The 144,179-nt window shown below is 44.7% G+C and overlaps 1 protein-coding gene and 1 non-coding gene across 2 annotated transcripts; both read left to right on the plus strand.

Moving 5' to 3' along the window:
• The first annotated feature begins 50,530 nt into the window (after nucleotides 1-50,530).
• On the plus strand, nucleotides 50,531-117,194 carry c4h18orf63 (chromosome 4 C18orf63 homolog). The gene is made up of 8 exons (XM_078539683.1): nucleotides 50,531-50,600; nucleotides 71,644-71,700; nucleotides 82,396-82,507; nucleotides 92,532-92,573; nucleotides 103,236-103,312; nucleotides 109,528-109,637; nucleotides 111,695-111,791; nucleotides 117,113-117,194. Exons 1-8 carry the CDS (start codon nucleotides 50,595-50,597, stop codon nucleotides 117,182-117,184), a joined length of 573 nt encoding a protein of 190 aa, XP_078395809.1. The 5' UTR covers nucleotides 50,531-50,594; the 3' UTR covers nucleotides 117,185-117,194.
• Nucleotides 91,803-91,894, plus strand: trnay-gua (transfer RNA tyrosine (anticodon GUA)). Its single transcript is given in 2 exon segments — nucleotides 91,803-91,839; nucleotides 91,859-91,894. It is a non-coding gene; the product is annotated as a tRNA-Tyr (tRNA).
• Nucleotides 117,195-144,179: the final 26,985 nt, after the last annotated feature.

Here is a 144,179-nt window from a genome sequence, read left to right on the forward strand (position 1 = left end):
TCCCTCAGAGACCCTCCCCACACTCAAGTTCATGACACCAGATTCACAAGTGTATAGCTTGAACAGAAGGACCAGCAAGACAAGTTTCTTCTGATAATTCACAATTGCTTTATTGAATCACCCACAACCCCACAGTACAAAACCCAAAATTTAAAACAACCTATTCCCAGTATCTGAGACAAAGTCACCACAACTCAGTTAAAACTCACAAAAACACAGGCAAAACACCACAACCTGTCTTGAAGCCTTAAAAAAACTCAGACCAATATCACCAAGACATGGCTGAAACAAATTACAAGGTACCGGCAAAAAACACTAAGGGCTGAATTTTTCCATCGGCGAGCTGGGGGCGGGGCCCACTCGCTGACGCGAAAATGACACAGGGTGACGTCGGGTGGAACCCTCAATGTCATCCCGCCCTATTTAAATATTCAGGAAGGCAGGGGGAACAGTGCGATCAGTTGTCCGCCCGCCGACCTGTCAATGGCCAATTGAGGCCATTGACAGGATAGTTAAAACAATTAAAGGCCCTGACCGTCCAACCTTAAGGTTGGTGGGCAGGCCAGGAGCCCCGGCGGGGAATAGAAGAAACATGAAACCTCATCCACCAGCAGGATGAGGTTTCATGTCGGTTTTAAAAAAGTTTAATAAAGTTTTTGTGCACTTCATTAACATGTCCCATCTCGTGTGACATTGTCACATGAGGGGGACATGTTAATGATTTTTTTTATTTTTCTATTTTGAAATTTTGAAATCCTTTCAGCGATCTTCCTGAGGCACCACTTAGCCTCAGGGTGACATGCGGTCTTTCGTGCGCATGCGCGAAAGAGCGCACTCTCGCATCTGGGGAATCGCCCCCCTGCCCACACAGGAAGCCCGCATAGTGCTTCCCATTGGGCTTCATGCTGGGCAGGCCTTAATTGGCCCACCCATGTAAAATGGCGGAGGGGCCCGTTTTGGCGGCGGCGATCAGCCGCCCGCCCGCCCATCAAGGGCAAAATTCAGCCCTAAGTTTTCGCCCCAAACCTTCACAAAACCCTCAGACCAATATCACTACGATTTGGCTGAAACTTACAATCTCCAACACGGTTAGTCTGTCTGATATTGACTGTAGGCCTGAGTCAAGGTGACCAAACTTGACCCTCCTTGCGACTGCAGCCCAGATACTTAGATCTGCTATTCTTTTATAGTAATTTAACTCAGACATGTCAAAACATATTTCCTGTTGTACCAATGTCCATTTAGTTGATTCCACGCAAAATCCAGACAAATGTCATCAACTCCTGCTGGTTGAAACAATACAGCATTTTCCATGGCAGATGTACCCAGAAGAATATTATCAGTTCTCATTGTATGAGCAATTCTCCTGCTGTGTGAGGTGGCACAGTAACAGCACAGTAACAGCACCTGGCTCCAAAGTTAATGAGGGTTTGAATGACCCTATTCCAGTACTATTGTCTGTGGTGGTTGGATAATTCCTTGAGTGTATTGTATTGATGATATGCCCTTTGTCCACTGTGTTGGATAATCAGACTTCTTGATCACATTGGTCAATGTCCAAACTCTTTTGATGAGTCGCTGTGTTTTCACTAAATGTCCAAATTAATCCCTTGCTGCCCAACCCTGTCCTGCTGACTGCAGCTTATCTTTTTGAAATTTATAGTTCCAATCATGAGGTCAAAACCATGGGTTTGAAATTATGCTCCATACATTTCCCAGTTGGAGGGGATTTTGATCCTACAGAGGGCAGAGCTTGGCATGGATAGGGCATGGGGAGTGTTTGGAGGGTGAGAGGGTGTAAGGGCGTGAGGAGTGAGGGCGGAAAGCCTTGCATTTTTATTTTAACTGGGACAAAGACCCACAGCACTGAGGTGGGCCTTTTAAACAGACCACCTTTGCACCTGGAAGCCACTGTGGCTGCCTCCAAACTTTCTCCCAGGTCCGTTGGCCTGACTTTAACCTGCACCTGGCCTCCGGCAATGAAGATCCAGCCTTCGTGGGCACTTTATCCCAAGGCAGGCAGGTTTGGCTGGAAATTTTCCCATTCCTGCTATCCACTTCGAGGATTAAAATCCTGGCCTAAGATTGAATAGTCGAACAAGAAGAGACACTAGGGGAAGGCACCGAAATTAAAGTGGAAAATGCTGCAAAACTCAGAGTGAACATTTCAGGTCGATGGTTTTTCATCAGTTTGTTTCCAAAAGGATAATGTCATCAACCTGAAATGTTAATTTTGTTTCTCTCTCCACGGGTGCTGCCTGGCCTGCTCAGCATTTCCAACATTTTCTAGGGCAGGGTTTTCCCCCCGTTGTGGGGGAAGTTGAAGTGCAGGTGCGTGGAGGCGTGCCTCCGATCGGCACCCCCAGTTGGGGGTGCGCCGCCATTTTACATGGGCGGGCCAATTAAGGCCCACCCAGCGTGACGTCCACATGGAAGCTCCATGCGCTCCCTGTGCGGGTGGGGGGGGAAATCCCTAAACCCCAGAGTGTGCTCTTTCGCGCATGTGCACGAAAGAGCGCACTCATCTCCATGAGGCTAGTGCTGCCTCAGGGAGATTGGCTCTAATGTATAAATGATTAAAAATAGAAAAAAAAATTCCCTGACATGTCCCCTCATGTGACACCGTCACATGAGTTGGGACATGTCCATAACTTTTTTAAAAACTTTAATTAAATTTTTAAAAACCTACATAAAACCTCATCCTTAAGGTTGGACGGGTAGGTCCATTAAGTGCTTTAATGACTCTGTCAATGTCCTCAATTGGCTATTGACAGGTCGGCGGGCGCACAGCTAATTTTGCTGAGCCCCCGCCTACCTGAAAATTTAAATGGGGCGCGGTGATGTCGGGAGTTCCACCTGACATCACCACGCACCATTTTACACGTCGGCGAGCGGGCCCCGCCTCCCACTCGCCAACGGGAAAACCCTGCGCTATGTTTATTTTAGATTTCCTGCATCCAGACTACTTAGGTTTTGTAAGGGACTGAATGAAGTTTGTTTTCAAGAGAATGTGATGACTGGATTTCCACAGCATTTCCCAAACCCACGACTCCCAACACCTCAGAGGCAAAGGTAACAATTGCATTGGAACATCATCAACCCCAAGTTCCTCTTCACCCTGACTTGGAAACATATTGCTCATCCTTCACTGTTGCTGGGGCAAAATCCTAGAACTCCCTAACAATGCTGTGGGAGTACCTCAAACACACAGACTGCAGTGGTTCAAGAAAGTGGCTCACCACCACTTCTTAAAAGGCAATTAGGGATGGGCTATAAATACTGACCTTGTCAGCGATGGTCACATCCCATGAATTAATAAAAAAAATATAGAACAATTTGGCAGTAGCCTCAGATTTTATTAAGCTGGGAGGTCTCTCTTACGAACTTATGGCATCTGGTACTGTAACACAGTTATTGCTTTGTGAAGGAAGTGAAGTCTTCTGAATTATTGCTGACCATCATGGTGAAGCAATTCAACTGCAACTGCTGTCAGGAAAGTCTGGCTATCATTGTAACAGGCATTGCTTGCATTTCCTGCACTTCAACCTCCAAGTGTATGTATAGAGGAGGCCAAGGGAAAATCCAATGATGCCTGAGGCTCACTCTGAAGCCTTAAAAATTGGAAATATGGCCAAAATGCTGAAAGAGATTTAAAAATCCATACCAATAGTTTAAAGTACTTTAAAACATTTAAAGAAAATTTTAAAACCCTTAACAAAAATGACAAAACCTTTTTAAAAAATTAAGTAATTAAACAATTAACAATACTTAAGCACTGGGTTTCAGCGAGAGCGTTTGTGAAAAGCAGTGGGATCACTTACAGATTGAGCGTTTGTGAAAAGCAGCGGGACCATTTACAAAGAGAGAGAGTGAGAGGAGCAGTGGGGCCATTTACAGAGAGAGCGCTTATGAAGTGCACTGGGGACATTTACAGCCAGAGTGCTTGAGAAAAGCAGCGGGACCACTTACAGACTGAGCGATTGTGAAAAGCAAAGGGACTATTTACAGAGAGAGAGAGAGAGAGAGAGAGAGTGAGAGGAGCAGTGGGGCCATTTACAGAGAGAGCGCCTGTGAAAAGCAGCAGGGCCATTTACAGAGAGAGCGCTTGTGAAAAGCACTGGGCCATTTACAAAGAAAGCGCTTGTGAAAAGCAGTAGGACCATTTACAGAGAAAGCGCATGTGAAAATCTGTGGAGGCATTTAGAGACAGAGTGCTTCAGAAAAGCAGTGGGGCCAGTTACAGAGAGAGTTTATGTGAAAAGAAACTGGTCATTTACAGCCAGAGTGCTTGTAAAAAGCAGCGGGGCCATTTACAGAGCGAGCGCTTGTGAAAAGCTGTGGGGCTATTTACAGAGCGAACGCTTATGAAAAGCTGTGGGGCTATTTACAGAGAGAGAGCTTGTGAAGAGCATAGAGGGATAGAGTCACAGAGGTCTACAGCACAGAAAAAGGCCCTTCGGCCCATTGAGTATGTGCCAGTCAAGCAAGTACCTAACTATTCTCATCCCATTTTCCAGCACTAGGCCCATAGCCTTGTATGCCATGGCATCGCAAGTGCACATCCAAATACTTCTTAAATGTTATAAAGGTTTCTGCCTCCACCACCCTTTCAGCCACTGAGTTCCAGATTCCCACCGCCCTCTGGATGAAAAAATTCTTCCTCACATCCCCTCTAAACCTCCTTCCCCTTACCTTAAATTTATGGTTATTAATCCCTCCACCAAGGGGAAAAGTTCCTTCTTGCCTACCCTATTTATGCCCCTCATAATTTTATACACTTCAATCATGTCCCCCCTCAATCTCCTCTGCTCCAGGGAAAATAACCCCAGTCTATCCAATCTCTCCTCATAACTAAAACTCTCCAGGCAAGGAAACATCCTAGTAAATTTCCTCTGCACTCTCTCCAGTGCAATCACATCCTTCCTATAATGCGGATTCCAGAACTACACACAACACTCTAGCTGTGGCCTAACCAGCGTTTTATACAGTTCCAGCATAACCTCCCTGCTCTTATATTCTATGCCTTGGCTAATAAAGGCAAGTATCCCATATGCCTTCTTAACCACCTTATCTACCTGTCCTGATACCTTATTGGACCTGTGGACATGCACACCAAGGTCCCTCTGGTCCTCAGTACTTTCCAGGGTCCTATCATTCATCATGTATTCCCGTGCCTTGTTTGTCCTGCCCAATAGCATCACCTCACACTTATCCGGATTAAATTCCATTTGCCGCTCATCAGCCCATCTGACCAGCCCATCTATATCCTCCTGTAATCTAAGGCAATCCTCCTCACTATTTACCACCCCACCAATTTTCATGTCATCGCGAACTTACTGATCAGCCCTGCTACATTCAAGTCTAAATCATTTATATATACCACAAACAGCAAGGGACCCAACACTGATCCCTGTGGAACCCAACTGGACACAGGCATCCAGTCACAAAAACACCCCTCGACCATCACTGCTTCCTGCCGCTCAGCCAATTCTGGATCCAATTTGCCAAATTGCCTTGTTATCAGTCTCCCATGCGGGACCTTATCAAAAGCCTTGCTGAAGTCCAGGTAGATTACGTCAAATGCATTGCCCTCATCTACACACCTGCTCACCTCTTTGAAAAATTCAATCAAATTGGTCAGACATGACTTTCCCTTAACAAAACCATGCTGACTGTCCCCTGCCTCTCCAAGTGTAGATTAATTCTGTCTCTCAGAATTTCTTCAAACAGTTTTCCCACCACTGAGGTTAGACTGACTGGCCTGTAGTTCCCTGGTTTATCCCTTCCTCCCGTCTTGAATAACGGTACCACATTGGCTGTCCTCCTGTCCTCTGGCACCTCTCCTGTGGCCAGAAAGGTATTGAAAATTATTGCCAGCACCCCTGCTATCTCCCCCCTTGCCTCACTCAACAGCCTGGGATACATTTCATCCGGGTCTGGAGATTTATCTACTTTTAAGCCTGCCAGACCACATTGAAACTGCTCCCTTTCTATGCTAATTTCTTTAATTATATCACAGTCCTTCCGCCTGATTTTCATACCCGTCGTCCCTTTCACTTGTGAACACCGAACAAAGTATTCATTTAGGACCCTACCTACGTCTTCTGGCTCCACACACAAATTACCACAATGGTCCTTAATGGGCCCTACTCTTTCCCTAGTTATCCTCTTACTCTTAATGTACTTGTAATTTAACTTTGAATTTTCCTTTATTTTACCCGCCAATGTATTTTCATGCCCCCTTTTTGCTCTCCTAATTTCCTTTTTAATTTCCTCCCTACACATTCTATACTCTTCTAGGGCTTCTGCTGTTTTGAGCCCTCTGTATCAGCCATAAGTCTCCCTTTTTCTCTTTTTCCAATCCTGTATATCCCTTGACATCCAGGGTTCCCTGGATTTGTTTGTCCCACCCTTTGTCTTTACTGGAATATGTTGGCACTGTACTCTCCCTATTTCCTTTTTGAATGAGTCCCACTGTTCTGACACAGATTTACCTAAAAGTAGCTACTTCCAGTCCACTCTGGCCAAATCATATCTGATCTTGTTAAAATCGGCCTTCTCCCAATTTAGAAATCTGATTTCTGGCCCATGCTTGTCCTTCTCCATAACAACCTTGAATCTAACGGAATTATGATCACTATCTGCAAAATGCTCCCCCACTGATAGCTCTACCACTTGCCTGGCTCCATTTCCTAAAATTAAGCCCAGAACCGCCCCTCTCTTGTAGGACCTTCTACGTACTGACTTAAAAAGCTCTCCTGGATTCATTTTAAGAATTCCACTCTCTCTAAACCTATCACATTATGGCTAACCCAGTAATGTTGGGGAAGTTGAAATCCCCCACTATTATTACCCTATTATTTTTACACTTCACTGAAATTTGCCTACATATCTGCTCTTCTATTTCCCTCTGACTGTTTGGGGGCCTATTGTACACTCCCAGCAATGTGATTGCTCCTTTTTTGTTTTTCAGTTCTGCCCATATGGCTTCATTTGAGGAGCCTTCTAAGATGTCATCCCTCCTTACTGCTGTAATTGATTCCTTGATCAATATTGCGATACCCGTTCCTCTTTTACCCCCTTCCCTATCTCGCCTGAAGACTCTATAACTTGGAATATTGAGCTGCCAATCCTGCCCCTCTCTCAACCATGTCTCTGAGACAGCAATGACATCATACTTCCATGTGTTAATTTGTGCCCTCAACTCATCTGCCTTATTCGTCAGACTCCTTGCATTAAAATAAATGCCATCCAACGTTGCCAAACTCCCTTGTGCCTTAACTGGCCTATAATTTCTATGTCTTCCAGGCTCACTTGCTCTAATTTTGGTTGTGCATCTCCCCCTGCTGAACCTCCTCTCAGGATCCTATCCCCCTGCAAAGTTAGTTTAAACCCTCCCCAACAGCACTAGCAAACCTCCCCGTAAGGATATTGGTCCCATTCCAGTTCAGGTGCAACCCGTCCACCTTGTACAGGCCACCGCCCCCAGAAACGGTCCCAATGTCCCAGAAATCTAAAGCCCTCCTTCCTGCACCATCTATCCAGCCGCGCATTCATCTGGACTAACCTCCTATTTCTATACTCACTAGCACGTATCACTGGAAGTAATCCAGAGGTTACTACCTTTGAGGTCCTGTTTTTTAATCTGTTTCCTAGCTCCCTAAATTCTGCTTGCAGGACCTCATCCCTCTTTTTACCTATGTCATTGGTACCAATATGTACCACGATCTCTGTCTGTTTGCCCTCCCCCTTTAGAATGCCCTGCAGCCATTCAGTGACATCCTCTACCCTGGCACCAGGGAGGTAACATACCATCCTGGAGCCATGTCTATGGCTGCAGAAATACCTGTCTGTTCCCCTTACTATTGAGTCTCCTACCACTATTGCTTTTTCCCTCTTTTTCCTCCCCCACTGCAGCTGAGCCACTCACAGTGCCATGAGTGGCTGCATTCCCCAGAGGAACCGTCACTCTCACCATTTTCCAACACAGAAAAACGATTCTCGAGCGAGATGCACCCTGGGGATTTCCTGACTACCTGCCTGACACCTTTCTTCTGACTGGTGGTCAACCATTCCCTCTCTGTTTGCACTTCCATAAGCTGTGGGGTGACCACGTTTAAAAACATGCTGTCCACGAAACTCTCAGCCTTGTGGATGCACCTCAGTGCCTCCAGCTGCCGCTCAAGCTCCGAAACTCAGAGCTCAAGGAGCTGCAGCTGGTGGCACTTCCTGTACACGTCAGAGCACAAGTAGCATCTAGGACTTCACACATGTTGCAGACGGTAAATAACACGAGAATGAGCTGCCCTGCCATGCCTCTAGTTTAAAAAAAACCCTTACTTTAAGTTAAATACAGTCAAAAAGTTTAATTATTTATGTACTTTAAATAAAAACTAGAACCCTTACCTATCTTAGCTTAATCTATTTTAAATTGGAGAAAAACTGGAGAAAACACTTACCCACTACTCACCAATCAGCTCTCTCCTTTGAACTGACCTCACTTTTTGAAGCTTCCCCACACTCGTGCTGGTTCTGATCTCTCCGCCGCTCTCTTGCACTGTCTTGTGATGTCACTCTTGTTATTTTCAACAAGAACTGACTGCAGGACACTCTTCCCAGACTGCTTCACCATGATGTTGACTGCAGGATACATACTCTTCCCAGCAAACAGGGGTGCCATTTAGAGAGAGAGAGCTTGTGAAAAGCTGTGGGACAAACAGTCAGGCGGGACGACCCCCTCAATCGCCTGCTGCCTGGACCTGTTAATGGCCAACTTGGCCAGGCCCAGGAGCAGGTTCACGAGGAGGTCCTCCTCCTTCCTGGCCCCCCTCCGCACCAGGTGTCCGTAGATCAGGAGCGTGGAACTGAAGTGCAAACAAAACATTAATAAAAGGTTTTTCAAGTAACTGAAAAGGGAGTGCAGCCTACCACACCCTATATAAACATGGTCCACGGACTCCACAAGAACACAAAAAGGGCAGGTGTCCTGGGAATCCATAAATGTACACATTCTCCGGTTGTAGGGGACTGCTGCGTGCAACAGCCTCCAACCTAGGTCCCTAATGGAAAGCGGGAGGACACCTCCGTAGAGGGCCTCCCAACGAGGACCTCCACCACCGGACGGCGACAAGGCACACCAGGGCGTGTCTGGGCGCTGGGCAAGGGCGAGAAAATGAAAGGTGTGCAGCAGCAGTCCGTACAGAAAGCTCCTCCGCGCTGTGTCAAATGGGACGGAGGGCATGTCCCCGAGGTGGCTCATATTGTGGGGCACTGGCACCTGAGGGAGGGCTCGGGGCTTGGGGCCAATGTGGAATTCTATCCAAACTTGGGAACGTTCAGGCGGAAGAGCACCGCGCATCTGGGCCTCCTCGAGACCTAAAATTACATCGGGTCTGAGCACGACCGTCCTTAGGTCTCGGATGGCATCGGCCGCAAGCTGGACACTCACAGACGCACGACGCGCCAACTCCTGCGGGAGCATCCAGCCCACTCCTCCGCCACCCAGCACAGCCACGATCCTGGTCACCCCGGCAGCCACAGCCCTCCTCTCTGCCAGCCACTGAAAGGGACGGAGGGGCGGATTCCTGAGCAGCGGCTCTCTGACGATAGCCGCTACTCCTGACGGGGGAGAGCTGCGTCGCGAGGCGACCACGTTCCAGACTTTGATCAGGTCCTGGTAAAAGACGGGCAATGCCTGAAAGGAGCCACCGAGGCCCCTCTGATCTATAAACAGGAGCTTCACATCATAATTCAGGCCGTGCACCTGGCGGAAGAAATACGTCGCCATTGTACACCATCTCGACGTAAAGGTATCGCTGCAGGGTCTGAAGGCGGAAGGTCGCCACCTGTGTGCATAGGCACACTAGCGCCTGACCGCCCTCCCTAAGCGGGAGACTCAGAACCTCAGCAGCGACCCAGTACAATCTTTTGTCCCACAAGAAGTCGACTAGCATTCTCTGGATTTTTGCAACAAAGTCCTAAGAAGGTGTAACTCTTTTGAGTCAAAACAATAAACTAAATTAACAAAAACAAGGGAGAAATCAAGCACAGCCCCTAAGTCAGGCCAGCTGTAAAATCAAGGAAAAACTTTAAAGGAACCTTACAAACATCAAACTAAGATGTGATTAAAGGGGTCAACAAAACACCCCAATCCCCGCGGTGCCCACCGGGCACGGAAGGTCTCGATGGTGCCGGCAGACACCGCGTGCTCCCTTTCCAGGGACATCCGGCCTCAAACGTAGCCGCGGAAGAGGGACAAACAATCGGGCGGGACTCCCCCGTCGATCGCCCGCTGCCTGGACCTGTTGATGGCCAACTTGGCCAGGCCCAGGAGCAGGTTCACGAGGAGGTCCTCCTCCTTCTCGACCCCCTTCCGCACCGGGTGTCCGTAGATCAGGAGCGTGGGACTGAAGTGCAAACAAAATAGTAGCAAAAGATTTTTTAAATAACTAAAAAGGGAGTGCAGCCTAAGACATCCTATATATGCATGATCCACGGACTCCACAAGACCGCAAAAAGGGCAAGTGTCTTGGGAGTCCGTGAACCTAAACATTCTCCTATTGTAGGGGACTGCTGCATGCAACACCCTCCAACCCAGGTCCCCGATAGAAAGAGGGAGAACAACTCTGTAGAGGGCCTCCCATCGGGGGCCTCCGCCGCCGGACGGCAACAAGGCACGCCAGGGCGTGTCCGGGCGGTGGACCAGGGCGAGAAAATGGAAGGTGTGCAGCAGCAGTCCATACAGAAAACCCCTCCGCACCGTGCCAAATGGCACGGAGGGCATGTCCCTGAGGCGGCTCATATTATTGCGGGGCACCGGCACCCGAGGGAGGGTTCGGGTCTTGGGGCCAATGTGGAATTCCGTCCGAACAGGGGAACGTTCAGCCGGAAGATCACCGCGCACCTGGGCCACATCGAGACCTAAAATGACATCGGGTCCGATCACGACCGTTTTTAGGTCTTGGATGGCATCGGCTGCGACCTGGACACTCACTGACGTGCGCCGCGCCAACTCCTGCGGGAGCATCCAGCCCAGTCCTCTGCCACCCAGCACGTCCCCGATCCTGGTCACCCCGGCAGCCACAGCCCTCCTCTCCGCCAGCCACTGAAAGGGACGGAGGGGCGGATTCCTGAGCAGCGGCTCTCTGACGATAGCCGCTACTCCTGACGGGGGAGAGCTGCGTCACGAGGCGACCACGTTCCAGACTTTGATCAGGTCCTGGTAAAAGACGGGCAACGCCTGGAAGGAGCCACCGAGGCTCCTCTGCTCTATAAACAGGAGCTGCACGTCATAATTCAGGCCGTGCACCTGGCGGAAGAAACACGTCGCCAGGGTACACCATCTCAACGTAAAGGTATTGCTGCAGGGTCTGAAGGCGGAAGGTCGCCACCTGTGTGCATAGGCACACTAGCGCCTAACCGCCCTCCCTAAGCGGGAGACTCAGAACCTCAGCAGCGACCCAGTACAATCTTTTGTCCCACAAGAAGTCGATTAGCATTCTCTGGATTTTTGCAACAAAGTCCTAAGAAGGTGTAGTTGCACAGCCTGGGCACAGGAGTTAATCGCTTGTACATAATGTGACTTTGTTAATAAACTCCCAGGAACGTCTCCCTGCCTATGGCTCCTTGTTCTGATGAGCAGTGCTCGTGTCACTCAGATGTGAAACCTTGGTCCCTGCACAAGATGAAGGCAGGTGCCTCAGTCCAGGGCCTCATCCCTGTGCTTTGTGCAACCTTCCCAGCACACTGCTGGCATGCCTTCACTGTCACTGGTCACAATAGTCATGCCTGTACCTCGATGGGGCTTATCATTGCTGCCAGAATGTCCTGGGCAGGTGGCACAGAGTTCCATCATTCGCCCTGTGTGCCCCCAGCACCTTTGAGTTGCAGCTGCCCACCCCCCGCCATCTCATCAGCACCTGTGTCCGGTGACAGTCCTGAAGGGTTCAGCTCATGAAGGAAACCATAGGATCAGGAGATGTTAAAGTTCCCCCACTGCATTTCCATGATATGACCCTGATTACAGAGCGTAAGTGAGATGCCATATGCCAGACAGGAGTCAGACATTCACATAAGCTGTGTGGGGATCTATGGAGTGTCCCCACTGCATGTCATCATCATCCTCCTGGAATGTAGGGACTATGGGCATTTGTTGCATCTCCATGACAGGAGCCTTATCACAGAGAGTATGTGTGCTGCCATCAGCCAGACAGGAGCCAAACGTTCGCAATGTGAAGATCTATGGTGTCTCCTCACTGCATGTCATCATAACCTCCACAAATCTAGCAGCTATGAGGGCATCCCAAGTGTGCCTGCCTTATCTGGCCAGTGCAGGCGCCTCAACGTGTTGTGTGGCACTACCACCGTGCTAAATGGATAGATTTCGAACAGATCTAGCAACTCAAGACTGGACATCCACGAAGCGTGTGGGTCATCAGCAGCAGCAGAATTGTCCTCAACCACAATCTGTAACCTCATGGCCTGGCATATCCCCCAATCTACCATTACCATCAAGACAGGGGATCAACCCCGGTTCAATGAAGAGTGCAGGAGCGCATGCCAGGAGCAGCACCAGGCATACCTAAAAATGCGGTGTCAACCTAGTGAAGCTACAACACAGGACTACTTGTGTGCCAAACAACAGATGCAGCAAGTGATAGACAGAGCGAAGCGATTCCACAACAAATGGATCAGATTTAAGCTCTACAGTCCTAACACATCCCATCGTGAATGGTGGTGGACAATTAAACAACTCACTGGACAAGGAAGTTCCACAAATATCCCCATCCTCAATGATGGAATGAGCCCAGCACATCAGTACAAAAGTTAAGGCTGAAGCATCTGCAACGATCTTCAGCCAGAAGAGCTGGTTGGATGATCCATCTCAGCCTCCTCAGGAGCTCCCCAGCATAACAGTTGCCAGTCTTCAGCCAATTCAATTCACTCCACGTGATATCAAAAATAGCTAACAGCACTAGGTACTGCAAAGGACCCTGACAGTATTCCGGCAATAGTGCTGTAGACTTGTGCTCCAGAACTTGCCGCACCCCTAGCCAAGCTGTTCCTAGCAAGCTACAACATTAGCATCTACCTGGTAATGTGGAAAATTGTCCAGGTATGTCCTGTACACAAAAAAGACAAATTCAACCTGGCCAATTACTGCCCCATCAGTCTACTCTCCATCATCAGTAAAGTGATGGAAGGGGTCATCAACAGTGCCATCAAGCAGCACTTGCTTAGTAATAACCTGCTCACTGATGCTAAGTTTGGGTTCTGCCAGGGTCACTCAGCTCCTGACCTCATTATAGCCTATATAGTGTAACAGGCTCGAAGGGGGCTGAATGGGCCTCCTCCTGGTCCTGTGTAAGAAGCTCGGGGAGGGGGCTGAATGGGCCTCCTCCTGGTCCTGTGTAAGAAGCTCGGGGAGGGGGCTGAATGGGGCCTCCTCCTGGTCCTGTGTAAGAAGCTCGGGGAGGGGGCTGAATGGGGCCTCCTCCTGTTCCAGTGTAACAAACATGGACAAAACAGCTGAATTCCAGAGGTCAGGTGAGAGTGACTGCCCTTGACATCAAGACAACGTTTGACCGAGTGTGGCATCAAGGATCCTTAGCAAAATGGGAGTCAATGCGAATCAGGGCAAAAAACTCTCCACTGGCACAAAGGAAGATGGTTGTGGTTATTGGAGGTCAATCATCTCAGTTCCAGGACATCACTGCAGGAGTTCCTCAGGGTAGTGTCCGAGGCCAAACCATTTTCAGCTGCTTCATCAATGACCTTCCTTTCAAATCAGATCAGAAGTGGAGATGTTCGCTGATGATTGCACGATGTTCAGTACCAGTCGCGACTCCTCAGATACTGAAACAGTCCGTGCCCAAATGCAGCAAGACCTGGACAATATCCAGGCTTGGGCTGACAAGTGGCAAGTAACATTTATGCCACACAAGTGTCAGGCAATGACCATCTCTAACAAAAGAAAATCCAACCATCACCCCTTGATGTTCAATGGCATTACCATCACTGAATCCTACACTATCAACATCCTGGGGGTTACCATTGACCAGAAGCTGAACTGGACTGGCCATATAAATTCTGTGGTTACAAGAGCAGGTCAGAAACTAAGGATCCTGTGTTGAGTAACTCACTTCCTGTCTCCCCAAAATCTGTCCACAAGGCACAAGTCAGGAGTGTGATGAAATACTCTCCACTTGTCTGGATGCGTGCAGCTCCAACAACACTCAAGAAGCTTGGCACATCCAGGACAGAGCAGCCTGCTTAATTGGCACCCCTTCCACAAACATTCACTTACTCCACCACCAACGCTCCTTAGATAGCATATTCCAAACCCACAACCGCTACCATCTAGAAGGCCAAGGGCAGCAGATAGATGGGAACACCATCATGGAAGTTCCCCTCCAAGTCACTCACCATCCTGACGTGGAAATATATCGCTTTTCCTTCACTGTCGCTGGGTCAAAATCTTGGAACTCCCTTCCTAACAGCACTGTGGGTGTACCTACACCACATGGACTGCAGCAGTTCAAGAAGGCAGCTCACCACCACCTTCTCAAGGGCAATTAGGGGTGGGCAATAAATGCTGGCCCAGCCAGCAAAGGCCACATCCCATGAATAAATTTTTTAAAAAGCAGCACAGAGGATGTTACCGGGGGTAGATAGGGAAAAGGACCGGGCAGGGGTGGGAAGTGTGGTGCTTGGGTCCTCAAGTGGCGCAGTGGTTGGGCTGGCAAGAGGATGGGGCTTGTGCTCATGTCCTTGAACAGCAGTATAGCAAAGCAGTGGCACATTTGGCTCAGGGGAAAGGAGGTGCCTGAAAGGAGCCAGGCTCCAGCCTTTAGGGCAGGGTCTGTCATTATAGTGGACGTCCTTTGTGTCCAAGGGGGGCAGCTGCACCACACATAGCAGGTCAACAGTCAGGGTGTTTGAAGCCCTATAGCACAAATTTGCTGATCCACTGCACTCCCAGATGTTCCAGAATAGTCCACTTCATGGAGGCACACCTGCACCTGCCTCCCCACCCCTGAAGCTCAGCATCTGCATTCAGATGAGTACTTTGGAAGGCTCTGCACTCTCTGGCAGGGAATCTTGTGCTGTCCCTGCCTCCAGCACCTGCTGCTGCTCACCTTGAATTGCAACTTAATATGTGACGACCCCTTTCTCCCTCACACCCCAATGAAGTGTGTGTTTCTGAGGTGGTGGAGGTTGGGCATGAGAACTCTGAGGCATCATCAGGTTGTGGGACCTCTTCTGTGGACTCCTTGTCCTCCTGCTGCTCCAGCTATTGTGTCACACTTGATTTATCTGTGGAAGATGAAGGATGCAAATTTGAAGTGACATAGGGAAAGGGTAAAAAGTCATCATTGTGCAGATGTTGATATTTCAGATAGTGTTGACAGCAAAGGGAGATTAGTAATTGTTATGTGCCTGTGTGATTTCTAATTATATCACCAGTGTTGAGGAGACTCAGGTACAGGTTTCCATTGTTTATTCGAGCAATTGCAAGAAGGGCACCATGTCAATACAGCTTGAGACAGTACTCTGCTAAACTACAAGTGTTCACCATATTTATACATTATTGGTCACGTAAAAGAACAGTTTCCAGATTCCGATCTCGTCAACATATAGGTTTATATTACAAGACATCTCTGGTAACAACTACATCCCTATTTGTTTTCACCCAAGCAGAGACCTTACCATCTGTTCTTCCCCCATCTGTTGAAGAGCACACTTAATCTTAGCTGTTATTGCATTCCTCTGACTACAGTCTGGCTCCAAGGTCTTTCTATTGTTTGCAGGCCCTTAAGGCTGTGCAAGGTTCATCTGGTAACCTTTAACTGCTAATGTGCTTGGAGATTTTAAGTAATTCATTCCCTTTCAATAAGTTCTTACTGTACTCCTATATTCCCCCTAATAATTACTGTATCCCTTTGTTTCCCCTAACAACCAGGTATAAAATGGGACACCCATCACCTCATCACCAATAGCCATGTACTCTGCCATCCTGCTAATCTCCATGGTCCTCCTGTTCCTTTGCAGCCAGGGTGGCTTTTACTGAAGGGTCACCCCTCCCCCATCCGGCTCTCTGGAGTTCTCTGCTCTCCTGCAAGGAGAGAAAGCAGAGAGTTATGAGTGTTAGAAATGGATTGTGTGGAGAGGAAGGAATGACAACATTTGTGGAGGGTGATTGTGAAGGGTGCTGTGAGTTGGCAATAAGACGAGCATGAGAGTCAGTGTTGGTAGTTCACATTGGGATGTGAGGAGGTGCCTGGAGAGAGGGCAATAAGCAGAGCTGCAAGATGCGTTAGTCTGAGGAGTGTTGTGCAGGTGTATGCTGTGGAAGTCAGAGTGTGAGAATGGCATCTCAAAGTGTGATGCCACCCACTGTTCCAACCCTAGTGAGGTAACCGAACCTCTTGCAGCATTGTACCCAGGTGCGAGGGACCACAATCTTGTTGTTCACTTCCATTCCCGCCTGCTTGCTTTGAAAGGCTAGCCTCCTCCTCTCATCCGTGTGGAAACTGCACTTCTCTGCAGATGCTCATAGCCCACAGCAGGATCTCCAGGAAAGACTGTTAGAGAACTGAGGGGTGTCTTCCCACGCGTTACTTTCCATTCCTGTGATTCTTAAGACTTCAACAAATAATTCGAATTCAGCCACTCTGATCCATGTCAGGATTCCTTTAACTGGAAATCCTTCTATTGACCGGCCCAAGTCGTCATCACGCCAGCTCTGTGGTTGGGAAACACCAAAGTGGGATGCTACTGCTGTGGCTGAGCTAAAGAGAGCCAAGGCAAAGCCCATTCCTCAGAAAAGAAAATCAGCTGGTCACTTGCCCTCGCCCCACCTCTAACAACCCGTCCTGCTTTGAGTGGGCCTAAAAGGCAGAAATTCAGCCCAAATTTTCAATGCACATTCAAAATATCAATAAACATTTGTAACGCATCACTGTATCACTGAGTCATGGGTCCTTGAATCTGTTTGAGTTTGTACAACCGATAGCAAGATTCCATTGCTGAATCTTCCCATCAAGAATTTCATTCTTTTTGTGGTTTGAAGTTGTCCCATTCTGCTTTATCATTGTAGATCCTGTAATTATTATAAATGAACTGCAGCTGCCCCATTTTTGGCTTGCTTTCAAGTACCGGATCCAGCTCTTGGTATATTGATTATATATTCATCAGATCTCTTAGCTTCTTCTGTCACGCCAAATAATTCATCTCTATCTCCTTATTCTTCAATTACTGAAAAGATTCTTCCTAATTAGCTGATTATCTGAATGGTGAGAGATTGCGGAGCTCTGAGATACAGAGGGCTCCAGGAGTCCGACTGTAGAAATCGCAAAAGGCTAGCATCCAGGTGCAGCAAGTAATTAGAAAGCTAATAGAATGTTATTATTTATTGTGAAGGGACTTGAATACAGAAGTAGAGACTTTATACTTCAGATGTACGTGGCACTGGTGAAAGTGTGGTGGCCTATGCAACTGCAGGGAGCCCATTTGATGCTGGAAGGGTTAATGAGAAGTTGAATTGTATGCCTAGGTCTAAGAGAAAAATACTACAACCTTGAGAAGAATACAATCTTGTCTGACCACAGTTGTAGGATGAGCCCTGAGACATTTCATTTTGTTCTTTCACAGGCCGAATGTAATCAGGGTTGTGATAAGCAACTGCGTAACCAAACATCTGTTGTGAGGGAAATGGAAATTTACTGGAACATGGATTGGTCAGTTAACTTATACAAATAAGCGGATAGGTTTGTTGCGAAACTTACTGATTGGCTGTAAAAATGCTTTTAAGAAGTCTGCGTGTATTCTGCTATGAGACTGTACAGTAGCTCTCATTGTGCTGTCTCCCTTGTGCACAAATAATAAATGGGGTTTCTACGTACGAAATGATGCCTTGGTGTGATTAATCTCTGACAAGGCCAGTTAGCTTAAAATCTGTCATTGGGAAAATGTTAATCTATTATAAAGGATGTAAAGCAAAGCATTTAGAATTACATAATCTAATCAAGCAGAGTCAACATGGCTTCATGAAGGGGAAATCATGCCTGACAAATTTATTAGAATTCTTTAAGGAGGTAACAAGCAGGAAAGATAAAGCGGAACCAGTGGATGTAATATATTTGGATTTCCAAAAGGCATTCCATAAGGTACTTCACGTAAGGCTACTTAACAAGATGAGAGCCCATGGTGTTGGGGTGGTATATTAGCATGGATAGAGCAATGGCTAACTAATAGAAGACAGAGAGTTGGGATAAGGGGGCATTTTCAGGATGGCAACCTGTAAGTAGTGGCGTGCCACAGGGATCAGTGCTGGGACCTCAATTATTTACAATACATCTTAATGACTTAGATGAGGGAAGTGAATGTACTATCATCAAATTTGCGGATGATACAAAAATAAGTGTGAAGGCAAGTGGTGAGGATGACACAGAGAGTCTACAGAGGGACAGAGACAGGTTAAGTGAGTGCGCAAAAACTTGGCAGATGGAATATAATGTAGGAAAATGTGAGGTTATGCATTTAGCAGGAAGAATAGCTGAATATTATATAAATGGAGAAGGACTGCAGAAAGCTGCAGTGCAGAGAGATTTGGGGGTCCTCATGCATGATTCAGAAAAAGCTAGCATACAAGTTCAACAGGTACTAGGGAAGGCAAATGGAATGTTGGCCTTTATTTCAAAGGGAATTGAGTGTAAAAATAGGGAAGTGTTGCTAAGAATATACAAGGCACCAGTTAGGACCTCATCTCCTCTGGAGATCTTCCCTCCACAGCTTCCAACCTCATAGTTTACCAACCTCGGACGACCTGCTTCTACCTCCTATCCAAAATCAACAAACAGGACTGTCCCGGTAGACCAATGGTGTCAGCCTGTTCCTGCCCCATGGAACTCATTTCTTGCTATCTTGACTCCATTCTCTCTCCTCTTATCCAGTCTCTTCCCACCTACATCCGCAATTCCTCTGATGCTCTACATCATATCAACCATTTCCAGTTCCCTGGCCCCAACCACCTCCTCTTCACCATGGACATCCAATCCCTCTACAGACTGTTATTGTATGCTAGCTTTTTCCCAATCTCTCTGCACTCACTTATATATAACCTGTCGCCATCCCCATCCACCACCAGTCTCCTCCGTCTGGCTGAAATTGTTCTCTCACTGGACAATTTCTCCTTAACCTTGTCTCACTTCCTCCAAATAAAAGGTGTGGCCATGGGTACCCGCATGGGCCCCAGTTATGCCTGTCTCTTTATGGGGTATGTGGAACATTCCTTGTTCCAGTCCTACTCAGGCCCCCTCCCACAACTCTTTTTTTCGGTACATCGATGACTGTTTTCGATGCCGCTTCATGCTCTCATCTGGACCTGGAAAAATGTATTAATTTTGCTTCCAATTTCCACCCCTCTATCACTTTCACATGGTCCATCACTGACACTTCCTTGATCTCTCTGCCTCAATTTCTGATGATAGACTATCCACCAATATTCATTACAAGCCCACCCACTCCCACAGCTACCTTGACTACAGCTCCTCACACCCTGCTTCCTGTAAGGACTCCGCCCCATTCTCTCAGTTCCTTCGCCTCCGTCACATCTGTTCCAATGATGCCACTTTCCAAAACAGTTCTTCTGACATGTCTTCCTTCTTCTTAACCGAGGTTTTCCACCCACGGTGGTTGACAAGGCTCTCAACTGTGTCCAGCCCATCTCCTGCGCATCTGCCCTCACACCTTCCTCTCTTTCCCAGAACGATGATTGGATCCCCCTTGTCCTCATTATCACCCCACCAGCCTCCGCATTCAAAGGATCATCTTCCACCATTTCCACCAACTCCAGCATGATGCCACCACCAAACACATCTTCCCTTCACCCCACCCTGTCGGCATTCTGTAGGGACCGTTCCCTCTGGGACACCCTGGTCCACTCCTCCATCACCCCCTACACCTCAACCCCTTCCCACAGCACCTTCCCATGCAACCGCAGAAGGGGCAACACCTGCTCCTTTACTTTCCCCCTCCTCACTGTCCAAGGGTCCAAACACTCCTTTCAAGTGAAGCAGCACTTCACTTGCACTTCCCTCAATTTAGTCTACCGCATTCGCTGCTCCCAATGCGGTCTCCTCTACATTGGAGAGACCAAACGCAGACTGGGTGACTGCTTTGCGGAACACCTTCGGTCTGTCCGCAAGCATGACCCAGACCTTCCTGTCACTTGCCATTTCAACTGGAGGAACAGCACCTCATCTTCCAATTAGGCACTTTACAGTCTTCTGGACTTAACATTGAGTTCAACAACTTCAGATCATAAACTCTCCCCTCCTTCCTCACTCCTTTTTGATCCCTTTTTTCTCATAATTATTATCTATATATTTTTTATTTTATTTATTTATTTATATATATATTTTTTCTTTTCCCACTTATTTCTATTGTTATTTTTAAAATTTATTTCCATTTATTGTTTTATTCCCACCTTTTAGCCTATTTTGATCCCCTCCCCCCGCCCCACCCCCACTACGGCCATCTGTCACTGGCTCATCCTGCTTTCTACCCTTAATGTCACCATTAGCACATTCCTTAGCTAATATCACCATTGTCAACACCCCTTTGACCTTTTGTTTATGACATCTTTTGCAATCTCTCCTTTGCCTCCACCTATCACTGGCCCTCTATCTAGCTTCACCTGTCCAACCCCCCTTAAACAGCTTATATTTCACCACATTTCTATTTCTCTTTAGTTCTAATGAAGAGTCGTACGGACTCAAAACATTAACCCTGTCTTTCTCTCCACAGATGCTGTCAGACCTGCTGAGTTTTTCCAGCAATTTTTGTTTTTGTACCAGTTAGACCACACCTGGAATACTGTGAACAGTTTTAGTCCCCATATCTAAGGAAAGATACACTGGCATTGGAGGCAGTCCAGAGAAGGCTCACTAGGTTGATCCCAGGTATGGGGGGATTCTCTTATGAGGAGAGGTTGAGTAGGTTGGGCCAGTACTCATTGGAGTATAGAAGAATGAAAGGCGACCTTATTGAAACATATAAGGTCCTTAGGGGGCTTGACAGGGTAGATGCTAAGAGGTTGTTTCCCCTTGTGGGTGGGTCTAGGACTTGAGGGCATAATCTCAGAATAAGGGATCGCCTATTTAAAACAGAGATAAGGAGGAATTTCTTCTTTCAGAGGGTAGTTAATCTGTGGAATTCTTTACCGCAGCGGGCTGTAGAAGCTGAATTTAACGTTAAGTTTTAAATGGGTGACCCTTTACTCTATATATTCAAGGTGGAGATAGATTTTTAATCAGTGAGGAATCAAGGGTTATGGGGAAAAGGCAGGAAAGTGGAGTTGATGATTATCAGATCAGCCATGATCTTGTTAAATTGTGGAGCAGACTCAATGGGCTGAATGGCCTACTTCTGCTCCCACGTCTTATGGTCTTATGGTCTTATGATCAGCCTTTACATTTTGAACGCCTCTGGTCTATTTCAAGAACCATCCAGTGCCTCTCCCTGTCAGTGCTTGTAGAGTAATAATTACAATTATTATTGTCCTGTGCCAGACCCCACCTTATTTATATGCAATGGACAGTAGTCAAAGATACAGTAGTGTTTGATGAAAATCCTCTGATTAGTTTTTGGGATGAGGACTTGACATAAACATCTCAAAACAGCCTCTTCCCAATTTTCATCTATTACCCATACTTGTATCCTAGAAAAAGGGCAGCTAAATGGAGGAAAATGCAGCTGTTGGATTCTGTTCTTCATTTATTGTATTCCTGTTCAGTCGCTGGCTCTGGAGAATTAATGCTGAAAGGAAACATTTTATCAGAAAAAACAGTCAATACTAATTTTTCAATGCACTTTCATTGGCTAGCAGGCAATGTTACATTGACAAGGACACATTTAAGAGTTTGTCAACTTCCTAATATTCTCTGTACGCAATTTTTGCTGCATCCTCCAGACCATCTTATTTATACAAGTGTTTCTGCTGCTGTTCCAAAATAGTTATACTCTTCATAGCACTAATCATTTGTTAAAAAGAAACATACTTAAAAAATACTCTCCTATACTTATCTCAGTCCAACCCCTTGCATCTCAGTGACAAAGTCTCATATATTTGTTGTAAGTCTCACTGATTGGTTTATAAATATAACCAAATTTGATTTATCTCACTTCCAAAAATGAATACTCCTCTGTATGTTTTATTCTTAATGTTGATTAGCTTTATGTTTTCCAATTTCAAGGCTCACTCATCAATTCCATACATTTTATGGTACATTTCGATGGTTCCAAACCATTGTCATTGATTTAAAGTGCTTAAACAAATATTTCATATTCAATTGCATAGAATTCTACAGGGATTTACTTGTATTTGGAGCATCAAATTAAAAAAAACTTATCAGACTTATCCCCGGGATGGTGGAGTTGTCCTATGAGGAGAGATTGAGGAGGCAGAGTTTAGAAGAATAAGTGATCTCATTAAAAGATACAAAGTTCTTACAGGGCTTGACAGGGTAGATGCAGGAAGGACATTTTCCCTTGCTGTGGTGTCTAGAACAGGGGGCACAGTCTCAAAATAAGAGATGGGACATTTAGGACTGAGATAAGGAGGAATTTCTTCACTCAGAGGGTGGTGAATCTTTGGAATTCTCTACCTTAGAGGGCTCTGGAGGCTCAGTTATTGAGAATGTTCAAAGCAGCGATTAATAGATTTCTATAAATTAAAGATGTAAAGAGATATGGGGGTAGTGTGGGAAAATAGCATTGAGGTAGAAGATCAGCTGTGATCTAGTTCAATGACAGAGCCGGCTCAAGGGACTGAAAGGCCTACTCCTGCTCTGTTTTCCTCTGTTCCTATATTCCTAAAAATTTATTCATCTTTCCAGGAAAAGCACGTATCAGTGACATTCGCAAAATGCCAATTCCAGGTCCAAAATACAAATTATTTAAAAGCAAAGAATAAATGAACCATTGCCTATTCTAATACATACTGGCTTACTGTCAGAAAGCATGCACCACAAATTTCACCCATTGTTCATTTGTAAATCTCAGAACTTAGGGATAACTATTTTAGACTTTTTTGGCAATAAAGCAAAATACTGAGGATGTTGGGAATCTGAAATGAAAACAAAAAGTGCTGGAAAAATTCAGATCAGGCGGCAGCTCAGAGCTGGTGTTTCAGGTTTTTATTTCATATTTATTCGGCCTCAGCCTCAGAGGCGATAGATTTTTATTGAACAAAGATAAATATTTGTGAGAAGATTGGGATCGTATTTCTGGCTGCACATTGATCATGGGGCTGCCAGCTTGAAAGGGGGAAGTCTCACTTGTGAGATCACAATCACACATTCTCCCATTGTGGATGGGGCGTGGCGGAGTTTAGGTGACCATGGAGCGCTCCATTTCCTATGGTGCACCGCGGGATAGAAAGAGCCCTATCTGTACCCCGTGTCGCTGTGCACTGTGGGCCCGGTGATTGATCTGGGAACGGAGGAGCTGGGTTAGCGACGCATGCGCTTTTTCGGGGTCTGGGAGTCCGCGCGCAGTCATCGGGGAGAGGGCGCTTCGTGGTGGCACGAGCCCGTTGGCGCGCTCTGTTCGGCGCCATTTTTAGAGGCCGTGCGAGTGGAGTGGGAGTGTGTGTGAAGAGGATCAGCTCGAGCGCGGGGAACGGGCGAACCTGAGGATTGTTGTGTAATGTTTCCCGCCTCAGAAAATAGCCTTTAGATCCAGAATTGCGATTTAAGGCTAGTTTAGGTTCCCATTCGCCCTGCTTCAGTTCAGAGAGAAGGTTGCTCTTAGCTGGTGGTGCCCGAGGCAACGGGGCCAGGCCTAAGGGTGCGTTAACTGGGCAGGTGTAGTGTTGGCATAAAGTGACTTCAGCTTCACGCTAATGCTTCTGGATGAGATGTTAAACCAAGACCTGCCTGCCCTTTCAGTTGGACAGAGAAGTGCCAGGGGAGTTGTCTCTGGTGCCCTGGGCAATAGTTATCCACCAAACAATATCACAAAAAAAACAAATTATCTGGCCATTAACTTTGTTGTTTGTGGGAGCTTGCTGTGTACAAATTGAATGCTGTGTTTCCTACATTGCGACAGTGACTACATTTCGAAAGTACTTGACTGCAAACCACTTTGTGCCTTTCAAAACCTCAAATTATCCCAATCTAAATGCAAGCTTTCTTTTCTAATTGGCTGTGTAAATCTAGAGTGGGATTTGCTAGAATTGAGATTCATGCCGTTTTGGTTTGGTGTGACATGGAATGCAAATCCAGTAACTTGCTTTACAAACTGTTCAGGGAATCTATTGGATTCACTAAAGACTTTGTAAGCTAGTATGACTATAATTTTTAAAATACATTCATGGGATATGGGTGTCTCTGGCTAAACCAGCATTTATTGCCCATCCTTAATTGCCTTTGTGAAGGTGGTGGTGAGCTGCCTTCTTGAACCACTGCTGTCCATGTGGTGTACGTACACGCAGTGCTGTTAGGGAGGGAGTACAGGATTTTGACCAAGTGACTGAAGGAACAACGATATATTTCAAGTCAGGATAGTGAGTGGCTTGGAGGGGAGCTTCCAAGTGGTGGTGTTCTTATGTGTCTGCAGCCCTTGTCCTAGATGGTAGCGGTCATGGGTTAGGAAGGTGCTGTTTAAGGACCCCTGGTGAGTTCTTGCAGTGCATCTTGTAGATGGTATACACTGCTGCCATTGTGGGTCGGTGGTGGAGGGAGTGAATGTTAGTGGATAGGGTGTCAACAAGTGGGCTGCTTTGTCCTGGATGGTGTCAAGCTTCTTGAGTGTCATGGCAGCTGCACTCATCCAGACAAGTGGAGAGTGTTCCATCACATTCCTGATTTGTGGCTTGTATATGGTGGACTACTCTCTGCAGGACTCCTAGCCTCTGACCTGTTCTTGCAGCCACATTATTTATGTGGCTAGTCCAGTTCAGTTTCTGGTCAATGGTAACCTCCAGAATGTTGATTGTGGGGGATTTAGCGATAGTAATGCCATTGAATATCAAGGGGCAATGGTTAGATTCTTTCTTGTTGGAGATGGCCATTATATGGCACAAATGCTCCTTGTCAGCACAAGCCTGGATATTGTCTAGGTCTTGATGCATTTGGACATGGACTGATTCAGTATCTGAGGAGTCGTGAGTGTTGCTGAACATTGTGCAATCATCAGCGAGCATCCCCACTTCTGACCTTATGATGGAAGGAAGATCATTGAGGAAGCAGCTGAAGATGGTTGGGCTGAGGACACTACCCTGAGGAATTCCTGCAGTGATATCCTGGAACTGAGATGATTGACCTCCAACAACCACAACCGTCTTCTTTTGTGCAAGTTATGACTCCAACCAGTGGAAAGTTTTCCCCCTGATTCCGATTGACTCCAGTTTTGCTAGGGCCCCTTGATGCTGCACTCGGTCAAATGCTACCTTGATATCCAGGACAGCCGCTCTTACCTTGCCTCTGGAGTTCAGCTCTTTTGTGCATGTTTGAACCAAGGCTGTAATGAGGTCAGGAGCTGAATGGCCCTGGCGGAACCCAAACTGAGCATTGGTGAGCAGGTTATTGCTAATCAAGTGCTGCCTGATAGCACTGTTGATGACCCCTTCCATCACTTTACTGATGATCGAGAATAGAACGATGGGATGGTAGTTGGCTTGGTTTAATTTGTCCTGCTTTTTGTATACCTGGGCAATATTCCACATTGCTGGGTAGATGCCTTGTTTCAGCCTTATCTTTTGCACTGATGTGCTGGGCTCCCCCATCATTGAAGATGGGGATATTTGTGGAGCCTGCTGCTTTAGTGATTTGTTTAATTGTCCACTACCATTCACAACCGGATGTGGCAGGACTGCAGAGCTTAGATCTGATCTGTTGCTTGTGGGATTGTTTTGCTCTGGCTATCGCTTGCTGCTTATGCTGTTTGACAAGCAAGTAGTGCTGTGTTCTAGCTTCACCAGGTTGACACCTCATTTTTAGATATGCCTGGTGTTGCTCCTGGAATGCCCTCCTGCACCCTTCATTGAATCAGGGTTGATCTCATGACTTGATGGCAATGGTAGAGTGGGGGATATGCCGAGCCATGAGGTTACAGATTGTGGTTGGGTCCAATTCTGCTGCTGCTGCTGCACAGCGCCTCATGGTTGTCCAGTCTTGAGTTACTAGATCTGTTTGAAATCTATCCCACATAGCACGGTGGTAGTGCCACGCAACATGATAGAGGGCATCCTCAATGTGAAAGGGGGACTTGGTATTCACAGCTCCCTGCGGTAGTCACTCCTACCGACGCTGTCATGGACAGATGCATCTGCGGCAGGCAGTTTGGTGAGGATGAGGTGAAGTATATTTTTCCCTCTTGTTGGTTCCCTCACCATCTGCGCAGACCCAGTCTAGCAGCTATCTCCTTTAGGACTTGGCCAGCTCGGACTGTACTGGTGCCACCGAGCCACTTTTGGTGTTGGACATTGAGGTACCCCACCCAGAGTACATTCTGCGCCCTTGCCATCTCAGTGCTTCCTCCAAGTGTTGTTGAACATTCATCAGCTGAGTTGGGGACGGTACATGGTAATCAGCAGGAGGTTTCCAGTGAAGCTCAACGCAAATTGGAGGAACAGCACTTCATCTTCCTATTAGGCACTTTACAGCCTTCCGGACTTAATATTGAGTTCAACAACTTCAGATCATGAACTCTTTCCTCCATCCCCACCCCCTTTCCGATCCCCCTTTTTCCAATAATTTATAATTTTTTAACAAATATATTTTTCTTTTCCCACCTATTTTTAAATTTATTTTGATCTATTGTTTTATCTCCATCTTTTAGCCCATTTCGATCTCTTCCCCCCACCCCACTCCCACTAGGGCCATCTGCCACTAGCTCGTCATGCTTGCTACCCTAATGTCCCCATTAGCACATTCCTTAGATAATATCACCACCGTCAACACCACTTTGTCCTTTTGACTATGACATCTTTGGCAATCTCTTCTTCGCCTTCACCTATCACTGGCCCCCTATCGAGCTCTACCTGTGCCACTCCTCTCTACCAGCTTATATTTCACCTCATTTCTCTATTTCCTTAGTTCTGATGAAGGGTCATACGGACTCGAAACATCAACTGTATTCTTCTCCGCAAATGCTGTCAGACCTGAGTGTTTCCAGGTATTTTTGTTTTCGTTCTAGATTTCCAGCATCCGCAGTATTTTGCTTTTTTCCTTATCCATGTTTGACTTGATGCCATGAGACCTCGTGGGGTCTGGAATCGATGTTGAGGACACCCAGAGCAACTCCCTCCTGACCTTATACCACTGTGCCGTCATTTCTGCTGGGTCCGTCCTGCTGGTGGGACAGGACATACCCAGGGATGGTGATGGTGGTGCTTGGGACATTGTCTGAAAGGTATGTTTCTGTGAATATGATATGTCAGGCTTTTGCTTGACTAGTCTGTGAGACAGTTCTCCTAATTTTGGCACTAGCCCCAGATGATAATAAGGAGGACTTTGCAGGGTTGACGGGGCTGCGTTTGCCATTGTCGTTTCTGGTACACCGGTCGATGCTGGGTGGACTATCCAGTTTCATTCCATATTGGCTTTTATTTTTAGCAGCTTGATACAACTGAGTGGCTTTCTAGGCCATTTCAGAGGGTATTTAAGAGTTAACCACATTGCTGTGGCTCTGGTGTCACATGTAGGCCAGGCCAGGTATGGACGGCACATTGCTTTCCCTAAAGGACCAGGTGGGTTTTTACGACAATTGACAATGGTTTCATGGTCATTAGACTTTTAATTCCAGATTTTTATTCAATTCTAATTCCACCATCTGCTGTGGTGGGTTTCAAACCCTGGTCTCCAGAACATTACTCTGGGTCTTTGGATTACTAATCCAGTGACAATACTTCGCCACCACCTCCATATATTTGAAGTGTTCTCCAACTCACTTTTCGAACAATTTTCTTTCTGACTGTTGGGAGATAACTGTTCTCAATATTTGTCTTAAGACATGAATGATCTCTCCTGATTAAGATGGTAAAAGTCCCAATGAGGTCAGAGCCAAGCAATGTGTAGCATTTTGCCTGCCTAGAAGTGTTAATGTGCAATATGTCAGACTTCAGGTAGGATCTTTGGGATGGACTAAGGCTGTGCAAATAACTGGGGTCTGGGTGGGTGGGGTGCTGTTTGGGGGCTGATGCTGGGTATGTGTGGAACCTTATGTTAGGGAGCCAAGAGCAGGACAGATTAGTTAGGCCCTGGTGTGAGGCGGAGCTGGGGTTGCACTTGTTTCTTGATAATCTTGGCATACGTTCAAATACACAGACTGTCTGAGATCTTTCTTCTTTACATGGTGTGGTGCTTGGAGGCCAGAACTGATCTTGGAAAAGGAATAAATTGCACAAGTTATAACTGTAGAAAGTGGATATGTCCCTATGTGCAACTGGGGGTTTCTGAGGGTTTAACCAATCCACACACAGCTAAAGGTTTATTTTCATTCATTTGGAAAATCAAAAATGCTGGGAATTACAGGCAAAAATCCGAAGAAAAGTTACATAATTTAGACATCATGATGATCAGATGTTTCCCTTATCGTTGAGTATAGTTTTCTGCAGGGGCTGCCTATGCTATGTGATAAAATATATAGTAGTTAAAAACATGTAGTACATGTTCATTAACAGAGCTGTCAATGTCAGGACTGATGTGCGATGGGAAAAATGAATTAAGTCACAAACTCATTGAAACAAATAATTGTTTGTCTAATAACCAGCCTTTAATGAGGCTAATGTCTTCTGGTTAAATACTGACAAGCTGAAGCTATTATCTTTAACATCTGGCAGAGAGCCTGATTCCTTCAACTTCCCTGGTCACTCAGGAGTCAACAGACTATAATCTGAAAGCCCTCTTTAACCCCAAGGCAAATTTCTTCCTTGCCTCCTCTCCATCATTAGACTGCTCATTTCCACCTCTAACATCACCTGACTCCATGTTAGTTCATCAGCTGCTGGAAAACCTTATTCATGCTTTTGTTACCTCCAAACTTGCCCACTCCCATGTTTTATTTGCTAACCTCCAATCTTCCCCCCTCCACAAGCTTCAGCTCATCCAAAACACTGCTCTTTTCCTATCCTGAACCCAGTCTTGCTTTGCCATTGCATATTTTGTCATGACCTTAGTTGGTTCCTGATCCAATAATGCCAGAAATTTAAAATTGGTGTACTTACCTTTAAATTCCTCCATGACCTTCCCCTTCCTTAATTCATTAACCGCCTCCAGATCTAGTCTCTCAGCTGTTTATAGCTTCTCTTTGCCACAATTCTTCCATTTCCCCCTCTTCAAATCCCTCAAAGTACACCTCTTCAGCCAAGCCTATAATTACCCCTTCTAACCTCTTTATTTGTCTCAGTATTTGTCTTCCCCATGCCACTGAAGCAAACGTGGATGCTTTGTACATTAAATGAGCTCATATAAATGTAATTTATGCAGTAATTTAATAGTTTTAATGATATTTACCTTTTAAAATTGTTTCACAGGGACAGATCAGAGTTCAGTGCTGACAAGATGAAGGAAAATTGTAGTTTTCAGTCTTTGTTCTTCATTAGTCTCCCTGACTTTCGAAAATTGTGTGGCATAACAGTTGCTTTGAATTGTGATGATGCTGATGTGAGAAGTTTACAAATTATAACATGCAGGTAATGTAAACTATTCAATATGAAAAATTCAAGGTATTCTCCTATTGCTACTTAAATGCTCCTTTCAGTCGTGTAGATTCCATTTTTTCTGTTAACTGCAGGGGAATTTAACCTCGAAGTGCATGTAGGTTTAGGTGCAGGTGGGTAATAAAGTCAGCAAAACATGAAAGCCTTGGAACCTGGCTCGAGCCCACTCACTTCTGTGTTTAACTCAAGTGTATTAGACTGGTTGCATGCAACCCTCTCGGAAGAGGAAGGTTGCCTATTAACCTAAGATAATTGGAAAACCTCAGCAGGTCTGGCAGCATCGGCGGAGAAGAAAAGAGTTGACATTTCGAGTCCTCATGACGCTTCAACAGAACTGAGTAAAGTTAGGAGAGGGGTGAAATATAAGCTGGTTTAAGGCGGGGTGGGGGGGGTGCGGTTGTTGTAGGGACAAGCAAGTAGTGATAGGAGCAGATAATCAAAAGATGTCACAGACAAAGGAACAAAGAGGTGTTGAAGGTGGTGATATTATCTAAGAGAATGTGCTAATTAATGGATGGCAGGACACTCAAGGTACAGCTCTAGTGGGGGTGGGGTGGAAAGACTGACAGGGCATTACAGGTATAGATTTAAAAATAATGGAAATAGGTGGGAAAAGAAAAATTTATATAAATTATTGGAAAAAACAAAAGGGAGGGGGAAGAAATGGAAAGGGGGTGGGGATGGAGGAGGGAGTTCAAGATCTAAAGTTGTTGAATTCAACATTCAGTCCGGAAGGCTGTAAAGTGCCTAGTCGGAAGATGAGGTGCTGTTCCTCCAGTTTGCGTTGGGCTTCACTGGAACAATGCAGCAAGCCAAGGACAGACATATGGGCAAGAGAGCAGGGTGGAGTGTTAAAATGGCAAGCGACAGGGAGGTTTGGGTCTTTCTTGCGGACAGACCGCAGGTGTTCTGCAAAGCTGTAAACTGGGCGACCGCTTTGACTTCATTTTGATACCATGGTGAGAACACAACAGCAATTGATAGACTGTTTAAAAGTTATGCAAATACTCCAATAAATACTCAGTACTCAGCTGCTGTGGGTATTAGTTTGTTCACATTATTTTTGTTGGGAGCTTCAATTCCACAGATTTTCTGAATCAGATCAGGCTAGTTGCAGCCTCCTAAAAGAAGACCTTCTCCCTATAGGACCTGTTGGCCAAGTGTTACCAGTGGCTGTCAAAGTCACCACCTCTCTTAACTTTTTTGCATCCGAACCCTTCCAGGTTCTGCTGAAGGCATAGCCAAATCTTCCAATTGGCAGCTCACAAGTATATAAGCATGGATGTTTCCTGGAGCTGGTAATTATGTGAAATTTGCCTGCGCTGATACCAGTCAGAATGAACAGCTGTTCATGTTTGTGTTTCTGGCTGGTTTCCCACAGGTGCAGGGTATCATCAGTTGTGCACTTGTGACAATTTATACATCCTCAGATGAACCAGATGTAATTGTGAACCGCAAGAACTTCCACACCACCAATGGTGCAACCACAGAGGGATATGCATGCACATGTGCAGAAGATTCCTGGAGAGCTCCATGATGCTTTTGTCCTGCAGCAATCCAAGCTCCCTGATGAATTTGGAGCTAGAAACAAACTTAAGGAGCTCAATAATACGCTACTATAACTAGACTGATTTCCGCAACAGGAGGTGTATTATCAGGCGTGATGATGTTGGGCGGCGTTTCCAACATCATCACGCCGGTTTTGAATAACACAGTCTGCGGGCGGCTTAAAAGTCGGAACTCCGCCCACACTATGGTAATCTCAAAGGTGTAATGAAGGTCATTAACGACCCAATTGACTGCCCATAATGTGCTCTGAAGTTAATAGTACAGCTTTAGAGTCAGAATCATGCCATGTGGGGAATCCATTTTTTAATGGGTAAGCTTGTTAGGGTGTGTTTAAAAGCTGCAGCAGAGCACAGAGTCTCAGCTTAGCAGTTAGTACATCAGTGACTGCAGAGAGTGCTCATCTGAATGAGCAGACTAAGCATTCTGAAATCATTTGAGGTGGAGGCCTTTTCTTGGCTGCAGAGTGCTCTGATGAGTGCTAGATTTTGTTCCTGCCCATCTCACAGGGCTATAAAGTATCTGTGACAGATAGGCATTGTGGTCTCAGTGGGAGACACAACCTCCAGTGTGGAGGAAAGTGAGGAGAAGAAGCGCAGAGCGGGAGGTCTAGGAGACTCAGCCACTCAGAGACCCTCAGCAGAGGTGTAGAAGGTCTTATGCAGCCCTTAGAGTCTATAGGCAGAGATTGAGCTATCTGCAATTGTCAGAGACCCAATTCAGGAGAAGATTCAGGCTATCAAGAGCCAAGATCACATTACTCTGTGAAATGCTCGCAGGGGAGATCTCCCCCACCCAAAGCCTGTGGCTTTGAAGGCTACAGCTGTGCTCAACTTATTTATGACAATCTCTTTCCAGGCAGCCTGTCACAAATAAGTGAAGACCTCTGTGGTATCACACAACCTCTGCACACCACTGCATAAAAGTCTTCACTGATGCGATGTTACAAAGGACTGGGAATTCCACAGGATGTCCATAGTCCAGTAGATAGAGCATGAGGATTCACGACAATTGCAAGGTTCCCCAGGGTTTAGCGATCCATTGGTTGTACGCACGTCACCATAAAGGTTCCTGCTGGACAGGCCTGCACCTTCATCAACAGGAAGGGCTTCCACTCGCTCAATGTCCAGTTGGTCTGTGATCAGACAGCAGCCATTCATCCTTCAGAACTCTCAGGTGCCAGATGTCTTCAGTGGCCCTGATTCCTTGGATGGATGGCTCATAGGTGACAAGGGGTATCCATTGAAGAGATGGCTAATGATGCCTGTGAGGATGCTCAGAGCTGAGGTGGAAAGGAGGTACAGTGAGAGTCATGGAAGCACCAGGGCCATAATGAAGCAGACCATCAGTCTCCTGAAGATGAGATTCAGATCCCTGGACAAATCTGGAGGGCCATTGCAGGACTGCTGCTCACATCTGTCCCCGATGTTTGTGGTTTGCTGCACCCTCCATAACCCCACTATCCAAAGAGGAGATGCTCTGGAGGATGAAAGCACGCCAGATAGCGGCCAATCCTCGGAGGAAGACGAGGATGAGGCAAGGGAACATAGGAATTGTCGTGAATCCTCATGCTCTATCTACTGGACTATGGACATCCTGTGGAATTCCCAGTCCTTTGGAACATCGCATCAGTGAAGACTTTTATGCAGTGGTGTTCAGGTTGAAGGCCCTGACCTGATTGCATGGATGGCCATGACACCAGGGTTGCCTTAATATGCCAGAGGTTTAAATAGTCAATAATGTCACTGCATCAGACATGCTTGGGGGCCACCTGGATGATACTATGATACTTTGCCCATGTGTCATGAGCAAGTCCTGTTAACATTATATCTACGCAATATCCATTTCCCTGCATGAAAACACGATTCCTCCTGCCCTCCTTCAGCGTTCTCAAGCGCTTGTCAACCTTCAGATCCAAGTGCCACGGCCATAGCACATCATTAAAATATAAGCATGAGGGTATGTGAGGGGTATGTGAGATGTGTGCTTATTTGCAAACGTGAAATAATTATTAACAGCAAACAATAAGCAAGTTAAAACAAAAATAAAAATACCTGGAAAAACTCAGCAGGTCTGACTGCATCTGCGGAGAGGAACACAGTTAACGTTTTGAGTCCGTATGAATAAACAAGTTACCCAAGTTGTCCTTCTTTGAGACTAATGTGGACATTTTCTAAAGCATTGACGGGTGCCCCGGCACAGTGCTCCCCCCACCTTGCGGCTGCACTGGAGCGAGGCGGGTGACCAGACATCTCCCTTGCCTTGGATGACGTGGGGGGGGGGTCATCCTCTGGCTGAGGCCTTGAGCAGCCTGCTACTTTAGAAGACTTCAGCTGAGATGCATTACAATCTTGAGTTGCCACAGCACTACTCGAGGACTACGTCATGTGAACATACAAATTAGGAGCAGGAGTAGACCACTCGGCCCTTCGAGCCTGCTCTGCCATTTAATATCATGGCTAATCTGATTGTAACATCAACTCCATATTCCCACCTAACCCCTATAACCTTTCACCCCCTTGCTATTTCAAAAACCTATCTACCTCTGCCTTAAAAATATTTAAAGACTCTGCTTCCACCGCCTTTTGAGGAAGACAGTTCCAAAAACTCACGACCCTCTGAGAGAAAAAAATTCTCATCTTTATCTTAAACGGATGACTCCTTATTTTTAAACAGTGACCCCTAGTTCTAGATTGTCCCACAAGAGAAAACATGCTCTTCACATCCACCCTGTCAAGACCTCGCAGGAACTTAAATGTTTCAATCAAGTTGTCTCTTACTCTTTTAAACTCCAGTGGATACAAACCTAACCTGTCTAACCTTTTCTCAAGACAACCCACCCATTCCAGGTATTAGTCTGGTAAACGTTCTCTGAACTGCTTCCAATGTATTTGCATCCTTCCTTAAATAAAGAGACTAATACTGTACACCAGGGGTGGGGAACCTTTTTCTTATCAAGGGCCATTCATACATAGACAAAATCAGTCATGAGCCCCACGCACATAAAAAACAACTTTTTTTTAATAGAGAATACAGAAACATTCAACCCGCCCAACTGCTTTAATGTGATGGCTGAGTTTGCTTTTCCTCACTGAGCCTTGTTGTGTCTGCTGGCACTGATGGTATTGCTACTCGCAACTGGCTTTCCAAATTCACATCTGTGAATCTGGCACGCAGATAGCTCTTTGCGAGAAAGTTTTGAAAAAAATTGCTCACAGCAGTATGTAGTTCCAAACAGGCAGTGCAATTTTCAGCGCATGTCTCCTCAAGTTTGGAAATTCATCGGTGCCCACATGGAGTCTGTAGAATTCCAGCAAGGCAGGTTATTGTATTTAGCCTTAAGTTCAATATTGCTTTGCAGCTCTATAACTTCATGTTGAAAGTCTTCAGGTACATCGACTGCTTCAATATTGAGCGGTGTGGCAAAAATGTTTAATTCTAGTTTCTTCACTTTTAGGTCTTGAAATCACTCAGAAAACTTCTGAAGTAAATTTTTACACTCCCTGGCGTGCTCCACTGTTGTTGCAGATTTTTGATTCTGAAGGGTAGGAAAATGCACTGTGTTGCCCTTTTCCAGTTGCATTTGCCACAGTTTTGACTTGGCTTCAAATGATTTCACATTTGAAAGAGGGAAGTAAGAAGCTGGTTAGGCCCTTACAATTTGACATTGAGCTCAGACAGATACTGTGTAATATTGACCATGAAAGGCAAGTCACACAGCCACTTGATGTCCCTCAGCTGGGCCACAGGTTTTCACTTTGCATTAAAAGTTTCACTTCATCCCTCAGTTCGTAAAACCACAACAGCATACTCTCCTGGCTGAGCCATTGTACTTCACAATGGTAAACTAAATCACCGTACTCTGATTCAAGGTCTTTCAATAACTCCTTAAACTAGCGACTGTTTAACCCTCTACTTTTAATGAAGTTAATGCTCGATACTACTGTTGAAATTACATTGCTCAGCCGCACGGACTGTGCACGCAGATTCTCCTGATGAATGATGCAGTGACATACAATCAACTTACTTGGATCAAGGTTGAGGAGATTCAATTTTTCTTGATTAGAGCAACTAATCCCTTTTGAGATCCAACCATAGCTGGAGCACTATCAGTAGTAAGACCACTTAATTTTTCAAATGATAACTGAAGCCCGTGCACTGCTAATGGAACCTTCTCAAACATATCTTCGCTTTTGGTGATGTCATGCATTGCTACTAAAGCAAGCAAGATCTCTCGAATCTCAAAATCTGCTGTGATTCCATGCAGAAAAGTTGCCAGTTGGCATGTATTTTTTATGTCCGTAGTCTCATCAGTAACCAGAGAGTAAAACCCGAAATCAGACGCAGAATCTTTCAGACTTTTTAGTGTCTTGAGCCATATCATTAATTCGATCTGGCAAGTGTCCAATTGCACTTGTCCTTGAAATTCTTCATAGTTGATGTGCTTCATGCTGTAGTGTCTTTCTATGTTGACTTTTTTCATGACAAAAGTCACTTCTTCTCAGATCAGGCACAAGGGTTTGCCTTTCACCTCCACAAAAAAAAATTGTTTATCCATTTTACATTAAAGATAGGACACTCTGCATCCACTTTTCTTCTTTTGTTTGCAGTAGCCAAGTTTTATTTTTGCTTTTACGCAGTCAATATCTCCGCTCAATATTCCTAACTGTGCTGTTTGAGAGATTTCCGAGATTCGATGTGGCTGAATATAACAGAAATACTGTATAAATTCAAATTAGATAACACCAAATTATCCAAAAAAGCCCAGAGTAATACAGCTTCTGTGTCTCAATCACAGCACTCCTGAAATTCAGCTCAACTTTCTGTTTGCTTTCCTTTCCCATTCACTCGCTCTGTCTCATTCTCTCTCCTTTCCCACTTTGTCTGTTTCTCTCTCTCCCTCTCCCTTCCCACTCTGTCTGTCTGTCTGTCTCTCCTTTCCCATTCTGTCCGTCTCTCCCTCCTTTTGCACTCTGTCTGTCTCTCCTTTCCCATTCTGTCTGTCTGCCTCTCTCTCCTTTCCCACTTTGTCTGTCTCTCTCTCTCTCTCCCTCTCCTTTACCACTCTGTCCTAGGAGTCTTGCTCCCTTTCTCCGCACTCTGGGTTGCTCACACTTTATCACCCGATTGGCAGCCGGCAGCTTCCTGTCCCTGCCCTGCCCGCCTGCTCTTGAGCTTCGCTGTCTCCCCACAGCCTGGGCCTCTGGTGACTGTGGCTGAAACTCAGGCTTCAGAACATGGTGGTGGCTGGTCCAGAGTGCAGCATGTGGTTCGGGGGGCAGAGCTGGATTTTGAAATCTTCCTGTGGGCTGGATCCGACTCTCAGGCTGGAGGTTTCCCACCCCTGCTGTACATGGTACTCCAGATGTGGTCTCACCAATGCCCTACATAACTAAAGCATATCGTCCTTACTTTTGTAAACTCCCCTCACAATAAACTATAACATTCTATCAGCTTTCCTAATTACTTGCTGTACCTGCAAACTAAACTTTTGTGATTCATGTACAAGGTCACCTAGATCCTTTTGCATCACAGAGCTCTGCAGTCTCTCACCATTTAGATAATATGTTTTTATTTTTCCTGCCAAAACGGACAATTTCATATTTGCGCGCATTATACTCCATTTTCCAGATCTTTGTCCATTTACTTAGCCTATTTATATCCCTTTGTAGCCTCCTTATGTCCTCTTCACATCTTACTTTCTTACTTGTCTTTGTGTTATCAGTAAACTTAACAACTTTAGTCCCTTCATCTAAGATATTTATATAAATTGTAAATGTTGAGGCCCCAGCACTGATCCCTGTGACACACCACTCATTACATCCTGCCAACCAGAAAAAGATACTTTTATGCCTCCCTCTGTTTCCTTTTAGCTAGCCAATCTTGCCAACCTAGTGTCAAGGGCAGGTGGATGGAGGAGATGCTGCTCCCATCAGAAGTGCCCTGAGAGGTGCTTCCAGATGCAGACATTTGCTGGTCATACTCTACCACAAGGACCGGCTGGTCCTCCCTGAAAACCGGTGAGGTCCCAGGAGCTGGGTTTGCGAACCTGTTGCCCTGGCTCTGTGCCCCTGAGCTCAAAGCCAGGGCAATGATGTACAGGTCGGAGTGCATCTGACGATTGCATCTACCATGTGCTCGGTTTGCCTCTCCAGGGGAGTCGCCAGTCTGCCCATGGAGGAAACTTGGTGCTTTGAAGAGTGGGTGATCACAGTGCACATGGCCTAGATGGACACCTCCACAATCTGTGCCAGAGCCAGCAACCCCTCTTGTGTGCCTGCCAAATCTTTGAGGACCTCTCATTGGATATCCAGCATCTGCCGCCTTATGGACGACTCCAGAGGCTCATCAGTCTCTGGATCACCCTGGACGCTCATCCGAGGCCTGCTCCACCATACTCTCCAGCAGCTGCGTGTGTGAATGTGAAGTGCCCTCACCAGTGTGTGCATGACCCCATACCGACGTTCTAGTCCCTGCTGAGGTGCCGGTATCTGCGATGGTGCTGAGAGAGGATGTAATGCTACATCCTCTGAGGGTTCTTCCTCCTCAAAGGAGAGTGGCTTCTGGCAGAGGCTGAGCAGAACAAGCTTCTCCTGCAACAAAGAGACATAAATAAGGCATCAAAGACCTTGCCAGGTAAGTTCTATTATAAGGTGCTCATCAATCGTTCTGTTGTCCAACTTGAGCGATGAGACTCTGCAGATGCTATGTACACTCGAACGATCATCTGAAGCTTCAGATGAGGAAGTTTGTCAGGGATCCAATGTCTGAACTATATTAGTTGAATAATACCTACCCTGCATTAGATTTCAACTAGCCCTGTCCTCTTTTCTATCTGATTGAGTCATTTGCCATCTCACCAGACCCAGGCCTTCCTCCAATCTCACCTCTGCCTATACTCCTGGAGGACTCGGGGTGCATGAGCGTCAGAACCACCTCCTCGAAAGGGCTCAAAACTTCCAGGTTTAGTACTCCCCCGCCTGTATGGGCTCTCTCGCAGGCGATGTGGGCTCACTTCTGAAAATATTTGTAAGAATGTAGTCATTAACACTTTCAAATCTTCTGGGATGCCAAAAACTCATTTTGACCTCAATGTATGTCAACTTGGATGGTATGCTCATCTGTCATAGGCTGGTTTTGCAAGCCACCTGCTATACATCTGGACCATTGCTTTAAATGCACAATGACATCGTATGAGGACAGCTGTGTCCTTGTTGAATCAAGCTGCCTTTGAGGACCAGCCAAACTCACATCCTTCTTGCATTTGTGAGTGCACCCCATAGCACACTGGGCCAAGATTGCTCATACTGAGGACATGCTGACCGTAGTCATTAGGTCATTTAGCCTTTTTTTGGCATTGGGCTCAATCCTTCTGACCAAGCCAATGCTGTTGACCTCTTCAGCCACCCCCTCCAACACTGCACATGTCTGGCTAGGCTTCCTCCTCTTGCCAGGGGTTGGCATCAGCTGTTCATGTGGGACGGAGACTGTATGCAAGATGGCTCTGAGGGAGTCCTTGTTGAGTCTAGGGGTTGGTTTGGCCCTTCTCCCTCACCTCTCTCCTTGCTCCAATGGTGCTGACATCTTTGTAGGGAAACATGTAACAAATGTACAACTCCTCCACACAAATGTTGTGATATGGCAGGTGGTAATTGCCGGGCTGACCAAATCCCAAAGGGAAACTTGGCCAAGCTACCACAACGTTTTGTAATCTGTATTTTTATTACAAGAAGGTATGTGCACTGAAGTCAGAAGTAAAGATTCCACTACCACTTTTGGAGATTTTAAATATTAAATTAAAACATTTATTAAAAGAAAAGAAAACCTAAACACACAAGATCACAGTTAGACAGTTAAATTTAGTTTTACAACTTTCCCAAAAAGTTTCTGTTTAACTGGTCTCCCACATAAACACCCTTTTCCAGGCAACAGTACAAATAGATTCTTAATCTATAAAACATCCAGTAATATCACAAGACACCTACTGTTGCTATAAGGGAGCTTTTCACTTCCTCTCACTCGACAATGGAATTCCAAGGCTTTTAACAAAACCTGGCTTTCTGGAACAAGCGAGGACTTCTCTGGGGTGGCTAGAGGCTACTTTTCACAGGTCTGTCTTTGCACTGCCCACCTTTCATGAGCTCTCATGGCCACTCACCATACAGATTTCAATCTTTCCTTAAATATATTCTCTCCCTTTTGATCTTTAAAACCCATTGTTTTAAACTTTCTTTGAAGTTACCTTTCCCAGAGCATAAAAATCTTTCATGTTGTCATTATGACCAGCACTTTCGGGAACATTACAACATTACATTTACATAACTTTGCCTTATTTATTTACGGTTTTGCCAGTTGTAAAACTTCCGGTCATGTCTTTTTGAAATTCAAACAGCTAACACTTCACTCCTCATTTATCTCCTAACACAAACTCCCATTAATACTGTATCTACTGGGATCTCAGCTTAGCTTGCCCATCTCCATTTCAAAATGCCTGCTTTTACACTTCAACTCTTTGATGGTTTAAACCTTGCAGTCTGACTGTCTTCAGTTTAATTAAATAAGTCACACACACACACACAAAACACACACATACAGCCCCCACAAACCTGCTTCAGTATCCCACAGTAATATTAAGAAAAATGATATTCCCTCCACACAAAGAAGTGCTGAACTTGCTGAGGTTTAGAAAGAATACCACCTGTGAATAGTGCCAAGGTTTGGAGACAGCATAACTCCAAATAAAATGCACTCACCTTCGAAGCCTGCAAACTACTCAATTACACTTCTTCCAGAGACTTTTTACTCAATTCTGCATCTGCTGGATCCCCTGACACTGTCCCATGCTCGAAAGCCCTTTAAAGTGCTGGCCACAACCTTGTTCTAGGTCATGGCCTATGATGTTGAAGGCCGGATATCCCACCCTATCACACTCATTGGGCAGGATGAACCCACCCTTCAGCCCCAATCAATGTATTATCAGTTGTGTTCCAAATGTGGGACTGGAATTCAGAAGGCTGCCGACTTCTGGGTGCAGAACCCACCCTTGGTGCCCCAGTCTATTATTCAGCCCAGGTGTGGCTGCTAGGAGACAAGACCCCTTTGAACTTGGTTAATGACACCTGTGAGAAGCCCAACCAATGAAGCCCAAGTGCACTACAATGAATGGCACATAACCACCAGGTATGTCATTGAGCAAGTGATGAGCATAATTAAGATGCACTTCAGGTGCCTTAACAGACCTTGAGGTGCCCTGTACTCTGCCAGCCAGGGTCTCCAGAATGGTTGTGCTGTGCTCTCTACAATATTGCACAGCAGTGAAATTTGGAAAAAGGAGCAGAGCACATTTGTTTTGTGGACACAATCTGAGGAAGAGGAGGATAAAGGTGATGACACCAGTTTAGCACCAGCTGCTCACATTACTTCCCAGGTTGCCAGAGATGCCCTTCTAACTGCAAATTTCAGCTAGTTACCACCACAACCAATATCACAAACACATGTAATGGCTATTCTTCTCCCGTTTCCAATGTCAGTGACACAAAACAGTCCAGGAAACTACCCATTGCACAATCCCTCATTGATTCCCATCAATTTATGTCTTCCCATTCATCTTCAAGTAATTGAAAAAGTGAGTGGCCAGCTGGCAACAAAGAATGGCAACAAGGAAAAGTGCAAAGTAATAAATTTTATGTGATTCTGCTAAAGAACAGAAACTTAACAACATCATATTTTTTCATGTACCTATCCGAATATCCTTGGTACAGTATCTCTCCCATGTGATTAAACCTTTGTTGGTTCAGCAGAGGTACAGGTGGGCTGCTCTGATTCCTGTTCTATCTGTTGAATTGCTTTTGGCCTATGGCCTCTGGATTTTGGAGTCCGTGAGAGCACCACCAAATTGCTTCACCTGCAGAGGGACAGACTTGGCTTTTGGGAGATGGGTCAGTTGTTGGGTGTGGTGGGGTGGCAACCCAATGAGAAGTGAAAAATGCATGTTGTGGAGTCCCCACTTCCATGTTCCCTTCCACCATCATCCCTGTTATGGGCTGGACAGATTTTGCTGCCACTGCTGTACTGTAGAGCAACTTGGTGCAGATCAACGACATCCTATAAGGCCAAGGAAAGGTCATATGTCATCCATATAAGGGCCAGATATGTTGACATCTAGAATGTGTGCAATTGCGATCAAGGCATGTGTAGACTTGTTTTATTGCAGTGATTGATGTTCCATGGAGTTGGGCACCCTGTCCATTCAAGAAGACGTTGTTGTAATGGCCTGCAAAATCAACCCATTCATGCTTGAGGCACATACCTCCATTCTCTCTGGGGTCATGGACAGTGTGCCTGTCAGTAGAATGCCTTATACTCCTCAATGATTATCTTTTCGTCAATGGTTCCTAGGATACAGCATCTGTGTGCATCTGAGCAGAGGTCAGAGAGGGCTACACTCTCCAGGGACTCTCCACAGCTGTCCCTGCCACCACCAGCTGCTCTTGCTCACTTTTGAACAGTTAGTCACCAGTTGAAATGGCTTGCTGCATTGTTCGAGTGAAGCCCAATGCAAACTGGAGGAACAGCACCTCATCTTCCGACTAGGCACTTTACAGCCTTCCGGACTGAATATTGAATTCAACAGCTTTAGATCTTGAACTCCCTCCTCCATCCCCACCCCATTTCTGTTTCTTCCCCCTCCCTTTTGTTTTTTCCAATAATTTATACAGATTTTTCTTTTCCCACCTATTTCCATTATTTCTAAATCTATACCTTTAATGCCATGTCAGTCTTTCCACCCCACCCCCACTAGAGCTGCACCTTAAGTGTCCTGCCATCCATTCTTAATTAGCACATTTGTTTAGATAATATCACCACCTTCAACACCTCTTTGTTCCTTTGTCTGTGACATCTTTTGATTATCTGCTCCTATCACTGCTTGCTTGTCCCTACAACCACCACCACCCCCCCCAACTTCTCTCCCCCCACCACCCCCCCACCTTAAACCAGCTTGTATTTCACCCCTCTCCTAATATTACTCAGTTCTGTTGAAGGGTCATGAGGACTCGAAACGTCAACTCTTCTTCTCCGCCGATGCTGCCAGACCTGCTGAGTTTTTCCAGGTAATTCTGTTTTTGTTTTGGATTTCCAGCATCCGCAGTAGTTTTTTGTTTTTATCCCAACTTCCTGTCTGACTGCTCCCTCCGAAGGCCGAGTATCTGAATTGGTGCATCATAACCGTGAGCCCTGTGATGGTGGATCCTCAGAAGGATTCAGTGCCTCTGGGGCTTTTGTAAGATCCACCAACTTCTGCTGCACACCTGAAGGCCTTGCCAGAAGCAAAGATATGAAATAGTGCTGGCTATGGAAGAATATTAGAACTTATTGTTATGAAGATGATCATATTTCATTCGCGGCTGAAATCAAGTCAGCACAGTGTTGTATGACATGTGTGTGTGTTATATTGCTGCTTCAGTTATAGTACTGATATGTGGCTTTCTAATAGTTGCACTACTGTAATTTAAGCAACAATCAATTCACAATTTAAGCATAATGATTGATTTTTAGCAACACAGCTATGAATTATAACAGGTTAACAAGTATAGCAGCAATACAATACTACAATCTACAATACCGCAAATTACTATTGAGGTTAACTACAAAGGTACCAAGGTCCAAGCAACAAGAAACTTCGGAGATCAGCACTACTGCAGCATCTTCAGGCTCAAGGCTTCACACTGCAGATAGCAAACAGTTTCATGCTGCAGGCAAGACAGGCAGCAAAGCAGCAAGAAAATATCCTTGGGCAGACCCCACTCCTGGTTTCCAGCCCAGTCAGCTCTTGGGAGTTCTGGCAGATGTGCAGATATGACTGACTGGGGGCACATACGCAGTCCCAAAATGATTTTCGGGCACCCATATGGTCTTCATGTTATACCATGCGTGTGCATGTGCAAAAAGACTGATGCAACTTGTAAATCACTCTGACCCTACCCACACACCCACACCCATTGGTTTATTGACTGGCAATATTTACCAGTTTCCTGCTATAGCAGCAACGTGTGAGACCTGGAAGTCATTGAGTATTTGCACTTTTTGTTTGCCATTTCTTATTTTAATGAATGTTTCCAATTTAAGATTGTAGCCTTAATCTTCATCCTTTCATTCTGAATTAGGGAATTATTATCCCTTCCAGAAAGAAAAAATCCTCCACTAAAACACTAATTAGAGTATAAAGTATTTTATTTTACCAGCCAAGGACACCCATAATTAAAATAGTAGGTTTCTAGATCAGAGGGTCTTCACAAAGTAACTGCACATTTTGTACATCCTATCATATCACTATTCTCACAAGATCTACATATTCCTCAGCCACACTGTACAATCATAGCAGCGCTCAACTCTAGCCTGGGAGCTATGGAGCCTGCCTGATAATGACAGGATTAAATCGAACATTAATTTACATATTACAGAGAACATTGAATTACTCAACAGAAGCAATAATCAGGGGAAAAAACCAACAGTCACTTGGAGGGATTTGAGTTAATTCAGGATAGCCAACATGGATTTGTAAAAGGCAGATCGTGCTTGACTAATCTAATTGAATTTTTTTAATGAATAATAGAGAAGGTTAATGAAGGGAAAGCAGTGGCAATTGTCTCTATGCATTTGAAAGTGTTTGACAAAGCACAGCATAGAAGGCTGGCTTATAAGACTAACCCTCCTATTCCATGAGCGTAATGTCAGCTTGTATAAAAAATTGTCTTAAGGACAGAAAACAAGGAGTCATGGTAAATGACAGGGTAGATGCTGAGAGGATGTTTCCCCTTTTGGGGTAACCTAGAACCAGGGGGCACAGTTTAAGATGGAGATGAGGAATTTCTTCTCTGAATATCATTAGTATTTGGAATTTTCTTACACAGAGAGCTGTGGAGGTTAAGTCATTGAAAATATTCAAGGCTAGGTTCGACAGATTTAGATGAGACAGATTTTTGATGTACAAGAGGGTCAAGGGTTAGGGGGGCTTGACAGGAAAGTGAAGTTAAGGCCACAGTTAGATCAGCCATGATCTTATTTAATGGCGGAGCAGGCTAGGGGTTCTGAATAGCCTACTCCTACTCCTGTATCTTATGATCTTCAGAATTAAGGGTGGTAGACAGTGGTGTTCACCAAGGCTCAGTCCTAGGACCACTGCTTTTATTGCAATACAGAGTAAAATTCCAAAATTTGCAGATGATAGCAAACTTGGAGGACTGGCAAACAGTCAGGATGATGCAAATTGACTGCGACAGGACACAAGCTACCACAATGAATATACAAGTGGAAGATGGAATTTAATGCAGGAAAGTGCAGTGATGCATTTTCACAGAAGGGATTGAGCAAAATAGACTTAAGTTCTAAAGAGTGTGCAAGTACAGAAGGAGCTGGGGCTGCATGTATATAGATCTTTGACTTTTTAAAATTCTTTCATGGGATGTGAGTGTCCCTGGCAAAGTAAACATTTGTTGCTCATCCCTAATTGTCCTCGAGAAGGTGGTGGTGGAGAGCCTACTTGAACCACTGCAGTTCATCTGGTGTAGGTACACCTCCATTATTTTGATGTAGTGACAGTGAAAGAATAGCAAAAGAATTCCAAGTCAGGATGGTATGTGGCTTGAAGGGGAACCTGCAGACGATGGTGTTCCCATGCACCTGTTACCCCTGTCCTTCTAGGTGGTAGACATTTCAGGTTTGGAAGGTGCTGTGTTGAACACAAGAACACTGTGTTGGTGGTGGAGGAAGTGAATCTTTAAGGCAGTGTATGGGGTGCCTGTCAAGCAGGCTGCTGTGTCCTGCTGGATTGTCGAGCTTCTTGAATATTATTAGAGCTGCACTCATTCAGGCAAGTGGAAAGTATTCCGTCTCACTCCAGACTTGTGCTTTGTAGATGGTGGACAGGCTTTAGGAAGTTAGGAGGTGAGTTACAAAATTCCCGGCCTCACATGCTTTTGTAGCCGCAGTATTTACATGGCAAGTCCAGTTCGGTTTCTGGTCAATGCTAACCCCCAGACTGTTGACTGGAGGAATGAGAGATGGTAATGCTGTTGAATGTCAAGGGAAGATGGTTAGATTCTCTCTTGGTGGAGATGGTCATTGTCTGGCATAATGTGGCACAAATGTTATTTACCACTTAGTAGCCCAGCCTGAATGTTGTCCAGATCTTGTGCAAAAGGACATGGACTGCTTCAGTATTTGTTAAGTCATGAATGGTACTGAACATTGTGCAGTCATCAGAGAACACCCCCACTTCTGAAATTATGATGGAGGAAAGGTCATTGATGAAGCAGCTGAAAATGATTGGGCCCAAGACTCTACTCTGAGGAACTCCTGCCGTGATGTCCAGGTGCTGAGATGATTGATCTCCCACAACTGCAACCATCATTCTTTGTGCTAGGTGTGACTCCAACCAGTGGAGAGGTTTCCTCCAATTCCCATTGACTTCAATTTTGCTAAGGCTCTTTGTTGCCGCACTTGGTTTAATATTGCCTTGGACGCTGACCTCACCTATTGTTCAGCTCTTTTGTCCATGTTTGGACCAAGGCTGTAATGAGGTAAGGAGTTGAATGGCTCTGGCAGAACCCAAACTGAGCATCAATGAGGAACATTCCTTAGATAATATCACCATCTTCAACACCTCTTTGTCCTTTTGACTGTGACATCTTTTGGTTATCTCCACCTATCACTGGCCCTCTATCCAGCTCTACTTGTCCCACCCCCACTTAAACCAGCTTATATTTCACCTCTCTTCTATTTTTATTTAGTTCTGTTGAAGAGTCTTTCGGACTCGAAACGTTAACTGTGTTCCTCTCCGCAGATGCTGCCAGACCTGCTGAGTTTTTCCAGGTATTTTTGTTTTCGTTTTGGATTTCCAGCATCCGCAGTTTTTTGCTTTTATCAATGAGCAAGTTGTTGTTGTGTAAGTGCTGCTTGATAGTATTGTCGACAATCCCTTCCATCATGTTGCAGGTGATTGAGAGTAGGCATGACCCAAAAGTGACTTCACTTATTCATAACTTTCCTAACTACCACTATGCCTGGGTGCAGCCTCGACATCCGCAGCAAAGGTGGAGGCAGCCTGCAGACTGCTACATCTTGATGTCTGTGATGACCTTGGTTGGTGTCCTCTGGTGGCCCGAGGGCTGGATTGCCCCTGTCTGATAAAGGTCACTTGCTCAGGGCAGAGGGGGCTGTGAGCGGATGCACAACCTTGGAGTGGCCCGAGAGGAGGCCCCGAGTGCCTGGCTGACGCTTATTCTCCCTGTGGGTGCCAGATGATCCTGCCCTGACTCCTGCAGGAGATGGTGTGCCTGGAAGGAGGTCAAGGTGCCTCATCCACATGTTACCTACATCTTGATGGTGTCCACCAAGGCATGTGGCCATGGAGTGCAGGGCCGAACGCAAATCCGGCAAAATCTGCTGGATCAAGGTCTCCATGGTGGTCGCAAGCCTTCTCATGGTGACCTCGAGGCGCTCGCATGGAAGAGACATGACATCAAAAAGAATGCGGACGGACTCCTCTTTTGTTCCCCCAAGTCTGCTGAGTGACTGTGGAATCTCTGCCTGATGTTCCACCACCTGTCGTTGCATCTCCAGCATTGAGTTGGTGGCCACTTCCAGAGGCTTATCAACTGACTTGGACTGAGCTGGTGGCTGGTCTCCAGCAGCCCTCTGACTGTCAGAGCCCTGGGCTGTCCCTGCCTATGACTGCTGTAGGAAACTGTCAGTGATTTGTTCTCTAGAAAGTGAGCAGGAGCCTAATCTACAGCTAATCACACACCAACGTGTGTGTCTCTGAGCTGGTGGAGGATGCATGTGAACACTGTGACGGTTCTTCCAGAGCTTCCTCTTTGGAAATGGTCTGGGGGTTCGGACTGGTGCTTGACTGGCTTGAGGACCTCAATCTGCTGGTGCCTAGAAAATAGAAATTAGAGTTTCAGTTAATGAGCATGAGCTAGATAAGACTGTATGTGACTCACTGTGATTGTCGGGATTTGATGAGGTGATGGAGCGTTGATCCATATTAGGTTGGTGGAAGAGGCCAATCTCCCCTTCCCCACAGGAGCGATCCCTGTCCTCCCCGGTCAGCTCAGCTGCAGCTTCCTTAAACTCAGTAAGGGCAATGATGTCAGCCATCCTTTCCCCGGTCTGCAATCTCTTGCGTCTATTGTGTGCCAACTTGGCCTATATGAAGAAGAAAGAAAGACATGTGATGAGAAGGGATGGAGCAGAGGTTGGGAGACATGCATGGTCCTGTGTGTGGTGAGCCCTCCCCAGAAGGACCAGAGGATGGAGTATGAGCAACATGGTAGATGGAACCGTGGTGATGTGAAAGTCTCGGTGAGAGAATGTGTGTTGATATGTGTCCCCTACTAATGGTTGTGTGAGATCCCTGAAGAGAGTAGCCGTTTGAGTGCATGATGCCATGATGAGAGTTTGATATTGGAAGGAGTTGAAGGATGACTTACCCTGACGGAGCAGATGAGATCATTCACCCTCTTCCTGCACTGGATGGCATTTTGGGCGCGGATTCCAGCCAGGCTGACCTGCTCTGCAATGGTCTCCCAGGCTGGAGACGTGAGGCTGCTATGCTTCCTGCAGTCATTCCTGGGATACAGGACATGCCTATGTGCCTGCACTCCTCTGATCAGGGCCTGCCTTCTTCATGAGGTGCTCAGCCTTCTTCTTCTGGCTGCAAGACATCTCTGCATGTGTCTGGAAGACAAGTGGGCTGGAGAGAGGCAGATTCTATGTTGGACTAGTCTTTAAACACGGCGCCTGGACCTTCGACCCCGCCAGCTGATGGCGGGCGAACGAATCAGCTCCCGAGCGCCAGTTGATTCAGCCTTATACTCGCCTGTGTGTAATTAATGACCCTCCAAACGCGGAATTGGGTGTGAGTTCACGTCATTTCTGGCCAGCGGGGTGGGTGCCACCAAAACTGCCTGCCACTGCAAATACTCTCATAAATGGAAAATTCCACCCTTTATCCCTGAACAATACAGCCACCTCTCCCATTCCACTTCATTTTCCCTTCTCCATCACTTTCATATATGTTCTTGCCAGGCATCTTTAGTTCTCAATCTTGCCCATGTTTGAGCCATCTCTCTGTTGCAACCACTGTATCATAATCCCTTGTGGCAACCTGTGACTATAACTCATCAACGTTGTGTAATACACCTCACATTAATACGTATGCATTTCAACACAATGCGAGTCTGCTCTCCTGTTTACCTACATCTACTCCTTTAAACTACTCTTTATTCCGTTTTTGTTTGTCCCTCCAAGTCTCATTTAGCTATCATCCCTGTGTGCTAACCTTCAGTGGCTCCCATCCATTGGTGTCTCAATTTCAAAATCCTCATCCTCGTTTTCAAATCCCTGCATCGCCTTTTCTGTGTAGCCTCCTCTAGCCCTACAAGCCTCCACGACCTCTGTGCTCCTCTAATTCTGACCTCCTGCACATCCCTGAATTTAATCACTCCACCACTGGCAACTGTGCTTTCAGCTATCTTGGCTCTAAACTCTGGAATTTTGTCTCTCCATTTCTCTTCTTTTAAGATATCCTAAAAACCTAACGTTTTTGATCAAGCTTTTGTGCCATCTGCTGATAGCTCAGTGGCAAAGTATGTCAATTTTTTTACTGATATCATTCTTGTTAAGCACCTTGGGACATTCTACTACAATGCTATTTAAATATAAGTTGTTGCTCGTGGTGCAAGATTATCTTTTTAAGGTATGGTGTTAAAAATCATATTGTTCAATGCCAGTGAACAGGGACTAAAAACATCCACTTTGCAAATGCACATCATTATCACAGTGTGGAAGTCCTGATATCTACACTGTGTCTAATGCTTAATTATATGCTCTATATGCCAGTGTGCAAACTCTACATAAGTCTAATTATTGGCTGCAGTTTTATTTAGAAGAGAGTCAATCTCGAGTGCTAGAAGATTTACACTGCAGGAGAGGCTCAAGGACTATCTCCCTTTGCTGCTTCAATTTTAAAGTCTGGCAATGGTCAAATACTACAACAGGAATGTAGTTGCCACCACTTTTTCTGCTGCAAAAATGATGGCACATCAACAGCAACCAGCAGCACTTCACATTTCAGTCCCTGACCAAATTGGTAGTTGCAGTGCATGATGTTTTCTTTTCTGAGAGTGCCACAAAAATATGAAAATAAACTGACTGTCCATTATCGCATACAGAGTATCTAATGAATATTGATCAGCTATGCCAGATCATAATAGGCCCACGGATTAACTCTTACATCAGTATGTTATAGATTTTGAGGAAAAGTTGGAAAGAATGCTAATCAATGGTACCATTTTTTAATATGGCATTTGGCGGAAGATCAAAGTCACCATTGCATGGCCTCATTGAATTGACTGCCATGCTGAGACAATCAGAGCAAATAGAAGTGTATTAGAAAAGGGCCAAAGTAAAATGTAAAGTACTATTCCAAGAGTGGTTTCACTGAAGTTCTTTTGCATGGTGGTGCAAAATGCTGCCAAGACTGTTATTTTGTTGTGTAACTTTAACTCAGGGTTATCGCCGAACACTCCTATAAAATTATCAATAGATGCCTTTAATTTTGTAATTCTGATTTTGGGAGACTCACCAGCCTCTCAGTGCTGCTTCCTTCTCGCACCCATCACCCCTACCCTCTCCCCTCCATCCTACCCCTCCTATCATTTACATTTACATCTGGTAAATTCTCCGACAGATATTAGTAAGAAGAAGATTATTCTGCCAATAGATCGCAAGGTTCATAAGAATCTCTGCTAGTGTTGGAACAACTAGGTCAGTTCTTGATTTGGCCAATGATGGGAAAAAGTGTGTGTGCATCAAATGCACTATTAAAATGTAACAGCAGCTTATGAATGTTTGTTTTAAAGATTTTCACTACTTTGTAAAATGCAGCACAGCTCCTAGTTTATGTTGAGATATCATACTCAAAATCTTTCAAGTTGATTACTTCTCAGTGGATCACCATTAATGCTATTTATTACCTTACTGTTGGCTGTTTTATTAAGTGTGATCTCCAGTGGCCTTCTACCAGCACAGTTGAACTGCAGAGTTATGAAATGCAAGAATGTTGCCTATACATATATAATTGGATAAATAATATACATTCTTTTAAGTTGCTAGTTTCTCATAAACAGTGACAAAGTACTCAGGAAATCAAGCCCTTTTTTATTGTTACAGGGAACTGCTATTTCTTTATCCACAAGTCCTTGCTGCTCCAGGAGAATATAAAGAAATTATATTGATAATGTCAGTGAGTATAAATTTTAATATGTTACTGTTGATGGATTTTAAGTAAATGTGTAGTATTAAATAAAATGGATTAAAGCGTAGATAAAAATGATAACCTGTAAACTTGACATTTGGTAACTGAAACTTGACAACTTGATTGTACGAAGTAGGAAAATTTAAGTTCATAATAAAGTAAATGCATTGAAAACAAAGAATATTAGTTATTGATCTTGTACCTCTGAAGCACCTTGAGACACTCTTCTATGTTAAAGGTACTGTATAAACACAAGTTGAAAAGAGTATTTTTTCAGTCTCTCCTTTGTTTCTTAAAGGCAATGGGGTTGAACACAGTCTTGTGGTTGGAGGTAACAGGACTTGATTGAGTTGATGGATACTGAACCTGCCCGTGTTTGAGTTAAGCCTGGTTTAACATATTGTGGCCACGCATTGGATAGGAACTGATTGTCAGTTTGCCCATTAGTGGGCAAGTTGCAGGACTTCAAAGCTTGAGGCAGTTTAAAGGGGCACTGTTGCAAGAGGCTGAATAAGAAGGATTTTCATCCGTATCAACCAGCAGTCATGAGCGCAGCGGTGCTCTCCAGACTTTTAATACAGCTGCAAGGCTTTTAGGAGAAGCATATGGATGAGGAGGGAAATTCTCTTTCTTGTCGATGGCCATTTGTCATGGCAATTAGGCAAGAATGTTTGGTAGAAGATGCTGACTCATGTGAATACAAATAGTATTGTTCCTTGGACTTGACTGCAGTGTTACAAAAGATTTAATGATCTCAGCAAGTATGCCAAGGTGGGTACCCAAATGATGTCTTGCCTGAATGTAATGGGTAAAATTTGAATGCTATGACTCATTACAATCTTGCATGACCTTGAAAGCTTCCAATGATTGTCCAAAATTCACCCGATAAGACTTGATTGCACCTCCTTTCCAGCTTAAAAGCTCCATCCCTTACATTCTGAATTGCTGTCTCCCCTGCCAGATTGTTCCATCTTCTGTAGTTGCACAATGCTTGTTCTGCAATCAGGTCCACCAGAAAACTGATGCATCGGTATTCTGGAAACCTTGCCAGTTATTCCTTTTTCTTGTGGATGACTGCGCAGAATAGGAGGGAGTGAAGTTATAGAGGAGGAAGATCCTCAACCACAATCCTCTCCACCATATGAAATGGGATTTCAAGAAATTGAGAATAAGGAGGAAGCAGAAGGCTACGCAGGTATCATAGTGTGGCAGCTATGCGACTAAAAGCTCTGAGATTGTGAGTTCATATCCTACCAAAGTAAATTATTAAACTAGATAAAATAAACCAGGCACCAAAAAGAATGTTTTTTTTTTTAAATACTGAATTAGTTAATGAACCTGCCACTTACACCATGTGACCTATTTAGGACTCTAGTCTATACCATGTGTTTGGCTCTTAAGGCCCTTGGCAGTAGCCCAGGACGCCATTCAATTCTCAGAATGTAGATGTGAAATAAGTATGGTTTTGCCAGAATTGACCCCACGTTAAGATTTTTTTTCTAAACAGGTCCCAACTTTGGTTTGTGGACAACTTTACATGCTATTCATCCTATTCATTTACTCACCCATTCACATGCTGAAACCACAGTAGACTTTAAAAAACTGTTCATTTTCATTAACCATTACGTGGAAAGCAAAGTTCAACTGCATTGCCATTGTTCTTATTCTTTTCCTCGAGGCATGTCGCATGGAATGAAGCCAGAGACCAGGGAGTTGATAGAGGCATGCATCTCCAAACAGGCATCCTCAATTAGTCTAACCCCACAAAGCATCATCATTATCCACCCTGCCGGATTTTGGCAGTTATCTTGTGGCAAATAAAATGGATCATAAATTAAGCAAGAATGATTTTGAGTGGATAGTGCTGATGCAGGAGGAATAGGAAAATTCTATCTGGATAACCTCCTAGCAAAGGCATCCCTTTGACCATAATATGATTGAATTTTACATTCATTTTGAGGGAGAAACGAGTGCGTCCAAGACTAGTATTTTATACTTAAATAAGGACAATTATGAGTGCATGAAAGCAGAGCTAGCTAAAATGAACTGGAAAATGAAGTTAAGGGATATGTCAGTAGAAATTCAGTGGCAAATATTTAAAGGGAAATTTCAGAATATATACATTCCAATGAGAAAGAAAAATTCCAAAGGGAGGGTCCACCATCTTTGGTTAACTAAAGAAGTTAAAGACAGTATCAAACTTAAAGAAAAAGCATATAATTACACAAAGACAGGTGGCAGATCAGAAGATTGGAAAGTATATAAAGAACAGCTAGGAATAACAAAAAGATTAATAAAGAGAGAAAAATTAGAGTATAAGAGAAAGCTAGCTAGTAATATAAAGACGAATAGTAAAAGTTTCTACAGATATTTAAATAAGAAAAAAGTTAACAAAGTGAGCATTGGTCCTATAGAGAGTGTGTCTGGGGAATTGATAATAGAAAGTAGGGGATGGTGAACGAACTAAACAGGTATTTTGCTTTGGTCTTCTATAGAGGACACAAATAACATCCCAGAAATAGCTCTAAATCAGGAAATGGAAGGGAGAGAGGAACTCGGGAAAATCACAATCACAATGGAAGTGGTATTGAGCAAATTGTTGAGGCTGCGGGCTGACAATCCCCAGGTCCGGATGGACTTCACCCTAAGGTCTTTAAAAAAGGGGGTAGTGAGATAGTTGATGCACTGGTTTTAATTTTCCAAAATTCCCTAAATTCAAGGAAGCTTCCATTAGATTAGAAAATAGCAAATATAACTCCTTGATTCAATAAGGGAGGGAGACAGAAAGCAGGAAAGCATAGGCCAGTTAGCCTAACATCTGTTACAGGGAAATGTTAGAAACTATTATTAAAGATGTTAAAGGAGGGCACTTAGAAAAATTCAAGGCAATCAGGCAGAGTCAACATGGTTTTGTAAAAGGGAAATCATGTTTAACCAAATTATTGGAGTTCTTTGAAGGAGTCACATGTGCTGTGGATACAGGGGAACTGGTGGATGTACTGTACTTAGATTTCCAGAAGGCATTTGATAAAGTGCCACATCAATGGCTATTGCAGAAAATAAAAGCTCATGGTGTAGGGGGTAATATATTGGCATGGATAGAAAATTGGCTAGCCAACAGGAAGCAGAGTTGGCATAAATGGGTATTTTTCTGGTTGGCAGGATGTAACAAGCGGTGTGCTACAGGAATCAGGGCTGGGACCTCAACTTTTTACAATTTATATAAATGACTTGGATGAAGGGACCAAAGGAACGGTGGCTAAATTTGCTGATGACACAAAGATAGGAAAGTAAAATGTGAAGAGGATGTAAGGAGGCAACAAAGTGACATAGATAGGTAAAATGAGTGGGCAAAGATCTGGCAAATGGAGTATAATGTGGGCAATGTGAAATTTTCATTTTGGCAGGAAGAATAAAAAAAGCTTATTATCTAAATGTTGAAAGATTGCAGAGCTCTCAGATTCAGAGGGATCTGGGTGTCCTAGCGCATGAATCACAAAAGATTAGTATGCAGGTAAAGCAGGTAATTAGGAAAGCTAATAGAATGTTATCATTTATTGTGAGGGGAATTGGTTACAAAATAGGAAGGTTATGCTTCAGTTGTACAGGGCATTGGTGAGACCTTATTTGGACTATTGAGTACAGTACTGGTCTCCTTATTTAAAGAAAGATGTAAATATATTAGAAGCAGTTCAGAGAAGGTTTACTAGACTAATACCAGGAATGGGCAGGTTGTCTTATAAGGAAAGGCTGGACAGGTTAGGCTTGTATCCACGGGAATTTAGAAGATTAAGAGGTGCCTTAATTGAAACCTTTAGGGCTGAATTTTCCCCTCGTGGGGGTGGGGGGGAGGGGAGAGGGGGAGTTGATGGGCGGGTGCATACGGGTGCGCTTCCGATCGGCATCCCTGATTGGAAGCGTGGCGCCATTTTACGTGGGCGGGCCAATTAAGGCCCACCCAGCGTGACGTCCGCAGGGAAGCGCTACGTGCTCCCTGTGTGGGTGGGAGGGATTCCTAAAATGAGAATGCGCTCTTTTGCGCATGCGCACGAAAGAGCGCACTCATCTCCCTGAGGCTTAGTGCAGCCTCAGGGAAATCGGCTCTAAATGTAAAATAGCTAAAAATAGAAAAATAAAAATTCCCTAACATGTCCCCTCATGTGACAATGTCACATGAGTTGGGACATGTTCATAATTTCCAAAAAAACTTTATTAAAATTTTAAAAACCCTACATGAAACCTCATCCCGCCCGTGGATGAGGTTTCATGATTTTTCTAGTTTGCGCCGGGGCTCTTGGCCTGCCTGCCAACCTTAAGGTGGGATGGGCAGGTCCACTAATTACTTTAATTGCTCTGTCAATGGCCTCAATGGGCCATTGACAGGTCGGCGGGCGCGCAGCTGATTTTGCTGCGCCCCCACCTTCCTAAAAATTTAAATGGGGGGGCAGTGCTGTCGGGAGTTCCGCCCGACGTCACCGCGCGTCATTTTACACGTCGGCGAGTGGGCCTCGCCCCCACTCGTCGACGGTAAAATCCAGCCCTTAAAATCCTGAGGGGTCTTGACAGGGTGGATGTGAAGAGGATGTTTCCTGTTGTGAGAGAATCTAGAACTAGAGGTCACTGTTTAAAAATAGGGGGTTGCTCATTTATGACAGAGATGAGGAGACATATTTTCTCTCAGAGGGTTCTGAGTCTTTGGAACTCTCTCCCTCAAAAGGCGGTGGCAGCAGAGTCTTTGAATATTTTCAAGGCAGAGCTATATAGATTCTTGATTAACAAGGGAGTGAAAGGTTATCGGGGGTAGGCAAGAATGTGGGGTTGACGTTACATTCAGATCAGCCATGATTTTATTGAATGGCGGAGCAAGCTCGAGGGGCCGAGTGCCCTACTCCTGCTCCTGATTCGTATGTTCGTGTGGAGGTCAAGAAACATCTATTCAGTGCTGATGAGAAAGATGCAAATAGTAAAGGCCTAATTTTAAAAGAAGGATGATTCTTGAGCATGAGAGACTGCTACATTCATTGGAAAGTATGCCTAAAAGTTTTCGGAACGTTGAGGGGGTGGGGGAGTGAAACATACAGGATGATCACAAACTGCATACATAGCCCATTGATTCACAGATCAAAACTGTGGAGCATGAGACATCCGTAGAGTGTCCCTTGTAAGAGCCAGATATCTCTATCTTCAATGAATGCTCATACCACTGCCATACAGGCTTGAGTTACACGTTTGTTCCTTGAATAGGCTTGATAGTGGCTACTGGTAATGGCTTCAGGAACCCTGAAGCTCTCAGAGAGAGAAATGGAGATCTGCAGAAATCAATGGAACGAAAAGTGAATAAATCCCCTGAACCTGTTGGCCTGCCTCCTATGGTTTTAAAAAAAGGTAGCTACAGATATAGTGGATGCATTGGTTTTGATCTTCCAGGATTCACTCAATTCTAGAAGAATTCCCATGGATTGGAAGGTAGAAAATGTAACAATGTTCAAGAAAAGAGGGAGAGAGAAAACAAGAAACTTAGGGCCAGTTAGCCTGACATCAGTAGTAGGAAAAATGCTAGAATCTAATATGAGAGATGTGGTAACAGGGCACTTAGAAAATCTTAATATGCTTAAACAGAGTCAGCACAGATTTATGAAAGGAAAATCATGGATGGAATTGTATGGCCCCTCCCACTGGTGGGATTTTCCAGTCCTGCCGAAGTCAATGGACCTTTGAATGGCTTGTCACATTTTATGGCCCCCACCCCCACTGAAATGGGGCCATAAAATTCCATCATATGTTTAACAAATTTGTTAGAGTTTTTTTGAAGATGTAACTAGCAGGGTGGATAAGGGCACACCAGAGGATGTAATGTAATTGGATTTTCGAAATGCATTCAATAAGGTGCTGCACAAGAGTTTGTTACGATTCCCTTAGAGACCGATGACTTTTAAAAAGATATGCACTTGCAGTGACTGAAAGAATCACACAAGATTTCAAGTTTTAAGACTTTTACTGTAACAAACAAACTAAAAGCAACATTGACTAAACACTACTTCTGGAGGCAACTTACACTCTAAACTACAGAAAAGTTCCACATTAATTTTTAAAATGACGGAGAATCCCCTACCATGGTCATACTTTATACTGTCCCTGAAGAAAATATTTCATTCTCCCCAAACCAGTTCAAAGCTCTTCTCCGCTACTGATGGCCTGCTTCCTTTTCCCTTTCCCAGCTGAGTAACTTCTAATCCCAAGACTGAATTTCACTTTGAGTGCTACACTGGAGATTCCTTCCCTCTAGCCCAAACTAGGCAAATCTTCCAGCCTCCTTTAAATCCTAATAAATTCAATCTGCTCAATCTGAATGTGAGCTCCCAGCCATGTTCTGCGTGGTGAACAATAGAGTCAGCATTTTCTCTGCTTAGGTGTTTGACTGGCTGCTTCTATCTTTCTGCTCACTCCCTCTCAGATCCTCGCAGATTGACTTGTGTCTGTGCATTTCAGGGATATCTCAGGAACCCAGTAACCCGATACTACAATGGCTTTCTATGAACTCTTCTCCTCTCAAAGCTCCTCTCCATGGCATTGTGAATCACATGGGCCTTGTATCCACATAGAAATGCTAATTAGCTATCTTCTAGACCTCCAGTAAAACCTGACATTCCTATCACCTCAATGTGAAGCTTGGAGACTAACATTCTACTCACAGTTAGCACAGGTACTCTTGACATTCTCCGTAGGAGTGAACATCTTGCATCTTTTTGCCAGTAAGTCAACTTATGGTCCCCTTTAACAACCAAGCCACCTCAGGCTTGTTGTCAGGCAGAATTCAGAACAGGTCACATAATCCCCTTCATTCTTCCATTTTACCTTAAATTAAAGAGACAGTCTCAAAGCATAACAATCTTATCAACTTCATATTTGTAACAAGGCCATTAAAGGCAGGGCTCATGGGATTGGAGGTATTATATTAGCATGGATTAACAATTGGTTTAATGGACAGAACACTGGCTAGAAGTAAACTGGTCATTCCTGGGCTGGGAAAGAAATTGCCTGTAGGGAACTGTTTGGGGGAAAAAAATTGCTCTTGCCCTGAGGGAGTACTTTGAACCTGAACTGTTTGTGGAAAAAAAATTGAGGTGGGGGTGGTAGGTAATGGTGGTTAATTTATAGGATGTACCACTTGGGTGATTTATAGGAGGTACTGGGGTTAATTCATAGGAGTCATGGGCTAATTTATAGGAGAGATAGGGACTAATTACAGGGCTGTGCTGGGGTCGTTTGATGTGTGATGAGGTAATTTATAGAAGGAAATGGGGTTATTTATAGGTCAAGGGTAATTTAGAGGAGGTACTATGGTACAAATGAATGTAATTCACAATAATATTGTCTATGTTTAATACCCTGGGCTTTCTCTCTCTATCTCTCTTCATTACATTTTACAGCTTCCTCTGGTCTACTTATAGTCATGTTCATATTGTGACAGGCTAATATGCCTTCATGCATTGCAGATTTTGAAAGCTGCTGCAAATGGTGATGTCAGACATTGGTCAGACTCAGTGTGATTGTTGAAACCAATGCCATACTAAGTTGACTGTTCACATAGATCACCATCTTTGACTGATATTCACTTGGTAGTACAGAGCTTGAGTATTGCTGAAAAAAAGAGACATTTTTCGTCAAAACTTAATGTCTTGGACTCACCTGGACAATTCGCAAGAATACCAAGGCCTGAATTTTACCCTTGGCGGGCATGTGCGATCAACAGGCACGGTCGGTGAACGGACCTCCAACCGCGATCGGCCCCCGACCGCGATTTCATGCTGGCTGGCCAATTAACGGCCAGCCAGCGTGAAGCGTGCGCTGAGAAGCACAACGCTGCTGGGGCAGGGGTGGGAAGAGGGTGGGCGTTGATGCTTCTGTGGGCGCAGGTGAGTGCTGCAAGAAAGCAACCTGAAGGCAGACAGCTGCCTCAAGGAGCTGCAGACCTGTAAATCTTAAAATAAAGTTTTAAAAACCGGAAAAAAAAATGTCCATGCATCACATTCAGGCACCTGAAAATGTAACTGATAAAATTGCTGTCCAGAGATTTGTATTTTTTTAATTTTGCAATGGAAATTTCATCCCGCCCTTAGATGAAGTTTGACGAAAAATGTAAAGGCCACCTGGCCGACTCATGGGTCCACCAGCCATAAGGTTGGATGGGCCATGAAAAATCGGAGACAGTTGTGCTGTTAATGGGCTTAATTGCTCTCTTAATTATCAGCGGGCGCGTTTCTGACTTTTGCGCGCGCCCACCGAGCGAAATATCATGCGAGTTCACAATAACATCGGGATGCTCGCCCGACCTCTTCTCGCGCGATCTTACGCCCGATCGGGTCGGGCACGAGCCTGCCCGCGGGACGTAAAATTCAGCTCAAAATGTAAAGGTAACAACAATTTATACTATATGAAAAGGGAGTGCAATACCTTTGATCTTAAAGCTTATGCCTTCCTTCTGCTAAACACAGCAAGATGTTGGATGATAAACAAATGTGTCATGGAACAGAAAAGAGGAAAAATCGGTGCAAGTTTGGGGAATGCCAGAAAGTGGGTAGAACTGAAAAGAAGAATCATTGGTCCAAGTTTGGGGAATGAGCAAATCTGTCACAACCCACAATGATTGAAAGTACAGTATAATAACCATAGATTTACATGATATAATGGGAATTTACATTCAATTCGCACTGTTCGCTCATGTGATATTTTTTTCCCCAAATGATCCATGAAGAAAGGTGAGCTGAAAGTGATACAAGACTGCAACTTAGCATCATCTTGCAATATGCACAGTTAAGATTGACACTAACCCCCAAAATTAAAAGTGACAATGAATTTCAGTGCTTTAACTGAAAAAAAAGCAAAAAAATACTCTATCTGACAGCAAAAAGGATAGAAACCAATGTTATTCATCAGATTGATAATGACACCTTTTTCAATCATTTAAGCATTTTCTAGTCCTCACCACTGGATAACTTTGATATGACACCTGGAACAATTCGGTCTGAAGTAAAATACTTGGAATTGTGGAAATTTAAGTGTAATGGGCCAGATCTTCTGATACCAACAGCAGCATATGTCGAGGCGTCCGTGTACTGTTGTGTGTCGGGGCGTTGCCGAAAGTCTGACCTAGCATGCATGCTAATTGGCTGGAAAGTTTAAACTTCCGATGGGCAATTTTGCACCCCCAGGCCCTGTGAAAATGTCTCCAACACCGAACTTAAGTGTCAGAGATTTGGGCCTGTTACACATTACTTATGTGGATACTTAGGTGAGTATAGCTTTGCTGAAAAATCCTTATGTAGATCAATGATTAATCAGCCACCCCACCAACCCCAGAACCGCACACACATCATCACTCACACACAGAATACCTCATTGCCAGAACTTTCAAACAAGTAACAAGACGTAGCTTAGCTGGTGGTGTGAGAGGCCCCCCCTGTCAGATCCTTCCTGCAGTTCCAGAGTCTCACTCCTTCTGCAGGCTGTTGTGGAGAAGAAACCATTCCCACCTATTTCTGGAATGTGCCTTTGAAAAGATGGTCTGGAAAGAGATGCAGTAGCTTTTGTCGAGGTTCATCCTTAGCAGCTCCATGATGCAGGACTCTATGCTCTTAGGGATATTCTGAGCGACACACTCTGAGACAAACATCAGCTGCTGCTGGAGGACCATCAATTCAGTGAAAACTGCTCTTTGGTCTGCCCAAAACGTTTTGGTCTTCTAGTGCAAAGAGTTGTCCAAAACTGAGTATTGCAGACTGGCACATTCCAAGGTCCAGGACTACATACTGAGGCACGTATTAAAGCTTGAGGTAGCCACCACTAAAGTTTGAGGCAGCCACCACTAAAGCTCAATAGGAAAGGACACTGCCTAAGATCCACCTACCATAGTATACTGAGGATCTCAGAACTTTGCACAGCCCTTCTGATGGTATCTATGTCAAGCTCTTGTAATGTCATGTAATTGCAATTGTATTGAAGCATCTTAGGTGCTGAATGGAAAAAAAATTGAACTGTATTGCACGTTTGGTAATATCCAATTTGAACTGTTATCAAATGTAATTTGACAAATGTTTATTAATAAAGTTTATTTTTAGGAAGAAAATATATTGTGAGAATTTACCCACCCATTTAGATTTTTCTGGGCATCTATAACTTTGCTTGTGGTGTGCTCTTGTCATAAAAAGAAAGTGCTGGAAAAACTCAGCAGGATCTGCAGCATCTGTAGAGAGAGAAACAGAGTTAATGGGTGGAATTTTCCATAAATGAGACTAAGTGTGGTGGTAGGCGTTTTCAGCAGGGCCCACCCCACTCTCCGGAATGGTGGGAACTCGCGCCCGATTCTGCGCTTGGAGCCTCATTAATTACGCAAACACGCGTATTGGTCCGAATCACCTAGTGGGTCTGGAGTTGATTCATGCAGCTGCTGTCAGCAGGCAGGTTCGAAGGTTCGGGTGCCATATTTAAAGGCCAGTCCAGCACACAATCTCACTCTCTCCAGTCCACGAGAGATGGCTGGCAGCCAGAAGAGGAAGGCCAAGAGCTTGAAGAAGAGGTCAGCACCCTGCCTCATGTACCAGGCCCTCCAGGCCTTGATCAGAGGGGTGCAGGCTCAAAGACACGTGCTCTATCCCAGGGATGGCTCCAGGAAGCACAGCAGCCTCACGTCCCTGGCCTGGGAGGCCGTTGTGGAGCAGGTCTGCACGGCTGGCACTCATTAATTGCCACCCAATACAGGAAGAGGATAAATGACCTCATCTGCTCCTCCAGCTTAAGTTATCCTTCAACTCCCTCCAATATCTAACACTCATCTTGTTGTCATGAACTCTTCAGGGATCGCATGCAACCATTAGTGGAGGACACATATCAACACTCATTCTCACACAGAGACTTTCACATCACCACCATTCCATCTATCATGTTGCTCACAGTCCATCCTCTGGTCCTTCTGGGGAGGGCTCACCACACACAGGGGACATGCATCTCACCCAACCTCTGCTCCATCCCTTCACATCACATGCCTTTCTTTCTTCTTCATACAAGCCAAGCTGGCGCCCAACAGGCGCGAGAGATCGCAGATTGGTTGAGGGATGGCCGACGTCATTGCCCTCACTGAATTTGAGGAGGCTGCAGCTGAGCTGACTGGGGAGGACAGGGAGCGGTCCTTGTGGGGAAGGGGAGATTGGCCTCTCCCACCAACCTAGTATGGATCACAGCTCCATCACCTCATCAAATCCTGATATTCAGTGAGTCACATGCAATCTTATCTAGTTCATGCTCATTAACTAAAACTCTATTTTCTATTTTCTAGGCACCAGCAGGTCAAGGCCCCCAAGTCAGTCAAGCACCAGTGCATGCTCACAGACATCATCTGAAGAGGAAGCTCCAGAAAAACAGTCACGGCGTACACACCAGCTCAGAGACACAGACGTTGGTGGGGCACAGCTGTAGATTAGGCTTGGGCTCACTTTCTGGGGAACGCCCTCACTGACACATTGCTGCATCAGTCGGAGGCAGGGACAGCCCAGGTCTCCAGCAGTCAGAAGGCTGATGGAGACCAGCCACCCACTCAGTCCAAGTCAGATGATGAGCCTCTGGAAGCAGCCACCAAATGAATGCTGGAGATGCAAGGTCAGGTGGCGTAACATCAGGCAGAGATTCGATAGTCATTCAGCAGACTACAACAAATGATGAAGGAGTCCGCATTCTGTCTGATGCCATGGCTTTGACATGTGAGCGCTTCGAGATCACCACGGGAAGGCTGACGCCCACCATGGAGACCTTAGTCCAGCAGGTCTTGCCCGATTTAATCTCGGCCCTGCACTCCATGGCCACACACCCTGGTGGGCACCATCAAGATGTGGGTAACATGGGGATGAGGCACCTTGACTTCCATCCAGGTGCATTATCTCCTGCAGGAGTCAGGGCGGGGCCCTCGGGCATCCACAGGGAGGATAAGAATCAGCCAGACACTCCGGGGGCCTCCTCTCAGGACACTCCAAATGTTTGCAGCCGCTTACAGCCCTCTCTGCCTGTGAGTCCCATTCACTCCAGCTTCTCAGGCCGCTGAGGGTGCTTCTGCCCCTGAGCAGGTGACCCTTTTCAGGCCAGGGCCCTCCAGGCCTCGGGCCACCGGAGGATGTCAGCCAACGCCATCGCAGACATCAGGACATGGCAGTCAGCAGGCTGCCTCCACCTTTGCTGCGGATGTCGGGGCTGCACCCAGGCATAATGGTAGAGTTAGGAAAGTTAAGAAAAACTAATGTCACTTTTGGGTCACAGGTGTGCTAGACATGTAAATAAATTGCACTTTTGCTAATGCATTTGATAGTTATGTGAATGCTCCTGTCAAATGAAGGTGTTATGATTTCGTGCTTTGGAATTGTCTTATTTCGAGGTTTAGCCTTGCTCATACACAGTGATAGTGTCCCACTGTGAGATTCATGTTCCTGTGATGTGAACCTTCGTTGAACTAATCTCTGTACTCTTGTGTGATGTCATGGAGATGTGTTTAAATCTTTATTGGAAGTGTGTGATGTAAGCGCTTCTAACCCTTCTCCCTCAAGGAACACCACTGAGTGAGAGCAGCTCATCAGCATTGATAATCCAGTGGCATTTGTGTCTCCTCTGGTAGTGGCAGAAGAAAAGATATGCAGGGGAAGAGGAAATCCCTAGACACATCCACATCTCAGTTGCATCAGTGTTTGCATCATTAGATGGCAGGGAAGGCTTCAAGTCTTCTTTCACATTGCCCTAGTCCCTAAGTAGACTCTCAGTTCCCAGAATGAGCTCACTCACAGGGCACCGCGGACCAAAGCAGAGATCGTGGCCTGGCAATTCATGAGGTCAGAACATGCAAGTGTGAATGCGGGACTCGTTCTCACACCAAGTGGGTGGACATCCACCAAGTTGAACGAAAATGGCATTGAGGGCTAGGAGAGATGCTGCATATTTGCTTACTTAACTTTACTCTTCCTAGAACATGTCAGCACTTAACGTATCACCGGCACGTCTCCCACGTCTTAATTACTCCATGGTGTGATCACGCTCATACTGACCTTCAGCAGCCTCGTGAGGTTCCTGGGCCTCCAGATATTCATCCTCCGATGAGCTTTCATCCTCCCCCAGTTCATCCTCTGGCAGGGGTTCACCTCCTTGCTTTGCCAGATTGTGAAAGGCACAACACGCTGCGACGATACGGGAAACCCTGTTGGAAGTGTATTGTTTTGAGCCATCTGAGTGGTCCAAGCATCTGAAGCACATCTTCAGAAGCCCTATGGTCTGCACTATTTGGGAGCCTGTGGAGCTGTGAGCAGCATTTACCTCTCCTCGAAACAACTCTGATGGCAATGCACCAGTGTCATCAGCCAACGTTTCGGTGGGTTCCCCTTATCCCCAAGCAGCCATATCTGCAGGCGTAATGGCCCCTCAAGAACCTGAGGCACCTGGGAGTGACTCATGACGTAGAAGTCATGACAACTCCCAAGGTACCATGCACAAATGTGCAGTATATGCTTCCAGTGATCACACACCAGTTGTACATGATGGAATGATAGTCCTTGCAGTTTATAAACATTAAGGCCTGTGCCATGGAGCCCATATAGCCACATGGGTGCAGTCTATTGCACCCTGCATCCTTGGGAAACCTGAGATGGCGGCAAAGCCGTGAATCTTGCAGCCTGGCTATCTTCGTCCAGAGCAAACCTGACATAATGATAGGCCTTCCTGTAAAGGACATCTGTGACCTCCTTTCTGCATAGGTGTTGTAGACTGAGAGATGCTGCAGAGGTTGCCTGTTGATCCTTGGAAAGAATTAAAGGTCAAGAAATTGAGTGCTGCTGTCACCTTCAAAGCCACTGGCAGGGGATACCCTCCAACTCCACGTGGCGTCAGGTCTTCACAAAGAATGTGGCATATGGGATGTACCAGAGCTCAGGACAAGCGCAGACTTGCACGGCATTGCCTCTCACTCATTTGTAAATAGGAGACTCAACTATAATAAATGCTAGGTCTGGTGAGTTGCCCCGGTTGTCTGGGTGTCTCCTCCTGACCCTCATGTTCATGCTCTGGCTCCCCTTGACCATGTCCCTCCTGCTGGAGCTGTGTGCAGAGTTGTCTCTTCCTCCTTCACCTCCTTCATTGCATTAGGACCCTGACAAAGGCAGCATTGAGCCCTAGATCCATATTTGCACTGGCCTTCTCTCTGAAAGGAAACATTGAAGACATTACTGATTCAAGGGGCAAAAAAGTGATGATCAGAAGATGGCATGTTTGCAAACTGTAAGGGGCCATAGCTTTTCCTGTCCTACTTGCATGGTGGCTGATACCACCTTGTTCCTGAGACACTAACACACACGTCGATGTGACCAAGATGGCATTCGCAGATATGTAACATCCTGAGCCCTGCGTGGTATGTTAAAGTTTCAGTGAGATGAGTGCTTAATAACCTAGCTCTGTGTTCCAATCTCTGATGTGGCATATTAATGACCAATCAGCTGCTCATGGTCAATGAGTGGACGCCCTTTCGCCTGTTAGGACTGTCAATTCTGGTGAACATGTGAGAAGCCTTCATTAATGGAATGCCATATTTGATACACTTGTGCCTCCTTCACTATTGCCTGCATCCCAAACTCTACATTCCTCTGTGTTACTCTTGAGATGCAATGACTGAGATGTGAAGTCACTGAGTTCTGAGTAGCCCTTTAGCAGTGCTAATGAAACCATTGGATTTTAGTGGCTTTCATCACAAGAAGGTTTTCCTCCTTTCTTTCTAAGCAGACTCTTGCTCACTCCTGCGGCAACAAGAGGCTAGAGGGAGACCCCAGAAAGGTGCCCTTCCCCCTCACTGCCATTGCACAGCCTTCCCTCACTGTTGCCCCCTCGTGTTCACCCTTCCCCCTGAGTACCATTGCACAGCGTTCTCTCCCCATTTTCCCCTTCATGCTCATCCTGCCCCCTTTGCCTCACTGCCCAACCCCGGTTAAAAGGCTGGTTTCTGAAAGTGGAGGCCTGAATGAGTACCACAGCCCAGTGTTGTCCCTTGGGACAATGCAGGCAAAGAGCAGGAGCAGGAGCAGACCAACACATAGCCACAGCAGAGTGGCTTTCATAGCAGCAAGACCAGCGCAGCGCGATGGCTGGCAGGCTATGTACGTTCCACTCACCTCGAAGTTACCAGGTGACTGAGGTCCAACTTGTGAATGCCACCCCTTTTCAAACAGATTTGAGGCCGACGTAAATTCCCACTGGTGTGACGCAAGATTGGAAGACCTGGCAAGATTCCAGTGAGCAGCTGTTTTAATGAGCATTCATGACATGTTATTGAATGTAAATGGCGTTCGCGCCACTAGGCGGTGGGATAACCGACCCACCATAAATACACCATTGGGAGAATTGCAACCTATTTTGACAACGGCGGATTTTTGCCTGCTGTTGGATTCTCCACTGCTGCCCGCCACGGGCAGAATGGGAGAATTCCCCCCAGTGTTTCGAGTATAATATGACTCTTCTTTGGAACAAAGGGAGGTAGAATGTGATGGATTTTATGCTGGAAAGGGGAGAAAGGTCAGTAATAGGTTAGAAGGCAGGTGAGATTAAATGACAAAGATATCATGGAACAAATGACAATGGGAGTGGTAATGGTTGGAGTAAAGAAACAAAGCATTGATCCAGAGTGTTCATGGAAGAATAAAGGACACCTCTGTCTGAAAGCAAAGACATGAAAACAAGATAGACTGGCACTTGGCAAAGAAAAAGACAAATCAAGTTGAAGGTCAGAGTTCATGGTCTTAAGTTGTTGAACTCAGTGTTGCGTCCAGAAAGCTGTGAAGTGCCTAATCGGAAGATGAGGTGTGTTGGCCTTTACTAGCTGGGGACAGAAATGTGAGCATTAGAACAAGGTGTTGAATTAGACTGGCAATCAAATTGAAGGTCGTGGTTATGCTTGCGGACTGAGCGGAGGTGTTCCGCAAAGCAGTCACCCATTCTGTGTTTGGTCTCCCAATGTAGAAGAGATCACCTTATGAACGGTGAATACAGTATACAAAATTGGAAGAAGTACAAGTAAAGCCCTGTTTCACCCGGAAGGAGTGTTTGGAGCTTTAGAGAGTGAGGAGAGAGGAGGTAAAAGGGCAGGTGTTACATGTCCTGTGATTGCATGGGAAGGTGGCGTTGGCAGGGGATGAGGTTGGGTGTGATAGAGGAGTGGACCAGGTTGTCGCGGAGAGACTAAATGCAGAATGCCACATGGGGTCTAACCAGAGCTCTGTATAGTTGTAACATAATTACAACCATTTGTGTTCTAACCCTTTTGTGATAAAGGGCAACATTCCATTGGCCTATTTAACTTTTGTATGCCTGTCCATTAGCTTTTAGTGACTTATTATTTAGATACCAATATTTATGCTCGTCCATTATTCCTCGCTCCTTGCCATTTAGAAAATACTCTTTCTTAGGTCTAAAGTGGATGAACTCATTTTTACTCAGTTTTGCCCATTCACTTAATCTATCAATAACCTTTTGGCAGTTTCTGCTTCCATCTGCTCTTCTTACTGTGCCACCTAACTGAATGTTGTCATCAAAACTTTAATATGACGTTCTCCACTTCATCCAATCATTTTATAAATATAGTGTAAAGCTCAGGCTCGAGTACTGATCTCTGGGGGTACATCACAAATAACATCATGTTAATTTGAGCACATACCCATAATTCCTACTGTCCTAACCAAAATAAATAATACGCAGAGACATTGCCTGATCTACTGCTAGTTTCATTGGATATGACTTACCCTTTACAAATTCATGCTAGCTCAAGGGATTGTCAAAAAACTGAAGGCTTGACACGAAATGGGGTACTTATGTGCATCTAATCACATTAGCTGCATATTGGCCAGAATTTACGTCTTTGGAGTGGGCGTGTGGTGGTCCCGAATTCACGTGAAATCGTGTGAGAAGACGTTGAGCAGGTGTATGTGGGAGTCAGAAGCGTGCCCGCGACAAAGGGGCAGTTAAGCCCATTAAAAAGGTAATTATCTGGAATTTTACATGGCTCCTGTGATTTAACACTCAGTGCATGGGCCACTCGGCCAGGTGGCTGTCACATTTTTAATTGAAGCTCGATCCTGGACGAGATAAAAGGCAACAAGAACCGTGGTAATTTGAGGAATTTAGGTATGAGTTTATGCTTTTTACACAGTTCATTACATTTCCTGGAGTACTCTTTGGGTTACAAGCTTTCTCAGAGGCTTTCTGCTGAGTGCTACCTGTATTTCAGCAAATGGGGATTGTGTACTCCGCTGGAGGGCCAGAAGGGAGATGAGGCCTGTCCAGAGTGTAACCTGTGGAAAGAGAGGTGCAGCTAGAGGGTGTGCAGAGCCAGCGGGAAGTGCAAGGCAAAATGGTCCGCAGAAGACGCCATTATCCTGCAGCAAGAGTCTGCAGGCAGTGCTCTAGCCACTGGATATGTCTAAAGTCCAGTGCCGAAGGAGGCTCCGCCTCTCTAGGGTCACTGTGACCTCCGTATGCCAGGTGATTGGCCCAGAGATCGCCTCAAACTGTGTATGTGGCCACACTATGCCAGTGGCCCTGAACTTTCTCACCTCCAGTTCTTTCCAAGGATCAGTGGGAGATCTATGTGGTATTTCCCGATGTTCTACCCACAACTGTGTCAAGCTGGTCATTGACTCTCTGGTTAGTAACTTCATTCATTTCCAGACCGATTAAACCAGAGGTTTCGCTGCAATTGCTGGACTCCCCACCATCCAGGGAGCCATAGATTGCACTCATGTGGCCATGAAGGTGCCAGTGGGTGAGCTAGGTGCCTTCATCAACAGAAATGGGTTCCACTCCCTGAAATTCCAGATTCTTTGCAACCACAAGACTCAGATTTTGCAGGTCTGCACCAGGTACTCTGGCAGCTGCCATGATGTGTACATCCTGCGACACTCCCCGGTGCCAAGGATTTTCATCGCTCCAGCTTGGTTAGATGGCTGGCTTCTGGGTGACAAAGCCTATCCCTGGAAAAGGTGGCTCATGACGCCACTCAGACACCCAAAGACAGAAGTGCGAGGAAGGGTACAATCAAGGCTCTACGAGGTGGGTAATTGAGAGAACCATTGGGCTGTTTAAGATGAAGTTCCGCTGCCTGGACCAATCAGTGGGAGCACGGGAGCACTTCAATATCCTCCAGAGCACATTTCGCTTATTGTCATCATGTGCTGCGCACTACACAATCTGCCTCTGTCAAGGGGGGACCCATTGGAGGATGAAGACAATGAGGCAGCTTCACAGGCTGCAGAGGACAACTCAAGTGAGGGGTCTGATGAGCAGCTGGAGGAGGCCCAGGTGAAAACAGGAGTCATGGCGGGAGACCCCAGAACCAGTTTGGAGGCTGCTGGGTACAGGGGCGGGCTGGGCAAAAGGCTGCCTTTGTCACTTTGTTGAAGATATGAAAAAAATGAATGAAATAAAAACAACCCTCCAGCCATCACCCCTCAAATCACCTCACCCCACCCACAAAATCCCTCCATGCCAACCTATGACCCACCCACCCCCATGGCCATTCATAGTCCCTATGCCAACTTAGTGCCAACCCATGTTGCCAAACCCTCACCCTTTGCCCTTATACCTACCATGCCAACTCAACTAGTATCTACCAGGGACAAACCTCAGGAGCAATGCTGACTTTAAATAAAGCTCTTAAGTGCCTATTGATGAATTAACTATTTCAAAATAACACTCTAATTGATAAAAAAAAACTATTCACTACATTTAACTTCCTTTAATCCCTTTTAAAAACAAGTATTTGTATTGATAGTCTCACCTCAATGCAGACAATCAAACTGTGAACTAACAGGCCCCCTACTATGATAATGATAGGTTGTGAAATCAGCCATGCAACACTAATCCTATATTAGTAGCTCTCAGGTTTATGTCAACAGACAGAGTGAAATAGTAAGCACTGATTTTTTAAACACTGTTCTGGGTTCCTATGACATGGAATGAAACACAACACTGTATATTCAAAACCTTATCCTTATTGCTAAATGTTTTTTTTCAAAACTGGACTTTTTGTGCTGAACAAAGAAAATTAAGATGGCTGCTACAAGTCACCTGATCACAGGGTTGTTCCTCTGTCTGGGGGCTGCCCTTTGTCTGGGGGCTACCCCCAGCTGTTTCAAGACCAAAAGAATTATTTTTCCAGATTCTGGAATTTCACACTTCATTGTACAAACCCATTGTAATTAATGAAAGCAAAGTCAGTACAGATGAACTGGGTTCCCTATCCTGAACTATCACAAAAGAAGAAGATCTAAACTTGTTATACTGGAGGAGATGCTAATAATCAATTCATCTCTGTCCCAAGGAGGAACAATGGAATCCTGGCCAGAAGCCCAGAAACTATTTGTTAAACTGCAATTAACCATTAATAGGCCATATCACATGACCCAAGCCTATGGCCTTTTGGATAATTTAACATTGCAGCTTTGGGCCTGACAGGCAGTCTGCTGTTGTAACATCGAACTGGTGAGCCATGACGCAGGCTCCTCCAAGCTCAACAACAACTTTCTCATCTAGCCTGGCTCTGCTGTAAGATTTTGTACCATCACCTACAGAATTGACTCAATCTCTGCTTACCTACTTCATCTTGCGGGATCAGCAACAACTGAAAAGTGAATACTATAACTCCCCAGCTGAACTCAAACACCTACACGAAAGAATTCCTCATTGGACTCTGACTTTAGATTCTGGAACTCACGTGAATCAATATTCATATTTTTGTGGTCCTTGTACCGTAAAGCTCCTTTTATCTATTCCCCCCACCCCCCCCCCCAACCTGTGTGTGCAGAGTGGGACATTGTTAACATTCCTATTTCTGGGTTTTGAATATATAAGAATAAACTAACCGTCTGAGTTAATCCTAGCTCGAGTTTGCTGTGGATTATTAGTAAAATTGGATCACAAAAAGCCTGAGGGATTGGGAAAACATGCCACTGCCTAGTCTTTAAAAAAACAAATGCTAAACACCCTCTACTTATGAGCAGGTGGTAAGAGGAAATCAGTGCAGTTTGACTCTCTTTTTCCTGTCCGTAACACTGCAGATAGTTTTTCAAATATTTAAAGGGAAAGAGATTTAAATTCCTTGACAGTTTGACAGTTCTTTTGACAGCTTTCTTGAGATTTCTCTTGATGGTTCCAATTAACTTGACAATTCCAATAAGTTTATGCACTTCTTATGCACATTCATGTCTAATTTTAACAATCCCAAAGGGCACCTTACCTCTAAATGGCACCTTACCTCTCCCAAAGGGCACCTGACCTCTCCCAAAAGTTCCCGGGCCATATTCAAAAGGGTATCCTACCTCTCCAAAGAACTCTGGTAGCTTTTGACCTTCTCCTACCAGGTCTGAAGTTCACACATCATGTTTTGGACATCCCACTAGCCAAAATCAGATCTGATCGAGGTAGATGCACTTTAATATGTGTGCAGTTCTCTCCGTAAACCACAATGTAATACTTAGGAACCACCCCTTTCCACACCCCTTTGAAATTGGCGGGGCGGGGTGGGACAACTGGATTTGTGCCTCTGTCCCCATTTTTGCTAAGATGGAGAGCCTCTCTGCCTGCACAGAAATTCAGGCCCTTGTTTGTTAAAAGCAGTTGAAGGTAGGAGCAGTCAACATGGTTTAAAATTAAAAGATTATCTTTACACAACTATGAGCATTCTTTGAGCAGATCATTAAATTGGAGAATGGGAATATCAAGTGACAATAAAAAGGGGAAGTGTGACGTTTCTAACACCAGGCTGAAGATGCATGCATGTAGCATTTTGAAGACACTTGCCTATCAAAGTTTTGGGAAATTACGACAGGGAAGACATAAGTGCTGTTGAATATTCATTTGACTTCCATAACTTTTGCTTTTCATAGGCGCATAGTGCCATATCATTAACACTGACATTACTGAAATAATATTTATCCCACAGTTTGCTAAAAGGTGTGTTTTTTTTTAGATACCCTTTTATAAGACTGGAAACATTCAAGCATACGTTCAAAAACGGGGTGGAAAGGTAAATTGCTGAAGGGAACTGATATTATTGGTGAATGGTATGGTATGTACACTTGTCAATTTATTGGCAATGTTTCAGAAGTCCTGGATGTCATTGGTGAACTTACTCTCAAATTTTAATATCCATGTTTTAAATTAAGTCCTTGTTATCTGTCAATAGTTGCACACTTTCCTGGGGTGCTTTCTTAGTATGTTCCTCTTGTGTTTGCCTCTGTTATTCTCCTTTTCATTTGTGCTGAACACTTTGTCTCAATTTAATCTATCTCTTTTTCCCTCTATTAAAGTTCCTGATTAAAGTCAGGAATCTGAACATAGACTAAAGCCCCAATGCTCCACTGACTTCAAAGGGACCATGGCCTTATTAAATCACAACTTCAGTGCAAAAATGCCCACATAAGCACTACAATTTTACATTAAGAGGGAATCATTTTCATAATTAAAGAAAATTAAAATAAGATTAAGATGCAGAATGTGAATAAGTATCTGTATTGGTGGGTTTTGGAAAATTAAGCCATCGTAATGTGTTAGACATAGCTCTCATATTTATCAACCTTGTGACACTTGCTCTCTGGTTTTTACCAATTTACCAATGCGCCATGTCCTCCAAATATGTATTCATTAAATGGGAGTCTCAAGGAGATTTGCACTTGTTTATATTTATTAGGTTCACTAGTAGGTCGTAAATGTTTGTTGCTCCATATTGGTTTTTCATCAGTTGTGCCTATACATGTCACATATCAGTGAAGGACTTGTATACACATGCACCCTTGTATTTACTGCAAGAAAAATGCTGGTGCTGAGTAATATCAAGTTGACCTCATGGTTCACATAACTGTTCTAGTTCATCTCTAGAGACACTCTGCCAATTGTGTTCCTTAATACACATGATAAGTTCAGTTTAATTTCATAAATGTAAATGAGTATATTTGAATAATTTGTAACATCAAAATTGATAGTGAGTTAGTGTTCTTTCAGGAACCTTAAAACAATTTTGTTTTGAACTGAATTTAAAATGAATTTGTTTTTTGCTAATCAAGGTGAAGTATTTCAATAAGCTAATGTTATTGGTATGCATTGTTAGGTCTGGCATGAAACAAGTTAGTTATAAGGATCCCTTTTCCTTCTGCCTTGAGCTTAACTTAAATGAAAATACCACTGCACATGTGTAATATTTCTGTTGCCCACAGCTGTTAACTTTGTAACCTGTTTGAATAAGATTGGGAAATCATTATTAATTTTTGTGTTTTTATGCAGTGGACTCTCATCCACTCGGAATTAGGTTGAGATTCATTTTAAGTAGAACTAAAACCACAGTTGCATTCCACCATTGTAAGTTAGGTTTGAATCAGTTTCCAGCAATGAAATTAGAGTGTTCTTATGAAAGCCATTGAAATAAGAATGATATGGAATGAAATGGTGTAAAATGAGAGTCATTTTAAAATATTATTCTTTCATGGGATATGGGTGTCACTGGCAAGGCCAGCTTTTGTTGCCCATCCCTAACTGCCCTTGAACTGAGCGGTTTGCTAGCCCATTTCAGAGAGCAGTTAAGGGTCAACCACAGGCGGAATCTCCTGTGCCCGCTGGTGTTGGGCATATTTGGTGGTGTGAATGGACAATATGGCGAGAAGGCTAAAAATTGGTTTCACGACGTCATGAAACCAGTTTGCAATCATCTGCTTAGCCCATTAATGATGGGCTGCGTTTCCCGCCATTGGACGTTGGGAACCTCATTGCGATAGATGAGCATATCATTATAAGGCCAGCCTGCCAGTTTCATCACCACCCGCTCCCCGCCACCACCCCCCCACCCCCAGCCCCCCCGCCCCTTGCTGGATCATCTGCCCACACTGCGTGATTGCATGCCAGTGTGTTTCACAACAGCATATGAAAGGCGTGCACTTGGCAGGCTGCACTTTGAGGGGAAATCGGAGATGACTGCATAATAATGTTACGGAGCGCTCACGAGGGACACCTGTTGGACTTCAACATTGAAGCGCGTAGTGGGGTGGGGTCCAAAGGCTGTCCTGCGGTTGAGGTGTCTTTGGGGGGGGGTCAGCCAGGCAAAGGCTGCCCTGTGGTTGAAAGTAGCGCACAAGCACTTGCACCCTGGGTGGTGGGCAAGGGAAGCGGCCACACTTTCGGGACAGCTTGTGTAAAATGACCATTCCTCTGCAGTTGGGACAGTTCAGGCGCACCCACGCTGATATGTTTGGAGTCGGATTTCTAGCTTATCTGCCCACTTAAGCAACGCAGAGGCATGAAAGTGCCACCACGTGCTCCAGAGCTTTTCACTCCTCGGGCATAGACTGTAAACTAGTGAGCATTTCAGTGGACTGCAGAACAGTTGGACAACTGGGCACGTTGTACAATCTCCTTGCTAAAGCTGGTCATGGAGCAGTGTCTGGTGGAGGCACTCACACCCCACTGCCTTGTCATCATCACGGTTTGGACCATCTCCCCCATGGCTCAAGCTAACTGTGCAGACTTGCAGCACAAGAAGAATGCCTTTGCCTGAGCTGAGAGCACAGCATGCAGTCCAATGGGCAAAGCTGCCGCTATATGGTCAAGTGGAGTAGGATGGAGGAAGGTGAGTTTCGGGCAGCCATGCAGTGCAGTAAACCTGGCCATCCAAGTAGGGGCCAGCACTCTCTGGGATGCGTTAAAGGGCCTTCAGACTCAACCAAGAGAGGTTCTTAGTACACCCGTGCTAACCCATGAGCCTCTCTCTTTCATCCTGCAGGAGGAGTACATCAGGAGTATGGAGCCTGGTGAAGTAGCTGTATGCCTCGTGACGTACAGAGAGCGAAGACGATGGAGAAGAGAGCGACTGAGGCACCTGGCTGCGCAGAGGCAGGAGCAGCACCCTCTGGAAGAAGGGGCTTCCACACACGCCGCCGAAGAGCCACAGCAAGCTACTGCTGTTCGGCACCTAGCTAGACCCAGGGTGTATAGATGCTGCCTTTCATTCCTGCAGATGATCAAGAACCAGTGTCACTGAACACTGCACATGTCTAGGGAACTGGTCAGTCATGTCTGCCAGCTACTGTAGGATTTGGCGCCACGTGGACATGAGGGCATCCACTGCCAGTGACCATGAAAGTGACAGCGGCACTCAATTTCTAAACCAGAGCTCCACAGGTGACCTCTGTGGGATATCACCAGCATCCACCCACAAATGCACCCATGAGGTCATGGATGCCATCTTTGTGAGGGCACACAACTTTGTGCATTTCACCCAGGAACAGGAGAGCCAGGATGCAAGAGTGATTAGATTCGCCCAGATCTCGGGTTTCCCATAGGTGCAGGGTGACATCAACTGCATTCACGTGTCACTCAGATATCCGTCGCAACACAGTCAATTATGTCAACCGCAAGAGCTTCCATTCACTGCAGCTGCTCTGCAAACACCACAAATGCATCCTGCAGGTGTGTGCATGGTTTCCAAGGAGTGTGCACTAGTGTCCGACATTCTCAGTTGGTTACAAATCCCTGATGTCTTCCAGGGTCCACAGAGGCTGCAGGTATGGCTCCTCGGGGACAGGGGCTACCCGCAGAGGATGTGGCTAATGACACCTGTGTGGCAGCCTCAGACTGCACCAGAACAAAGGTATAACGCTGCTCATGCTGCAACGCAACTTGATGGAGCAGACCATCGGGATGCTGAAGATGAGGTTCCAATACCTGGACCGGTCTGGTGGAGCCCTGCAATATAGTCCTCTGTGGGTGTCATGCATCATCGTCACCTACTGCACCCTTTACAAGCTGGTGCTGAAACTGGGAGAGGAGCTGGCTGAGGAGGAGATGCAGGAGCTGGAGGTATCCTCCGATGAGGTGGACATCAACGGTGATGAGGGTGAGGAGGTCCTCGAAGGCGATGAGACCCTCACATTGGCTAGACGAGGCAGGCGCGCTCAGGAGGCACTTATAGCTGCTATATTTGTGAAGGACGATGACGACATGCAGTGAGGAGACACCATAAGATCCTCACACTGCATCTATGAATGTTTGACTCCAGTCTGGCTTATGGGAGCATGCATATCATCTGTGATAATTCTCCTGTCCTGGAGATGTGATGGAGGCCCTAATAGCCGCTGATGATGATGACATGCAGTGAGGACACTCCATAGATCTTCACATAGCCTCTGAGAATGTCTGAGTCCTGTTTGGCCATGGCAGCTCGCTTGTGCTCTGGGATTAGGGTCATATCATAGAGACCCAGCCATGAAATTTTAGAAGCATCTGATCCTTTGTTCGCCTTCAGCATCTGACCCCTTCAGAGCACAGTGTCACTGGTCACAGATGTTGAAGGAATGGGGTCCAGCCCCACCTTAATGGTGCTGAGAGCCCACAGAGAGAACGATGGAACTCTGTGACACATGCCCACAACATCCTGGCAGTAATGACAAGCACCGTCAAGGTGTAGGCATCAGTAATGTGTCCAGAGAGTGTGTGGCTAGACCATCATTTTGGTCTGAAGGCTGCACAGAGCACAGGGAAGAGGCCCTGAACTGAGACACCTGCCTTTATCTTGTGCAGAAAGGTTTCACATCTGAGAGAAATGAACACTGCTCATCAGGACAAGGAGCCATTGGCAGGAAGACATTCTTGGGAGTTTATTGACAATAGTGAACGTTATGTACAAGTGATTAGTACAAGTGCCCACGCTGTGCAACTACATCACCTTAACCTTCCTAACCTTGCCACTACATTTTGGTGCTCCCCAAACATCCACAGCGGAGATGGACGCAGCCTGCTGACTGCTATGCCCTGTCTGTGATTACCTTGTTGGGTGTCCTCTTGAGCGCTGCAATCTGGAGGGCCCCGGCCTGCTTTTGGGGACCTGCTGTGTGGCAGTGGCATCCTCCTCGAGCTGTGGAGCTGGAGCTGCTAGGGTCACAGGAAGGGGGGATTCAGATGGGCTGGACACTTCTGGAGTCACCTGTGTGGATGGTCCCGGGTGTGCACCTGCTGATGCTCCTCCCTATGGGTACCCAAGGGTCCCTGGCTAACTCCTTGAGGGGAAGGGGTAGCTGGAGTGAGATCGAGCTGCCCCGCACCCCTCTTGCATACACACAGCTGGAGGCCAACTGCGGCGTTGGCGATGGAGTTCAGCCCGCGCAGCAATGCAGGAGCAACGTCCTGGACCAAGGTCTCCATGGCAGCCACCATCCTACCAGTATTGACCACGGTAAATTGGCTTGCTGGTATTCTCACCTCACTGAAGGCAGACTGACTCCTCCATTGTGCCTTGCAATCTGAGTTCTGCAGCTTTCTCCCTTTAAGCTTGAAGCCTTCCTCTCTGCTCCTTACTTTCACTTCCACAGAACAGGACCTTTTCCAGATTCCTATCCTTATTCTTTGGCTAGAAGGTCTTCTTGGGACTTTTCCTCTTCCACTCCCCTGGATTTGGGGACTTTCTTCTTTATTTTCTGGAACCTGTTCCTGCAGGTTCCTCTTCTGTCCTGCCTCTCTGGAATCCTGGCTTCAACTCCAGTTTGGGATTTGCTATCTGTCCCTCTGCTACTTTTCTTTCAATTGAACACAAACTGTTTTCAATTGAACTGAAACTACTATTCTGTTTCTGAGTGCCCTCCTGTTGCTTGACAACAGCACAGTTTTTTTCTACCTTGTTTTAACTTCCCTAAACCACTACCCCCCCGCCCCGCCCTTGATAACACAGCTCTCCACTCCCAGGATCATAAAACTCATTAGAATGCAGGCACACAAACAAAGTCTTAGACCTGCTGTCTCCACTCTAAAATGAAACTAGTTCCCAGGTTTCACCTTTTTAACCCACAAGTAGAAATACAAAATAAACTTAAACTTAAGGATATACCTTATTTGTAACACCTCCAAAAACACACATAACTTACTTAAAACTATTTCTATTCCCTAACACAGTCCTTAGCAATATTAGTTTCCCGCCTGTAATACCACAAGTTTAAATCCTTCCATGGCCTGACCATACCCCATCTCTGCTATATTCTCCAGCCTTATATTCTCCCACCCACTAACTCTTTCACTGATTTTTATGCAGCTCGCCTTCCTTTGTGAGTGTCACATCTTTCAGTCACTTAGGTCTCACTCTCTGCAATTCCCCCCCCCACCCCGCAAAACCCCTCTGCCTATGGGCTGCATTTATGGCAGACTGCTCACACCACCCCCCCTCTCGGGGCCTGGAAGAAAATGTTGGCTGGAAGCCAATTCCAATCTGGAATTAAAGGTCTAATGATGGCTATGAAACCATGGTCGATTGTCATGAAAACCCATCAGGTTCACTAATGTCCTTTAGGGAAGGAAATCTGCTGTGCTTACCTGGTCAGACCTACATGTGACTCCAGATCCACAGTAATGCGGTTGACTCTTAAATGCCCTCTGATATGCCCCAGCAAACCACTCAGTTGTATCAAATCACTACAGAAAATGGATAAGGAGTGAAACTGGATGGACCAACCAGCATCGAGCTAGGCACTGGAAATGACAATGGCAACCCCTTTTGACCCTGTAAAGTCCTCCTTACTAACACCTGGGGGCTAGTGCCAAAATTGAGAGAGCTGTTTCACAGACTAGTTAAGTAACAACCTGACATAGTCATCCTCACGGAATCATACTTTACAGATAATGTCCCAGACATCACCAGTCCTGGTTATGTCCTGTCTCACTGACAGGACAGACCCAGCAGAGGTGGCAGCACAGTGGTATATAGTTGGGAGGGAGTTGCCCTGGGAGTCCTCAACATTGACTCCGGACCCCATGAAGTCTCATGGCATCAGATCAAACATGGGGAAGCAAACTTCCTGCTGATTACTGTGTACCGCCCTCCCTCAGTTAATGAAAATTAGTACTCCTTTATGTTGAACACCACTTGGAGGAAGTACTGAGGGTGGCAAGTGCGCAGAATGCACTCTGGGTGAGGGACTTCAATGTCCATCACCAAGAGTGGTTCGATAGCACCACTACTGAGCTGGCTGAGTGCTAAAGGACACAGCTGCTAGATTGGGTCTGCAGCAGGTGGTGAGGGAACCAACAAGAAGAAAAAACATATTTGACCACATCCTTACTAACCTGCCTGCCGCAGATGCATCTGTCCATGATGATATCGGTAGGAATGACCACCGCACAGTCCTTGTGGAGACTAAGTCCCATCTTCACATTGAGGATACCCTCCATCATGTTGTGTGGCACTACCACCGTGTTAAATGGGATAGATTTCAAACAGACCTAGCAACTCAAGACTGGGCAACATGAGGCGCTGTGTGCTATCATTATCAGCTGAATTGTTCACAACCACATAGCCCGGCATACCCCCAACTCTTAACATGACCACCAAGCCAGGGGATCAACCCTGGTTCAATGAGGAGAGCAGGAGGGCATGCAGAAGCAGCATCAGGCATAACTAAAATTGAGGTGTCAACCTGGTGAAGCTGCAACACAGGACTAATTGCATGCCAAACAGCATAAGCAGCAAACGATAGACAGAGCTAAGTGATTCCACAACCAACGGATCAGATCTAAGCTCTGCAGTCCAGCCACATCCAGTCATGAATGGTGGTGGACAATTAAACAACTCACTAGAGGAGGAGGCTCCACAAATATCCTCATCTTCAATGATAATCAGTGCAAAAGATAAGGCTGAAGCATTTGCAACAATCTTCAGCCAGAAGTGCCGAGTGGATGATCCATCTCGGCTTCCTCCAGAGGTCCCCAGCACCACAGATGCCAGTCTTCAGCCAATTCAGTTCACTCCACGTAATTCAAGAAACGTCTGAAGGCAGTGGATAATGCAAAGGCTACAGGCCCTGACAATATTCCAGTAATAGTACTGAAGACGTGCTCCAGAACTTGCTGTGGCGATAGTCAAGCTGTTCCAAGCTACAACACTGGGATTTACCTGGCAATTTGGGAAATTGCCCAGGTATGTCCTGCACACAAAAAAGCAGAACAAATCCAACCCAGTCAGTTACCGCACCATCAGTCTACTCTCAATCATCAGTAAAGTGATGGAAGAGGTAAATCGACAATGCTATCAAGCAGCACTTGCTTAGCAATAACCTGCTCACTGATGCTCAGTTGGGTTCTACCAGGGTCACTCAGCTCCTGACCTCATTACAACTTTGGTTCAAACATGGACAAAAGAAGTGAGCTCCAGAAGTAAGGTGAGAGTGACTGCCTTTGACATCAAGGCAACATTTGACTAAGTGTGACATCAACGAGCCCTAGCAAAACTGGAGTCAATGGGAATCGGGGGGGAAAACTCTCCACTGGTTGGAGTCATGGTTGTGGTTGTTGGAGGTCAATCATGTCAGCTCCAGGACATCGCTGCAGGAGTTCCTCAGGGTAGTGTCCTAGGCCCAACCATGTTCTGCTGCTTCATCAATGACCTTCCTTCCATCATCAGGTCAGAAGTGGGATGTTCGCTGAAGATTGCACAATGTTCAGCACCATTTGCGACTCCTCAGATACTGCAGCAGTCCATGTCCCAATGCAGCAAGACTTGGACAGTATCCATGCTTGGGCTGACAAGTAACACTCGCACCACACAAATGCCAGGCATTGATCATCTCCAACAAGAGAGAATCTAACCATCGCTCCTTGACATTCAATTGCATTACCATCGCTGAATTCCCCCACCATCAGCACTTTGAGGGGTTACTGTTGATCAGAAACTGAACTGGAATAGCCATATAAACACAGTGGCTACAAGAGCAGGTCAGAGGTTTGGAATCCTGCAATGATTAACTTACCTTCTGGCTCCCCAGATCCTGCCCACCATCTACAAGGCACAAGTCAGGAGTGTGTTGGAATACTCTCCACTTGCCTGGATGAACGGAGCCAGGACAAAGCAGCCCATTTGATTAGCACCCCATCCACAAACATTCACAACCTGTACCTACACTGTACGCACAGTGGCAGCAGTGTGTACCATTTACAAGATGTACTGCAGCAACTCACCAAGGCTTCTTAGGCAACTCCTTCTAAACCCACGACCACTACCATCTTAAATGATACATGGGAGCACCACTACCTGGAGGTTCCCCTCCCAGCACTCACCATCCTGACTCGGAAATATATCACCATTCCTTCACTGTCACTGGGTCAAAATTCTGGAACTCCCTCCCTAACAGCACCACGGATGTACCTACAGCACATGAGTTTCAGCGGTTCAAGAAGGCAGCTCACCAGCACTTTCTCAAGGGCAGTTAGGGATGGCCAATAAATGCTGGCCTAGCCAGCGATGCCCGCATCCCATGAATGAGTGAAGAAAATACCTGAAAGAAGGCAGTCCCACAACCATAACATGCTGTGGGCGGGCTAATGTAGTTGAGCATGTGACTTCTGCCCCTCAGTGGGAGGAAGTCTCCCCCCCACCCCCCATCCTGCCCCTCAGGAGCTACCAATTTGGCTGGCAGCTCCAACAGTCCCAGCAGCACCAGAGCTCAGTCTTGGGCACTGCCGGGATGCCTGAAGGAGCATGAAGAAGATGGATGACTGCCCCAGATAGGTAAGTCCTGGTTTTTTAGGGTGGGGAGGGATCCTGGGGTTAAGGGAGGGCCTAAGGTTTGGGGGGGCTGAGTTTTGGAATGCAAGCGGTGCAGAAGGAAGCGGGGTGACATCTTGGATGCACAGAAGGCACCCCCCGAATGAGGTGCCCCCCTTCCTGCCCACATGTTTTCATGTGGGCCACAAAAAAAAGGACCTGCCCACTCCCACCTGCCTCACATGCCTGCCATATTATGGTGTGGGCAGCCTATTATACTGGTCAATATGCTTGCTAACAAGCATAATAGATGTTTAATTCTTTATTTACATATGATGGGCTGGCCTCTGATTTCAGTGCCCGTCCACCTAGCGTATATGGGGATCTGCTCAGTGGCGGGCTAGCCACCCGACCTGTTTTATGTGTCTCCCTCCTGTAGTATAATGGGTTAATAGTTATGATAATGAGAAAGTGACATGTACCATGGTGTAACAGTAACATCAGCAGTCATGTGCATGAGACTGAGAAGATTAGATGGAATAATATATTAAGAGACAGATGTGTTTACCTAAAAGATTGCATGTATTATAGTGTAAATGAAGGAGTTTTTGAAAAAATCTACTGGAGTTAGACCTAAGTCACTCATAAGTAAAGGGAAACTTTCTCCATACAGAACAGGCCACAAGTTACCCAAAGAGAGATCCAAACACTATTCAAAGTGGAAACCAAATTAGAAACCACCCCGCCAAAAACACACCCAGCGAGCCATGTAAAATACAGCCGCAACTGTCTCTCCTTTTTAAGAAAACCTCAAGCCAAATTCTTAAACCAAATTTTCACTCACCCATTCCTAACCTCTCATTTCTTGGCTTAGCGTGTTTTTCACATGCCTACCTGTGAAACTCCTTGGGATTTTTTTTGTAATCCTAGAGGAACTATATAACTGCAAGTTTTTGTTGATAACCAGTTGAGAAAGGTACAGAGGATTACTTAGCCCCCATGGAACCATGGAGTCAGTGCCACCAGGACAAAAAAAAGGGGAGAAAACATGGTGAGAACATTAAAAAAATAGATTAAATTTGATTAACTTTTCAAGATCCAATTACCTTAAATTTTAGATGTATTCAGCATTTTGTGGTGCATTGTGATTTGCATTTGACAACTTTGACAGCAAGTTTTATCGGGATGTTTTTTACTGTTTCTCAATAATGACAGATGGATGTTCCACAAAGAGTGATCCCTGCTGTCCTGCAAACATGCCTGTCCTTTACCCTGGTGTCGAAGCTTTCTCCCAACTGGAACAAAGTAGGGCACTTACTGATTCATGGTAATTATCAGGATGTGAAATCATTCAGTGTATTTGTTTAATGTTTCCCATGTGTATATTGAATTTATAGAACTGAAAGTGATTTAAAGAACTAGCATGAATAAAAATGTAAGCTTAATAAATATCTTGGAAAATGCTGTTTCTTTTTGATCAACTTATGGAGGGAGTCATGATCTATTGCACTGATAGATGATTTAGTGAGTTAGACTTCGCAACTGCATTTATCAATTTAAAATGTAGCACTTGGAATATTTTCTTCTCTGAATGTATCAAAACAACTAAACTTCATTTCATGTATATTCTTGCTGTATAGATGTCAATGATCCTGACACTTTTAGATTTCTCCTAAAAGGGAATATTACTTTTATTTACTGTTAAAAAATATTAAGCCACATGCTGCATAAAGTGCATTCTGAAAAAACACACAGTCAAAGTAATTGTTGAGTAATTCAAAAAGTCAATGGAGTTCAGCATCTGTTTCGATTTTCAGTAAGTCTGGAGTTGTCATTCATACTGTAATTTGTCAATTGTATTCAGAGTTTATTTTTCCAGCTTGTACATACATATCACTGACTGAACCTATGTGTTTTATATCAGTGAAATGAATGTAAGGGGGAAAAAAGTTGTTTTGGGTTGTTTGTCACATTAGTTATGTTAGGGAAGAAAACAGTTAACTGTCAAGGAGTGTTTAAGTGGTAATTGAAGGTTAACAAGCTAAGTACTTCACTTGGTGTATATAAAGGAAAAACAGGTGAGACCATGGATCTGGTGTAAAAAAGTGACTAATTTAATGAGGTGTATTGCTGAATATGACTGGAGAGTGGATAAGGGAACTTTATTAAGAATATATCAAGCAATGATACAGTCTGTGATTGGCTATGGATGCCAGGTGTATGGATCAGAAGCAAAAACTTTATTGTATAAATTGGATGTAATTCAGTCTCAAGCATTTGTTTTGGTGTTTTTATTTCTTCTCCAATAATAGCTCTACAGGTGGAAAGTGGAGAAATGCCTTTTGAATTGAGGAGAAGGTGGATAGATTGGAATTATTGGGTGAGCTTGGTAGGGCAGAAAGACAATCATTTAACCAAATATGCCCTTCAAGATAGTTGGGAGTATGGATTGCAAATAAGGGGGAATTTTTTGGGGAAAAGAATAAATGATTTAGTGGAAGAGTTGGACCTGCAGGTTTTTAATATAAGCATACATGCATGCTGGTCAGTAGTTCCACCCTGGTACTTTCAATATCCAGAGGTTGATTTTACAATACTGGACAAACTTAAAAGAAAGAGTAGAGGTTTCAATTTGTCTAGTTTTGTAAAAGAATGTATAGATAAGAATTGGTTTGCTTATATTCAACTTTATACTGGTGGTTCTAAGGATCCTGGGATGGGAAGGACAGGTCCAGCAGTTTTTATTCCTGAATTTAATGTTAAGATTATGAAAAGGCTATCTGACAATTTATCAGCATTTTCAGTTGAGTTGATGGCAATTTTGTAAGCTTTAGAGTGGGTAGTGGAGGTAAAGCCATTTGTTCAGATTCGTCATCAGCATGGGTCTCTACCCAACCTTGTTTTTCTGAGTCCAGAAAGGACTTTATTTTTGAAATTTTTCATTTATTGAATGACATACACCGGTCGGGTCTTGTGGTGGGTTTCTTATGGATGCTGGCGCATAAAGGTGTGGTACGGAATGAGGCAGAAGATTCATTGGCTAAAAGTTCTATAAATCACTTGAGTCCAGATATTGAGATTTCATTAGGGAAGACAGAAATTAAATATTATTAAGGATAAACTACATGCATTATGGCAACAAAAGAGATATGGATGAGAAAGGAAGACATTTATATCAGATTCAAAACAATGTGCAGTTATCTAGTAAATTAACTGGGAAGTGTAGAAAAGGTGGGGTGTTTATGAGCAGGATTTGAATTGGGTACTGTGGGATAAATAAGTCTCTGTATTTAATAGGGAAACATGTTGATGGTTTCTGTCAGGAGTGTGAGAAAGGATTCCTTCAATTGGTGAAGCATGTTTTATTACACTGTACTAAGTTTGGAGCTGAAAGGGGAATTATGCAGTCTAATTTACAACAGAAGGGTATACAGTGTGATACGGTGGCTAGTATTTTAGCAGTTAGATTTGGGTTTTAGGATGCTGTAAAGTTGTGTTGTCTTTTTTATATTTCACAGGATTAGCGCATAGAACTGTTTTTTATTTGCATTGCATTTCTTCCTCTGATGGTAGTAATACACCAAAGAGGTGTGAATTTGCCAGAAACCATAATATGAAAAGAAAGACCATGGGCTGAATCTTACCTATGTTGGGCGGGCTGGGTGGGAGCAGGCAGGGGCGGTCGCGGAGCCGATCGCCGCCCACGATCGGCTGCGTGCCATTTTACATGGGTGGGCCAATTAAGGCCTACCCAGCGTAATGCGCGCTCTGTAGCCCTCAGCGCTACCTGTGCGGGCGGGGGGAGGAGGGAGAGTCGGGTCCTGCACTCTTTCGCGCATGCGATCTCCTTGAGGCACGGAGCTGGCTCAGGGAGATTGAATGGGCAACAAAAGTTTGTAAAAATTCAAGTAAAATGTTATTTAAACATGTCCTCTCATATGACAGTGTCACATGAGCTGGGACATGTTTGTCAAATTCACCAAATTTATTTATTAATTTTATAAAACCTTCAGGAAACCTCATCCCATCCGTGTTATCTCACGTCGTTTTGCACTTCGGCGTGTCGGGCCCGGCCCCGCACGCCGACGGCAATATTCTGGTCCATGGGTCTGTGGAGTTTTGTGATTAGAATAAAGCTCTGTGTGGAGAAGTCAAGGCTTGGTCTCTGTCTTTGTTATCAACTAGCTATTGGAATTTAACAGCGGTAGCAGAGAATGGGTGCTGCTTGTAAGTAAAAGATTGGAAGCTAAGCTTTCTTCAGACCAAAGACTGTATTTGGAGTTAACTTTAAGAGAAGAGTGGTTTGGATAAATTATTAGATTTTATGGATAAGGTTTATCAAAAGGATGACTTATTGAGTGCCTACGTGGCATGGTCAGATTTTGACAATTTCAGAAATTTAGAGGATTGTTCAGGAGACTATATGCAAGATTACAAAAATTCTGTCTAGAAATTCTCCAATCAGTGCTGGCATTTAAGTTACTGGACTGTGCCATGCTATTGAATATGGACAGACTTCTGGTTTTGACGGGAGTTAAATTTGCAAAAAGACACACACTGCTAGGACAGATGTCAGAAGCTCCAAACAAATTCCTCGGAAAACTTTCCTTTCCGGCAGCATTCATGGCAGAAATGGGTCATTCGGTGGTAAGACAGAAAATGGAGGATACAATGTTAATGGGATGGTGAGACCATCTAAAAACAGGACTCAGGCATCAGTATGAAAGGGGATTTGTAACTAGAAACAACGAGGACTGAAACACCTTTAACAGTTATGGCAAGAGAAAAGAATTGGGAAATTACAACAGAAGAATGAACCCCAAAAATGCCCAGGGTGTGATTCAAAATATCATTATGCAATGATCTGCCCTAAATGATATAATAAGGTATTCGAAAGTAAACATGAGACAGAAGACTCAGAAGAAGAAGAAGATGGAGATATTGATCAAAGAGAGGGCACATATTAGTTACAAGAGGTTTCAGCCCGCTGATGAATGTCTTGGTTGCAGAGTCTTTCAATTGTGCGGTGATATAGGATGCGTGTCTACGGTGTGTGGAATTGACTTGTTAAGATGACAAGGACAGGAATAAGATTAAGGAATTTGAGAGTTCCACCAGTTTCAGATTTGGAGATGATATTAAACCCTAAAATCTTTAAATAGGGTAGTGATTCCCTGTAAGATAGCTGGAATCATTTATTTCATCAGCGCGGACAGTGTCTAGTGAAATACTGTTACTGTTGAGCAGGCCATCGATGAAGAAAGCGCAAATGAAGTTGGACATGGGAAAACAACAAGGCCATTGTATTTGAGAAACCCGTGGATTTACAAGTTTCGCAGTCTGGACACTATTGTATTCCTTTAATGAAACCTAACTTTTCTACTAAGGAGATTAAAGAAGTGCTACTAACATCAGGGGATAGGAATTTAGAAGACAAAAAGCTAATTGTGTTAAAATTGCATTGGAGTTTGCCCACCCCTCTTCCCAAAGATTAAAAATTTTGCTAAGGGATGCAGGACTAAGGGGTGGAGAGTACACTAAACTTTTAGAGGAGATAAGTGATAGATGTGATATATGGAAGAAATGCAGAAGGACACCGTTGTGGCTCATAGTGAGTCTACTCTTGGCGAGGGATTTCAGTGAAGTTGTGGTGATGGATTTAAAGGTGTGGGATAAAGAAAAGAACATTTTCATTTTACATTTTATAGATTTGGCAACAAGGTTTAGCCAGTCGGCAATCATACACAGTAAAGAAAAGAAAATAATTTTGGATCAGATAATGGAAAAATGGATAAGGACCAGACTGGGGCCAGCGGCAAAATTCCTCACTGATAATGGTGGGGAGTTTGCTAATGATGAGTTTTGGGATATGTGTGAAAACATGAATATAATATTGAATACAGAGGCAGAAAGCCTCTTTGTTAATGGGGTGTGTGAAAGGAATCTTCGGAGATATTTCGGGAAACTTTGGCAGATAGACCAAGTTCTAAATTAACATCTGCTCTAGCATAGGCTCTCCATGCCAATAATTCACTGCGGATGGCTGGGGGCTATAGTCCATATCAGTTTATTTTTGGCAGAAATCTAAAAATTCCTCCAGTCCTGAGTGATCATCCCCCAGCTTGGGAGGGAACTACGATTAACTCCATTTTTTCTGGGCATGTGAATGCACTACACGTGAGCAGAAGACCATTCTTTAAAGCTGAAGTTTCAGAAAGAATTCGGCGAGCTTTAAGACACAATGTATGACCATCGGAAACAATTTTCAATTAGGGAGACAAGGTACACTATAAAAGAGAAGGACTTATCAAGCGGAAAGGCCAGGGAAAGGTTATAGATAACGGTGGTAAAACAGTCATTTTACAGCATGGGAATCAGGCTATTCAGGTATACTCATTGAGGTTAGTTGGCGCGGATTACAAATTTGTGGGTCTGGTAAAGGTTAAAGGAAGTGATGAAGAACCATGTACTTCTCATACCCATATGTAGCATGATTGTGAGGACCAGATTGCTGAAGTTGACAGGGTATCTAAAGATGGACACAATAATTTGGACAAACAAGGTGAGGTGATTTGTCCCAGAGGACTAGTGCCAAAAGCTGACACTAAAGTTACATACTTGCCAGAAGGGGCCAGTCAATGGAGGGATGAGACGATTGTAAGTAGAACAGGGATAGCCACCGGAAAATATAAAAACTGGTTAAACGTATGAGATAAGGGGCAGGAGGTTAGGCCCATGGTTTGGGAACATGAAGTACAAAAATGGAAGGCACGAAAACGTAGTGTCAGTTCGGACAGTGGGTCTGGGAGTGAAGATGCCTCTCGGAAGAGATCACGAACTATTGAAAGAACATCTATTAATGGGAGAGGGAAATTAAACAGTAACAGTCCAGAGCGAAATAGAAGGCAGGATAGAAGATGTAGCTTAACAAGGCCAAGAAAGATGACACAGACTAGAGGTGCTACAACGAGCAGAAGCCCATGTAATTGAGAAGTCTCAGTAGCTTCAAACAAATTATATGATATTTTAATAAAGGATGCCAAACAGCAAGAACTACATAGTTGGAAAGAATTTGGCATACACACAGGGGTGCCAGATAGGAGACGACAGCTTTATCTCATAGATGGGAGCTATCAGACTCACATTTCATTCCTGATGGGACTCATAAAGCTAAAATCAGGCTAGTGGCATGAGGTTTTGAAGAAAAATTGGGTGACCAGGATATAAGAGTAGATTCACCTATGGCAGGAAAAGTAACTCTGAAGAAATCCTTGGCTCTGTTAGTTACAAATGCTTGGGAATGCAAGTCAATTGATATTAAAGCTACCTTTTTGCAGGGACACCAACTTCAAAGGGAAGTTTTTCTCCGTCCACCAAAAGAGGCGTCAAGTACAGAGGGGACACTCTGGAAGCTAAATAAATACGTATGCGATTTAAATGACACCCCCAGAGTTTGGTATTTCTCATTGAGGTCAGTTTGTTAAAGTTGGGCTGTCTTCAGTTGAAAGCAGACCCAGCAATGTTTTATTGGCACCATGGAGGGAAACTTTCAGGCATCTTTATGATGCATGCAGACAACTTTTTGTGGGGTGGTAGTAGCAAATTTGAAACAGTAGTCATTAATGGGCTCAGAATAGAGTTTAAGATTGGAAGTCAGGTTTCTGGTGCACTTGAATACATTGGATTGGAAATCAGGCAGAGTGGATCAGACTTTTTTTAAATTAATTCACGGGATGTGGATTTCGCTGGCTGGGCCAGCATTTATTGCCCATCCCTAGTTGCCCATGAGAAGGCGGTGGTGAGCTGCCTTCTAGAACTGCTGCAATCCATGTGGTGTAGGTACACCCACAATGCTGTTAGGAAGGGCGTTCTAGGATTTTGACCCAGTGACATTGAAGAAGCAGCGATATGTTTCCAAGTCAGGGTGGTGAGAGACTTAGAGGGGATCTTCCAGGTGGTGGTGTTCCCATCTATCTGCTGTCCTTGTCCTTCTAGATGGTAGTGGTATGGGTTCAAAAGGTGCTGTCTAAGGAGCCTTAGTGAATTTCTGCAGTGTATCTTGTAGGTGGTACACACTGCTGCTACAGTGCATCAGTGGTGCTTTGTCCTGGATGGTGTCACACTTCTTAAGTGTTGTGGGAGCTGCACTCATCCAGGCAAGTAGGGAGTATCCTATCACAGTCCTGACTTGTGCCTTATAGATGGTGGACAGCTTTGGGGAGTCAGGAGGTGAGTTACTCGTCACAGGATTCCTAGCCTCTGAACTGCTCCTGTAGTCACAGTATTTATCTGGCTAGTCCAGTTCTGTTTCTGGTCACTGATAATCCCCAGGATGTTGATAATGGGTGATACAGTGATGGTAATGCCATTGAACGTCAAGGGGTGATTGTTAGATTCTCTGTTGTTGGAGATGGCCATTGCCTGATACTTGTGTGGCGCGAATGTTACTTTCCACTTGTCAGCGCAAGCCTGGATATTGTCCAGGTCTTAATGCATTTGGACATGGACTGCTTTAGTATCTGAGGAGTCACAAATGGTGCTGAACATTGTGCAATCATCAGCGAACATCCCCACTTCTGAGCCTATAATGGAAGGAAGTTCATTGATGAAGCAGCTGAAGATGCTTGGGCCAAGGACACTACTCTGAGGAACTCCTGCAGTGATGTCCTGGAGCTGAAATGACTGACCTCCAACAACCACAACCATCTTCCTTTGTGCTAGATATGAGTCCAACCAGTGAAGAGTTTTCCCTCTGATTCCTGTTGACTCTAGTTTTGCTAGGGCTCCTTGATGCCACACTCAGTCAAACGTGGCATTGATGTCAAGGGCAGTCACTCCTCCAAAACCTCTTTTGTTCTGCTCTTTTGTCCATGTTTAAACCAAGGCTATAATGAGGCCAGGAGCTGAGTGGCCCTGGCGGAACCCAAACTGGGCGTCAGTGAGCAGGTTATTGTTAAGCAAGTGCAAGTGCCGCTTGATAGCAATGTTGATGATCCCTTCCTTTACTTTATTGATGATCGAGAGTAGACTGATGGGATGGTAACTGGCCGGGTTGTACTTGTCCTTCTTTTTGTGTACAGGGCATATCTGGGCAATTTTCCACATAGCCGGCTAGATGCCAGCATTGTAACTGTCCTTAAACAGCTTGGCTAGAAGTACGGCAAGTTCTGGAACACAAGTCTTGAGTACTGATGTGGTGTCTTTGATGAACTGACCACAGGAGACTCAGGTACAGGTTACGATCGTTTATTCGAGCAATTGCAAGGAGGGCACCATCTCAATGCAGCTTGAGACAGTACTCTGCTAAACTACAAGTATTCATCATATTTATACATTATTGGTCATGTACAAGAACAGTTTCCAGATTTCGATCTTGTCAACATATAGGTTTACATTAAACTGACAAGTCTGATGTCCCTATTTTGTTCTCACCCAGGCAGAGACCCTCCCTCGTACCTAAAATAAGACAAGACCATCTGTTCTTTCCCTATCTGCTGTAAACAGGCTCAATCTTAGTTGTTTTCCAACCTAAGACTCCAGTCTGACTCCCAATCTATCATATTTACATTCTTCTTCGTCCAATATGGCCTTGCTGATACTCACAAGCCCTGAGAATGTGCAAAGTTTAGATTTCTCTCTGTCCTGCCTGACCTTTAACTGTTAACTGCTTACGCAGACAGGTTCTGCCTGCTTGGCTTTTTAAGTATTGATTCCCTTCAATAAATTCTTGCTGTATCCCTTTATTTCCCCCTAACAAGTACTATTGCTGGAATATTGTCAGGTCCCATAGCCTTTGCACTATTCAGTACCTTCAGCTGTTTCTTGATATTACATGGAATGAATTGAATTGGCTGAAGACTGGCATCTGTGATGCTGGGGACCTCCGAAGGAGGCCGAGATAGATCATCCATTTGGCACTTCCGGCTGAAGATTGTTGCAAATGCTTCAGCCTTATCTTTTGAACTGATGTGCTGGGCTCCCACAACATTGAGGATGGGGATATTTGTGGAGCCTCCTCCTCCAGTGAGGTGTTTGATTGTCCACGACCATTCACGACTGGATGTGGTAGGACTGCGGAGTTTAGATCTGATCCATTGGTTGTGGGATCGCTTAGTCCTGTCTATCACTTGCTGCTTATGCTGTTTGGCACGCAAGTAGACCTGTGTTATTGCTGACTGCTTCATGAAAAGAGGAGCAAACTCCAAAAAGTTATTGGAGATCCTTAAAGAGGAACATCTTTTCCTGTGAGAAGACAAAAAGGATTTTTATTTTGTGTGGACATTTCTATAAATGTTTTTTCTTTTCTCTTTTTATTCTTTTTCTAAGTAGGGGGAATAAGGAGGATTTGTTGAATGATGAAAAAATATATTGATGTTTGTGTTATGGAAAAGAAGATCCATTTTTTAAATATACTTCAGGGTTACTTTCATTTTAAGAAGAGGGGAATCTGTTAGGGAAGGAAACAGTTAACTGTCAAGGAGTGTTTAAGTGGTAATTGAAAGTTAACAAGCTAAGTACTTGGTGCATCTAAAGAGAAAACAGATCCAATCTAGGAGGCGATGGTGTAGTGGTATTGTCGCTGGACTAGTAAACCAAAGACCTAGGGTAATGTTTGGGCCTCCCCTTCGATAGCTCAGCTGGTAGAGCAGAGGACTGTAGAGTGACTGTCCTAACTGCTATCCTTAGGTCGCAGGTTCAATTCCGGCTCGAAGGAAGTCTCCTCCTGCTTTAGAATCAAGGTGTCAGCTGTGGCTCAGTTCATAGCACCCTCGCCTTTGAATCAGAAGGTTGTGGGTTCATGTCCCACTCCCGGAAACCAAGAACTGTGAATGTGCTCGAAAGAGTTACAATCTGTGACTGTTGATAACTCGAAAGAGTTAAAGAGAAAACAGTTAAAGAGACCATGGGTCATTTGCAGTGCACTTCTTCCCCTGATACAGTAGGTGTCAGTAATACACCAAGAGGTATGAATTTGCCAGAAACCAAAAAAGGAAAATAAGTCGTCCATGGATCTGTGGAGTTTTCTGTGATTAGAATAAAGCTTTGTTTGGAGAGGTCAAGGCTTGGTCTCTATCTTTGTTCTCAAGCAGCTATTGGAATTTAACAAGTTATTATTTCAGAGTCTGTGACATTCAGGCAGACCAGACTAATAAATTTAACAGAGCCAAAATAGCATAGCAAAACCATTTTGGTCAAGTAACTTTTATATGTGGAAAAAATGATGTTAGAACAACACTGTGGTAATTAAAAGCAAATTGCATGTGTAATGTTAGTGATTTGTCGGTAAAACATAGACAACAAAAAACACTTTGAATATTTTATTGCAATAATTGTTTCTTTTTCTAAATAAGGGAAAGACTTTTTGGGAAAAGCAGAAAAACAGAATGCAGTAGGTGAGTTAAATAGTTGATGCTGAAATTTGTGATCAAGTAAAAATTATTTGTAAACTAATCTCAGATTGCATAGTGTTGAACATTGCAATGAATTCAAATCTTGTATTCATGCAAAGCTTGCAAAATCAAATTTGTCGAAGCCTATACACCTAAATAAATTAGACCCACAATCCTACATGGCCATTTGCCCTGATATTGCTCCAGTGAACCAGGATTTCTACCCATCAATCATCTTGGAACTGATGCTACATTAAGCTATGCTGTCAACTCATTTAAGGTTTCTTAGAACATATATTGCTGATAGTTGAGCGCAACACCCTATATACAGCAGGTTTGAAAATGTGCCACAGCAGGCTGGGGAAGTAATGGTTTAAGTATAAAGTGGTTTGAAAGACAGACTTTTCAGGTAGTTGTAATAAATGACTCCAGTGAAACTTTGTGCCATTCCTAAAGGATGGTTTCAAGTGGAGAAGCAGTCAGAGGCACCCAAATATGGGAGCAGGGAATTGGAAAGAGGCAGTGGAGCAAATATTTGTAATGGAAATTAATCCAAGAAAAGAGAAGAGGTATGCTCTTGGAAAGAAATCTCAGAAAAGTGTCTCTCGTACTGAGTGGCGGGAGATGGCACTTGAAACACTCCGGGTGGAGCTTTCAACTTTGTTGGGGGAGTAAAATCGGTGTGGTAGCTGATCGGTCATACACTATATACCCTGCCAGATTTTCCTTTCAGTGGTAAAGATAGTTGGGCGAGTGTATTGTTATAATCTCTGTAGAGACCAATAACTTGTAAAAAGATAATTGAATTTATAGTGACTGACTGGAAGTATCACATGACAAGATTTCACGTTTTAAGACTTTTCCAGTTACAAATAAACTAAAAGCAACATTGTCCAAACCCTATTCAGCAGCAACATATATTCTAAACTATAGAAATGTTTCACCCATTTAACTTTTAAAACAACCAAAAATCTCCCACTAAGTTTCTACTTTACGCTGTTCCTTATGTTGACACTTAATTCCCCTGGAACCAGTCCAAAGTTACTTTCTGCTCCTGATGACCAGCTTCCTTTTACCTTTCCCAGCCAGGTAACTTCTAAAACCAGAACTGACTTTCATGTTGAAGGTTACCCTGGAGATTCCTCCCTATTGCGTAGTGGCCTAGTTGCCTATTTGTATTAGAGTTGATCTGCAGACAACTTTCTAAGTGGAAACATTAGGCTTATTTACAGTACAACCAGCAGCAACTTTACATTCAACTCCATCTCTAATCTGCACACTAACTGTGGAGGTAGCCTGTGCTGCTTGCTAACACATTTGGTTTACACAGATCATGTAATCTTACATCACATGACTATTCTTAAAGGTTCAGTACAACATTTAACAAAACCATAATTATTACACTCCCTCTAACCGAGTCTTTCAGCCTCATTTAAATCCTCATAAACTTGGTCTCTTCAATCTGAGTAGGAGCTCCCACCCACATTCTGTGTGGTGAATAATAAAGGCAATATTTTCTCTGCTTCATATGCATGAATGGCTGCCTCTATCTCTCTGGTTTCTCTCTCTTCCTCTATTTCTTTCAGATTCTTGCAGACTGCCCTGTCTGCAAGGTTCAGGGATATCTTAAGAAACTTTCTATTGACTTTTCCTCCCTAAAGCCCATCCCCATGGAAACATGAATCACATGGGCCTTGTATCCAGCTAAAAATGCTAATTGGTTATCCTCAAGACCCACAGCTCCATTCTATCTTGGAATTAAATAGCCAGCTTAATATATAATTATTTATAGAACCTGATATTCTTTAGACCTCCCTCTTCTCTACATTGACCCTACCGAACCCTTACATAAAACTTCTATCAGGTCACTCCTTAGTCTTCTATTTTCGAGAAAAAAAAGAGCCCTAGCCTGTTCATTCTTTCTTGACAAGGATAACCTCTCAGTTTGATGATGAGAACCTGGCCACAAAAGATTCTGCGGAGCAAAATCCTGCCCCATGTACCTGTGTCCCAACTCCTTGATGTCACTTTTTTCTCATTCATTCATGGGATATGAGTGGTATTGGCAGGACCAGCATTTATTGCCCATCCCTAATTGCCCATCAGACAACTGAGTGGCTTGCTAGGCCATTTTAGAGGATACTTAAGAGACAAGTACATTGCTGTGGGTCTGGAATCACATATAGGCCAGATAAGGACAGCAGGTTTCCTTCTGAAAAGGACATGAGTGAACTAGATGGGTTTTTACAACAGCTCAGTAGTTTCACTGTTACTGGCATTAGCTTTTTATTCAAAATGTATTTAATTTATTGAAATTAAATTCACCAGCTGCTGTGGTGAAATTCAAATTCAAACCAGTGGATCATTCGTCCAGGCCTCCATATAACTGGTTCAGTAACATAACCATAACCATGATGCTACCATACCTGTCACTTCCTTGCATCAAGGCTTTCTTGTTCCCAGTAACAGCTCAGATTTTGTCACTGGGAGAGGGAAATAATAGTGTGAGTTATGTAGAACCAGATGTTTCACATATCACAAAGAAAATGGTGCAGTGGGTGAGAATGTGTCATCTTCCTAGCAGAGGCAGAGGGAAGGCTGTCTATGGCCTCAGAGTAGCAGGGCCCCAAGCTCATGGGTACTCGCCTAAAAAAGATGGATGCTTGAATAAAATCACACTTGGATGCAAATTCTGAGCTCAATTTGTGAGAGTGTGCTAGCTGTAATAGCTTTAAGAGTCATTTTAACCCCCAAAATAGGTGGATTGGGGTTACCACAGATCACTATAAGTTGACTTGGCCTATAAGACAACTCTTGTTTTGAGCCCCAAAAATCATGTTTTTTCATATATTCAGTATATATATCAACCCCCCTTTTCAGCCATGCCAATCTATACTTGCATTAATGGTCAGCCCAATTTTTTACCCCACAAATAGATGTTACACTTACAGGCACCTTATAACTGGGTGCAAGGGATCAAGCAGATGATATGGGTTCTGTTACGAAGATGCGTGGGATTTTAAGATACATCCACACAGAGCAAACCCTGCATGGCAGATGACGAGGGTGGTGACCATGCCAGCAGCTGACTTGTATACTCGGCATATAAATCAACCCCCATTTTTGGAGGGATTTTTCGAAGCTTCAAAGGTCGATTTATATGGCAACATCTACAATAGGTGAGATCCATAAATTTTTAAAATCTCAAAACCAACCCCAAATTACATCCGACATGGCCATCTCTGGAATTAACAGAGGTGAGGTGAGGTGAGGGTGAGGAGGAGCACAGTCATCCTGCTCCCAGGAGGTGGATTGGCAATTTAAATATTTTAATGCAACTTGAAGCTTCAGAATTATCTTGCATTGTCGGCAAAACCCAGGCCAGCTGGGTTTCCCAGGCATCAGGAAACTCAGCAGCTCAAGGGAGATGAGGACAGCTGCAGGGAGAAGGTGAGTTCCCTTGCAGCACTGTTTGGAGGCCTAAAGAGCAACAGTGCTACTAAGTTGCCTGGCCCACCAAGCTTACCTACTTCCCTTGGATCTGAATCCCACCTGCTCTTTGCAAAGACCCCATCGCCACCCTCCACGACTCCTCTCAGGGATTGGGAATCAGACCTCTGCCTAGGATCAGGGATAGAACACCACACTCCCCTGTGAGTGAACACCTTCCCTCTGGGGTTGGTGTTCGATTGCCCCTCCCTGCTCCCACTGGCAGCTTGAGGCTCTCTAACTGTTGTTTTCCTCGGAACTGAGGAGGCTGATTGAGGTGTACAAGATTATGAGAGGCGTGGATAGAGTAGACAGGGATGCCTGTTTCCCCTAGCAGAGAGGTCAATTACCAGGATACACAGATTTAAGGTAATTGGTAAAAGGATTAGGGGGAACATGAGGAAAAACCTCTTCACCCAGAGGGTGGTGGGTGTTTGGAATTCACTGCCTGGTTTGGTGGTAAAGGCAGAAACCCTCAACTCATTTAAATGGTACCTGGATCTGCACCTGAAGTGTTGTAACCTACAAGGCTTTGGACTGTATGCTAGAAGGCGGGATTAGAATAGGCAGCTGTTTTTTTTATTTTTTCCTTTTTCAGCAGGTGCAGGTACAATGGGCTGAATGGCCTCCTGTGTTGTAATTTTCCTATGGTTCTATGGTTCTAATTGTGGCTACGTCCTGCTTCAGAGTACTCTCCACCAAACTGGAAGCCAAGCTGGTCAATCACACTGACTTCCGGGCAGGGATTCTGTAATAAAAAAGAATTAAAACTTCACAGCATGTGGGGAAAACCTGGACTTCCAGGTATCCCATCTGAACCTCTGCTCCTCTGCCTATGTATCCTGCCCTGACAATATCGGGACATTATTAGGTCTCTTTGGCGTCTGCAGCCATCATTTATGGAACATCATAGAATATTCCTCTTGCATGCAATAATCAGTAAGGGGAGCGTGGGGAGACAGGCAACTATACCAGTGTGAGACCGAGACTGAGAGAGTAGTGAATTAGGTTCACATGATAAGTTCTGGTAAGTCCTTTTCAGGTTTAAGCTAAGAATCAACATCTGACTTAATACTAACCTTCAAGTAAGTTATGGTTAGCTTGTTAAGTAGAGAACTGCTTGGAGTGGCAGTTATCTGTCAATCACCTGAAAGCAGTTGGATCAAGTATTGTTAATTACTGTAACAGGAATCTAAACTAGCAAGTGAATCATCAGAGGGTCTATAAAAGAGACAGGTTTTTCAAATCCCGTAAGGGGAGACAGGCGACAATGCCGGAGTGAGACGAAGACTGAGTGAGTAGCAAATTAGATTCACCTGGGAATTCAGTGCATGGGGGAAATGAGGTGTGGTATACATAGGAAATATTCTATGTTAATGGACTTAATTTACTTCCTCACTTAACTAAATAACACAAGTAACAATGGCAGGACAAGTGTTATGTTGCAGCTGTGGAATGTGGGTATTTTTGGACATCAAGGCGATCCAGGACAAACACATCTGCAGAATGTTTAAGCAGCCAGAGGAACTCTAGATCTGGAAGCTAAACTGCAGACACTGTGCAACATAAGGGAAGGGGAGAAATACCTAGACACTTTGTTCTAGAAGATGGTCACACTTCTTAGAATAGGGCCGTCTATTTTGGTCATCAGTGAGGCACAGGAGGATGTCACCATGAGTGAGGCAGGTAATGGGACCAAGCAGACAGTAGTGGAGGAGCCTCAGACTTTGCAATTGTCAAACAGGTTTGAGGTGCTCACAACCTGTGTGGACAAAAGCGAGGTCTGCAAGGTGGATGAGCAGGCTGGCCATGGCACCATGGTACAGGAAGCCGTTCAAGCTAGGGGAGCAATGTAGTGGTTTGGGGACATTATAGTGAGGGGGATTGACACTGTTCTTTGCAGCAAAGAGTGAGAATCCAGAAGGCTGTGTTGCCTGCCCAGTGCCAAGATTTAGGACATCTGCTCAGGGCTGGAGAGGAACTTGCAGTAGGAGGGGGAGGATCAATTGTCGTGGTCCATGTAGATACCAACGACATAGGCAGGACAAGGAAGGAGGATCTGCACAATCAGTATGAGAAGCTAGGCACCAAATTAAGAAGCAGAACCTCAAAGGTTCTCTGAATTATTACCCGAGCCATGTGCAAATTGGCATAGGACAAATAAGATTAGAGAGATGAATGCGTGGCTCAAAGACTGGTATGGGAGAAATGGGTTCCAGTTTGTTGGGCACTGGCACCAGTACTGGGGAAAGTGGGAGTTGTATCGTTGGGACAGTCTATACCTGAACCATGCTGGGACAAGTGTTCTTGCGAATCGCATAACTAGTGAAGTAGAGAGGGCTTTAAACTAAACAAGGGAGGGTGGAGGGTGTGTGGGTGGTGAGGGATCAAGCTTGGGAGGATGTGGCAAATCAAGAGGTAGATTCAAGGCAGGAGACCATAACAGTAATATGGGAAATGAGGGTCATAAAATAGCAGGAAGGGGCAAAGAGATAAAATCTAAGAATATACCAATAGTCAAGACTAGATGTTACAAAGATTACAAAAAGACAAAGGGTTATATGACATTCAAGAAGAATAGGAAGCTAGATAAAGGTGGAGGGGTAGCACTGTTGATCAAGGATGGCATTGGTGCAATAGTTAGAGATGACCTTGGTTCACGAGATCAGGATGTAGAATCGGTTTGGGTGGAGAAGAGGAATAGTAGGGGAAAGAAGTCATTAGTGGGAGCGACCGATAGGTCCCCTAACAGTAATCACAATTTTGGACAAAGTATACAAGAAGAAATATTGGGTGCTTGTGATAAAGGGACGGCAATTTTAATCAAAATGAACTGGAAAAATCAGATTGGTAGTAGTAGCCTGAATGAGGCATTCATAGAATACTTTTGCAATAGTTTCTTGGGGCAGCACGCTCTGGAACCAACAAGAGAGCAGGTTATATCATATCAAATGTATCCCTCTCCGCAGATGCTGTCAGACCTGCTGAGTTTTTCCAGGTATTTTTGTTTTTGTTCCAGGTTATATTAGACTTGGTGTTGTGTAATGTGACAGGATTAATTAATGACCTCAGGGTGAAGGCACCCCTAGGTAGCAGCGAGCACAATAAGATTGAATTTTACGTCCAGTTTGAAAGGGGGAAGAGTGGGTCTAAAGACTAGTATTTTAAAATTAAATAAGGGCAGCTATGTGGGCATGAAAGCTGAGCTAGCTGAAGTGAACTGGGATACTAGGCTAGGGGATAGATCAATAGAAAAGCTGTGACATATTTAAGGGGATATTTCAGAATATTCCTACAATAAAGAAAAATTCTAAAGGGAGGACCGACCTTCTGTGGTTAACTAAAGAAGTTAAGGAAAGCATCAAACTTAAGGAAAAAGCATATAACTGCACAAAGATGAGTGGCAGGTCAGATGATTGGTCAGAATACAAAGAACGGCAGAGAATAACTAAAAGGTTAATCAGGAGAAAGAAATTAGAGTATGAGAGGAAGCTAGCTAGAAATGTAAAAATGGATAGCAAGAGTTTCTACAGATATTTAAAAAGGAAAAGAGTAAGTAACATAAGTGTTGGTCTTCTAAAGAGTGACAATGGGGAGCTAATAGTAGATTATAAGGAAATGGCAGATGAAATGAACAAATATTTTGCTTCTTTCTTCACCATAGAGGATACAAAAAACATTCCAGTAACAGCTGTAAATCAGGAGATGGAAGGGAGAGGAGAACTTGGTGAAATTACAATCACCAGGGAAGTGGTACTGATCAAACTGATGGAGCTGTCTCTGGGTCCTATGTCTTCATCCTAGGATCTTAAAAGATATGGCTAGTGAGATAGTAGATGCATTGATGTTAATTTTGCAAAATTCCCATCAGACTGAAAAGTAGCAAACATAACCCCTCTATTCAAGAAGGGAGGGAGGCAGGAAACAGGAAATTAGCTTGACGTCAGTCATGGGGAAGGTATTAGAATCGGTCATTAATGAGGTTATAGCTGGGCACTTAGAGAAACTCAAGGTAATCGGGAAGAGTCAGCATGGTTTTATGAAAGGGAAACCATGTTTAACCAATTTATTGGAGTTCTTTGAAGGAGTAACATGCATTGTGGATAAAGGGGAACCTGTACTTGGATTTCCAGAAGGCATTTGATAAGGTTATTGTGTAAGATAAAAGCTCATGGTATAGGGGGTATTAGCATGCATAGAAGATTGGCTGGCTGGCAGAAAACAGAGAGTATGCATAAATGGGTCTTTTTCTGATAGGCAGGATGTGACAACTGGAGTCCCGCAGGGATCTGTGCTAGGGCCTCAACTTTTTACAATTGATGTCAATTACTTATTTGAGGGGAGTTGAAGCATGATAGCTAAATTTGCATATGACATAAAGATAGGTAGGAAGGTAATAAAAACAGAAAATGCTAGAAAAAAATTCAGCAGGTCTGGCAGCATCTGTGGAGAAAGAAACAGAGTTAACGTTTCAAGTCCATCTGACTCCTCTTCAGAGTTAAACATTAGCTCCAAAGAAGAGTCATACAGACTCGAAACGTTAACTCTGTTTTCATCTCCACAGATGCTGTTGGACCTGCTGAGGTTTTCCAGCATTTTCTGTTTTTGTTTCAGATTTCCAGCATCCACAGTTTTTTGCTTTTATAAAACTAAGGATGTTATGCTTCAGTTATACAGGGTATTGGTGAGACCACATCTCAGATATTGTGTGCAGTTTTGGTCTCCTTATTTAAGGAAGGGTGTAACTGCATTGGAGGCGGTTCAGAGAAGGCTTGCTAGATTGATACATGGAATGAACGGGTTGTCTTATTAGGAAAGGTTAGACAGACTGGGCTTGTTTCCACTGGAGTTTAGAAGAGTGAGGAGTGACTTGATTGAAGTATATAAGATCCTGAATGGTATTGAAAGGATTGGAAGGATGTTTCCCCTTATGAGTGAGTCCAGAACTAGGTGCCACTGTTTTAAAACTAGGGGCTGCCCTTTTAGGATAGAGATGAGGAGAAATTCTTTTCTCTCTGAGGCTTGTGTGACTTTGGAACTCTCTGCCTCAGAAGGCAGTGGAGGCGGGGTCATTGAATATTTTTAAGGCGGAAGTAGTTATATTCTTGTTAGACAAGGGAATCAAAGGTTATTGGGGGTAAATGGGAATGTGGAATTGAAAAAAAAACAGATCAGCCATGATCTTAATGAATGGTGGAGTAGGCTCAAGGGCCGAATGGCCTACTTCTGATCCCATTTCTTGTAAGAGAATGTGCTCAGTTATTCATTCATTCTTTGTAAACTTACTTGGACATGAATTGCAAAAGTGGTTTGATGTTATGTTCTGGGCTGGGTGCTCTATTGAAGCAATTGTAATTTATGTGGAATCAAGGGAATAAGGGCTAATGGCACTGGTGACAAAAGGAGGCTGTTACAAAAATGAGAATATTTCATCGATAAGTTGAATTCTGATGTCCCTTGCAGCTGTGACTGTGACTTTTAAGTGACTGCCTTCTGATGCTTAGTGACATGTTCTGTCTCCAAAGAAGCTTGAACGTATTCCGCAGGAATATCCGTTTCCAGAACCTTTTGGATAGTGATTTTGTGCAGGGCACAGCAAGGTACATTAATGATAGATACATGTTCTGGAGCATATTGTAGAGCACCATTTAATCTGCCAAGACAATAAAAGCATGCGTTTAGAATTGCTACTGTTCTTTCAATGACAACTCATTTTAGTGTTCCTTAGTTGCTGTTCTTGTATTTCTTAGAAGTAGTCATTATTCATGGCAGCAAGGGATATGATTTTTACTCACAAATGATTCATTCACTTGATCATGTTTGAAGAGCGGAAGATTGCAGCATTCCTAAAGCTGAATGAATGGGAATTTCTAGCATTGACATGAAGGATTCTTTGCGTATCGTCAGATACAATCTGGATATTCTCCGAATGATACCCCTTTATATCAAGAAGATTGGAGGGAGTTATTGGTAGGAGCTTGCAATGCTACATGTATGATATCTGTTGCATCCTGCACTTTGAAGAACCCAATTACATGATAAAATTGACTGGCCTTTCTAACTGTTGCCTTGCTGTCATGATAACCTCAGTGAAATCTTCAATTGTCCTAAAGGTCACCTGACAAATGCACGTGATCAATTGCTGTCTGTCAGTGTAGTCTTGCAGATGTTACACAGACTTCCCATGGCTGCTTGAAATTAACCTCTGGCATAAAAATTAAGTGTGGTCCTCACTTTCATTGTCACAGGCAGAGATGTCATGGTTGACAAACCATGGCCTTGGCTCTCTGCATAGTTGTTGCCACAGCTGTTATTGCCTCTTTGTTAATGTGCACACTTCTCACACAGATCTTTGTAAGACCTATGTGACCTAGTTCTTTCTCTGGGTGTAAGGTGGGGATAATAGCTTGTAAAATATATCCTTGTAATATATTGCCTAACTCTCATTTCCTCTGTCTTGTCCTCCATTAAAGTTGTAAACAATTGAATGCCTATTCAGAGTCCCATTCCTTCAAGGCACCCAGAACATATTAATGAGTTTGGAAGCAAAATGTTTCATATGTCGTTAGGATGTCAGTGTCAGATCCAGTTCTACCCCAGTGCAAGACAAAATAAAATGGCTTTAAAGTTCTTCTGTAATTCCAGCAATCTTCAGCATTATCAGGGTGCAGGTTCTAAATTAAGGTTGATTCTCATGTTGTGGCATGTTTCTGGAGAATGGTTGTAATATTTGGCTCCTAACCCAGTGTAAGCTTTTAAACCCACTCAGGTACTCCCTGTGAGGAGTGGTCTAAATGAGTCCTGAGGTCAGCTGGCGTTTGGCTTACATTGTGGTGAAAAGTTCTCAGATTATCAGAAGCCTGTAGGTTTCCTGCTCATGTTCAAAAAATACATTTTTTTTGTATTTTCATTGTACTTTTGACACACTCGAAACTTTTACAGAGGTGGATTGTCCTTTGAATTCAATTACTAACTTTTGTCAGTGATGAGTTCAGTAAATTACTGATTTGTAACAATTGTAACTCAATATATTTGTAAAAGAGATTACATTTTTTTAAAAATAAGGTCACCATCACCAGTGCTAATTTAACAAGTATCAAACATTTTCAAGAGTTAATTGCTTAAAGAATTATAATACTAATTTAATCAGTGGTAAAATGTACTTCTTAATTACAGTTATGGAGTTGAATGTCTCAGAGACCCAACTGTGTATTAGTGTGGAAGCTTTCACTATTCGACTGTCTCTGGCAAAGGTATTATTTTCTTTTAAGATTTACATTTATTTAAAATATAATTTAATGGATTTTTATCCCTATTTTGGGTATTTGTACACATAAGTTTTTCTCTAAATAGTAGGGTGAATAACCTAATTTCCATCAAACTCAAGTTGAATTTATGACTGTGTACCTTTTAAAAAAATTAATTCATGGGATGTGGGCATCGCTGGCTAATTGCCCATCCCTAATTGCCCAAGTCATCCACATGGCTGTGGGTCTGGAGTCACATGTAGGCCAGACCAGGTAAGGACAGCAGATTTCCATCCTTAAAGGACATTAGTGAATGAGATGAGTTTTTACAACAATCGGCAATGGTTTTGTGGTCATCATTAGACTTTAATTCCAGATTTTTATTGCATTCAAATTCCACCATCTGCTGTGGCAGGATTCAAACCCAGGTCCTCAGAGCACTACCCTGGGTATCTGAATCACTAGCCCAGTGGCAATACCCACTATGTCACCACCTCCCCATCCTAAGATTTGCTAGGCGATAAAAGATCTAGGTCTAGCTACTTTCTTACCACCTTCGTAGTTACATGTTACACAACAACTGAGTTGTTGACTAACCCTTGCAATCAATCTCTATCATTTAGTCTGCAACAGACTCAGACATAATATGAGGAAGACTTCAGTGGTGCAATCTATTAGGAGTCTATGATCCTAAGTTACCTGCCTATTCCAAACATGATACTTTTACCATGCCATATTTCATATTGCTCACACACTGTTTCCTGTGCCCCAAAATGTACATTTTGTTGGTACAGTGGCAAATTTCAAATTAAACACGGGCGTATAAAATTAAATGTATTGTTACGACCCTGTGAAGAAACCATGAACTAAAATAATCAAATTTATGGAGTGACATAGACACAGAGACACACGTAGGAGTGACACAATCGAGGCATAGATTACAAAAGTAGGGAGGTCATGTTGGAGTTGTATAGAACCTTGGTGAGGCCACAGCTGGAGTACTATGTGCAGTTCTGTTCGCCACATTATAGGAAGGATGTGATTGCGCTGGAGGGCGTGTAGAGGAGATTCACCAGGGTGTTGCCTGGGATGAAACATTTAATTTATGAAGAGAGGTTGGATAGACTTGGGTTGTTTTCATTGGAGCAGAGAAGACTGAGGGGCGACCTGATCGAGGTGTACAAGATTATGAGGGGAATGGACAGGGTGGATAGGGAACAGCTGTTCCCCTTAGTTGAAGGGTCAGTCACGAGGGGACATAAGTTCAAGGTGAGGGGCAGGAGGTTTAGGGGGGATGTGAGGAAAAACATTTTTACCCAGAGGGTGGTGACGGTCTGGAATGTGCTGCCTGGGAGGGTAGTGGAGGCGGGTTGCCTCACATCCTTTAAAAAGTACCTGGATGAGCACTTGGCACGTCATAACATTCAAGGCTATGGGCCAAGTGCTGGTAAATGGGATTAGGTAGGTAGGTCAGGTGTTTCTCATTTGTTGGTGCAGACTCGATGGGCCGAAGGGCCTCTTCTGCACTCTGTGATTCTGTGACCCCAAAATGAAGAAATTAGCAATAAGATTTCAGTTTTTGTTTCCTAATTTAACATGTATCAGAATCAGTAAATTAAACATGAATTAACAGGCAAATTATGGTTTGTACGAACTATAAGTTACACATGGAATAGAGGACACAACAAAGACTATCTCATGAAATTACACGTATCCGCATCACTCCATGCACAAATGTGACACCATGTATAGTCTCATAGTCTTTCTAACTCTGCCTCTGGTGTAGGATCTGTCAATTTTCCCACTCAACTGATTTGGCCCCCAAGTCAGTTTCACCAGCAGCTTTATTCCATCTCTGGGATGGACGTTGTTGGGGGAGGAGAGAGGGTGATCATTGTCACAGAAAATGGAGGGGGTGAATATTATTGGTGGGGGAGGTTTTGGAGTGTTGGGTTGACAGCTCCATTTAAAACAGTGGAAGTCAATGAACTGAAGACAGACCTAAAGGGGTGTATCTTCAGTTCATGATGAGGATAAATGAGCATGTCTTCATTGGAATTACACTTGCCATTTGGCCTCCCAACTCTGCTTGTCGCTGGATTCAAACTAGAGCCAGGACCAGAAGGTGTAAAGGATCCAGTGTAAAATAGTAAGTGGGCAGTTTAAATTGCAGTGGCGGGTGCACCCTTTCTGCCACTGACTACAAGATCTGGACCAGTGTTCCAGGAAACTGTCCAAAAGCAATCTACAAACTCATCTTTCAGACTACTTTTGCCAATTTGATTTGTCCAGTCTATGTGAAAATTAAAGTCGTCCACAATTATTACATTGCCTTTGTTACAAAGCTCTAGTTCTTTCGCGCTTAATGCTCTGTCCAATGGTATAATTACTGTTAAGGAGCCTATAAGCTACTCACACCAATGTTTTCTGAACCTTGTCCCTAAACTCCACCCCTCTTTCTCACGACTGTCCTAATATCATCCTTTATTATCAGGGCGGCTACTCCTGCTTTTCCATTCTGCCTGTCTTTTCGTAATGTTGTGCACTGCAGAATATTTATGTCCCAACTTCGGTCACCTTGCAACCAAGTTTCTGCAATGACAATCATCTTTTCATCTCTATTTGTGACAGTAGTTTATCCATCTTGTTACGAATGCTTCATGCACTGAGAGAAAGAGCTTTTAATTTTTTTAGTCACTTTTTTGCATGAACCCTATTCCTGATCCCACTCTGCTTGTCTTTACCAAAATTGCTACACTGCTGTATTGCCTCTACCTTTCTCTTTAGATTTCTAAATCTCCCTTCACCTGACCCCTTCCACCACCCCACCACCCTTAGTCTAAAGTCCTAATTATATGCTTCATCAGGACATTGCTCCTGGCCGGATTTAAGTACAGCCTGCCTCAATGGAATGACCCCTTTTTTCCCTGGTACTGGTGCCAGTGCCCCATGGGTTGAAACCCTTTCATCCCACACCATTCTTTGAGCTACACGTTTAATTCTCTAATCTGCTTGACCCTTTGCCGATTGTCATGTGGGTCAGATAATAATCCAGAGAAATCCTTTGAGGTTATTCGTTTTAATTTGAACTGCTCAAACTCTCTCAGCAGAGCATCATTCCTAGTTCCGCCTAATCTGTTGGATCTTACGTGGACCACAACAACTGGATCCTCCGCATCACACTCCAAATTCATATCCAGCTGCTTAGATATCCCCAACCCTGGCATTGGTCAGGAACTGTGCAATCATCAGCGAACATCCTCCCTTCTGACCTTCTGGTGGAAGAAAAGGCAGGGTGGTGAAGATTGTTGGGCTGTCCTGAGAAGCACCTGAAGTGATTTCTTTGGATTGATTGGCCTCCAACAACAATAATCATTTTCCTTTCTGCTACGTTTGACTCTAGCCAGTGGAGAGTTTTTCCCAATCCACATTGACTTCAGTTTCATTTGACCTCTGTAATTCCACCCTTGTTTGAATGTTGCCTTGATGTACAGGGCAGTCACTCTCACCTCACCTGTGGAATACAGCTCTTTTGTCCATGTTTTGACCAATGCCATAGTGAGATCTTGAATTGAGTGGAGCTTAAACTGATGTCAATGAAAAGGATATTGGTGTATAATTGCCACTTGCTAGCACTGTCAATGAGAGTTAATGAGGCTGATATGGTGGTAATTGGCCAGCTTTGATTTGTCCTGCTTTTTGTGAACAGGATGTGCCTGGGCAAGTTCACACATTTTTGGCTAGGTATCAATGTAGTTGTACAGTTTGTCTGGAGGCAGAACTAGCTCTGGAGCACAGGTCCAACAGCTAGAATGTTGTCAGGACCTATAGTGTTTGCTATGGCAAGTGCACCCTGCTGTTTCCTTATCTCATGGAGTGAATCAAATTGGCTACAGAATGGTACCTGTGATGACAGGGGCCTCAGTAGGGGGCCAAGAAGCAGCAAGCCCAGTTTGGCAGCTGTGTCTTTCGGGGCTCAGCTGCTTTGGTCAGTGGTTGTACTGCGGAGCCTCTCTTGGTGATGTGCTTTGAAGTCCCTAATCTTGAGTATAGTCTTTGCCCTTGCTACCCTCAGTGCTTCCTGTAAGTGGTCAATATGAAGAACTGCTGATTCATCAACTGAGCGAGGGTTGTAGATGGTAATTAGCAGATTTCCTTGCCCATGATTCAGCTAAAACCATAAGATTTCATGGAATTTGGAGTTAATGTTGAGGACTCCCAGAGCCATTTCCATCCAAAGGGTTATTGCTGTCCTTGCCTACCTCGTTCCTGCAAGTTGGGCCCAGTCAATGAAAATTAGTCTGATAGGTAAGATTCTGTAAGCTTGACTGTGTCAGGCTGTTGCTTGACTGGCCTGTGAGCAGCTCTTTCAAACTTTGGCACCAGCCCCCTGTAGGACAGTGAAGGAAATTTTAAACACTTTTATTGCAGAAACCTGGCCAATTTAACCAGTGTGCATTGAAAACTGTGAACAGTACTCAGGGGACAAATGCTTGGTTCTTAGTCTGCTTAAAAATAAACCAGCTGAATTTGCTGAACTGTGAAACTAAACAGTGCTATTGGGAAGGAACAGAGCGAATGCAGGTGAAAAGAGCCATTGATATTTGGGTTTATGAGGAACAGACCTAGGAGACTGTACAAATTAGATAAGATGGGACCTAACATTCTGCTGGCCACTTTTGCAAGCATTCTTGTCTGAAAAAATGATTGCAAGGGGCTTCATATGTTGGAACGATACTGAAAGAAAGCTAAGAACTTCTGGATAGGCTTAAACAAAGAACTCAGCACATTTTTGGATATTGTATCTTAAAGAGAAGCTTCATGGGACAATATGACCCTGTAATTATAGTAACCCAGATCCACACCCTGAAAAGATTGAAAACACCAGAGACCTTTACTGCAGTCAACAGGAGGGATCCCGACGAGTGTCGGCAGGAGACCTGCAACAAACGGGCTGGCCACTACTAGGTGATTTTATCAAAAAGTCAAAGTCATTTACAGCATAGAAGGAGGCCATTTGGCCCATGGAGCCTATGCCAGATCTCCATGGAGCAATCCAGACAGTCTCACTCCCGTGCTCTATCCCCATAGCCCTATAAGTTTATTTCCTTCAAGTGAAAATCCAATTTCATTTAGAAATCATTAATTGTCTCTGCTTCCACCATCCTCGTGAGCAGCGAGTTCAAGGTCATTACCACTCGCTGCATTTGTAGGAATAGTACCAAATATTGATATATTTTCTACAAAGCCTCACTTCCTCTTGTCACGTTTTGCCATTTCTTTATCCCAAAGTTCCCCAGTATAACTTCCTTTGTCCACATTTATTATGGAAAGAATCAGTGTAAAGTTGCCATACTGTAATGACAATTTCTTACCAGTGGTGGGACTGTAACACCTTAGTTTTACAACTGCCAGCTCCCTAGCCTGTATTGCAGCAAAACTCCTAGGGCAGAATTTTGCCCCGGCAGGCGGGCTTGGCCGGGGCAGTCGGGAAGCCAACCACCACCCATGATCGGCAGCGCACTGGAATTTCACGCTGGTGGGCCAATTATGGCCCGCCTAGCACGAAATGCGAACAGCAACGCTGAGCGTTGTCTGTGTGGGGGGGGGAGGGGAGGAGCGTGAACGTCGCGCATATGCGTGAGTGAACACTGCATAATATCTCTGAGGCACGGTGCTGCCTCAGGGAGATGAAGGGATATAACCAAAAATAATAAAGAAAATAAAAATGTAATAAAACATATCCCCTCAGGACTCTGTCACATGAGCAGGGACATGTTATTAACTCAATTGCAAAACTTTTATTTTACTTTTGGAAACCTCATCACGCCCATGGATGAGGGCGCTTGGCCTTTTCGCCTGCCCACCAACCGTTAGGTTGGACAGGCAGCGAAAAATTTACCTAAATTGATTATTTTAATGACCTTTTAATTGTCGGCGGGTGCGCTGCCAATTGCGGCGCGCGCAACCGACCACCGACTGAACTATCGCGCAACTGTGTGTTGACGTCGGCTCGCTCGGGCGACATCAATGCGCGTCATTTTGTGCTCAAGCGGGTCGGGTGTGTGCCCACCCGCCAAGCGAAAATTTCTGCCCCACCTTTTAACATGCTTCACCTGAAGATTATGCTGGCTCTTGACTGCCTGTGTGTAATATCATGGGAGATCAATTGTATATTATATTTAATTGATTATTAAAACTAATTTTTTCATAATTTATAGGTTGAAGACTTTGACATATCAACAGGAGTATTGAAGACTTTCTACAATAAGAGAGTTGCTGTAATTCCAAAACATTTTATTGCAAGTAAATGGTGCTATGTGTTGCCCAGGTAATTTTTGTAGGATTCCAAAAACCAGCAATATAAAACCACAGTAATATTATTCTCATTTGATTTCTCTAGCCTAGGGTGAATGTTTGCTCATGCACAAGTATTCATAGTCAAAATGATTTATTACAGCATTAAATACTGTAGAAGAATGAAATTTATTTGATTATATTTGATTTTATTTCAGCGAACAACAGTGCTCTAATAAACATGACAACATCTAGGGAGGAATAAGAGATAACTTATTAACTTGGGTGTTCAGGGCACAATTTCAATTCGCAGTTGATACGAAACTTATAATATATACAAAATGGTACATTTTTAAAGAGGCTGCAGGAACAGTGAAGTCTGGGGCTTATGAGGACAAGTCTGAAATTTGTAGGACAAGTTGAAAAGGCCACTAAAATTGCAATTGGGCTCTGAATTTATTAATAGGGACATTGAGCACAAAAGCAAAGAAGTTCAGCTAAATCTTTATAAAACACTGGATTCGGCTCTGCTGGAATATGTATTCTAGGCATCGCACTTTAGGAAGGATGTCAATAACTAGAGAGATTGCAGAAGAAATTTACTAAAATTGTTAAGAGAAAGTCAAAAGGAGATTTGATAAAGGTGTTTGAGATCATGGATGGTTTTGATAGAGTAAATAAGGAGAAATGTTTCCAATGGCAGACTGGTCAGTAACCAGAGAATACAGATTTAACGTGATGGGCAAAAGAAGTTTAGATGCCATGAAGATTTTTTTTAAATAGAGAGTCGTTGTGATCTGGAATACATTGCCTGAAAGGGTGAAAGAAGCAAATCTGATAGTAACTTTCTAAAGAGAATTAGATAAATACTGAAGGGAAGCTGTTCACTGAGGTATGGAGGCAGAGCAGGGAGTGGGAATAATTGAACAGCTTTTTCAAAGAGGCATGATGGGCCAAATGGATCTATTCTTTGCTATATTATTCTATAACTCTTTGATTGTGTATCATAAAACCGATGCAACATATTTCCTAGATATACAGCAGGAAAATTGAATGGGAGAATACAAATCAAACTAACACCTTCAAATAAATTATGGAGTCATTATTATTTGTGCAATATTTTTGTAATAATATTGACACTGCCTAGTATTGCTTCCATGGGGAAAAGGAATAAATTGGAATGGAATTATTATTTGAACAAATAGCTGAATGTATCACAGGAAAAGTAAGTACTACGATGAGTGATTTCCATTATCCAGAAACTAATGCAATTATCAGTGAGGATTATGCAAAAAAAAGCCAAACTGTTTCTTAAAGGAGTACTAGGAAAGACACTATCCTTGATGTCACAGAACTTGAGATTGTGGAAAATCTATGCGCCAGAAGTGCCTAATGCACTAGCATTAATTTAGCTTAAGAGCACAGTATATATATTTTTCTTATTCTTTCATGGGACGTGGACATTACTGGCAGGCATGTCAGCCCTTGTTGCCCATCCTCAATTGCCCTTGAACTGAGTGGCTTGCTAGCCCATTTCAGAGGGCAGTTAAGAGTCAACCACATTTCTGTGGGTCTGGAGTCACATGTAGGCCAAACAAGGTAAGGATGACACATTTCTTTCCCTAAAGGACACGAGTGAATCAGGTGAGTTTTTACAACAATCACTGATAGTCATCTTGGTCAACATTACTTTCAATTCCAGATTTTATTAATTGAATTTAAATTCTATCAGCTGTCATGGTGGGTTTTGAACTCAGGTCCCCGGAGCATTAGTGAGCATTAACCTGGGCCTCTGGATTACCAATCTAGTGATATTAACATGACAGCATCACCTTCCCCCATAAATGATAATGTGTTCCAGTGATTACTTCATGGATGGATTACTCCCAACAAATTGCCTTATCCTTGAACAAAAGTTATGCCACCTCCCACCCCCCGCAACATGTACATTAGAAAGACAAGGTACAAAGTAATTTCTGTTACTGCCCTAGTTGTTAGGCTCAGGAACTCGATATATCTTTGCCTCGGTCAGCTCTCTCAAAGTAATGAAATTATTATGGATGTTCAAATTTTCGCTTTTTTTTAATGAAGCATGAAGAAGGGGCAAATTGTCAGCATCAGCCACGAGATCCCACCACACTGTCCATTTCAGTCCTACAGGGATTTTCAGAAACACTGGAAAAATATGGTGAGACAATAAGACTTTTTATTCTTATTTCAGAAAAAATAGTACCTCATTTGGTTCAATCATGTATTGTACAAAACAAAAATTATTAATTTAGTTAAAAATAATTTTGAATAATGCTGTTCTAAAGGCACACAAATTACATAGTGACAAACAAATTTCATACAACCATATTAAGCATATTGCATGTCTTAAAAGCTTCAAGAAGACTAGTACTGACTGACCTTGTGCAAAAAATCACAAGTACTACTTGTTATGCACATATGATTAACATCATGCTTAATATGTTTCTCTTATTTAAAACAAAATAAAAGCACATAACTCAAACTACTTCAAGGACGGTGGCCAACTTAATTCCTTGGACATGTAGCCAATTTATTGCATCTGTGGTTTTGAATAGCCAAATTTCCAGTTATAGTCACTATAGGTTAACAACAGTTCATGGAATGGATATTCCCTTGAAACATGCATTTTGAATAACCAGAAGATTTTCTGTTGTTCAATGCTGGGAAAATGGCCCACTTTTAAAAATAAATACTAAGGTAGATTTTTAGCATGTCACTTGGGATAAAATTTGTGGTATGGAGCGGCTGCTCATTATAGCAATCACCCAGTTTTCATTTTCATTAAAATTTATTTGCCAGCTTTTACATCCTATTTGAAAGTTGAAAACATACCCCATTCATTTCCACACCTCAGAATATGAGCAGACTGATTTTAACTCACTTAGAACCCATCCACATAGAGTTAAAATTGGGCTCCTCATATTCAATAGTGTAAGAAAGTAACCTTTATTTCTCCAATATTGTTTGTGTTAATGAGTTCAAAACTTGAATGTTTAATTGCATTTATGCTAACTTCGTTCTCTTCATTTCGATCTCTTGTGAAAGGTCATGTGTTTTCCTTTTGACTATATTGTGCCTGCTATAGGTAAGATAGACAACTGGGACAGAGTGATGCCTATGCCTTTAAGAGGCTTCAAATTTTAAGGATGCAAACTTTTTGCCTCAAAGCCAGTGTAGAACTGCACAGCGGATCTATTTGATCAGTAATACAAGAATTGCTATATCATGTTCATCACTGATGGTTTCTAGTCTATATCCAGGTACACAAAATGTGAACTGCTTCCACCAGAACACTTCTGTGCTGGCCTTCTGAGTTCCACATTCAAAAACTGAAACTTATTCAAAACTTCACCATCTATATTCTACCCTACGTTAAGTCCTATTACCCTAGTACTTGTGAGTCTCTGTGGCCGTAGCTCTTTGAATTCAGACATGCTTTGATCTGCAGTCTTCTCATTGCTTTGCATTGTATCTACTACCTTTACATCCTCCTGCAGCTCAAGTGTCCACACACTCTCCATCTTGCAAATCTAGCCTCCTTTACATGTTTTCTTCTTTCTATCTTTGGTCACAGAGCTCACTCTAAAATGCTGCTCCTAACCTCCTCCTCAATGCTATATCTCTCCTTTTCCCCCAAGAACAGCTTGAACACCTACCTATTGAACCATTTGTCCAGTTACTTTATTCTTTCTTCTCTCACATCACTGCGCAGTGTTGCCTTTATGAAGCCTTTTAAGAGATCAATCGAGTAACCTTCTCATAATTCACACTAAAATAGTGTGTGGTGTTGAGGGGAAGCTTATAAATTAAGGCTGATTCCCTGCTTATGAGCTCCAAGAGAGAAGAGGCAATCACAGGAACCAATGGTCAGGAAATTGCAGACCTGTAGCCTCTGATTTCCATCCATTAATGTGAATGGAAGGAGAGCACTGGACACAAGCCAGAATTTCTTGGTCAGTCCTTCGTGGGAGTTCATTGAGTGTCTGATTGAGGAAGTAGCTCTATTAAGTTTATGCTACGAGGACTGTTGTTTCATTAAATACATACTCCACTAATATCACTAATAGATAGAAGTTGCCTGTCCTCTGTGGTCATTCAAGTTTGAGGGAGTTAGAAGTCCAGATTTACCAAAACAGGAAGGCATTCTTTCAGCTATGTATGTCGCAGTAAAAGTTTGATTCACATGTTTGTTTCAAAGTGTATATGTTATTTATTATTATACTTGTCCTAAAGATTCCTTCTTTTCCTAATTGCCATAGGGGACTTGTATGATCAACAATAACTGAAAGTTATGTAATAAGGGATTGCCTTTTAGAATTGGAAAATACCACTTTTTTCACTTGAAAGACGCTGTTGTCTCTTATTTTCCCAATTCTATAATTTGGAATAATGTCAAATCCTCACAAAAATGATTACTATATTAAAGTTGAATAAAATATGTTTTCAAATTTTTAAAACTCATTTATGGGATGTGAGTGTCACTGACTAGGCCAGCATTTATTGCCTATCCCTAACTGCCTTTGAGAAGGTGGTGGTGATCTGCCTTCTTGCAGTCCATGTGATGTAGGTACACCCACTGTGCTGTTAGGGAGGTAGTTCCAGGATTCTAAATGATTTATCCAATGAAAGAAAATGGATGGCATTAATAATTATTTGTGTTTGTTATAGTATGGTTATAATCTTCCAGAGATAAATGATGACGTTACACTTTACTACACTGTATACTTCAAGTTGATTGGAGAGAAGCTATTCACGTATCCTTGATGTAGAAAGAATCCATTATATAACTGTGTTCTCCTTCCTTTGCATACCACTAACGAACACCATGGCCTGAATTTTCCCATCGGCGATTTGGGGACGGGGCCCGCTCGCCGACGGGAAAATGACGTGGGATGACGTCGGGAGAAACCCCCAACGTCATCCCAGTCCATTTAAATCTTTAGGAATGTGGGCGGACAGCGAAATCAGCTGTCCGCCTGCCGACCTGTCAATGGCCAATTGAGGCCATTGACAGGGTAATTAAGATAATTAAAGACCCTGCTCGTCCAACCTTAAGGCTGGCGGGCAGGCCAGGAGCCCCAGCGGGCTTCTGATAATACATGAAACCTCATCCACTGGCGGGATGAGGTTACATGTCCGTTTTTAAAAACTTTAATAAATTTTATGTGATATTTATTAACATGTCCCATTTCATGTGACATTGTCACATGAGGGGGACATGTTAATAATTTTTTAATTTTTCTATTTTTAAAGTTTTTTAGATTGTCAGTAATCTCCCTGAGACAGCATTTAATCTCAGGGAGCAGTGCGCTCTTTTGCGTGCATGCGCGAAAGAGCGCAGTTTGACAGATGTGGAATCCCTCCACCTCCTGCACAGGAAGCACATAGCGCTTCCTGTCGGGCAGGCCACTGGGCGGGCTTTAATTGGCCCACCCACTCAAAATGGTGGCGGGCCCCGTTTCGGTGGCGGAGTTCGACTGCCCGCCCGCTGCCGAGCCGGTGGGGCCTGCCCGCCAACCGAGGGCAAAATTGTGCCCCATGTTCTTATTTAAAACAAGTGGGAAAGCACATAAAAAGAGATTCTTCAAGGGAAGTAACCAGAATAATCTGGTTCAATAATTCTTTAAGATGTTTTTGATTTTTGAAATGCCATTCATATGACCTTCGAGCTGTGTTCTCTGAAATGTCTGTAAATCTCTTGACAAGTTTATTCAAACAAGTTTACCTAGAAATTAGTCTGCTTAGCACCCATCTTTCAGGCACTACCTGGACTGTGGACAGGAAGCATGCGCTAATTTCCAGTCAAAATTGCATTGCTTGACATATTGTGTAATGATAAACAAGAAGCATCCTTTACCCATACTCAGCGTTAGTGATCGCCTGCAACAAAGAAGGCAGATAATTTAGTTGAATGTTTTTTATTCATTCAAGGGATGTGGGCTTCGCTGGCTGGGCCAGCATTTATTGCCCATCCCTAGTTACCCTTGAGATGGTGGTAGTGAGTTTCCTTGAACCGCTGCAGTCCATGTGATGTAGGTACACACACAGTGCTGTTAGGCAGGGAGCTCCAGGATTTTGACCCAGCGACAGTGAAGGAACGGCGATATATCTCCAAGTCAGGATGATGAGTGACTTGGAGGCATACTTCCAGCTGGTGGTGTTCCCATTTATCTGCTGCCCTTGTCTTTCTAGGTGGTAGTGGTCGTGGGTTTGGAAGCTGCTGTCTAAGGAGCCTTGGTGAATTCCTGCAGTGCATCTTGTAGATGGTACACACAGCTGCTACTGTGCGTCAGTGGTGGAGGGAGTGAATGTTTGTGGATGTGGTGCCAATCAAGCAGACTGCTTTGCCCTGGATGGTGTCAAGCTTCTTCAGTGTTGTAGGAGCTGCACTCATCCAGGCAAGTGGGGAATATTCCACCACATTCCTGACTTGTGCCTTACAGATGGTGGACAGGCTTTGGGGAGTCAGGAGGTGAGTTACTCATCGCATGATTCCTAGCCTCTGACCTGCTCTTGTAGCCACAGTATTTATATGGCTAGTCCAGTTCAGTTTCTGGTCAATGGTAACCCCCTAGGATGCTGATAGTGGGGGATTCAGTGATGGTAATGCCATTGAACATCATGGGGTGATGGTTGGATTCTTTCTTATTGGAGATAGTCATTGCCTGACACTTGTGTGGTGCGAATGTTACTTGCCACTTGTCAGCCCAAGCCTGGATATTTTCCAGGTCTTGCTGCATTTGGACATGGACTGCTTCAGTATCTGAGGAGTCACGAATGGTGCTGAACGTTGTGCAACATCAGCGAACATCCCCACTTCTGACCTTATGATGGAAGGAAGGAGTGTAAGAACTTTGATCCTTCAGATTCCAAATTTATACTTCCTCCCAATCGCCATTTATTCCAACCCCCAAACCTCCCACCCCACCTTCTCTTCCGACCCAGGTTGGAGCCCCCCAGGTCTCTTCTACCAATTCTGGCTTCCTCTCCTTCCCCTCAAAACCGGCCTCCAACCAGCTTCCCCGACCTGTGGCATCGACTTCAGTCTCAGTCCCCGATGACACATAGCTGAGGACTGCTGTGTCACTAGCAAAAGCCCAAACTTCGGCTCCTCTTAAATGAAAATATCTTCACATTTCACCAGCAATATTGTAATGAGGCCCATGGCCCAATAATTCGAAAACTTCAGACTTCAGCATTCAGGCACAGAGTGGATGTAGCACAAATGCAAGCCACTATGTCCAATTAAGGAATTGATGTGTACCAAAGATATGTATAGACCCAAAAAACATTATTAATCTTGAAAAAACATTAAATGTTTTAGCATTTAACTTTGAAAAACTAATGTTATAAAGATGTATCATTATTTTACAGTATCAATAAGAAGCTTAGTGTGGCGAACTGCATTCTTTGCCTTAGATGTTTAGCATTGCACTCTAAATTTTATTTTTATTGCTTCAACTGTTTCACCATATTCAGATGTTGGGTTCTGACAATCAACGTGAAGCATTAATACTCCCTTCTTCTCTCAATGGATATTTCCTGCTCTAAGTGTTTCCAGCATTTTCCGATTTTGTTTTAGATGTTTACTGTAAGTTGAATTTTACTGTCCTGTTGTACTACTACTGTAACGATTGGAACCCCACCCCCACACCCCCTAGATAGGCTCAGCGAGTGGAGACTAGAGCTCCAGCTCTTAATTTTGTGTTGATATACATTGGGTACTCACAATGGCCGGTGTGGGTGTCCCTTCATCATTGTATGGGTTGTCGCAGCCTATAGAATCCTCCTGTTGCCATCATATCAACTGGTATAAAATATGGTTATGACCATGGAAGGAGCAATTACATCACAGACTGTTACAAGATATGAGAACAAAAGCATTTGCTCATGAGGAGTCTTGTATATACTGTAATCACTTCTGTTAAGTGTGATCAGATAATTTAGGCAGTTTAGAATGAATTGTCTGATCACCACAGCTTTGGTTTGTTAACCAATATTTTTCTGAAACTCTAGTGCTCCTGCCATGCAGGGAGCTTGAATGTTAACCTTCCATTTGGGATGAAAGTCCCTTTCTTTTATAAGTTTAGAGTTATTTAGTTTGAACTGACAGTTTCACTTACAGAGACAGGAGGATGCGGGTGTGTAAAATGAAAGTGCCAGACCAATGGATTGGAGTTTAATTTTTAAGGTAGGAGTTAAGAAACTTTGAGGCATTCTAGATCCAATTTGTGAACATCTCTAAAACATTATTGCCACAGAGAACAGTTACATCCTTAATAAAGCAATTCAGTTACCCTTTTTGTTGTATTAGAAGTGAACCAGTTCAGTTTTTCCCGAGAGTGGATTTGGAACCAGTACTGACATCATTCTTCTCTGACCTAAAAGTAAACTTGCCTAGTCTCTGTGGACTACCAATAAAAATGACCAACAAGCCTTACTATGCTACCAATGAACTTAACATTTCTCAGGTAAAAGTAGAAAAGTACATTTAACACAACATTTTTGACACATAGTAGCATTGTGATAGTAATTAAAACTAGGTGCAGAAATATTTAAAGTGTATATGGAGTTAATTCTTAGGTGTCCCACCTAAGAACTTGGTTAGTTCCCTGCATTATGCTGTGCTACCAATTAGAAGTGACAGTAGCATACAAGGAAATTTCATGGCTTTTTTCACCTCTCACATATGCTTTAATTGAGACACTTCAAAGATATTATAGGCTTGATATTTGGAGTTACTCATGCATCTTGATCGCACACTACATTTTCTAAAGATAAGCCAGCGCATCAATTCTTTCCTCACTAAAGATTTCTTTCCTGCTGACAAAAGGAGGAAAAAAAGAGAAAGCAAAATACAACAGATGCTAGAAATCTGAAATAAAAACAAATCATGCTGAAAATACTCAGCAAGCCTGGCAGCATCTGTGGAGAGAGAAAGTGGGGGTGGGGGGCCGGATTTTATGGAGCCTGCAAGAGTGGAAAGCATGGTGCACAGGTGATTGAATTAGACAGGATGTGACATTTCAACTTCACAACAGTGGGTTGAGATACAGAGATAAAGGCTGGGATTTTCCGGCCCCGTTGCGGGACCTGCCGCGGACAAGGCGGCGTCCCAGCCAGAAGTCCATTGACTTTCGGCGGGACCGGAAGATCCCAGCAGCGGGTGGGTGCAGAAAATCCTGCCCAAAGTCAGCAACGTGTTTGTGGCATGTTGGTCCTCACACCAGATGTGGCGGGTTCATACTTGTAATACATTTGCATGTCATGAATACTCATTTGCGTGGAACAGTTTTTGATAAAGTTCCTACCATCATCATAAACTTAGTGGCACATGAGAATCTCAAGGCACCTAGTTCATGGTCGTTTAGAGGTGGCATGCAACAGCTGGCTTTGTGCAGTTGTGTCTAAGGTGAACAGTTGCCTTCCGTTGAACTCTGTGGCACAGTGTGGGGTGTGTGGAAAGACAGGAGCCTGGAGATGCAGAAGAGGGAAGGAAGAGAGGACAGAGGGTGGTGTACTGCGGTGCAGAGGAGCGAAGGGCCTAGCATCCTAGGTGGGGTGCCCCTGTAAGGGGGGGCAGGGGGAGTGCAGTTACGGAGAGGGATGGTAAGGTGAATGATGGGCCTAAAGGGTTGGCGCTGGTAATGTTGGGGTCCTGCGTATCGAATTGAGGGTGCTGGTGGCAGAGAGAAGCCATAGGGAGTTGGTTTTGGTAGGTGGGGGCATGTCCAGTGTCAGGGTCGAGTATTCAAAAGACTCATGGGGTGAGCCACTGGAGCAGATGAAAGCATTAAGGAAGATAACAGAAGGTGTCAGGGTCAGCATGGGCATTTGGATGGGCAGAAGTGTAAGCATAGAGGAGAGAGATGGAATGTCAAGACAAATGGTGAAAAGGGCCCAGGATAAAGAACGGAGAGTCAAGGGTCACGGAGATAAGGCAAAATGTTATGTTGGGTGGGTCAAGGGTGATGGGGTCAAGCTTGAGGGTGACCGGAGTAGGGTGAAAGGAATAAGTTTGTAAATTCACTCGCACAATATTGAGGGACTCAGGAAAAATGCACCTTTGGGTGCAGGGAATGTAGATTGATGTGGGAGGAGAACCATCTTGGATGGGTGAGTTCCAAGTTTGCACAATTGGCCGATTAAAGGGACTCCCTAATCATTAGTACAATGGATGAGAATCATGTACAAGCATGCTCTTGTATCTGTGTCTGCCCTCTTTTTGTAGTGCTATTACTGCAATAACCAGGGATTTCATTCATCTGATATTCCTGCAACCTTGGGAACAGGTGGAGAGAAGGCAAAGAAAGATAGTTCTTGCTGCCCAACAACAGAGGCTGCAAGGCTAAGAGCAGGCAGCACCAGAGGGGGAGGATTGTCTGGATGCAGCTGCCCAGGGAAGGCATCAGCAAACACTGACACATCAACGCATCCAGGGGACAAGAAACTACCTCCAGATGTCAGCGAGGTGCTGCCAGAGAGCCCGAAGGATGCCCCAGGAAACGGTCACTGAGATATATCGGATTGTTCATCAAGACATACAGCATGTGGATTTGGTGGCGGCGCCATGCCAATGGCTCTCAAGATTACAGTGGTGCTCAATTTCTACATCAGCAGTCACTTCCAGAGTGAGATGGGTGACATATGTGGCATTTCACAGCCTGCCACACAAAACTGTATATCGGAGGCAGCCAATGCCCTATTCCGTCATGCCAATGAATTTATATACTCCCCCACTGATTAAGACAGCTAGGCAGCAAGGTCAGCCCATTTGGTGCCATTGATCGGTTTCCTCAAATGCAAGGGGTCATCAACTCATGAGCATCAAAGCTCCCTAGGAATAGCCAGCTGCATTATTTGAGTCATAAAGGCTTTCACTCTTTGAACATACAACTGGTGTGTGACCACAGGGGAAGAATCATGCTGGCCTGTGCTCATTTCCCAGTGGGTTGTTATGACACAGTTATCTTGAGCAACTCACAGCTCCCAGAGCTTTTTGAAGCCTCAGCCCAGGTTGACAGATGGATCGTCAATGACAAGGGACATCATCCCCTGCATACATGGCTGATGACGCCAGTGAGACATCCCCATTGTGATGCAGAGGAGTGCTACAATCAAATTCATGCAACCACCAGAGCCATCATAGAGCACACCATTGCGCTTGTTAAAATGTGCTTCCACTGCCTTGACTGATCTGGTGGGCCTCTGCAATACACACACCCCAGGGTGTCATGAATAGTAGTGGTCTGCTGTGCACTGCACAACCTGGCTCTGCAATGTGGGCACATGTTGCAACGGGAACAGCATGAGGAACACCAGTCCTCCTCAGATAATTTGTCGGAACATGAGGAGGCCATAAATGCAAATGAGCCTTTCATGGATGCCAGCCATGGAGAAATATGCAAGGGATGCCAGAAACAGCTTGATCTGTACAAAATTTGCACAACAATAAGGTATCTGCATGACATTCCTCCACCGCCAGACCTCTACTGCCTTCCTAGGGTGCAGACTGAGCCCTGCCATCCTCCCTTGCCGAATTAGCTATAAACCTGAATGCTCTACCGCACACTTGCTGATGAGTGCTGCCTTGTCCAGTTATTCTGATCCAGCACCATTTCAAAGTGCATTGATTGCAACTGCACCTGTCTCAGTTATACCTGCTAAGAGTAATGTGGGCCAATATCCTCAAGAGTGGAAAGAAGGGGGGCCAGTTATGCCTTCATTTTAAGTCATGTTCCACAGAATGATCATCATAGAAGTAACAATTAACATGAACATTCAGTAAAGAATGCACAAAAACGCAGCACATCTCATTCAGGAATAATGTCCAAGTCCCTATCCCCTCTCTAGCCATCAAATTGTGACAAACATTGGTATGCCATGGCTGCCAGATTATCTTCTGTGTATATTTACAAGTGCAAAACAGATGGATAAATCACCCATGTCACCTTTGTACTCTTTCTTAAATGTTCTTTTTCTGCCTCTATGCCTAGATGCAACCCCGACATCAGTAGCTGAGGTGGAAGCAGTCTGCTTAGTGTGATACCCATGGCTTTCAATGACCATGATGGTTTCCTCTGGGGGACCCTGAGGGCTCCAGCCTACCAGAGGTCTCCTGCACTGATACAGAGGTGTCCCCCTCAGCCTCGCCTTCTGGAGCTATTTGGATCAGTGGCAGAGGGGAAGATGAAAGTGGCGAAACCCTGAAAGGAGTGTCCCAGGGCAGGTGGCAATTGCCCCTCCTCCATCTGAATGTGCAAAAACACCTCCCTGGGGGAAAGGGGTCTCAGGAGGACAGTCTAGGTGCTTCATCCCCCTCTCACTTAGCCACTGCTGCATTAAGACCATGGCTAGAGCAATGGAATGCAGGCCCGGGTGCATATGGATCAAATGCTTGACCTGGCTTTCTATGACAGTTGCCATCCTCTCCATGGATGAAGCTATGTGCTTAAATGCCAGCAACATGGTAGAACTCATAGCTAGCATGGACTACTCTATATCCCCCTCAAAGCTGCATATAATCCCTAGCATATCAGCCATATTTTCCCTTAACCTCTGCTACATATCCTGCAGGCTTCTTACGGATGCAACTAGAGGCCTGCCATTGGTGTGGGGCTCAGCAGGAGCCTAGTCTCCAGCAGTCCTCTGATTGTCTGGAGACCTGGCTGTCAGAGCATCCCCCAGCTGCTGGAACGTGGGTTTGGTGTTTTCAGCAGATTGTCTTCCAGAATCTAAACGTGAATTCTCCGTGGACTGTGTGGGTGTGACGATGATGGAGGCTGCTTATGAGATGGATGATTGTGCATCCTCTGGGGCATTGGCGCCTTTGTTTCCAGAGATGGAGTCTTTGGGTTCCTGCTGTAACTATGGCCTGTTCCTTGGATGGAGGTGTAGTGGAAAACAAACAATCACAATAAGAACCATCACAGTTTGAACAAGTTACATTTCATCACATGCCTCCTGTTACTCCATATGTCATTACCAGCATGGTTGTCTCTTTTTCCTTATGTCAGGCCAGCCTGTGACAGGTAGTACTACCTCTTCACCAATGTCTTCATTCCCTCTTCCTCAGTGGTTGTCAGGAGCCTGAGGTCAGGAACTCCTCCTCCTATCCATCTCACATGCATTGTCAGTCTGCTTCTCCTGCATGACAAAGTGCAGAGTTAGTGGTTTGTTAAGTGACACCTAACCCCTTTGTCTGCATGCATCTCCATTACACATACGGGCCTGTCCATCACATGTTACATCCAAGCGTACACAAAAGCCAAACTACAAATGCTTTGGCCTTAATTGCCACTTGGCGTTAAGGCTGATCACCCATTCACTCTTCTGGCATAGCTGCCCACTTGCACATTATTATTGATAACCCCCTGAGAGACACCCGTTGAAGATACAATACTGGCACTTACACTGGCAGATTGGAGCAGGTCGTTGATCCGTTTCCTGCACTGGACATAAGTTCCGTTCTGTACAGTACGGTTGCTCAGCTCCACTATGACTTCCGTTCAGGCTGCCTTGGTCAGGGCCTTCTGATGCCATAAGCACCTCCCACCTTTCCCTGACAGCCTGGAAGAGAACCTGCAGGGAGGCATCACTGAACTGTTGAGCAGCTCGCTGTCGACGCTCTTCCATGAGGAATTTGTGGAGGAAACTGCAGTGTTCTGGCAGCAAAGCACAGCCTCCATGTTGAACAGGAGGCTCTTTAATAGGCAGCCGTAGCTGCAGCACTGCTAGCTCTCGGTAGGTTTCACCAATGAGAAGTTTTCCCCGGCACTGAATTGCTCGTCTTTCTTGTAAATGCACAGGCCCTTTAAATTTTAATTGTAATTGCGTTTGAAATGGTAAAGGGCGAAAGAGTGGAAATGGCGCATTCTTCCGGTTACGCACTTGGGAATGGCACGCCATTGACAAAATTCTGCCCTTAAGGTCACAGCCTGAAACATTAACTCTGTTTCTCCCTCCACAAATGCTGCCAGACCTGCTGAGTATTTCCAGCATTTTCTGTTTTTATTTAGGAAAAAAATGAGAAGTTTTATTACAAATCATAGGAGCGATTTGGCACTCACTAGGAGTGCCAATTGAACATAAGAACATTGTAGCCTGATCTTTCCAACTTTCACTCTCTCTGAATGGTTTCCCCTTTGCTGAATGTGAGAGATTGCAGAACCACCTTAATGCAGAAAGGTATGTCATGTCATGTGTATCCATGAGTTCTGGTAATAATATTATATTGTCTTTATATGTTTATAAATTAGACAGTCCAGGCAAGACCACCAAACCTGACTACCAAACCTGTCTCCAAGACTGCTCTAACACAGGTTCCCACAGTCAAATATGTCATCAACAAAAGTTCTTCAATTTGCCCAATTGGTGGAAGTCAAAAGACCAGAGTCTTAGACAATGAGAAGAAAATCGACTTAAAAGCAAGGTTGGAGCCTGGTTCAGTAAATACCGCTATACAATGTGGAAGCACATTCAGAGCAACAGATAAGACAGATGTGGTTTTCCAGAATTCTTCACAAAGTGAAAAATCACAAGTTGCTACATTAGCTACACCCCATCAGATGGTTGTAAATTCTACTTCATATAACCGTAGTTCCAGTGCTTACAAGATTATACCCATATTTAAAAGCAAACTACTGCAACAAGATAAACAGTTCATAAGTGCAAGGATTAACGAAAGTAAAGCTAATCAGTATGACAAATTTAACTCAAGGAAATTTTTAACTCTAAATCCATCAACTGCAAACACAGAAATACAAAGACCAAACAATATGCAAGAAAAGGAATCCAGGAGTGAAAAAGAAATGATCCTGCTAGATATTGCACAAAAGCAAAAGTCAATTACAAATGTAAGAGTGGAAAAACCATGTGCTAAACTGATCCAAAATGCAAGTTCACATTCTGAGGTAAACATAAATAGTACTGTGCTTTACAAATCAAAAATAAGTACAGAAATTATGAAACCTGGAGCTAAACCACTTAAGACATTTGGAAAAAATCAAGATCAGAGCACCACAGAGGCAAAACTACAACTGGTACAGCAATTTCTGATGGACAATGCACAAAATGGAATAACAACTTGACAGGAAATCATCAACACAAACAAGTGAGATAAGATCTTATATTTCAAGTAATTTCTGCGTTTTTTATATTGTAACCTGCATTATTTTTTCATGCTTTTTTTAATATGAAAGTAGATGCATGATAGTTTTATATTAAACAATTTATTTCTCATGTATAATGACTGCTGAAATGATTAGATCGTTTATAATGTTACGGCCGGTCCCCAAGTGAGGTCCCCCAATTTGTTATGATCCTGGACGAGATATCCCAGATTGTTACGCTCCCAGGCGAGGATGGATAAACTGGCTCCCCTTCTTTATTCAACCCCCTTGGTTGGTCACAACAAGGTTAATTTAATGGGGATCCCTTCCCTCATGGATACCTTTTCCCAGTCCAGATGTATTTATGTTTTAAAAGGAGTCAATTTAACCAGGCTTTCTTGAGTCAAAAAAAGAGCGAGTTTATTGGTTACTAAAAACCTGAGAGAAAATAATAAAAATGCAACACACATACACACAGATTAGAAATGAGAAGTTGAGTCCGAAAAATAAAATTTATAAAAGATATACGGATCAATATTTGGCTTGTCTCAGAGGAGTAGATGGCGAAACGTTGTGGCCATTAAGTTGGGTGATTCTGGTAGAGCTGACTTTGGCAGTTGAGCATTTGGTTTGGAGACATTTGGTTCTTCTGGTTAGCTGCAGGGGTTGTCCTGTTTCCTTCTTATCTGTGGCTTTGCTAATTTACCCCCAGCCAGAGAGAGAAGCGAGACTTCTACTTGCGAGCAACAGGGATGCCTAGTTGCTGTTCTGCTGTGACCTTCACAGCACACACTAGCACCCAGAGCTAGAACACTAGAGCACAAGATCAGATTTGCAGCTGGCTTTTTAACCTGTCTTTTTGCCTATTCCTGGAAAGGAAAAACAAACATGTATTTCGCCAAGAATCTCCTTTCTTTCAACTCAGCTCCTGTCCACATTCTGAGACATAACCCAACAGGAGATGGTTTCTACTGAGATGGTAATCAGCCTCTATTGTCGCAACCAAGGGAGATTAAAGTTCAGTATTTTGCATTGCATCTCTCCCTTTCAAATGTCTCTGTCCAAAGTGGGCCTTGACACCCTTTTAGGTGTGACATTCCAGGGCCTCCCTGGACTTGTCAGTCAAGTATAACCCACATCGGAATTTCTCAGAAGGTGGTAACTTTACATTCTCAGCCAGCTTTTCACTCGTATGTCCTTTTTTTTTACAAAAACACATGTCTTCATCAAAAAGTTCAATATGCCCATAAGTAATTTGGGCTGTGATTCGCTGTCATGACAATAAGCAACATTTGAAAGAAATGGTTTAGCTCATTTGGTCTCCTATTTGTTAACAGGATACCAGTGTAGTTAAGATAACATTGCACTTGTTAATGATTTTTTTACAGGTTGTATATTTAAAATAGCTCATTTTCATATGCAGAGCCCATCTTTATATATGGATTTACTTTAGTATATGAAAAAAGTACAGCACACGAATAAAACAATCTAAAATCTTGTTAATTCTGAGCTGCAGCTACCTAAAATTGACAAGCGTACTTTACGTAATCTGCAAAGCAATCAAACTCTTGAGTAACCTTGGGATGTGATTACCTTTAGTAGTTAGATTTTCTGTCCTTAATTGCAGCCCACATAATTACAACTCTACCCTATCAGCAGAGTACTACATTGGGCATTGCATTGTATAATAATACTGCTGATATATTAAAAAAATCATTTAATTTAATATGAAAACAGAAAATGCTGGAAAAACTCTCAGGTCTGGCAGCATCTGTGGAGAGAGAAACAGCGTTTACATTTTGAGCCCGTATGACTCTTTTTTAGAGCTAAAGAGAATCATCTAATTTACTGTGAGCAACACCATAAGGCATTCAGTAGTAACGTATAAATCACAGACTGAGAGAACACATTATCTAAAATAAAAATAAAATACTACGGATGCTGGAAATCTGAAACAAAAACAGAAAATGCAGGAAAAGCTCAGCAGGCCTAACAGCATCTGTGGAAAGAAAAACAGAGTTAACATTTTGAGTCCATATGACTATGATATTATCTGTCTGTCATCTCACTTTCTGTCTTAAACATTGGGTATCACACTTCTGGAATTCGGGGTATAGAGTCAATTAACTCTCGATCCCCTTTTTTCAAACTCTGAAATGATTTGAAGTGAGAATCCTAATCCCCATAAAGACTGTTTTTTAAAAGAGATGAATTTCTCAAACAATCAATTTTTACTGCAACAAGAAAACTAAAAGCAACATAGATCAAACATTAATTAACAAGCAACTATTATATTGGTCTAAAGAAAAAGATAAATTTTGCATTCACTAACTAACCCAACTAAAATGTGTCTTATGAAACACTTTCACTTAATGCCACACTTTTGGCAGATACATAGCATTAAAGCATTCAAAGCCACTCAGCTCTCCAGCAGAGGGTCACCTCTCCCTACCTCCACAGGTTGAAACTTCAGTGTCCTTTGCCAATCGTTCCAGTCCACTTCTAAGCCTCCCCAGATATCATTACCACTAGCAGGGTACACCTCAACAAATTCCCCTCTCCCTCAGGTCACAACAGTCCTGACAGTCCAGAATTGCAGAGATTCCTGTATCTGATGTCTTTAAACAGTTTAGTCAGCTCTGATTAAACTGTTTTCCCCATAGAGAGCTTTATTACTGCTCCCTGCCATTTCTTACAGAACAGCGAAGACCTGGGACAGTTCCAGTTATCCTGCCTGTGTATCCACAGCTGTTGTTTTCCTTGTTCTGTGAGGTACTGTGAAAGGTGTTAAAATGGTCACTTGACACCTCAGTGAATTTATGGTTGAGTTTCTCTTCACATGGCAACCGGATCACATGGGCATTACTCTGAACTGAGGTGTCGATCAGGAATTCACTATCCTCCTTTTCAAAATGTTCTGTTTTAACCTTAAATTAAAAGGACATTTGGAAACTTAATCATCTTAATCAGCTTAGCATTCGTGACAGGTGACAATGGTTATATTTTATTTAGTATAAATGAGACTCCAAACATACTAATATTTGAACAGTAATATTAAAGCGCAGTAGTATTACCATTAACCTCTGGACATAGGCCTGGACTCTGCGTAATCACTCCCTGGCTGTATCAGTCAATGCAACCTGTACATGTGTTGCCCCTCTGTCAGCCTCGTCCTTTTGTGAGGCATCTCAGTATGCAGGATGGTCTGGAACCTCCTCTGGCTGTATACCTCTCTGCTCCTTCTGACCTAACCCTATTCTGCCTGGGAATCCTTTCTTATACTCTCTTTTTACAGCAAGGCCCTTAAATCTTTTGGCTCAATAAAACCTTTGAAAAATTATGGTCCAAACTACAAATTCCCATCTTGTCACTTGTCAACCATCCAAATTCAAAATGTAATCACAACAGAGACAAGTGAAGAGGACACTCAGAAAAGCACATACCTCCGCCATACTCTGTTAACTCAACATTATTACAATTATGCAGCACTTCCTTGAGGCTTTTCTCTGCATCGTTCATGCTCTGTAACTACAAAGCTGAAAAAAGAAGTTTTTTATTAAGAGCCTCCATCTCACTGAGGAGGCTTCAGGCCAACCCAAATCCAACAACCTGTTTTGAAAACTCTTTTGACAGCTGTGACAAAATTCCACCACAGCAGTTGAGACAATTGACAACATCCTAAATAAAACAACCCACAACACTTGAAAAGAAAGTCAGTACACCCTATCTTCCAATGTTAATGGATCCTTGGTCCCAGGATCCAGATCTGCATCGTCGCCTAATCAGTTCTTCCTTCAGCCATACCCCGCCTGTGTATCAAGTTTTGTTGAAATCCATCCATTAGCTTTTGAAATATATTGGGCGGAATTTTCCGAGCTTGCTGGTAGCCGGCGTGATAGCTGGCATGCACAGAAACTATGGCGCGAAGGCAAGTCGCGATCGTCCGCTCAGCCCGCCAATAGTGGGCCGCATATCCCGCCATCGGTCAATGGGGAGCTAATTGAAATACATTTGCATATGATTAAAAGGCCATCCTGCCAGGTTCTTGGGACCCCTCCGTATCGCCCGTCCACATTGGTGGGAAAGCACGCCGATGTGTTTCACAACAGCACACAGGTGACATGCACTTGGCAGCCTTCACTTTGGGGGAACTGAACTGAGTGAGCAGCAGCGTTCTCCACAGCTCGCTTGTAGTTTACAGGCCTCAGGGGCACTGGTGGATGGGGGCAACTGATGCCTGGCCCCAGAGGTGACTGCTGAGGGGGGTAATGGTGTCTGGGGGCAAGTGCTGGCCAGCCTCAGAGGCGACTGCTTGGGATGGGGGGGGGGCGCATGGTAAGCGAGGGGAGGGGCCACGCATTAGGGACAGCTGTATAAACTGACCATACCTTTGCATCTAAGATAAGCCACAGCCACAGTAATATGATTGGGGTCAGGGTCCTAGCCTGCCCGCCCATGCACACAATGCAGAGGCACCAAAGGGCCACCAAGCACTCCATACCTTACCCGCCCCACAACCACCCCACCACCCCCCCCCCCCCCCCCCCCCAACCTCCTCCCCCAGCACAGACTTCGTGTCCGCCACCACTTTATTGGACCGCGGAGCAGTTGGACTGCACACATTCTACAATCTCCTTGCCAGCAGTGGCCATGTAGCAGTCACTGCTGGAGGTGCTCACAGCCCCTTGCAATCTTAGTATCCTGGTCTGGACCCGTGTCACCCATGTCGCAGGTTGACAGGACAGCCATGCAGCGCACTCATTTTTGGTCATCCGAGGGGTGATCAGCACTGTCCAGGAAGCATTGAGGGATGGTCACATAGGGCCAGGAAAGGTGCTAAGTACAGCCATGATAACCATGTCGCTCTCTCTTTCACGCTGCAAGACCACATCAGGATCATGAATCCTGGTGACCTACCTGTATGCTGGTGGCCTGCAGAGACCGTAGAAGGCGGAGGAGGGAGCGACTGAAGCTCCTGGCCGTGCAAAGGCAGGAGAAGCAACCTCATGAAGAAGGGGCAGCAGGGGCTCCCGCACACGCTGCCCAGGAGCAACAGCGAACCGTGGCGGGTCGGCACCTAACGATACCCAGGGTCTATAGACGTGCCTGCTATTCCTGCTGATAACTGAGAACCAGTGTCGCCGATGACTGTGCATGTCTAGGGACCTGGTGGCTCACATCTGCCACTCACTGCAGGACTTGGCGCCAAGGGGACGTGGATGGCATCCTCTGCCAGTGGCTGTGAAAGTGATCACAGCGCTCAATTTCTATGCTGGTGTCTCCTTTCAGAGCTCCATAGGTGACCTCTGTGGGATTTTACAATCCGCCACCCACAAATGCATCCATGAGGTCACGGATGCCATCTTCTCCATGGCACAGAGCTTTGTGCATTTCGTCTGGGACCGGGACAGTCAGGATGCAAGGGCCATTGGATTCGCCCTGACCTCGGGATTCCCAAAGGTGTAGGATGCGATTGACTGCACTCTTGTGGCGCTCAAGTCTCCATCACTACACTCAGTGGACTTCATCAACCGCAAGGGCATCCACTCACTGAACATGCAGCTGGTATCGACCACAGAAACGCATCCTGCAGGTATGCGCATGGTTTCCAGGGAGTGTGCACGACATCTACATCCTGAGTCGCTCGCAGATCCCTGCAGTCTTCCAGCATCCACAGAGGCTGCAGGGTTGCCTCCTTGGGGACAAGGGCTACCCACAGAGGGCATGGCTGATGACACCCGTGCAACAGCCTCAGACTGCAGTAGAGCGACGCTATAATGAGGCTCATGCAGTAGCTCGCAACTTGGTGGAGCAGACCATCAGGATGCTGAAGATGCGGTTCTGGTACCTGGACCAGTCTGATGGAGCCCTGTAATACAGTTCGCAGAGGGTGTCAAGCATCGTTGTCGTCTGCTGCGTTCTTTACAACCTGGCGCTGCAACGGGGAGAGGAGCTGGCTGAGGAGGAGATGGAGGAGCTGCAAGTTTCCTCCGATGAGGAGGATGCCAACGGGGATGAGTGTGAGGGGGTCCTCGGTGGTAACGACGACGGGGGTGAGGCTCTGGCACTGGCTAGACGAGGCAGGTGCACTCGGGAGGCCCGCATAGCTGCCAGATTTGTGGAGGATGATGATGACATGAAGTGAGGTGTCCCCACAGATCCTCACATCGCAGTTGTGAATGTTTGACTCCAGTCTGGCTTACGGCAGTGCCATTACCCTCTGTGAGAATGCTCCTGTCATGGAGATGCAGTGGAGGCCCTAATAGTCGCTCGATCGCAGGAGCATGGTGACAACATGCAGTGAGGACACTCCATAGATCTTCACATAACCTCTGAGAATGTCTGACTCCTGTCTGACCGAGGGCAGCTCGCTTGCGCACCATGATCAGGGCCATCTCAGAGATGCAGCCATGAAACTTTAGACTCATCTGATGCTGTGTCTACCTTCAGCACCTCACCCTTCAGGAGCTGGTGCACAGCATCACTGGTCGCAAATGCTGGTGTGATGGGGGCCAGCCCCACTTTAAAGGTGCTGAGAGCACACAGGGAGTATGAGAGAACTCTGTGGCACCTGCCCACTACATTCTGGCAGCAGTGACCAGCACTGCTGAGGTGCAGGCATCAGTAATGTTTCCAAGCAGTGTGAGGCTGGACATCACTGTGGTCTGAAGGCTGCACAGAGCATAGGGAAGAGGCCCTGGACTGAGACACCTGCCTTTTATCTTGTGCAGAAAGGTTTCACATCTGAGTGACAAGAACACTGCTCATCAGAACAAGGAGCCACAGGCAGGGTGACATTCTTAAGAGTTTATTGACAATAGTGAACAGTATATACAACTGATCAACACCCGTGACCAGGCTGTGCAACTACTTTTACCTAACTTTCCTAGCCCTGCTGCTACATCTTGGTGCTCCTCGGACATCTACAGCCGAGGTGGAAGCAGCCTGAAGCAAAAACAAAAATACCTGGAAAACTCAGCATGTCTGACAGCATCTGCGGAGAGGAATACAGTTGATGCTTCAAGTCCGTATAACTCTTCATCAGAACGAAGGAAATAGAGAAATGAGGTGAAATATAAGCTGGTGGGGGGGTGGGACAGGTAGAGCCGGATAGGGGGCCAGTGATAGGTGGAGGAAAAGAAGAGATTGCAAAGAAGAGGAAGCAGGCAGCTGACTGTGACGCCCTGTCTTTGGTGACTTTGGTGGGCGGCCTCTGGAGGGCCGAGACTTGGAGGGCCCCAGCCTGCTTTCGGGGTCCTGCTGTGTGGCAGTGGCACCCTTCTCGGCCTGTGCATCTGGATCTGCAGAGGTCACAGGAGGATGGGATTCGGATGGGTCGGTCACTTCCTGAGTCACCTGAATGGACGGCCCTGGTGTGTGCACCTGCTGATCCTGCTCCCTATGGGTGCCCAAGGCTGAGTCCGTGAGCGGAAGGGGTAGTTGGAGTGATAGCTGCCCTGCACCCCTCTTGCGTACACACTGTTGGAGGCCAACTATGGCATCAGCGATGGCGTTAAGTCCGTGCAGCAGTGCTGGAGTGATGACCTGCACCAAGGTCTCCATGGCGGCAGCCATCCTGCCAGTGTTGACCTCAGTGTGTGGCAATGCCGGCACTATCACCTCAGCCTGAAGACGGACAGACTCCTCCATCATGCCTTACAATCTGAGGAGTGCAGCAGACATCCCTTGTTCCCTAGCTTGCCTTTGCAGCTCCAGCATCTGCGACATTACTAAGTCCAGAGGCTCATCATCTGACTCAGACTGAGCAACGTCCTGGCCTCCAACAATCCTCCGAGTGCTGAGGACCTGGGAAGTCCCTGCCTCTGCCTGCTGGTGATCAGAAAGTGCAATGTGCTCACCAGATTGTGATCTCAAGGCTACTCTAAAGCTAAGTCCCATCAAGGTGTGTGTCTCTGTGCTGGCGGAGGGTGTGGGTGAGTGCTGTGACAGGACTTCAGGGAGGGTGCCTTCAGATTCCTCTTCAGAGGTTTATTCAGAGCATGATTGGAGGCCCTGGGTCATGGACTCTGTTGGCAGTTTGGCAGATGTGCCTGTGAATGCAAGGGGAGATAATTAGTGCATGGCAGTGGCCACTGAAAGAGGACACCTCACTCATGGCATGGTTGTCTGATGGATGATACGCTGCTGGATCCTCACTTGGTAGAGCAGCGCTAACCTCACTGTCAGCACAGTACCAGTCCCGGTCATCGCCGGCCAGCTGGATAGCTCTGTTTTCGAATTCTGTCAGAACTTTGATCTCCGGCATCCCTGCATCTGTTGTGAGCCAGTTTGTCCTGAATGGATAGAGATGTGGAGAGTTTATCAGGACTCCTGCCAGGCCAAATGCTAAGCATGGCTGGCCTGTGGGTGGTGAGTGGTCCCATGGATGGGATGAGGACAATGACAGTGTGTGTGTGAAAGAGTGAATGGTGATGTCCCTTGCACTGGCAGTGAGTGAGGGCCCTATGGATGTGTGAGTTGGGAGTGATGAAAGGAGTGACTTACCTTGGTGGAACGAAGGAGACCATTCTTCCTTTTACGGCACTGGGTGGCTGTCCTCTTCTGCAGGGCGTTCGCACTGACCACCACTGCCACCGCCTCCCAAGCCGGATTGGTGACATTGCTACCCATCCTGTGGCCAGAGCCAGGGTAGAGCAAATCCCGTCGGGTCTCCACTGCATCCAGCAGTTGCTCAACGAACCTGTCATTGAAGCAGGGGGCTGCAGTCTTTTTGCCTTTGCTGGCCATGTCTCCCAGATAGCAGTGGTGAGCTGGTGGCGATGAGTGCTTTGCTGACAGCTGCCTTTTAAAGATGGCAGCCGGCATTATGCAACAGCAGGGTGATGGCGAGTGGGCGAATGACAGCCCACCCACCATGGAAACGGCGTGTTCCCGGGAATGCATAAATAACGAGGCATGCTCGGGAAGATACGGCGTGAAAACTCGCCATTTTCGTCGGCGGGTAGGACTCCATTTTATCCACCCGCTACCGCACTTAGTGCAATTTTGGGAAAATTCCGCCCGTTGTTTACAGACAAACAGACTAACGGGATGAAAACAAAACTTCTTTCCACCTTGGCGGAGCTAATATAAACAGGATAAGTGTAACAATAAAATTTTAAAAAATACATAGACAATCATATATTTAATTTAGTGTTTGCTAATTAGCAAGAAAAAGTAGGGGTTTCCCAGGATTCTTACAACACTTCACTGTCACTTTCTGATTGTTACAAATTTCAGTGATTAAACACCAATAAACAAGAAATTGGAAACTGAGGAATATATGAATCAAATGTATTAAGCACGAATTAATCAACAAAAGCAGCAACAAATACATGTCTAATAAAACAAGGCACAAGCTAACCAAATCATGCCAAAAATTTGTGAATGTTGTTTGAGCTGCCGCCTTGGATTTTACCCCAGTTTTAAATTTACAAATAAAAGGAACATTTTAATATAAGCAGTAAAAACTATATAATTTTGAATGGTATGTGTACTCATAGAATTTTCTCTGCGGTGTCAGTCCCAAAAAAGCATTTTCTCATAGAGGTTTTCACCTGTCATGTAATCCTTAGGCTCCTCAGTTGAGTGATATGTTGGAGATTCGCTGTGAACAATTTCACATACTCAGCTCATTCATACAATTTCTAGAACTAAAAAGTGTGGTTTTCTGTAATTATACAATTATTTGTTTGTATTTTGTCTTCCAGGTGTTACATATGTTTGATATAAAGGAGCCACATAAGCAAGAAGAGCAAATGTCTATTCAACATCTGAACTTAAAACTCTTGACAGAAAGGCATTTTTCAGATAGGAAAGGAGCTGAAAAAAGGAAATGTGAAGTAAGCTTTCATCTTTGAAACATTTACTCTGACTTTTGTTTTTTTTTAAAAGGAGCAGATTTTCCAGCCTAGTTATTTGGGCTGTGGTACTGATATGCTAGGAGATTTGTGCTCCCTCAAGGTAGGAATGAGACACTCTACAGATCTTGGGGTTGAGCCCTCATTTCATGTATATGGTAAACTTCTGATAGGTGCTTGCCAAAGAGAGGGAGTGAATTATCTGCTGTATTAACAATTCTTAAGGAGCTGCTTAAAGGCAAATAGATGCAGGTTGGCTCCGAAAATTGTGGCCACCTTTCCAAAGGCTCAAATGAAGTGACTATAAAAAAACTAGATACTTTTACTGCTTTGTTTCTTCAGCCTCTGCACCGTGATTAACCTCCTTGTCAACTCACCACTGTCTTCCTATCCGCCCTTAATCTCTTCCTTCATATAAACTATTTTACCTTATTGCCTCACGCTCAACCTTGTCATCTTATGGCCCCTCTACTCGCATCAAGCCAGTCAAAGATAAGGCTATATCTGATTGCTTCCTTGTATCCCTCTCCAGTCGCACCTCCCTTACCCTTCCCAACCCCGCTTCATTCTGTGTCTGCCTCTGGACAAAAAGTTCTCTCTCAAGTCACTTGCAATGGTAATTTAAAATTTCCAACTGTTGGCCCTCCATTCTCCACACTTTCTGCAGCTACCAATTTTCCCAGTCACACCTTCACCTCCATCTTTGATGCCCTTGTCTCCATTAAAGCCATTTCTCTCCCACACCCTGGAAGTTCCCCCTAATATGGCCCCCAGCTCTGCACCTTTACATCCAAGGGACACATACTTGAATGTCTATGCTGGACAACTGGTTCAGCAATTCATTGCCAGATATGGATCGATTACATAAAGCATTATCGGTTCTGGTCTTATTTGCTAAAACTGCTGATAACTCCAGGATCATCCTAGATCATCCACCGAGATCTCTGCTGTCCTCCAATTCTAGCCTTTTGCGCACCCCTGATTTTGTTTGATCCATCACTGGTGGCTTGCACTTCAGCTGTCTAGGCTCAAAGGTCTGGGATTTCCTCTCTGAACCTCTCTGCCTCTCCCTCTCATCCTTTAAGGTGCCCATTAAAATTGATCTATTTGACCAAGCTTTGGGCAATCTTTCATGTTCTGGAATGGTTCTCCCATCTGAGGCCTTTGGGCATGGTACTTAGTTTTTAGACAGACTGTTGCCATAATCTGGTATCTGCTTAACACTTGTTTATTTGTTCTATACCTAAACAGGTTACAGAATAGGCATGTTGCTCCTAGGCATGGTGTTCCAACCTCTCTCTCTCTGGAGAGAGAGAGAGACAGAGAGAGAAAGAGAGAGAGTCTGCCACATGACTGACTGATGTCAGTGGTAGATCATCATCTACATCGTACATTAGCATAACCCACCTGTTAACCCCTTATACTATACCTCCCCTCAAGTATACCATCCAGTTTTCAACAACAGGAAACTATAGTTGGAATTTTCCGTCCCCGTTGGCGTCAGGCATCATGGCGGGCGTGAGCGGACAATATGGCGAGAAGGCCAAAAATCAATTACATGCTGTCGTAAAACCAGTTTGCGATCGTCCGCTGCGATTCCTGCCATTGCACATCAGGAACATAATTTTAATACATCTGCATTTAATAATAATCCCTGCTTGCTGGAATCATCACCCCCACATCAAATTTGCTGCCCACGTCAGCAGGAAAACATGTCGGCCCAGAACACGTCTTGACAAATGTAACGTGTTAAGTCGGAACTTACCTTTAGGTCCTTGCTCACATCATGGACATCCAAGGAGCAGAAGATGCTGGAGCCCTACAGCTACCGGACCCTGGAAGAACATGTTCATCACGTGCTGGTTGGATTTTCATGGACATGGCTCCTCTGCGAAGCAGCTCACCGAAGTTGGGAGGTCTCCGTTGATGTCTGGGGCCTGCTTCAGGACATCAGGGTCTTGGCCATGGGCTGCTACAGATGATCACCGGGGGTGAGGAGAGGAATGTCCAGCTGTGAGAGGGAGAGGAAGGTCTAGTGGGGGAGGGTGGTGGGAGATTCGGAAGGTCTAGGTTTGACTGGGAGAGGAAGTACCAGGAGGGGATAAGGTTCGGGAGGGTGGGGAGGGAGTACAGGCGGAGGAAGGAGTAAGGTCGGAGGAGGGAGTAAGGGTGGAGGAGAAAGTAAGTGGGGGAGGATGTCCAGGTGAACATGCAAGGGAGGAGTCTGTGGAGTCGATGACTGCCCCCTAGGGAGCGAACTGAGGGTGGGTATGGTAGGAGGGAATGGTGAATATGAGAGAGGAAAGAGTAAGCCAGGAGGGCGAGGGTGTGATGGTAGCAGTAGAAGGGACACCGAGTATGGTTGGTGGGGCCTCGGAGGCAGACACGGACCCTGAGGGTGAGAAGGAGGAGGTCAGGGAGGTCAGTGTGGATCGGGGTGGGATTCTTGGGAAGATAGGAAATGTGCACTTTCACCTGGACATCTGGAAAGAAACGGGTTCTGATTGGTAGATGACGATGGGGAGGTGAAAGGTGATGCCAGGGGCGTCAACAGTGATGGGGGGAAAGGACATTAGTGACTGGGAGAGGGGAAAGGATGGGGGAGCTGAAAACAAACATTACAACAACAGTGTGTCTGAAATCGAAAGTGAGAGAAGCCTCATGTTGGGCGGGCACAGGGAGTGCTGCATGGGAGTGCAATCAGTGCGTGGGTAGAGATGCAGTTCAGCTCAGAGGCTCTGTCTGTGTGGGAGAATGCTTGCATGAGTTGGGCGCGGTAAGAGGGAATGGTAAGTTTGAGAGAGGGCAGAGTGAGCTGTTAGGGTGAGGGTGCCACAGACACACACACACACACACATACCCCTCCAGAATCACTGGTGGTCAGCTGCATGCAGCTGAACTGCTATTGCGTGGGGAGGGGGGAAGTGGGGTGCACGGGGAGGACTTGCAAAGCCTGTAAATGAAGCTGAAAGACACCATTACAGATTGCTGTGTGAAAGTGAATATATTTTCAGATTATAGAGTGACAAAATGTATTCACCGTGCAACCACTTGTGATCAGAAATTATTAACTTTTCCAGGTCTACCACTTCTTCTAGGTGCTACCCTAACATCCGCAGGAGGGGTGGAGACTGCCTGTGCAATTGTTGGCCCTGTTACCTCTGATGACTTTGGCGTGGGTCCTCTGGAGAGCCGAGGCCTTCAGGGCCCCGGCTTGCTTTGGCTGTCCTCCTGTGGGCCAGCTGCTCCCTCTGTGGTGACAAAGGTTGAGAGGGTCACAGGCAAAGGGGACTCAGAGGGAGAGAACAGCCCCTGAGATTCGTTAGTAGATGACCCAGGGGTGCCCTACTGCCACTCTTCCTCCTTTCAGGTGCCCAAGGGCCCCGACTTGACTCCTGGAGGGAAGGAGCAGCTGAAGGGACATTGAGGCACCCCATTTCCGTCTCACGGTGCCACAGCAGGAACTTATCTATGGCTACTGTGATGGAGTGCAGGTCTGCGCACAACTCAATGTTCTGCTGGACCAGGGTCTCCATGGCATTCGCCATCCTCCCCATGGATACCTCCATATACGCAAACGTGGGCACCATTTCATCAGAAAGCAGGTGGACACGCTCCTCGGACTCACGTACCACTCTGTCGAGGGCTTCCAACAGTTCTGCATGATTTTCCCCCCACTTTCTGCTGACTGTCCGCGATGGGTTGTAGGACCGAATCCAGAGGCTCATCATCTGACTCAGACCTCACAGATGCCTCTTCCCCAGCAGTCCTCTGAGTGCTGGGAGCCCAGCTGAACCTGCCTCCTCATACTGCAGACACGTGTCCATGCGGCGACCAGCAGATTGTGAACCTGAGCCTGCTCTAGATCTAAGTCCCACTGAGGTGTGTGTCTCTGAGCTGGTGGAGGGTGCGGGTAAGCTCTGTGACGGGTCTTCCAGGCTGCTTATTTCCAGCTCTTCAATGGAGGAGGTGTCTTCTTGGCTGGAGGTGAGCACCTGCATTGAGCTGAGGGATTGGCTGGCTGAGGGTGTCGGTTGCTTAGCAGAGCTCCCTGTGAACCAAGGTTGAGATGATTAGTGCATGGCGCAGAGTTTAAAAGCAGGAGAGAGAGCACTCACAATTGCGTTGAGAGAGGGATGATGTGTTGCAGGGTCCTCATGTAGGTGTTCATCGCCGATCTCACCGTCGCCACAGGCATGGTCCACGTTCTCACCAGTCAGCGCGATGGCATGCTCCTCAAAGTGAGTGAGGGGTCCAATGTGGGCCACTCCGTCCTCCCGGTCTGAGACCTATCCCTGCTGTTATGAGTCAGCTTTTGCATGAAAACAGATGGAGAGTGTGTGAGCAGGACGCATGGCACTGCGTGGAATGTTTGTGTGGTGAGGACGTGAGCTCCAGAGGATCTGAGGCTGATGGAGATGTGAGGGTGTGTGTAAGAGTTAGATGTGTTGTCCCTAGAGGTGCGAGATCCTTGTGGACTTGTGATGGGTTTGTGGGTGTGTGAGTTGAGAGTGATGGGAAGAGGGACTTATCTTGGCAGAACGGATGAGAGCAATTATCCTTTTCCTGCACTGGATGGCTGTCCTCTTTTGAAGGGCATTGGTGCTGACCACCACTGCCAATGCCTCTCATGGTTGGATTGGCGACCTTGCTTGCTAGTCTTCACCCAATGTAGGGCTGGAGGACAGGAGGCGGTCGAGAAAGGTGTCGCTAAATTTAGGGGCAACATGTTTCCTCCTTTTGGCAACCATCAGTTCCCAGCAGCTTCCTATCCCATGAAGAGTGCTAGCTCTGTGCAGGGGTGGCCTTTAAATATGACGCTCAGTTTACTAAAGACCTGAGATGATGGCAGGGCTGGCGAATCAGACGCCGCCCCGCCAGTGACTCGGCGTGTTCCCCAGGAATGAATTATTAATAAGGTGGGACATGCTGGGAATGGGACGACACTGCGTGAAAGACGCCTTTGCGGTTGATGGGTAAAACATCCCTCTTCCCGCCCACTACTGCTCTTAGTGCAAATCTGGGATGATTCCTCCCTATATCTTTTAACAATTTACATTGCATTTTTGTAACTCCCTTTTTGCAACTACAGATTCTACCCAACTCCAACTCCTACTCTTCTCAACACACAGTTCCGAGGGATTCAGTCTCCTACAGTATTCTCGACCTTTAGGGAAAATGCCTTGGAGACAGGAGGGCTTTCTTCTGCATCTGGTAGGACATCATCATCTGCAGAATAGGACAACAATTTAGCAGCATTGCTAGGAAGCAGAGAAAAGGTTTCAGGATGACTGAACTACAAGGACAATGAGGATTTTTCAAGAAAGACTGATCCAAGTGAAGAGATTGAAGAGCATCCACCTTTGGACTCTCTGGGACTAGAAGAGAAGATTTCAGGTGCTGCTGATAAACTTATTGCTCACTTGAAGCACACAGGGAAAGACCTTCAGAAGAAGAGTGATCTTCAACTCCAGGAAAGACTGTCACAGCTGCAACATTCTCTGCTTCATCGAAGACTCAAAGGACATTGAAGATCTGAGATTTCAATGCACTTAAATGATGAAGTAAAAAACAACAAAATTCCTGTAGCCTTTCAGGAAAAGAAGAAGAGATGATTTCCCAATGATATTTCAGAAGGACTGTGTACTTTCTGTAGGTAATGCTAAAAGGGTCACACTTTTCTCTGTGCCAGGCTGCTCCACTATGGGCAATGGGAAGAATTGCTGAGGATATTGAGACAAGACAGCGCCATCTTCTGTAATGAATGAATTTTCTGTAGACAATTAACTCAGCTTTAGAAGTATTATAGACTCTGTCACAGCTTCTGTGCGAACATCCAGCTCTGGAAGGAAGAAGACCTTCAGCTGGGACTGAAGTATGGGTGTTACTTGACTTTCACCCCTGGAAGCTACCAGCTCTTTGGCAGTGTGATCCTCCGTAGACTCTGATATGGAATCAGGCAAGGCATTTTATGCGGAGGACTTCACATGGACAACAGGAGATAGACTAGGCAATATATTGGTAGGTTCGGTGGAACAAAGATCTGAATGCTGCTCAGCCACTAGAAACACAGCTGACTCCTCTAAAATGTCAACAGGCACTTCATATAATGGGTGGGATTTTCCGCACTCACCCGCCACCAGGATCTTCTGGTCCTGCCGCAAGTCAGTGGATTCCTGGCTGGAGTGCCGCCTTGCCCAGAGCGGGTCCCAGCCGCGACAGGGCCGGAAAATCCCGGCCAATGTGTCTATCAACTGGAAAGATTAATCATCCTCTAAGACCTCAACCTCCAACAGATCACTCAGTGCTGCAAGGGCTTCTTCCTCATCACTTTCTTCTAGGAAGAGCCAATTCAAGTTCAGTATGTCTTCATGCGGATGATCACTGTTTGCTGCTGTGTCTCCTGTATCTGCCACTTCTAGCCTTAATTCATGAAGAACTGAGATTCATAACTCCAGTCTCACCCACGGTCTATTGGATGGTGGCTCTGTGAAGCAAAGGAACTTGCTATTGATTGTATAAAGTTCCTCGGCTTCTGAAGGCTGAAGCTCCACTGCTTCTAAATAAAAGGTTGAGATTGCTGCATGAAAGACAGTGAGTCGTTCAAATGGTGAGCACCATCTGTTTTTTCCAGGATTCCTAGAGGTATGCTAACATCACCACTCAATAAGGATATGCCTTGACCGTGAAGAACATAGAGAGAATCAACGATCCGTCATTCCTTATAGCAAAGAGGAGTCATAATCCTGCCTTTAATTGAAAGGTTTATGCTGCCTGGACCTTGTAATTTGATGCCTGATGGATGAAGGGTCATTGTCTGAAACCAGTCAATATAACTTGCTGATATGTTAACAGCAGTGGCACAGTGGTATTGTTGCTGGACTAATGACCTAGGGTAATGCTTTGGGGAGCCGGGTTCAAATCCCATCTGTGGTAGATGGTGAAATTTGAATTCAATAAAAATCTGGATGAGCATGAAACTGCTGATGATTGTCATAAAAACCCACCTGGTCTAATAATGCCTCTAATTCCACTGCCACTAAAGATCTGACTAGAAACACAGCTGACTCCTCTAAGTAATATAATGGGCAGAATCATGGCACTAATCTGCTGGCTGTCCTTACCTAGCCTGGCCTACATGTGACTCCAGATCTATGGCAATGTTGTTGGCTCTAAAATGGCCTAGCAAGCCACTCAATTGTATCAATCTGCTAAAAAAGAGCCTAAAAGGAATGGAACTAGATGGACCACCCAGCACCAACCTAGGCATCTGAAACAACAATGACAAACTCAGACCTGTCAATGCTGCAAGTCCTCTTTATGGGTCGAGGTAAAATTGGGAGAGCCATCACACAGACCAGTCAAGCGGCAGTCATCCTCACGGAATTATATTTTACTGATAATGTCCCAGACACCACAACCACCACTTCTGGGTATGTCCTGTCCAACCAGCAGGATGGACTCAGCAGAGGTGGCGGTACAGTCAGGAGGGTGTTGCCCTGGGTGCCCTCAACATCGATTCCAGACTCCACAAAGTCTCATGGCGCAGGTCAAACATGGGTAAGGAAACCACCAGGATGATTACCATGTACTGCCCCACCACTCAGCTGATGAATTAGTATTCCTCCATGTTGAACACCACTTGCAGGAAGCACTGAGGGTGTAAAGGTGCAGAATGTACTTTGGGTGGGGGACTTCAATGTTCACCACCAAGAGTGGCTCGGTTGCATCACCACTGACCAAGCTGCCCAAGTCCTAAAGGATATAGCTGCTAGACTGGATCTGCAGCAGGTGGTGAGGGAACCAATAAGAGGGAAAAACATACTTGACATCATCCTCAACCCACCTGCCTGCTGCGGATGCATCTGTCCGTGATAGTACCTGTAGGAGTGACCACAATCCTTGTGGAGACAAAGTCCCACCTTCACATTGAGGATGCCCTCCATCATGTTGGGTGGCACTACTGCTGTGCTAAATGAGATAGATTTCGAACAGACCTAGCAACTCAAGACTGGATAGGCGCTGTGGGCCAGGAGCAGCAGAATTGTTCTCAACCACAATCTGCACTTAATGTAGAACAGCACCAGGCAATCTAAAAATGAGGTGTCAACCTGGGTGAAGCTACGGCACAGGACAACTTGCATGCCAAACAGTATAAGTAGCAAATGATAGGCAGACCTCAGCGATTCTACAGCCAATGAATCAGTTCTAAGCTCTGCAGTCCTGCCACGTTCAATCATGAATGGTGGTGGACAATTAAACAACTCACTGGAGGTGGAGGCTCCAAAAATATCCCCATTCTTAATGACGGGGGAGCCCAGCACATTAGTGCATTTGCAACAATCTTCAGCCAGAGTGCAGAGTGGATGATCCATTTCGGCATCCTGCGGAGGTCCCCAGAATCACATGCCAGTCTTCAGCCAATTTGATTTACCCCATGTGATAGCAAGAAACAACTGAAGGCACTGGATACTGCAAAGGCTATGGGCCCTGACAATATTCCTGCAATAGAACTGAAGACTTGTGCTCCAGAGCTTGCCACACCCCTAGTCAACCTAGTACAGCGACAGCAGTGTCATCTACCTGGTAATGTGAAAAATTGCCCAGGTATGTCCTGTACATAAAAAAGCAGGACAAACCCAACCCAGCCAATTAGTCTATCAGTCATCAGTCTACTCTTGATCACCAGTAAAGTGATGGAAGGGGTCATCTACAATGCTATCAACGGCATTTGCTTAGCAATAATCTGTTCATTGAATCTCAGTTTGGGTTCTGCCAGGGTCCCTCAGCTCCTGACCTCATTACAAAAGTGCTGAACTCCAGGGGTGAGGTTAGAATGACTGCCTTTGACATCAAGGCAGAATTTGACTGAGTGTGACATCAAGGAGCCCTAGTAAAACTGGAATCAATGGGGATCGGGGGAAACTCTGCTGGTTGGAGTCATACCTAGCACAAAGAAAGATGGTTGTGGTTGTTGGAGGTCAATCATCTCAGTTCCAGGACATCACTGCAGCAGTTCCTCAGGGTAGTGTCCTAGGCCAACCATGTTCAGCTGCTTCATCGATAACCTTCCATCATAAGGTCAGAAGTGGAGATGTTCGCTGATGATTACACAATGTTCAGCACCATTCATGACTCCTCAGATAATGAAGCAGTCCATGTCCAAATGCAGCAAGACTTGGACAATATCCAGGCTTGGGCTGACAAGTGACAAGTAACATTCGCACCACACAAGTGTCAGGCAATGACCATCTCCAGCAAGAGAGATCCTAACCATCGCCCCTTGGCATTCAATGGCATTACCATCACTGAATCCCCCACTATCAACATCCTAGGGCTTACTATTGACTAGAAACTGAACTAGACTAGCCATATAAACACTGTGGCTACAAGAGCAGGTCAGAGGCTAGGAATCCTGTGACAAGTAACTCACCTCCTGACTCCCCAAAGCCTGTCCACCATCTACAAGGTACAATTCAGAAGTGTGATGGAATGCTCTCCACTTGCCTGGATGAGTGCAGCTCTAACAACACTCAAGAAGCTTGACACCATCCAGGGCAAAGCAGCCTGGTTGAT

Source organism: Cetorhinus maximus, chromosome 4 (genome assembly GCF_964194155.1).
Source record: "Cetorhinus maximus chromosome 4, sCetMax3.hap1.1, whole genome shotgun sequence".
Taxonomy (NCBI): domain Eukaryota; kingdom Metazoa; phylum Chordata; class Chondrichthyes; order Lamniformes; family Cetorhinidae; genus Cetorhinus; species Cetorhinus maximus.

Bases quoted from the DNA above. Each gene is read 5' to 3' on its own strand.
- c4h18orf63 (XM_078539683.1), top strand. The intron at 92,574-103,235 runs GTGAGTTAAATA...TCTTAATTACAG, and splicing joins AGAAAAACAGAATGCAGTAG to TTATGGAGTTGAATGTCTCA. The intron at 111,792-117,112 runs GTGAGACAATAA...CACCATATTCAG, and splicing joins AGAAACACTGGAAAAATATG to ATGTTGGGTTCTGACAATCA.